Source organism: Physella acuta, unplaced genomic scaffold (assembly GCF_028476545.2).
Source record: "Physella acuta isolate Inbredline_101_S28 unplaced genomic scaffold, ASM2847654v3 ptg000417l, whole genome shotgun sequence".
Lineage (NCBI taxonomy): Eukaryota > Metazoa > Mollusca > Gastropoda > Physidae > Physella > Physella acuta.
The window spans coordinates 32,237-176,415 of NW_026731936.1; the positions used below are offsets into that span (position 1 = coordinate 32,237).

Here is a 144,179-nt window from a genome sequence, read left to right on the forward strand (position 1 = left end):
TAAGGAGTGTCGAATGGGGAGGGGTGGGCTACGGTGGGTAGGCCTTTGTTGTCTAATATGCTTGTAGTGCAACCGGAAAGCGTCTAGAAATAAAAAAAAAACAACAACAAAGGAATTGATTATTATTCGCATTGAGGTTCTATAATGTGTATGTTTTTACTACTTCAAAACATTTGAAATTCATTTCACTAATGGCGGATTAAACAGGGAAGTTAAAAACTATTTAATTTTTGAAAAGATAAGTAAACTGAAAATGATAAAGATGGCAGAGGACACAAGGATATCAGTTAAAGGGTGTGACAGGGGGGTGAGTGTGGGTTTGAATATGGGTACGTCTCAATTACTACAGGATGCACATCTGGCAGGAAAGCGTGGGCTTGACCCACAATTGTTGACGCAAAACTTAGTGTTGGTAGATATAAAAACTGGTTAAATATAGATGTAGAGCCAGGAACCTACAGTAGTCATTTTTAGACAGTCAGAAAAGAAAGACCAATAATTATTTATTTTCATTTTCGAATAGTCGTGTTTTAATGTGTATCTTTTTGATACTTAAAGCAATTTAAATTCATTTTAATGATGTCGGATGGAAAAAGGGAATTAAAAACTACTTTATTAACTGATTTCTTTACAAAGAAAAGTAAAACTGAAAATGATAAAAATGAAGATGATACTATTGCTTCTCAAACTACATTACATCAAGAAATTTCCATAAATTCAGCACCTTTGAATGTTTCTTTTGCAAATGATATCGGTAATTTTATCAAAGGAGTTATTACAGATGATACACGGTTGTATTTATTAGAAAACATCTGGCGTCCTGATGAACGTTTTAAATTTCCAGCAAGCGGACAAAGAAATTTAAAGTTTCAATATTCGTGGCTACTTAGGTGGAACTGGTTGACATATTCCAAATTACTTGATGGCGCATTTTGCAAATATTGTGTTTTGTTTAGTTTGAATTATGGTGGTGTGGGTAGTCAGCCTTTAGGTAAGTTATCAAAAATTCCATTTTCAAACTGGAAAAAGGCAACAGACAAGTTTAATGAGAACCAGCAATGTGAATATCATAAAAGAGCAATTTTACTTTACCAAAATCGTAAATCGGTTATGAAGAAAAAAATAGAACCTATTAACATCGCCTTGAACTCATCATTAAGTCAACAAATTCTAGAAAATCGTTTAAGGTTAGCTCCCATAATAGAAACTATAATTTTTTGCGGCCGACAAGGTCTTGCACTTAGGGGGCACAGGGATTTCGGAAATTTTCAGTTGGAGGATCCTGACGAAAATGATGGAAATTTTCGAGCTCTTTTGAGATACAAAGCAATGGGTGGAGACGAAACACTTAAACGTCATCTAGAAAATTCATCAAAAAATGCATGATACTTAAGTCCCACCATTCAGAATGAAGTGATAAATGTGTGCAATAAATTAATTGTTCAAAAGATTGTTGCGAAAATTACTTCTGTTAAATTGTTGTCTGTCTTAGCCGATAAAACTAGTGATATAGCTGGTATGGAGCAATTTTCGTTATGTGTTCGCTACTATGATCACGACATAAAGAAAATAAGGGAGGATTTCCTTGAGTTTGTAGGTGTAACTGATCTAACAGGCAAAGGACTTGCAAATGTTTTAATGGACACTCTAGCAAATTTACACATAGACGGTAATTTTATGATTGGTCAAGGATATGACGGAGCCGCTGCAATGAGTGGTCGACTTCATGGGGCGCAACAATATGTTGCTGAGAAATTTCATTTGGCTATTTACGTACATTGCGCATCTCACAGTCTAAACCTAGCACTTTCTGATGGCTGCGAACTACCAGCTGTGAGAAACTGTATGGGAATTCTTAATAGCACATACAACTTTTTTAACACACCAAAACGACAATCTTTGCTTGCAAATTCAGTAGAGAAATTAACACCTAAAGCATCAGCATCTCGACTTAAGCGATTGTGCGCAACCAGATGGATTGAGCGTCATGAGTCTGTCAACGTTTTTATACAGCTTCAAAAAGCAACTGTTGATTCACTGGAAATTATGTCATCCTGGCACGATACAACAACTTCTTCAACAGCGGTTCAACTTTTAGGAGCAATTAGGAGTCTTGAGTTTCAAGTTTCTCTTAGAGTTATCTCAAAAATCTTTGCAATAACACTTCCTGTCAGCAGAATACTCCAAACAGAAAACTTTGATCTATCTGCGGCTCTAAAATTTACAGAAGATTCAAGTAGCCTACTGGTAAATATGCGGAAGGATCCTGAATCAGAATTTACTACCGTATTTAATGAAGTCAAAGACATTTGTGAGGACTTCGATATAGATATACTTATTCCACGTCGAGATGGAAAACAAATTCAACGCTGCAATGTGATGGCAAATACGCCTGAAGAGTATTACAGAATAGCTGTATTTATTCCTTTCCTTGATTCGGTTATATGTCAAATAGGAGACAGATTGCTAAAACATAAATCTGTTTTGAGAGGTTCTATGTGTCTTTTACCCAATGACTCGGGTTTTACCAAAGAACAGGAAAATAATGCCATAATACTTATGCAAAAATATGAACGTTTGATTAACTGCAGTGTCATCGCTGAAAGCATTGGAGAACTGAAACTGTGGTGGCGCCACATTATTACAAGTGGAAATGTACCGCAAAACGCTCATCAAGCTTTTTTAATGTGTGACGTAAAAATATTTCCTACTGTATAACAACTACTGCAAATATTTGTAACATTGCCTGTAACAACTGCCGTTAGCGAACGCTCTTTTTCCACTCTCAGACGGCTAAAAACGTACTTGCGAAATACTACTTGCGAGGATAGACTAAATGGATTGGCATTATTAAAGATTCACCGAAAAATTGAAAGTTTAGCGGATGATATTCTTGATGAATTAGCCAAGAGTCCAAGAAGACTTGAACTACGATTGCAGGTAAGTAATGTTATAAGTACTTTTATCTGTTTGCTGTGTTCTAGTATTGTTACTGCGTCTTCTGAATTTGTTATATATATATATATATATATATATATATATATATATATATATATATATATATATATACATATATATATATATGCAGCCAGGATCGTCTCATGGGGGGTTCTAATTTTATATATGCAGCCAGGATCGTCTCATGGGGGGTTCTTCTTCTTCTTCTTCTTATATATATATATATAATGCTGGAAAAAATTAGAACCCCCCCCCCATGAGACGATCCTGGCTACGTTACTGGCTCCCGTCATTTAGTTTTTTTCCACAAAACGGCCCCCGTCATTACGACTCCCGACAAATAGGCTTCCGCCATTTAGTTTCTCCACAAAACGGCCCAGTCATTACGACTCCCGACAAATAGGCTAGCGTCATTTTGGCTCACGACAAAAAGGCTTCTGCCAATTTGGCTCCAGACAAAAGGACCACTGACAATACCGTTTCTGTAGAGACTAAGTCTCCCGGCAAAGCGGTCTCATTGAATATGACAACTGCCAGTGGGACCCCTTCATCAACATTCTTTAGAGTTAGCTTATTCAACACTCTTATGTAATACAATCAGGGGCGGAATTACAGTGCCGCCAGACCCCGCAATGCGGGGGGGGGGGGTGGAGGGGCAAGCCCTTTAGGGGCCCACAGCCGACCATAATTAAAACAATATATAGTTAAAAAATATAATTTTCTTGCATTTTTAACTTGATGGTTGTTATGTAAAAAGATTACTATAGCTGCGATTGGATTATCTTTATTATATAGACACCACACCACGCTCTTGTATTCTTTTTCCCTTTGTTTTTATACCACTGTGAAAGCCGAGTCCTCCATCTCCTACAATCAAACTTATCAAAGATAAGCAAACGTTCAAACCACTTCCATGACTTATTTCCCTTTTTTAAATAGTCAAATAGGGGTGCTCGTCAGCTCCTTTAAATAGATTTGCACTAAACAAATTAAAAAGTAATTACTTCTCTTAATAATTATTTTTAATAAAGTAGTTACTAAAGAATGACATTGTACTAAAAGGAAATACATTTAAAATTAATAATATAAATACAAAAAAAACATGAAAATAAACATAAAACGAGACACCATAACTTATACAAAGCTTTAATGTTTTATATACTTTTGACCGACTAGATATTATGAGATCTGATAGCAGAGATAAAATAAACTAGATATTTTAAACAGCCTATTACGCCTACCTAGGAGCAATCTTAGGTAGGATGTTCCGTCCCAACACAATTGAACCTATACTCAAAGCTCTATAGGAATCAATAAAAGAAATGATAAAGAGAAAATAAAGAAGCAAAATTAAAAAAGAAAATAAGGAAGCAAAATTAAAAGAGAAATTAAAGAAGCAAAATCATTGAAGATACTGAAAGGCAAGAAAAGATAAAATGAAGGAAAGTAAAGACATTTTGAAACAAGAAGTAACAAGGATCAAGACGGAAAAGCAGATTCAAGAAAAGGAACTAAGGTCTAAAGGCAAGAAAGTAAAGACAAGAAGAAACAAGAATCAAGACGTGAAACTGATTGTACATTGTATGCTATTTCATGTAATTTTCATGTAATAAAAATGCGACCTATCCGCACAGTGAGCTCCTTGCTCGAGTGGAGTAAACTGTGTGGAGGGAAAATTATAAAAAAAAAACAAAAAAAAAAAACAGCCTATTGCACTTACACACATGACATGTTGTAATTTGCTTAAATTGAAAAGAAAAACAATTATTTTCTCAAAACCCGAACAGGCCAGCAATGAGAATCCTATGTTCTTATTGTGTGGCCAATGTTCTATCTAGACTAAGTTGTGATCGCGTTTTCATTATTCTGGGTGCGGCTTCATTGTGAGTAACGTATTGTTTAGCTCTTGTTTGTATAGCGTTCTATATGCAAGGCGACATGGACCAAAAGGGGCCGTCAGACCATGTTAGTTTCCATATATGGGCTACAACTGTATGTGACAGCCTCCTCCATGATAACGAGGTGAGACAATCATCAAGAAAGGGCTTGTTTCTAAACACTTGTTATTTAAAGAATTTAACTCAATATGCCAAGTAGATCTTATTGATATGCAATGTAACCCAGACGGCAAATACAAGTTTATACTCAGTTACCAGGATCATTTAACCAAGTTCATATTGTTGCGAGCTTTGGAAACCAAAAGAGCAGAAGAAGTTGCTTACCAGCTGCTGGATATCTTCACGACTATTGGGGCCCCAAGTGTGCTTCAATCAGATAATGGAAGAGAATTTGTGAATCAAGTTATTTCTGAACTAAAGAACATGTGGCCTGAACTTAAACTAGTTCACGGAAAACCAAGGCATAGCCAAAGCCAAGGTTCAGTCGAACGTGCTAACCAAGATGTTCAAAACATGATGATGACATGGGTGCAAACAAATGAATCAGCTCATTGGGCTGAGAGTCTCACATTCATTCAATTTAAGAAAAATCGTTCTTTTCATAAAGGAATCTAACAATCGCCATACGAAGCAAAAGTGGGACTTAGCTCTTCAAATCTACCACGAGAGGCTCTCGATAATTTAGTTACTGAGGAAGAGCTTGAGAACATTGAACAAGAAATGGAGGTTGCCATAAATGCAACGACATCCTCAGCTAACACATCTGCTGCCGTGGCGGAGCTTCCAGACCAGTTGCGTGACAATAATGTGGCCAACAGATTCTGTATAGTTTGTGAAAAACATTGTAGTGCAACCCATTCTTGTGGATCCTGTGGCAACGATGTCCATGCAATTTGTGGAATACCCAATGAGGGAACATTACCTGCAGATTGTGTCACAACAAACAAGACATCATGGAACACAGGTCAGCAGCTCATACTGGCTTGCAAACTCAAGGTGCTAAGATGCTTAAAACATCAAATACAAACTTTAAAGATGGTGAAGTGGGTGACAATCTACGCATCCGTGTTTCAGATGTTCACAGAGGTCGAGGTGATCCTCGAAGCGTGATTGCAGTTGTCATGAGTGTCGAGGGCGGTTTCTACAAATTAGGAACGGAACATGGTGTTCTAAAACAACTGTATGCTAGAAGTGAGTTTTCAATTCTTCTCGAAAAACTGCTCTTATTGTCGTCAGTTGGCACTGAGGAAAAATCACTACGAACCATCGCAACTTCACAATCATTGACTGAATGCCAAGGCTACACTCGCTGCAATTGCACAACTAAGTGCACAACAAATCGCTGCAAGTGTAAAAATAGCAAGCTGCTATGTAATTCTAAATGCCATAAAAGTTCATTGGCCGACTTCGGGCCATATATATAACATATGTAACATATATATACTAGCTGCATCCCGTGCTCCGCAACGGTAAATCTTTTTTAAATGTACCAACTTGGGAACAGAACAAAACTAAACACAACACAAACGAACGCAAAAAAAAACACAGACGAAAAAACAAACACAACACTCATACCAACATAAACACATCTTAAATGTAATCATAAAGGCATATTGCTCACAGTCTAGCCCGTAGCGCCAAATCGCGCCCTTTTTGAGCGCCGGCGGACGCGTCTGACACAGTAAATTAGGCGTAGCGACTCTTCCCGGCGCCTGGAGACAAACTTTCGATTGCACCCCCCCCCCCCTCAAACTTTTGATTTTCACCCCTTCCCCTCAAAACTTTCAATTTCCACCCCACCCCCTTAAACTTTAGCTTTGCACCCCCCACCCCCCTCCCCCAAACTTTCGATTTGCACCCCTCCCCCGCAAATTTTCAATTTGTTTTTCCAACCCATTTTGGCGCCCCCTAAGGTCAGCGCCCGCAGACATTTTCCCCTTCCCCTTGCTACGCCTCTGCTATAAAACCCCTAGCTTGTCCGCAAACCGAAAGATGAAATAATAATTAGTAAACAATACGTTCAGTGTATAAAATAAAAGCAGTATTTAGAATATCCGTGTTTTACCGACCATACTGCACTTTATAAATTTATGCATTTTTTCAGTACTTTTAAAAATGTACAATAAAGTTTCATGACTAAAACCATTGCGCACCTAATGAACGTGATGACTTAATATAGTAATGGAGAATAGTTGATTAAAAATTATAATTAGTAAACAGTACATTCAGTGAATAAAATAAATAAAAGATAGCCTTTTATCAATCAATGCTAATAATAAAAAGGGCATAATTTGCATTCACATTTTGCTAATTATATTATTCCAACAATTATTCCGTCTTGCAGATTTTGCATTCACATTTTTAGCGTGAGTTCAATTTATCTTTGAATTACCTCCATTGGCAAAATTACTAAGAAGTTTAATTAGATTTTTCTATCGTACTGTTATTATGTTATTAATATGTATCCACTTTTTCTGGGAATATTAACGAAAACGATATTTGACATTGATCCTTTTAATATGTTTTAGCAATGTGCGTGTATTTAATATTCTCTTTACGTTATGCAAAATTGTACAAACAGTGGAAATTATAAAATAGCTCTATGCCGTTATATAAACAAACCCTACTCTATTTTATAATAAGACACTGCGGTGCACTGAAAAGCACTGCATGGTGCGATGTTTACTTTTATGGTTCCAAAATCTATAGCGATGACAGAAGGAAGGACTGACACACGCTCAGCCCGCTTATATTATATATATATATATATATATATGTATGTATGTATATATATATATATATATATATATATATATATATATATATATATATATATATATATATAAGTCGATTGGTATATTGTTTTTTCAATGAAGCGTTGTTTTTTACATTAATTTTGTAATTCTGTGTAAAAGTTTCATCAATTTTAGGACATCTTCAAGGTCATTTCAATGTCACAACAATTGTGAACTCTATTTTCTTACTCTTATCCATATACAAAATACTGTTATAAAATATAAGCTTTCTAAGTTTTAATTGTATCCCCACTTTTATGATGAAACTAACTAACTTTTGTACATTACGGATGGCTTTAATTTGAATTTTAATTATTTCCCAAACCGCAGACAGCGCCGGATATATGATTTAAAATCACATAAATCACGGCGTTTCTTAAATAAATTCTACCTTAATTTTTAGTGAAATTTCTGGCCGGTACAACTAGTATATATATATATATATATATATATATATATATATATATATATATATATATATATATATATATGAAAAACCAGTGAAGTGCCCTTTCAGACGATAATGAGGCAGGTGATGTAGAGCTTACCTATTTCAGTCACTTCGGTAAATGACTTTAAGTATAATATTCATTTTTATGACTGGTACTTCCTATATTCGAATGCCTATTTTAAGAATACTTAATTAAATATTAAGTTGTGTGACCTACTGAATACAAAATCCAATGTACTTTAGCGCTTGCACGAATACGAATGTACTTTATCTTTGTCATCCTTACCCATCCATTTAATTCAAAAGTTTTGCTTTTGAGAAATACCTAGTAAAAAGAACATTTAAAAACGTCAGCATGTGTTTAAAAGACAAATACATATTGGCGGAGGTGTGACGTTTTATTAGACCAGGTGTTTGATTTTTTTGTAACAATTAGTGACAGTGGTGACGAGAGGGGGAAGATCAAATAAGAAGGACATCATTTATGAATGACCCTTAAACCCACACTCATCAAAAGAATAATTTGTGAGGAAGAAAAAAAAATTAAAATAATATACTGAAAAATTTCATTGGCTTTACCTTAATGTGTTGGTTGTAAATTACAATTTTCATGTTAAATGTTTGCTTTTCTTGTAACAGTTCACCGTCTGTAACTTTGTCTGGTCCCCACTTGAAGTTTCTTCTGCTATTCAAGTTGAATCTCTGAGTGTGAAAACGATAAGTGGCCTGCATTTCGATGTCTGGGTAGCATGATCTTTTCTCACACAATTCGACAATAAAACTAGATAGAGAGTATTTAAAGTTTTTGGACATGCCACTAATAAAATATGCTGCGTTGTAAAGTCAAAATCATGTTAAAAGTCAATTACAACTAATTCATAGAAAGTATATTTTTGATCATATGTAGTTTATATTCTTTAAAAAAATAGTTTTTATAACCTTTGGGGTTTTTTATCGATGACTCCTTCCACAATGATTTCTTTGCCGTCATACAAAGGATGCTTAATTTCACCAGTGTAAGGCATTGGATACTGTGGATATTGTTTGGAGTACTTAAAACTTTAAACATTTAAATATTCATAATATACATATAAATAGCTATATCACCAAGATAGAGAGAAATAAAACAATTCGCCAAAAATAGAATACTAAACATACCCAACTCAAATGTTTACAGGGTAATTAAAATTCAATAGATATAATACAGCATAAAAATGGTGGAGTTTATTTTAAGCAGAAAAAATTCTGAAAAATGTATAGTGTTAGATATGTGGTTGTTGTTTGAGAAATCCGCTTTCAATCATAAGATTATATCAACCTAAATTTTAAAAATCTGCCATAGAAATAACATTTTATTTTAAGAAAGCTGGAATCAAAAACGAATATTTGTGGTGTAAATCTGTATGATTCCTCTCAAGCTGAAGATAAAAACTGTAATAGTAAAGCGGACAAAAGTTGTACGGGAAGCTCAGTGAAACATGAACATGCGACAGCAGTCAAATAAGCAATCTCAGGTAAAATAGTTGCATCTGCAAATGTTTTAATTAATCTAGTTTTTATCCCAGTTTTCGTTTTACTTTCTCGTGTATAGAGAAAGTATTGTAATCGTTAAAAAACTCGAGATTTTTGCGAATCTCGATGCTGTACACCTACGTGAGTCGGAAAAACATAATTTTGCAATCTTGTCCGTTTGTCTCTATGTATGTATGTGTGTATGTGTGTGTTTTTTATGTCTGTGTGTATGTGTCTGTAAACACGATAACTTGAGTATATTTACGGCTAGTTTGGTGAAATTTCATATATAAGTATTATATCAAAATCGTAGATCCGTATCAACTTTTGAGCGATTTCTGATAAAAGAAAGTTGAACCTTTTCTACTTTGAATTTTTCAAAAGCCTATAACTTGAGTACTATTTCATATGGATAAATACAATTTCACGTATAAGTAAAAGATATAATCCTTTGCCTTCTAACAAATTTCGAGTAATTTCCGTTGACCGGAAGTAGTAATTTACGCTATTTCCGATTTCTCAAAAAACGCAAGTGAATTTATAAAGTACTGATAATATCCCGTACTATTATGCACATTTTGTTTGGCGTTCACTTGGTGTGCAATTCATTTTTCTACGAGATTCTATTCTATTATAAAAAGCTTAAGTAATTGAAAATGTCACATTGTAGACACCCATGGCCAGAAATAGATATGGCAGTGGGAGAAGGGTCTCTATAATACTCATACTGATCTATCATTCCAAAATTTTCCATGACACAAAATTGACCCCTTACGATGAGGATGCGCTGCCCTAGATTTATCCGCTAGTTTGGTTGGGGGAAGTGTGTGTGTGTGTGTGTGCGTGTGTGTGGGGGGGGGGGTGTATCTCTTTCTACCATTCAGATTTTGCCCTTTTAAACCTTAGAAACATAAGACTGTTATAACGTTAATTTGCTCGATGGCTGATTTAGTGATGTTTGGCTTGAGACTGTCTTAATTAAAAGTAATACTTTATTTATTTATTATGCATATTTTTGTGAAGTGAGAGTTCCCAGTCTATGTCTTAGCATTGCTTGAAATATTTCATTTAACTCGATGTCGGTGTAGTTTTTAAAATAAAAATCGGAATTTATTCCTATTTTCCCACATAGTAGATCTATAAATTGCCGTTGCTGCTAGTCTCTTTTCGTTTTCTGTTCTTTGTCTAGTCGAGTTAATTAAGTGTGATTGCTTTATTTTTTGTGGCTGTTTGATTGGTGGATTTTAATACTATCGCAAGTGGTTGCTTTGCTCTCGGTATTAATAAACAATCTCAATAACTGTGTTTCTCAGTTTCTTGTATATTGTGTTTACACGTTTGACATGTTATTTTAACATTTTGATTTTGACTTTGTATTTCGTGAAACTGGTGTTGTATTAAAAATCAGTCTGTATGCTACTTCCCTTTCTTTTGGTGTAATGTGTTTATTATGTAGGTTTCTAAAGGTATCTTTAATGTCTATTATATTGTGTTCCCTGGCCCAACTTAATCTGGTGTATAAGGGTGTCGCTTATTGTTTGATTAAGATGTCGTATATATAATTTTTTTTTATTAATAATGCTTTTGTTTCTTTGGAATGTTGCTATCGTTTCTTAACAAAAGCTGTCTTTAGAATGCTCCTCATCTTTAACCCTATGAAGTATTGTGCTAATGGATGGTAATGTTTTGTTTTAATCTGAAGGTATTTATTTTAGTTTGAATGTGATGTAGCCCTATAACTCCATTTAATTTGTTTTGGTTTAAGGTTTTGTGGCTAATGTTTCTAATCGAGTTTTTTTTGTTAAAATGGACTCTTTAATGTGCTAGTTTCTTTGTTTAATAATCGAGTTGGGTATTGTAGAGTTCGTCGCTACGAAAGTTATTTTGGAATGATATTTCTGTTTACTAATGCAGCTCTGGCAAAGATGGTTGCTTTGCAGTATTGGTATTTTTCCAGATTTTGATTTATTTTATTATTCAGTGTGGCCCAAGTTTCTTGGTCGTGTTTTGTGGGATTGCTGGTATAAGCTATTCCATAAAGTCTGTTATTGTGATGTCTATGTTATAATTTTATTTAACTTTCCATTTACATATACCATTACTTTTGATTTTTCTGCGTTTATTTTTCCACCAGATTCCTTTCCCAAAGTTGTTGAATTTGTTCCATTACAGTCTGTATATCTTTTTCTGTTTGTACTAAGAAAGTAGTGTCGTCTGCGTATGCAAGAATTTTCTTGCCTACGGTGTATGGAATGTACAGTCCTTTAATCGAGTTGTCATGTCCAATGTTATCTAGTAAGGGTTCTAGGCTAAGGGAGATAAAGGAAAACCTCGTCTAGCTGATTTCTGTATGTGAAATGCGCTTGTAACACTGTTGTTTATTAATACTATGTGCATTGTTGTATAATATTTTTATTCATGTTTTAAAATTGTGTCCTAGTTCGTAAGCATCTATTGTTTTCATTTACCATGATGTATGATCTACTCTATCGAAAGCTTTCTGTTGGTCGATGCCAAGAATTGCTAGTTGTATGTCTTTCTGCGTGCTAAAGTGTATGATGTCTCTGATTAAGTGCGCGTGGTTTTGGATGTTTCTACCTGGTATGTTATACTGCTGATCGGGGTGTATTAATTTAGGTATGAAAGGTGAAATTCTTATTTATAAAAATGCTATACTTTGTTATATTTTTTTTTATGAAAATAGTTTAAAAATAATTCAAAATGTATTACTTTAATAAATTTACCTCCGTTGTACATAGACAAAACGACTTAGTCCATTTGTACACACACTTGTTTATATAAAAACAATATGGCATCTGGACAAATCTAACGGCCCTAAGGGATTGTTCCGATGTGAATAAGGTGTTTGTTACCCTCCAGGAGAATGTTCAGCATTCTTTTATATATACAACTCATATAGGGAGAATTTCACTCGCAGTCAAATTTTAGTCTTAGTCTATGGCTTTAAGTCTAGCAGTCAGTTTTCCCATACGGCCTAGCAATTTACACAGCTGCGTGCAAAACATGAGCCAGATGTACAAACGTAAAGTGCCATAAATTCTGTGTTGAGATTACCCTCTGTTTTTCCGATAAGTTTCAAAGATTATATAGGCAAAAACGAACGGTCAGTTATGACAACTTTGCAGATTTTTCCAGGATATCGCGGGTTTTTTCTGACACCCTTAGGGGTTCTTCTACCACCTCACAAAATATCAAGGGGGGGGGGGTCGTTCAGCTAAAGTATTTTGCGATATATATATCATATAAGGTCAGTGTTTCTTCCAGACTTTTTTTCTCCGGGGGGGGGGGGGGGGCACTTGAAATTTTTTTTTGGGGGGGGGGGGAGGGTGCGGTAGACTTTTTTCGGGGGGGGGGGGGCGGACACTGTTAAAAGTATATATTTTCTATATAAATTATATAAATTTCATTTCGTTCGGGGGGGGGGGGGGCGGTAGAATTTCTTCCAGGTATCTCTTCGCCCCCCCCCCCCGCCGAAGAGATACCTGGAAGAAACTCTGTATAAGGCGTCGGGCAGTCGTGTTCAGTTTTGACACCTCAGCGTAGACTTTGCGGCAGACCAGCACCGGCCAAAGTGTTCTATTGCTCCAAGGCAAGAGCTTGCCTAATTTGAAGCGCCGGGAAGTGCCCGATCGGGGACCCGACTACTTTGCTATATATATATATATATATATATATATATATATATATATATATATATATATATGTATATATATATATATATATATATATATATATATATATATATATATATATATATATATATACATACAGATTATAATCATGTGTTTGAAACTGTACAAAACTATAAATAAATTGTTATTATTTGCTATTTTGTAATGTTTTAATACATAAACGTATGAAAAGTAGGATGACTTTTATTGATATAGCTGTTTTAAAATGGAGGAATGAATGATTTGTTTGTATCATCCAGGCTGCTTCTAATATTAATAATAATTTTCTTCTTTTATCACATATTTATTTCAGCCAACCCATTGAAAAAAATATTTTGATTTTCCATTTTTTTCCCTTTTTTTCTTGTTTTCTTCTCTCTGAAGAACATATAATTACCATTTAATTACACATTTACATTTTCAGGTGTTAAAAAAAATTGAAATTACACGTTAAGTACTATGTATAATTATTTCATCTTCAATTAATAAAGTTCAGGTCAGAAAAGTATTGAAAATATGTAACAGAGGGGTATGGTTATGTCGTAATATCCTCATGACTATTAAACATTCAAACGTTTTTATAATTTTTAAAGAAGAAATATCGAACGCAAACATTTTGTCACATGTAAACATAGATGCATCATTACTCTCTTACGTTTATCTTTTGTAATGCTGTGGCATTTTTCCCAATGTAAAAAGTAAATTAGTAACTAATATAAAACCATCCACATATTCCTAAACCTCTTGCTCATTACATAAGCTGTCTTGTTAAGAGATATCAGTAGTCTTTTATGAAAATATTTCAATTGTAATTATTAGCAGCTTATGTAGACATAGTAATAATAAAATAAGTACTTTATTCAGTAAATTAATTTACATATTGACCTTTGTTGTGCCAACGTTTCGTTTTGATTGGTGTTGAAGTGTGCTGTTGTCTTGATGTGTAGCTTGCAGTACGTCTCCACAATACACATTCGTGATGCTTGTCAGTAGAAAAACAAACACACGAAGGTGCTTGCACATGTTAAGGACGTGCACTTGTCTCGTCATTAAATATTTCAGACGCCTTAACCTGAAAATATAATTAATGGCATCTGAAAATATATCTATATACTACTAAAACTCAAGTTTGTTTACATGTTTGAATATATTTTTTTGTTTGTTTTTGTCCGTTTGGTTAAAGGAGAGAATCTGCACTATGTGTAGAGCTGTGAAATAATATTTAAGTAGAGAACAATTTTCTATTTTTTAAAAAGGCTGTTAATCACAAATTATTTTAAAGACGTTAATTAATCTATTGATTTATTCATTGGTAGATTAACCACATAAAAGTTCAGAACAATTAGCTTACTTATAGTGAAGTCAAATGATTTATTTACGTTTTACAACAATAATGGCGGCTTCCGTACAATATTTTGTTGCTATTTGAAAATTATAACGCATTATATAGCTAATTTTCTGTCGGCTATAGTTTTAACGATAATTCCGTTTGCTATTTTATTACGTTCCAGCAGTTATATCAATTTTCAACAGTGCTTTTCATTTAAATATACAATAAATTTCTCTAGATCTAGAATATAAAGATCAGCTGTCGAAGCGAGTTATTTATAGATCTAGAATCTAGGTCAAACCAAAATTAATTAGTTCAAATTAAAAAGCATTTTAAAATCAGAATAAATTATTGATTATTGAGTTTCTTTATTAAACTATTTTAGTCTTTTAATATTTGATATAAATCTTTTGTTTTTTAGCTTCACGAATCATCTAATTCAAGAATACAAGTTATTTATCTATCTACAAGATAACTGGACTTAACAAAACCAGTCGTAGAATCTAGATAACTTACTATCTAGACTCTAGACCTGTATAATAATGAATTTTTATACTAAACTATTTCACAGCTTCATTATTTTATATAAATCTGTGTTTGCTTAGCTATGAATGGGCTAATTTAAGATACAATTTATATTGAGATAATACTAGATCTAGTGCCTATTTGCGTAAATCAAGTTTCTTAAGCAGACTCAAAACTTTTTATACAGAGTGCAAAAAAACGTTATAGTGACGATCCTAGATAGCTTAGGTGATAGTGTAATATATGCTACCATGCGGGGGGCACGGGTGCTAGACACATCATGTCAATGTTATTTTTTTTAAATTTTTTTTTTTAGATGTGATTGGTAGTTGCCTATCGGAACTCTGCGGGATACAGGCCAGGTGAAGTCGAGTTCACCTGTTTCTTCGTCCTCAGCATATGACGTGGATAGTGTGGTCAGAGCAATGCTCGGCAAAATATTATTTTTTAAACGATAAAACATGTTGTCTGAGACTTGGCAGAACACTGGGTAGGTGAAGTAGAGTTGGGTAGGTGTATAGTTCACCTGTGACGTCAGCATATGAAGAGATAGTGTGTTCAGACCCATGATCAGCCGAAATATGTGTTTTCAAAGACAAAAACATGTCTGAGTTGGGAAGACACTGGGCGGGTGAAGTAGAGTTGACCTGTTTTTGTGACCTCGGCATATGTAGAGATTGTGTTCAGCCGAAGTCGGTGTTTTTAAAAGACAAAAAAGTTTGAGGTTGACATCTTTTTGAGTGTGGGGTCTGGTTTTTTGTGACGATCAGTGACAGACGTGATGTTTTTTATGGATGATCCCGAAACCCACAGTTATCCAAGGGATGACGGGTAGTCTAGTTACATTTAGTAAATACATTTTACTGGCTTGTATTAATACGAATGTACGCATTAACAGATTGAATTTACTTATTCAAATCCTGTTTTAGAAGATCATCATCATCTTTTCCCGTTTGTACCCAGCACACAGGGGAAAATGAAGTAGAGTTCTTCAGTGCACAATAAAGTAAAATTGTGTTAGAAAACAAAAAGATTGCATAGCTAAAAAATATGACTAAAATTTGGTTAAACATTTTCTATTCTGTACGTATAAACAAACATCTTTTTTGAATTAAAAATGTCTTCCTGCACCTACCTCTTGCCACGCAGGATAGAAACTGCGGTGGAAAAAGAAAATTAAAATGTCATTTGCAGATGTTACCTATGTTTGTTTGCAGTGGCGGATATTATAATCACAATAGGATAGTACAGCTGTATACCAGTTTAACGTACTTAATGGTACCCATTAAGTGCCTTCGTTTAAAATATTCGTTTTGTAACCAAACACTCAAATAATTGGGTTTATTTTCATGAATGACATGACATACACGCAAATCCGGTTACACAATTCTTACTAAGATTAACTTAGCAATTCCAAACTTGTTTGTGTCCTTCCGTCTCACAGTCCGTCCGTCTATACAATTTGAAGTGTGATCTATATTATGTAGAGCACGGGTTCCCAATCTGGGGGTCGCGACCCCCCCCCCCCTGGGGGTCGTGAAGTTCTTTCTTGGGGGTCGCCAACTGGTATACTTAACCTTAGTAATTTGAAACAAAACATAAATATTTAGAAGAATTTTTTTAAATTCGGCTTCATTAACATCACCGGAAATGTAATAGACAAGAAACAAAGCGCACTGTACAAAGTTGTTCTCAGTCACGCATCTATGAAATCTTCAAAACTAAAACGTCATTTGAGACCAGTCATTCGGAACACACAAAAAATATATGGAGTTCTTTCGTTGGTAAGAAGCTAGTTGCAAACGCCATAGACTTGATCGAACAGGAAGTTTTCACCAGCATTAGTGCAAGCATCAAATGAAATCGCGATAGAAAATGCCAAGCGAAAAAAAAAAACAATAGGAGAAAATCTCATAAAACGCTGCATGTACGTAAATGTTAAATAACACATTTTTATTGAAATTAAGCTTTCACCATTGTTTGCTTTTCAAGTTGATAAATCAACAGACATGAGTTCGTGTTGGCAGTTGCTGGTCTGTGTCTATATTCATGCGGATGATAGCAAAGAAGAGTTGCTATTTTGTGGAGATAGCATCAAGAAAATAAATACGTTTTTTTTAAACGGGATGATTAAAATGGGTTAGAACGGCTTTGGGGGTTTGTACGGATGGTGCGCCATCTATGTTTAGCTCAAAATCGGGCTAACAGAAAAGATTTAGCTCCCTAACCACTGCCCTAACCAATCGACATCAAGAGTCCATTGCTAGTATAAGTCGTAAATTATATAAAATCTGGAGCCTTCAAAGAACTGAGCAAAAACATTAATATAGATCTCGAGGTGCTGCTCTTCGACACTACAGTACGCTGGCTGTCAAACGAAATGTTGTAAATTGTGTTTTTGAATTGAAATCTGAAATCAAATTGTTCTTGGAAGTGCAAAGGAAACAAGAATTTTTGGTATACTTAAAACGACATAGAGTGGTTGGAGAGAGTATCATACCTAGCAGATGTGTTCGAACATCAAGATAAGCTTAACCTGAAGATTCATGGAAAATAAACGAATATTATTACTTTCCATGAGCTGCAAAATCGGTAAAGAAAATAAATCTTGGAAATATTGTAAATTTGTGAAACTCTGCGGCGTGGTAGATGAATCTGATAGTGAGATAATTAAAAATTAAAAATTTGAAAGAAGCAATTTCTGGGCATTTTGAATCTCTTGAAAACGAACTGCATCGCTATTTCTTATACCCAAACTTAAAATTTATTGACTTTTCGAGAATATATTTTCAACACTATTCTTCGATTAAAAAGAAAATTAAGATAATTATAATGACATAGGTTGGCGTTAACAAACATTTTTTTAAAATTAAAAACTTAACCATGAAAGTTTAGTGAATAGTATGCAATTTTACTCATGCTATTAAAACAGTTATCAAGAGTAGTTAATATTGAAAGTCTAATAGGAAATCTTATTTTAGTGCTTATTACTTTCCATACTTATTTCGGCTTTTTAATTCTATGGGGGTCGCGGGTCACTTACTTTTTTATAAAAGGGGGTCGCCACTCGAAAAAGTTTGGGAACCACTGATGTAGAGTGATTAATGTACACCCAAGGCTTCATACGGAGAGCCCTGGGGCATGCTGGGTGTAGCGTTGGTAAACCCGTGCTCCGAGAAATATGATTCAAGAAATATAGCAATGTTTACATTTAGATAACTCAGATTTAGAAAACAAGGTCAGGCTTCTAATAACATAGTATTGGTAACACATTGATGAAACTCTCTTAAAATATTAGATCATTTTTTTTCTTCTGAGATCGCGGCAACGCTAGGGAACGAACTCGCTAGTAAATAATTATATAAATGAAAGTATGTTTGGGGTAGGATTTTGGTTTATTAGTACTTTATGTATGACTTCAACTTTCATCAGATCACCTTGAAACTTTGAGGAGTTTATGACAATTATCTAGGGGAGTTTGCTGTGAAAAGAAAAATTTCAAACCTTATAGGAGCGGCGCCAAAGCAGGTTAAGATTTAGCGACCCGAACTTTACAGTGATATATATGGTGACTACGTTCAATAGACAATGGATATGTTATTGATCGATTACTATATGTAATCAGGCTCGTCCTCTAGTGCAATGACAGTGTGAGATTTCGCGCCCCGGGTTCCTCTGTGAATACTATAGCTCTCGCGTTAAAGAGTGCAATACACTATGTTTAATAAGGGCTACCCTAGTCGTTTAATAAATCGAATAAGGCACGTATTTCGGCAACTCGGCACTGTGTCATTTTGGCCTTAGTTCCAGTGTATTCGGTATTTTTCTGTGTCAAATTTTAATAACGTGTAGGTTGTGCTGATTACTTAGGTACATTATCCAGTGTTAGTAGTTTCAGTGTGTTATTCCTAAAATCATAAGTTGGGCCTTTCATTATTGTATATTTTCACACAGCTATTTATTATTTAGACTTGATTACTTATTAGAATGTTTTGGATTGATTAAAACGTTTATTAGTTGCACCAAGTCTTCGTATTTGTTTTTACCCTAGACATTAGATTCGAGTCCACGAAGAGTTGTTGTTTTCTTGTAGTCCTTTTAGTTTCGTATGTCATCAGTCTAAGACCATCCAAAACGAATCCGAGTATTGCGTTTTCTTTATCAGTGGTAGAGGTACGTAATAGGAGAGCTTTCTGTGACTTCCCCTGGGGTCGCCAAGGTTTATGCTACCTCACTACTACCGACGCTGATGAACGTACACTCAAGGCTATCCTACACATCACGCCCTGTGACGTCTTAGTGGTAGTGTTGAAAAAAAGAACGATTCGAGAAGCACTGATGAACATCGTCTTAAAATATTGCGTCAGTCTTTCTTTGAACGATCCTTCCACTGACAGCACCAAAGGGAGAAATGTCTTTGTATGCCCGCACGTCGAACTTTGATGTATTTTTCCACAATTTATTTTAAACATGTTTAAAATTGTGAATAATATTCATGTACATGATGCAATTATTAATTAATGTTATTCGTTGATTCTGTGGTGGTCTGTTTCTAGGTCATAGATATGTGGTTATGACTTGGTAATTTTACTAAAAACAAATTTGATGTATGTAAAGTATTTTTGACGCTATATGCAATCAAATTATGGTAGATGTAATAGCGATAGTCTCAAGCATTTGAGTTATTTGATAGCTTGCCTATCCATTGAGATTTATATATTTGATAGTGTTTTTGTTTTAAATGTTTGATATAGTGTTGAAATTATGTTCTGTTTTATATGTACGTGCTCAGTTAAATACTTTAATGATTTTTAACTTCTCTGCTTCTATATTTTTAGATTGCAAAAGGAAATTGGATGTTAAGTTAACATATTAATCATATGTATTCTTATGTTTTAACTTATTTATTGTAGTTTTAGTGTAGTTGTACGTTTTTTCTGTATTGATTCAATAGCCGTTTAAAATGATTTTTATCTTCTTATTCGTTCCTAATTGTATATAGTGGGATTCTCCTCAAACGCAATTAAGTATCACGTGTCAATGTGTTATTCTAAATATGTCCCGTTGACCCAGATTTCAGCCTACCTCTTTATTGTTAGAAGTGTACCTATAGCCTTTGTCCATCCAAGGAATATATGCATTGCAGCAATTGTTTGATTTTAGAGTGTTCTCTCCTAGGTGGGTAGCTATTATGTCGTATTTTCTATACCATTACTGCCAGTCTGCGGGATATGAAATGTGAATGGTCTTCAATAGAAGAAGCCTCCGTATAAAAATATTTTCTCTAGCGTTAAAGCATTGATTGCTGGTATGTATAAGCTATCATAGAATTTTCTGTTATTTTACAATTCTCAGCGATGATTTTGTACTACGTGTGGAAATAGTTTAGAAATGCAAAAATTTTTTTCTGCAGGTAAATTAAAAAGACTAAACTTCTTAGTAAAATTTAAAAACAGTTAGCATAACACCTTAGATTAACGCACTCCAAAAAATGAAATTCAGCGAAACAAAAATAATTAGCAAATTTTAATTTCAAACTACCAAGAGTGATAATACATACTTGCAGAACCAAACAAAAGTTTTATTAAAATTTAAAGACATTTTAAATTATTAAAGATCAAAATATTAAAAGTCCAACATAAATTGCTTTTTTAGATGTAGTTTGAAAGGTAAACGCATTGATAACTAGCGGAGCTAACAATACATAAAAAACTTTCCTTGGATGGTGAAGTCATGATCTTTATGTTGTAAGGATTTCGCTGATATGAACATTTCTGCCATAACCAAAGTAAGGAATCTGTTTAACGTGATGCTCGAAACTGTCATCTTTGTGATCGTAGATCCGTATTAATTTTTAAGTGATTTCCGATAACCGGCAGTGGAACTTTTTCTACCTTTGAATTTTTCAAAAGCCTATAACTTGAGTACTATTTCGGAAAGATAAATGAAATTTTACAGGTTAGGAAAAGATCTAATTCTCTGCCTTCTTTCAAATTTTAAGCAATTTGGGTTGAATGAAAGTAGTAATTTACGCTATTTCCGATTTCTCAAAAAAAAACAAAAAACAACAACACATGTTCATTTATAAAGTACTAATAATACTCTGCACTATTATGCACATTTTGTGTGCCGTTCACTTGGTGTGCAATTCTTTTTTCTACGAGCTTTTATTTTATTTTAAAAAGTTTAAGTATTTAATCTGGATTAAAAATAAGGTCTATATCCCGAGTTGCCATCCCCTGTAATTTTATATTTTTATTTTTGCACGGTTACAAGACTTTTCTATACTTCGTATATACGAGAAAATAAAAAAAAAACAACTTAAAAATGAAAAGATTGACAATAAGTCTTGTCTTATGTTATAGAACTCAAACCTATCAATGAACTACATTGACATGAGCTTATGTTGGCTGATTACTTCAGCAGCTGCGGTGTCTATAATCCCATACAGGTGGGATAATTTACACCAGTTTTACGCAAGTAAACGTGCCCATTATGTGCCTAGTTTTAAAATATTGATTTGTTTCGTAACCGCACATTTTAATAATTCGTTATTTCATAAATGTGATGACACACACACAGTTGCAAACTCGCTTGTCTGTCCGTCTGTCTGTCAGTTTGTCTGTCTGTCGAAATTGTGTATGGTGAAATACCATTACAATAATTAAATTTAATGATATTTCACCATACAAAATTTGGAAAAAAAATAATTAAAAACTTGAAGTGGGTTTCCTTTAATAAAAACTAGCCAGCTTACTTCTATGTGTTTTCAAAATAGAGTGACCTTCCCTAAACTTTCTCTAAAATAATTATACTATGCTTATAGCAACTCCAGTGCAGTCGTTATTTACACATTATCAAAAAAATCAATTTTCAAATACTTAACTTAAGTTTTTTTAAATAGAATGTAATCTCGTAGAAAAAAAAGAACTGCGTACCAAATGAAAAGAAAATAATCTGTGTATAATAGTGCGGAACATTAGTATTTTATAAAGAAAGGCAATGTAATCGTTAAAAATAAAAATTTACTTGGCATACTGCCACCTTTCAAGGTTTTTCAATAGAACGTTTGAGAATTGGAATGATTATTTAATTGGTGATTGGCTGTTATATAGTGAACAATAATTTTAATTTAGAGAAACGCTCGTTGAAAAATCGCAAACTTATTACTGACAAGGTAATTAGACGTACAGAGGCTTTCTTGATAGTTTAACTCAACGAAACTTTGTCATTGTCTGTATTTGTTTAAAATAGTATACAAATGAATGATATATTATTACTTTAAAAGTTACCTCCCTTGTACTTAGATCGAACGATGTTATCTTTGTTCACAATTGTTTTACAAAAAGATTATATGTTTAAAAAAGAAAAATGGCATTTGGTCCTATCTAATTGTTCTAAGAGAATTTTCTACAGGCAGAACGTTTTTTTTTTTTTGTTGCCCCGCCTTTTCGGTCTACGACCAAGCGGAGCGGCATAGGGGCCCTAGAGCAAAATTAATTTTTGATTATAGCACGTGTAAGAAGAATTCCACTCGTGGTCACGTTCTAGCCCTAATTGATGGCTTAGAACAGGGGTCTCCAAACTACGGCCCGCGGGCCGGATGCGGCCCGCGAGGTCCTCTCATCCGGCCCGCGGAGATCTTTTTGTAAAAACGTGTGTTGGTGATGGCTGAGGAACTTTGCTCAGAAAAATCAGAAATGCCTGGAAGAAACTGGCCTCCGAACTGAAATGTGATAGTTAATGCGGCCCTCGGACTGAAAAGTTTGGAGACCATGGCTTAGATTTTGACCGACAGTTTCATCATTCGTCCTAGCCATTTATCGAGTTGTATGTAAAACATTAGCCAGATGTACAGAGGGTAAGTAACATACAATCTTTATGAAACTCCCCCTTTGTTTTTCACGTAAACTACAATGTTTTTTCGTGAAATAAGACTTGTCAGTTTTGACAGCTTTACCTATTTTTCCTGAATATGACACGTTTTTTCTTGGATCAAAAGACATTTGTCTAATATTAAAATAACTTTACTCGCAGGTTCAGTCAGTGTTTAGCCCAAGCCGTGACATTTATCCATAAGGTCGATTTATTTACCAACGTCTATGGAAAAAATTAGCCAGATGTGCAGAGCCCAATGTCCCTTAAAATTATTTTGCAAATAGTCATCTTTTTTTGACCAAATTAACAACGTTGCTATAGAGAATTCGGACTTTTCACTTCTCAAGGCCTTCAGAACTTTTCCCAAAGATAACGCCTATTTTTTTTTATAACCCCGCGGGTAGTTCTACAACCTCGAGAATTTATGATAGGGCCCCTACATGGTAATTTGTTTTCAATATGTAGCTCCTGTTATGCGCTGGTCAGTCGATGTCAAATTTGATCCTCTCTTTGTGGGCTTCATGACCGATGGGCATTTGTCCCCGTTTTCTATTGGCCAGAGGCTAGCATGCTCGTACGCACGCAAGCACGCACGCACACACGCACACACACACACACACACACACACACACACACACACAAAGACATACTGACAAAATTGAAAAACTAATTGTTCAGACTCAGGGTATTTGTAAAGATTTGTGCACATCTGGATTTCTATTTTTTTGCACGATTACAATCCGTAATCTATACTTCGTATATTAGTAAGTAAAAATAGAGAAAATAATTATGGCTCAATTTTTACAAACACAAACAGAGAGAAGCATAATCCTAATGTATTAGATTAATGAGAATGGTAGTAATTCGAAGGTGTAGTTTAGAATACATGTTAGATCCAGGCAAAGTTGTCCAGTTTCTTTTGACAGGTTATGTGATCAACACATTGCGAAATTCTTTTGTTTGCTTTCTCTTGTATGTAGACCATAAAGGTACATTATCCATGCTTTAGGTTCTTTTATAGCATACGTTTGTATTATTTTACATGTATATGTAAAAATCCAATTACTTTAAGACTCCGACGTCGCTAATTCAATCAATCATCAATCAAATGCAGAAAACTTGGTTAAACCTTTCAGGACTTAGATATTTTGATCAAGGCAAATCTTTTTATAGTCCAGATTTACGCAGCCCGTTGTAATTCAACAGTAAATAGAGGCAGGCGTGGTCGAATCGGTAAAGCTCAGGATTGGTAGATCGCGAAGTCTCGAGTTCGAACCCCCAAGTAGATGTTCTTGGTTGGACATTTGCTATGGAAGTAAATCCAAAATAAAAAGCAGGCTGAGATCGGAGTTAAATGGCACATAAAAATTCGACACGCAATACTTAATTGTGTTGGAGGAAATCCCTCTCAACTTTAAAAATTAAGAACGATAAAAAAAAAAGAACAAACACATATCTGAATTCATTTAGTTGATTTAATCTTGTCTTTGCTTTAAACTGTAGAGTTTGTTTCGTTTCTAATCTAGCGTACTAAAATTATTTTTATTCGAGAGTTAATGACTAACTAGAGACAGTACTAGATATCCAGCAGTAAAAGAGGTTCGGTAACAAAAAAAGTCGGACAGTCAGTGACGTCACTAGATGGGGTGACATCCGGTTCGGCTGGCCACCTTCTTGGGACCTGATGTAAACAGCAACAAAAATAGCCATATTCGACGCAAATCTAATGTTTTAGTAGAACTGTTGAGGTATAAACATTATTTGATTATTGCCATTTTTGAAAAAACAGGATTGCTTTATATCTCATTAATTAATCTCAGTGTTATAATTAGACCTAATCATCCTCATCTTTTCTGTCTGGTGCTCGATACACATAGATCGGCCACAATAAGATTTGTCCAGTTTTGCCGGTCTTTAGCAACTTTCTTTGCAGTTCCCGAAAATAGTCCCGCTCTTGTCAATTGTTTTTCGGTTGTTCACCTCCACATCTCACTCGGACTTTCCTGTTTTATTTTTTAAGGCGTCAATGAGGTACAATTCCTGTTATATCATCTGAACTTAATTTGAAAACGTGGGCATGTTTTAGTTTATGTAGCGGTTTTTCTTTGAATGTTATAAGGTTGTTGCTGACTTACTTCCCGAGGACAAGAGTGTTAGCTTTGGTCTGATCACTACCCATGCACAACTTCCAGCTTGGTTGAACCTACACCCCCGCTGGTATAGTTTTGTGGGGTTATGTCACGAAATTTTGTTCCCGCTGGTATGGGGCTGGTAAGTAGGTCACCAACCAGTTCTATGGCTCATGCAGGTTTTATTGAGCCGTAGAACTGGTTGATGACCTACTTACCAGCCCTATAGCTCTGGTGATCATTGGGATTCACAAGGTGCCAAGTCACGACACGACTCTAGTATAAGATGGACGCCTGTACAAATGGAGCACTTTACACCAACTTGTACTAATACCCCCAATCAATTGCCAGCCGTACAAGGCCAAGGTAGGAGTCTGTAAAGTTCACCTCGATATTTTTCACTTCAGACAAGATCACAGAAACGTTGCTTCCTTCTTTCAGGTAAAACAGGCCACCTGTAGAAAACAAACACCAAGATGGTTATCCAGATTGTTATAAGTGGGTCATTTGTAACTGATAAAATACAATCTTATGTCGCAGATAATGAGTTTTGCAAATGTTGTTAATTAAGTAAACTAAATGTAAAATGTAAAATAAGTCTTATTTTCTTAGCGAAAAAATCTCAACTAAACCTACATCTACCACACAATACTTATCTTCAAAATACCGTGCGAACCTCCGCCCCCCCCCCTCCTTCTTTTACACATCACCATTAAAATAACCTGTATACACCTACATCTACCACACAACTTACCCTCAAAATACTATGCGTATTACATCTATTACACTTCACCTGTGTACACCTACCACACGTCTTACCTGTATAACTGGACTGCATGTTAGGGTTACAATCATCACAGCACGTTCTCGTAGCATTGACGAGCGTCTCACCCGGTGCCAGAACAATTCTGTGGTGCCACGTCTTTCATAGTGAAAAAAATAAACAAAGTATAACTCAACATAGTGACAACAAATCTACGTGTCTGTTATCGACATTAAACAATTCCAGTCTGAGTCCCTGTTAAAAAATGAAATTAATATAGACTTGTAACACCTAAATTAAACATACACATACTTGGCCGTCCCTTCTAAAGACATAAACCAACACATCTTTCAAAAGATAGTAGAGCTCAAGTCAAGCTCTAAACCCCATCTTACGGGTTAATCTAATCAGAAGTATAACAATCCCGTGTAATCTTATATTGTTTCCGGTAGCTCTCCGGGATGGGTGGGTGGGAGGGGGGCAGTTTCCAACCAGAGCACACCCACTTTCTCCGGAGCAAATTAAAAAAAAACATTTAATTTTAAATAAAACATACTGTAACCGTTCTTTCTTTACGCAATTTTGAATTAAAGTGCCGCACTCCCCCTTCCAAATGAAAATGACTGAAATAAACTCCGTCCCATTAAATCCCCAATAATATCTCCATCCCCCCCCCCTAAGTTCTAAAACCTTTATAAGACCGTATATTAAATGTTACCTTATTTACAACATGGCTGCAGGTGGCGTTGTTCTGTGTGACGCCAGAGTAGACGTAATACCACCCTGATGACGTCACACTGACGTGGTCGCGGTACACGGCGACTGGGTTTTCGTCACTTCGACTAACCGTTTGCATCCCCATGACAAGCTCGTGCAGGGAATCTACGGAATTAGGATACAACGGGGTAGGTGGAGTAGAGCTGATCTGTTGCTTTATCTTATCGTCTCTACTTCTAACTATTTCAATGATTTAACCATTCAGTGATGTACCCAATCAATGATGTACCCAACCAATGATGTACCCAATCAATGATGTACCCAATCAATGATGTACCCAATCAATGATGTACTCAATCAATGATGTACCCATGCAATCTGAATGAATTTAGTCACGTGAAGTATTATGGACGCAAGCGCGTGAATCGTATCCGATGCATTTGGTCTGATTATTCTGAAGCGTATAGTTGTGCTCAACAACATGTAGACCGTAAGGTTTAATTTATGAGACTGTTGTCAGATATGTTTTGTTAAAGTGAACAGGTCATTACAACTGTGGTTGTTGATATGACAAGAACCATCAAAAGATAGATAAATGGGAGCATGTCACCGCTCCTGGGACATAGGCGGCTGACATGTGCATTCCAGGCGTCTCTGTCTTGGGCTGGTCTCTCCAACTGTCCCCAAGTGTATCAAATCTTCTTGGTGTCTTCTTCCAGGTCACGTCTCCAGGTATTTCTTGGTCTGCCTCTCCTCCTCCTGTCCTGTTGATTCCAGGTGAGGGCCTGTCTTGTTATGCTGGATACAGGCTTCCTGAGTGTGTGGCCAATCCATTCCCATTTTTTCTGAAGAATCTCTTCATCAGTTGGCAGTTAGTGTGTCCGTTGTCTTAGTACCTTATTCTTTATGGCGTAAGGAAAGCGTATTCGAGGGATCTTTATGAGACAACAATTTAGCAACCCTGTTGGTCTTATCTTACAATAGCTGTTGTGTGTCAGAAAAAAGGGCCATGTGGTCAGTAAATTCCAGGTCATCCAGCTGGTTCCATAGTGTCCACTGTATACAATTTTGCTTTTTTTTGCATGTCAAGAAATGCATTAAAAACACACATGTATATTCTTCCAAGGCTTTAGGTTTCGCAACCCGATTAAAGGGAGTATTTAACAAGAAAATATTAGTTTGACTGTTTTCACTAAAGCCAAAATTTACGTAAGATCATGACACAATGTGTGTATTGAAACTGGGAGTAATTTAACTGTAATCAACTAAAAATAGCTCAGTTTAAATTAGGAACAGACAATTACTAGACTGCTAAGATATATGTATACTTGCTGAAGTGTTTCGAAACGAGTGTATTTTAACGTCTGTAGTTCTTTATCTAGATATTGTTTAACTAGTTCACCTGAGAGTTTACACAATCCGCAGCCTACATTACAACACGTTTTCAGAATTAAAAAAATTGATTAAACAAAAATTGAACTGTTTACTATAATTCCCAGATGCGGAGGCCTAATATAATCATACAGCCTAAATAATCACGCATATAATTCGTTACGCACTAATCTTAGATTGTCGAATTAAAAAAAAACGTAGAGTACCGTTTACTGGTGTTTTTGCTTTAAGTGTTCTTTAATAGAAAAGTTTGCTAGGTATATCAATATCTAACTAAATGGTAATAGAAAGAAATAAAAAATAAATTGGCTTATATTGAGGTAAACACAAAACAAAAACAGCAAAGTTACTTACCTTTGTGTACCGATGTAAAATATTGATGTGTATTTGGCGTCACAGGCCTACTATTTGGTACGTTCTCTGTAGATTTGAAATAAGAGAAATAAAAATAACAAAAGTGTATCTGTATCATATACGTATGTTTTATACACTCGTTGCGGGTTTAGATATAATTTGCTTGAGGTGATGTTTTAATAGCATAAGTGGGGAGGGATTATTTCAAGATTTGAAAGGGGGAAGGGCGCATAATCAGTTGATACGGATACTTAACTGTGTTAGAGGAAATCCCTTCCAACACTAAAATTAAGAACGAAGAAGAAGAAGAAGAAAGGGAGTAGTTAGGAGAGGAGGAGGTTACGGGAGTTTCTTCAAGATGTGTTGTAAGAAGCTGATGTATCATATTCGTATGTTTTATACATTTGTTGCGGATTTAGATATAATTTGCTAAGATGTTGAGGTGATTTTTTAATAGCATACATGGGGTGGGATTATTTCAAGAAGAGCTGATTTGAAAGGGGGTAGGCGTTTCTTCAAGATGTGTTGTAAGAATCTTATGTAGCGGCGGTGTAGATGAAGTTGGAGGAGAGTGACAGGAGCGATGTTGTACAGGTGAAGTAGAGGTGAGCTTCGTTACAAAGTCCACTATTGTAGTTTAGCACTAAATTGAAAAAAAAATACTTTTTTTAATCCCGTTTATTTAATGCAATGGTAGGGAGTACCACAAAATGAAAAAAAAAAAAAAAAAAAAAAAAAAAAAAAAACCAACGAAAAATGTTCTCGAGGGGTAGGGGGAGGGGGGAGAGGGAGGTGTCACACACTAATTTCCGGTACCTGTGACACCCCGCCTTGTGACGCCACTGTGTGTAGTAGATGGCGTTTCACATCCTTAATCATTGTTTTAGTTTTTTTAAAAATTGGGTTTAGTAACTTAATAATATCTACTACCACAGCAACATCAAAACACGACCTCCTTTACATGAACACATTTAAATTTGATATTTCCTGTTTAAGTCAAGTTTCTATGAGTTAACTACTCAAGTTACTGTGTGTTAACTACTCAAGTTTCTGTGTTAACTACTCAAGTTACTGTGTGTTAACTACTCAAATTACTGTGTGTTAACTACTCAAGTTTCTGTGTGTTAACTACTCAAGTTTCTGTGTTAACTACTCAAGTTTCTGTGTGTTAACTACTCAAGTTTCTGTGTTAACTACTCATGTTTCTGTGTGTTAACTACTCATGTTTCTGTTTGTTAACTTCTCAAGTTTCTGTGTGTTAACTACTCAAGTTTCTGTGTATTAACTACTCATGTTTCTGTGTGTTAACTACTCATGTTTCTGTTTGTTAACTTCTCAAGTTTCTGTGTGTTAACTTCTCAAGTTTCTGTGTGTTAACTGCTCAAGTTTCTGTGTGTTAACTAGTGAAGTTTCCGTGTGTGTTGACTATTCTTGACAAAACTAGACCAAAGCACACCGGGAATGTTAAAATAAAACGGAACGCCAACCTTCTCTGTTTTGTTGTGACACAGGAATACTGGTTGTCACTTGCACTGTGTCGCAGTTTAAAAACTTTAAACTTTCATCCGCTGGTCGGTCTACAATAACACAATATTCTTAATTTTTTGTTATACGACTGGGCACACAAATGACCGCGCTAACTCTTCATATGCCGAGATCAAGGAAAAGAGTGAATTCTACTTTTTCTACCTTATTGACCGTTAAATCTATAGCGTATCTTAATAGATGCAGCGCTTGTATTAGGAGAAACGATCATTTCTCCTAAGCAGAGTTTCTTCCAGGCATCTCTACCGCCCAACCCCCCCCCGAACGAAATGGAATTTATATAGAAGATATATACTTTTGACAGTGTCCGCCCCCCCCCCCCCACCGGAAATTGTTGTCCGTCCCCCCCCCCACCCCCCGAAAATTTCAAGTGCACCCCCGGAGAAAAAAAAGTTTGGAAGAAACACTGCTCGTACGTCTTAAGAATCATCTAAACCTCTTACTTCATTAAATTTAAAATTAACCCTAGAAAAAAATCAATAGCTCTCTTAATAATCTGGTCCATACAAGTTTGGATAAGATGAACAGGTGTTTAAGTAAGCCCATACAACAAAAACAAAACTAGTGTGCAATCATGTACACACGTGTACACAATAACACATTATTTACCAGTTAAATAAATATGTGCTAAAAATATAACTTGGAGCATAAAATACTGACCTGTTTCCAAAGGTGTGGTCTGTATCATCTAAAATAAAAATAAAATCACTATTAAAATGTTTGCTATATGTAATACAGGGTTTTAAGAAAAGTCGAGTGCTTAAAAAGTCCAATGAATGAACGGTTTCTGATGTGTATGATTGAATGATTGTCATTATGTATGAGGGTCATCAAGAGTGTGAATAAATCATGACATACGATGTCAGGGGATGTGATATATCAATGGGTGTGATTTGTCAGTTTATTTCGTGTCAGTGGACGTGGTGTGTCAGTGAATATGACATGTATATGCATGTAGTTAGGGCATGTCATTTGATGGTAGTGTCAGTAGTTAGGGCATGTCATTTGAAGTAGGGTGTCAGTGAATATGACATGTCACTGGATATAATGTGTCAGTGAATATGACATGTATATGCATGTAGTTGGGCATGTCATTTGATGGTAGTGTCAGTAGTTAGGGCATGTCATTTGAAGTAGGGTGTCAGTGAATATGACATGTATATGCATGTAGTTAGGGCATGTCATTTGATGTGGTGTCAGTAGTTAGGACATGTCATTTGAAGTAGGGTGTCAGTGAATATGACATGTCACTGGATATAATGTGTCAGTAATTATGACATCTTAGTGCACGTGACATGCCAATTGATGTGATGTCAGCGGTTAGGGCGTGTCAAAAGATGTAAGGACTTCGCCTTATACTGCAGGATGTGTCATCAATGACATCACTACGATGTGTCATCAATGATATTACCACGATGTGTCATCAATAACTTCACTACGATGTGCCATTAATGACATCACTACGATGTGCCTGTTCAATGATCCTGGCTATTTACATGGTACCATCCTTGAACTGATGCCTTAATGCAAGTGACATATCACTCAAATGATGAGTCAGTAATTTGAAGTGTTGTATCGCTTCACTTCAAGTGATGTTTGTCGTGTCAGGGAAATGAACTATGCGTCTCATAAGGATGTGTGTGTTGGTGTGTAAAATACCAAACTAAAACTACAAAATGAATTGAACGTTTTTGTATTGCTGTATGTATAAGGGCAAAGTTCATACACGTATAGTATAAAGTAAAGTGACATAGTTAATTTACGTGTAGTGGAAAGTTAAGTTCTCTTTTCGAACCTGACGGTCCATGGGTCAAGTGAAGTAGAGTTCACCTGTGTCTCTAAACTCATGCCAAACCGCTTTTACTTTCCCTAACTTGAGTTACGTACTCAACAGAGCTAGGTGTACTTGAGTAGGTTTTACTGACTTGAACCCGGATTCAAACTCGACATTTTCGGGTTAGCGGTCTAGCGCTCTACCGCTAGGCCACGCCGTCCCATACACGTATAGTCTCGGCGTTATAGCTCAACTCACCTGCTTAAATAACCTTGACATCTGCAGGCTGTCACTGACACAGCACTTTGTCACGCCGTTGTCAACTCGGTACACTGTCGTCTCCTTATAGCCGAGCTTGTCGCAGCTGACACAAATCTCGTAGGATCCTTCAGGGAAAGTCGCCTCCTCCGCGGTGCCGTTGCTCATCTTCATCACCATGGCAACCAGGCAGTAACCGGAAGCGATGTTGAGCAGGATCGAGACGACGGTGCAGGCGATTAAGAAATGCTTGCTGAAGATGCGGATTTTGTAGTTTTTGTCGACGGGGTCGTGGTAAATGTAAGCGTAGTGGGGTGGGGTCTCGCCGGATGGTGTTGAACGTAATGGTTGTTCGGTTGTCGGGGGCAACGGTGTAGTGGTTGGATACGAATGTGGGTTGGAATCGTGGTTGTAGAGCAGTGAAGGAGCTTCGTAATGAGATCCATCCCTGTATGGGCCACACCTTGCAGGGCGGGGCGGGTTGTACGCGTGAGCATCTCTCAGCGGCGTCGTGCAAGGAGGCAGGGAGTGGCATATCCGGTGCAAGTTGTCGCTCGACCCCGGAAGCACCGAAAGGGGCGTGTCCACCAGGCTTAGATAGGACGCCACGCTGCGTCGGTTTCGAACGACGGACGCCGACTCCGTCCACTGATCGTCGGCGTCACAGGAGTCGAGCTCGTCTTCCGAGTAAGTGACGTTGTCGAAATACACCTGCACGGACGTCGTGTCTTCTTCGGAAATGGCATCCGACATGTCATCCTGAATGTCATCCTCTTCGATAAAACTGGAATTGCTGTAAATGTCGTCATACATTTCATGGATTTTGGATGCCGCAGGTTTTAACGGCATTTTAGTTGACATTGTAGATGTCGCTGGTTTAAGTGGCAGTGTCAATGACTGATTAGTTGTTTTAGGTTTTAATGCCATCATCGCTGACAATTCAGATAACACTGGTTTTAATGAAGCGTTCCCTGACATTCTAATGGCAATTTACTGACATTCAATAGACAATCAAAACAGTAAAAAAAAAATGTAACGATTACATACCGCGTCCGTATAATATTTCTTGTCGTGGATATCAGAAACGTATAGTTAAATTTAATTCCTTCTCAACTAGTCACTATATAAAGTCGTGACAATATACATTTGTAATCATTTTTATGTTTCTTTTTACTGCAAACTGATTTTAAAGTATAAACGACTAGAAATATCATTATTAAAGCATGCAATCACAGTAAAACTTTAAACAAATTTAAGAAAACACCAGCAAGCATCTACGAAAACACAAAACGAAATGGTAAAAACTGTGAGTATAAATTACTTCCTCTTGAATGCGTTAGTTATCTGTCCTTAACTAACATCTTCAAAACAATTTCAACAATTTTACCTCCCTTGTTTTTTCTATGAAAAATTTTACTTGATTGATTCACTTCCGAATACGTAAACAACATGTCTCATATCCTGACTTTAACTCAAACTTCCTACCACTTTGTTATATACTCACGAAATCAAGTTCACGTGATTCGATAAGACAATCTCCACAAAGATTTAAGAGTAACACATGACATGCTGATGTGAGAAAACAAAGCGAACCGAAACTGAAGCTACTGGTAAATTTCCTAGTAAAGTTAACAGAGAACACACTTCTTTTGTGGTTAGCAGACGACAACTTAGGGAAAACCAGGTTTCGTGTGTTAGGCATGACACGGGTCAGAGGTCAACGCTGTTATCTTTGTAGAATGGTGTGTGCTTAAAGCATTTCACGGAAAATTGGTTTTCATTTTTTAGCGCTGGTACGACAGGCTATGTTTTTGCTAAAGAAATGGAATATATAAATATTTTTTTTCTATTTAAGTTGGATGGCGTACCACATCTAGTGCTATTCAACAAACACAAGCACATACACAAGCACACACACAATCACACACTACACACTAAACCACACACATATGCACACACATACACACATATATACATATATATATATATATATATATATATATATATATATATATATATATATATATATATATATATATATATATATATATATATATATATATATATATATATATATATTATACATACATTAATTTAGCATTATGTTATTGAATATCTTTGAAATCAGTTAGTGAAAAATCCCCTTCCATTGTAAAAAAATAACTTAACAAGGGAAACAACCAAGATCTAAAATTCCTAAAGGTATTAAAAAATACGTAACATTTAGACAAATAATTATAGTAAAGTTGTAGAATACATAATGCAAATGTATGTAAATTAAATTTTCTTATTTTATAGTTTATTGTTATAATTGTTAAATTCGTCAATTACAAAATAATAATTTTGCTTTAAATTGACATATTACAAACGTTAGCTGTATTAATTTTTGTATCTATATTTAAATGCAAACAGCTTTAGAATAATACTTTGGACAACATTGCGGTGTAGTTCAAAAATATTTTATCAACCTTGTGTTTTTGTTTTTGTTTTTTTTAACCTCCATAGGTGTGGTAGGAGACTGAACTCGGCACTTGAGAACTGATGCAAGCATTATATCAACTGTTTAAAATGGGTGATGCAAAATCATTTGTGGATTCCAAAATTGCCATCAAGAAAGTAATGATTTTCTCTAAACAGGGCTGTATTGTAGCAAAGCGAAGAATACGTTTTCTAAATATATAGGAGAATGATGACTATGAAGATATTAAAATTAACGAATTAACCAACTGTTCTGATATTCAGGATTACCTACACAAACTTACTGGTGCAAGATCGGTACCAAGAGTGTTTATCCATCAGAAATGTGTTGGGGGTGGAGATGATGTTGTTGCTAAAGATAAAAGGGGAGAACTGAAGATATTGCTGAATGCATGAATAAAGAAAAGTCTTTTATAGTCATTTCTGTTTTATAAATATTATGGCAAGGGATGTTATAATAAGTTGAATGAAACTTTAAAAAAAATGTATCTTTATTAAAACATTATTCTGACACATTGAATGTTTGTTTACTTAAAGCTGGACTTATGTGGTTAAATAATGCCTTCTGCTATAAAACCACATTATTTCAATTTTTTTAAAGTTCCTCCTGGCAGAATCTTTCAGGGTAAAAGAATCTTTATCTTATGATATTTATGAATAAACATACAATAAGTGTCTGTGTGCAATTGTTCCATATTTAAAATATCATAATCTACCCAAACAAAGATGATTTCTCTAAATATTTTTTAGTTAAAATTTTACTGTTGTAGATTTATGTTTATTTTCTCTCTAAACATTTGCATTCAAACATTTTCAATGTGTTGGTCATTATGATTATGTTGTCACTGACTACTGCCTCTAAATTTTCACACGTCTAGATGTCACACTTATTCATTGCATATTTTATCACATGATGCATTAAAGCAATAGGAACTAAAAAAAAATCAACATTGTATATATTGATAAACTATGTATAGAGATCAATAAAGCAAAATTGGTGCCCGATAGGGCACTTCCCGGCGTTGTAGGCGATTCAAATTTGGCACGATCCTGCCCTGGGGCGAGAAACCACCAAGGCCGGTGCCGGTTGGCCGCAGAAGCCAGAGAGAAGGGGTCAAAACTGACCGCGAACGACCCTCTTGATATTTTGTGAGGTGGTAACAGAACGCCTAGGGGTGTCATAAAAAACTCGACATATCTGCGAAAACTTCGTAAAGTGGTCAAAACTGACCAGTCGTATTTCCCTATATAATCTTTGTATTTTATATGAAAAAGAGAATAAGTTCAATACAAATTTTAGGGTATTTAATCTCTGTACATCTGGCTAATTTTTTTTCCCTCTATAGATGATTAAGCCGTATGGAATAACTGTCGGTTTGACTAAAACCCCTCGACGAGGGCTATAAAATGACCGCGAGTAAAATTCCCCTAATATGAGATATCTATAAATAAATTGACGAACGATCCCCCTAATATTTAGTGAGGGTCGTAGACCGACCCCGAAAGGAACAAAAACACTTTATTTGCGTCGGAAAAAAAACCCTTAGGGTCATTAGATTTGTCGAGATTCGATATTTTCTTATATAAAACATTGTTTGTGAAAAAGTAAACAAAGAATACGTCATTCTGTCTATGTACAGGGGAGGTAACGTATTAAAGTAATCATTTTTGTATACTATCTATATATATAATTCTCTTCTGGGAACCGTTAGAAAACAAGCTGCAAGCGCCTCCTTGCAGCCCCTCTCTTTCTCTCTATCACTATCACTATCACTACCACCCCCACCCCACCCCCACATTGTCTGGTGAGTTGTGGTCACGCTAAATGTTTACAAAGCTAAATGTTTACAAATCGTAGAGCCGTAGAGCCGGGTTTCTATTAGGGGCAGATAATTTAGTTCGATTTTAAACTTACAGGAGGTAACTAAAAAATAACTAAGAGGTGGCTGCTTTCACGGGGTTAGGGGAAAGGGGGGGGGGTTAATGTTTAAAAGCAAATATTTTCAGTGGCAGCATTGGTACTGTCGAATTCACAAATTATGAATTACTGAAAAGTAGAAAATAAAACAACTAAATAGCGGCGTATGATACGCTGCGGGTCGGCTCGTTTCATAGAAAAAACAAAAACCACAATGTATAGCATTCGTTTAAATAAATATTTCGTTATACATTTAGTTATTTATTTTACTGAAATTGTAAAAATTAATTGTAACGATAAATTTAGTATAATATATGATTTTTACTATTAATGTAGCCTTTGCAGTTCTAATTACCTTGCGAGTTATACGTTTACGAATACACCAATGCTTTCATGACATGAATATACTCAGACTGTTTAAGCTTAAGCCCTAAGAACTCCATATAACAGGCAAACACCAATTAATTCATGTTTAAAACTCTCATTAGTTTTTTTGTAAACCTAAGCGAAGCTAGGCAGAATGCCTCATCATCATCATCATCACTCCTTTATTGCCCCTGGTGAGCAAAGGGCTGCAACCACACATCTCCAGCGGACTCGGTTTTGGGCTGCTCCTCTGATCTGTGCCCATGAGAGCCCAGCTGTTTTTGCCTCTTCCTCAACCGTTCTCTTCCATGTTTTCTTTGGCCGGCCCACCCTCCTTTTCCTCTGGGGATTCCAGTCCAATGCATGCTTTGCGATGTTTTCTTTTTCTTTTCTTAATGTGTGTCCGATCCATCCCCATTTTCGGGCCTTAATATCTTTCTCTATTGGCCGTTGCTATTGGCAGAATGCCTAGTGTACAATAAAAACAAGCGAGAAATAGTATGGTGCAGATTGGTAGTCACATGGATGAATTCACCATTTCGAATACGGCTACAATCAGTATAAATTTCAACTTCTATTCAATAATGATTAAATATATCAATTTCTGTAACTTCAACCGAAGCTTTTCATTACGTTTTTTTATGCTTCTCCCCATACATAGCATTTCATTATGTTTTGTTGTATGCCTCCATATATATTGACATTCAACTTTTGACAGTTATATGTTTAAATCTGACCTTCCGTAATCAGGTAGGTTTAAAAAATATTCTCAAGCGGGTAATTTAGTCTCAAGAGTAAATAGTTTTCTAGTTAATTAGATTTATTACTTAATTATCATACAGCTCAGTTGATGTTGTATACTACTTCAATTAACACGTGAGATTTGCGTTTAATTTTGGCTTACACTTGATAATAGGGTTGGCATGTGGATACAATGGGACAGCTGTATTTTCAAATGATTTGTCACGGTTGTTTTTATTTAGAATCTCAACACTAGTGACTCGTCTTAGAACCAACCCTAAGCCCACAATGACACATACACATCGACTAACACACACACACACACACACACACACACACACACGCACGCACGCACGCACGCACACACGCACGCACGCACGCACGCACGCACACACACACACACACACACACACATATATATATAATAAAAATAAATAGTTGTGTTGGAATGTATTTGTGTCTGTCTTTGAACGATTTTAAAAATGTTTTTTTTTTTGTGTCTTACTCTTTACTTACGGTGAAAGTTCTGTATATATGGGGCCCACAGGTGGGGTTATAGTCTTTTGACAAATCGTTTCTGCTCCATTTAAAACATTTGATTATAACGTCAAGGGCACTTACCGGGAAGAAGCTAGTTTATTTAATGAAAAAATCGGTTATTTCCCTTTGATTGAAAAAAATGCCTTTTTTCGAAAATATAAAATTAAAATTAAATTCTGGACACACGAGAGACATATAAGCAGTCAAAGTTCGATAACTTTTCGGTTGGTCACTGTATTATGGCTTCGCTTTAGTTAAAGTCGGTCATGGTTTGTAAATCCTGAAAATTTTCGAACTTTAACGGATTTTAAAGATGCATGTATTATTACACAGGGGGCACTCTATAGTTATTCTAACCGACGAAATCTCTTCTCATCGTTTGCTTGATACCAGTGGCGTCATGAAATGGGGTGTCCCCTACTGAGTCAGCATCCTGACTCAGTAGCCTTGTGGCTCGATTGCAGGGAAACAATGCATTACATCGAACTTTTTTTTAACCACGCACACACACGCACGTACACACACAGACACACACACACAATAATTTAGAAAAAAATATATCAATATTTTTTACGCAGCACTACAGGTGAATTTTGAAGCCCTCACCACCTAGGTCAAAATACAACTCATATTATCTGTAGTTAGAATGTATATGATATAACCATAGTCCGAAATACTCGAATTTTGTAATGTCTTCTTACTCTCATGAAGTTTTAAGTGCACGAAGAAATTTTTTTTTAAGGTAATCCTGATACATTATACATATACTAGTTAGAAACGATAAATGAATATTTTATTATAACACTTTTTTAATTGGAATAACAATATTAAAAAAATATTAAAATTATTTTTTTTTTAGAATATGCATTGGCCTCTCGGGAAATCTAACATTCTTAGCAACCAATAATTGAGCCAGGGGCGTAGCGAGGGGGGGGGGGGGAGGCGGGGGTTGCGGACTGCACCGGGTGACACCATTTAGCGGGGTGACACCAAGGCAAAAAAAATAACTAAATATATAGAGAAAAACTTGAGGCGGGGGGGGGGGGTGCAAATCGAAAGTTTGAGGGGCGGGGGTGCAAATCGAAAATTCGAAAGTTTGTCCCCGGGAAGGGTCGCTACGCCTCTGGGGGGTGACACCATTAAGTGCCGCACCGGGTGACACTCGACCTCGCTACGCCACTGGATTGAGCTAAAGATAGTTGGGTTTTTTTTTCACTTTTTTACTTTCTCGTATATACGAAGCATAGAGAAAGTACTGTAATCGTGCAAAAAAATCTCTTGAAATTTTAACAATTTTCACCGTATTACACCTCAGTCCTTCATCACATTCGAAGTATAGAGGACTTATTTTAATCGGGCAAAAACTATCAATCCAGATTTATCAAAATTATGAGGTTTTATGCGTAATCCATTCTGAAAAACTGGGCTTTGCAATCCTGTCCGTATGTCTGTGTGTCTGTGTGTCTGTTTGTGTGTAAACACGATTACTTGAGTACCGTTACAGCTAGGTTGATGAAATTTCATATATATGTATTTTATCAAAATCGTAGATCTGTATCAACTTTTGAGCGATTTCCGATAGCCGGAAAAGGTACTTTTTCTACTTTAAATTTTTCAAAAGCCTATAACTTGAGTACTATTTCAGATAGATACATGAAATTTTACATGTGAGTAAAAGATCTAATTTTCTACCTTTTGTTAAATTTTGAGTAATTTCCGTTGACCGGAAGTAGTAATTTACGCTACTTCCGATTTCTCAAAAAACGCATGTAAATTTTTAAAGTACTAATAATATTGCGCACTATTATGCACTTTTTATTTGGCGTTCACTTGGTGTGCAATTCTTTTGTCTACGAGATTTTATTCTATTTTTTAAACTTTATTTAAAATGGATTAAAAATCATGTCTATAGCACGAGTTCCCATCCCCTGTTGTTTTATATAAGAATATTCGAGAAAGTTTAGGGGAGATCACTCCCGGTTTATTTATATTTAAAACTTTCTGAAAAGGAAGATGTTTATGTTTTAAGTAAAATCGATTCCCTATTTTTTTTCCATTCAGTAGGCTCTTAAATAAGTCCTGCCTCAACACGACTACAAAAACGAGTTAAAAATTTCTATCACGATTTTCTTTTTACTTGTCGCTTGACCTTAAACCCTAACTCTTAAAGTAACTAAAGTCTAATCACATGAGCTTCATCCACCCACACAGCTAATACCCTGGTAAGAATAACAATTTTTCTAACAAAGAAATGTGTTTTAAAAAAAACATACTTTATAGAAATGTAAAATATTTTCTTTACATTTCTCATGTTCACTCTGTATATCGCACACACTATCAAGAGTGTGAATCCTGTTTTCTTTGGGTGTGACGTCTCTATTTATGGATAGCGAAAAAAATCCTAATATATAATTCCCCATGTGCGCACTTCTCTCTCTCTCTGTCCACAAAATATTTTCGCTGGACATCACGTCAGAATCGGCAGCGATATATGAAGAACTTTTTACGGACTTTTGTTGAAAATAATATGTTAGATGTTTTAAATGTATAACCACAATTTTATTTAAAGAAGAAAAAAAAATAAAGGCGTATTCGAATGTAGAGAAACAGTATTATTTATGCAACCGGAAAAGTGTATAAACTTGGGACAAGAACGGATTTAACAATGACGTCGCTTATTGTTTACACTAAAACACTAAAACAAGAGCACGAAACTGATGACGTCATCTTCCGAATTTAGAATTTTTAAAAATGAACTATATCATTCAAATATGATTTAGAGCTATGTACGCTATGAAATGTAGACTACACAATACGATATTCTCGGCCTAAACTTAAAAAAATTATTTTATCTATTTGGGTTCTAGATCTAGAGATTCTAGATCTAGACTATATCTAAATCTACGCTACGTCGCTAAGATCTATTCTAGATCTAGATTTAGGCTCTATCTACTGTAGAATCTATTCCAAAAATAAATTTCTATAATAAACTTTTTCAGGACTTAAATATTTTATAGAAATCTTTGTTTGTTTAGCAATGAAACTGGCTAATTTTGGGTAAAAAAAAATAATTTGAAAAAAATAGGCATATTCGTTTAAGTTATTTTTTTAAACTCTTCTTTTATTCTCCACATTTTAAATTAGCTGAGATGATAGTGTACTTGATACCAGACAGGTGGTGCTGGATCAAGACACACCAAGTCAAACCTTATTTTTTTTTTATGTGAATCTTCCTATTTTAGACTATAAAGAAAGGAACTACTTTGGAAATCTTTGTTTATCTATGCAATTTGCTAATCTCTATAATATATGCAGCAAAGTTGTCGGATGCCCGACATCGGGCACTTCCCGGCGCCGCAGGCGCTTCAAATTTGGCAGGATCTTGCCTTGGGGCGACAGAACACGGAGGCCGGTGCCGGTTGTCCTAAGGGTCTACGATGAGGGGGTCAAAACAGACCTCGACTGACCGGCGCCTTATATGAGCTATAAATCGAAAAAAAATTGTCCACGTAGGAACCTCTTCATAACTCCTGAGGTCGTAGACCGACCCTCGGGCGAATTAATTAAGCATTCAAATTCTCAATGTTTTTGAAAGCCTAAGCGAAGCTGGGCAGCATGCCTAGTCTATATATAAGACAGTAATTTCTTGAATTTATAGTCGATGAATGGACCATTCTGTACAATAGATTATTAAACTATTTATTTTCATAGCGGCCAATACTTGTCTTATCTATGCAAACATCAAAACTTAATGGTATAATCAATCAAATAACATATTCTAGATTCTAATTCATTTTTACCAATGAAACAAGCAACAATTTTTGTAGAAACATATTTTTATTAAAATATAAGAAGGACGTTATCACAAGTATAGTACCAACAAAGAAAGATGGAACTGGGTCGTGTCCTACCTCGTTTGATGCGGTTTAATATTCATAAAATTTCTGGACGAGTTGGTTGTTAAACCAACCATTTTTAAACATGTGATGAAGGAGAATGTGAACAGCTAAAATGTAATATTTACCATGACTCTTAATTCATTAATAAATAAAAACTTAACTACATTCACACAAAATGCAAACATACACACAAACATACACATACATGTATATATATATATATATATATATATATATATATATATATATATATATATATATATATATATATATATATATATATATATATATACATATATACATAAATTGAAAACATATATATATCAGGGATGTGACTTTTCCGAATTTTAGCGGAAATCCGATTTTTCCGTTTCAGTTGCGATTTTCCTCCGCTGATTTAATTTTCGCCGAATTTTTCTGCCGAGTTTCAATTTTGTCGATTTTTTTACGAAGTTTTAAAAATTAGGTAAAAAAACGGAAATGTCTTCTACGGAAAGGGCCGACATGCTCATTCCGCTTATTCGTATTTAAATTTAAATCGACAACTACTGTACTCAGGTCAAACGGACACGCGAATATGCGCATTTCTTTTCGATTGTGCTAGGTGCTAGATCAAGACGGTGCTAGATCAAGATTAAATATAGATTAAGATTCGGAATTTCGGCGGACTTTCGAATTTTTCAAAGCACACTTTTTTGTCCAAATTTTCCGCTGATATTTTCAGTTAACTATTTATCAAAAACACGGAAAAGGTAATCTAAAATAATGCAGTTATTCAATTAAAAATTACATCTCTTAAGCCTGGTAATCTAGCTATCGATATAGCCTAATTTACCTATCGGTATTTTAACCAGCCTAAATCTAGAGTTTCTCTCTGATTCTATTTTATTTCGCAATCTCAAATTAATATTGAAATCCTTGCAAAAGGTGACTATGAGGACTAGACTAACCCGCCCCACCTCGTAGCAACGGTGGCTCTTGTGACCTCACCTTGACCCCAAGTACGTTTTCGGTACTGCTTGTGGAAAAAAAAAATGACGTCACAGTCAATTTCAAATAGCTATTCCTGCAATACGTATGCTGCGTAGGCCTACCGATTAAAAAAAATTACTAAACTCAACGTGACTACGACCGTGTCTTGTTTGTGGAAGAAAAAATACGTTCATACTGTGGGGGAGTTTGGCTTTTGTAGGAGAGAGGGGAGTTAACTATCGTCAAAAAAACGTGGATGACCCCTAACAATTTACAGCTATTCCAAAAAAAACAACACATAAATATCGATGTGGCTTGGTTATCATTATGATTAACTTTGGTTCACACGTCAGACCCTCTCTAATTTTAGCTAACCTGGTCCATTTCATTTTTCCATCACATGAACCTAAAACTTTCAAATTGTAACTAATCTTAATCTAGGGTCTATACAGTTGAAGACAAATATTGTTTACCAATCCAATCTTTAAAAGAATATATATTAGGCATTAGGCCCCCTATTTAAAAATTGAAAACAGGAGTTCATCTAGAATCTACACTAGATTAGTACAGTTTAAATCAGCTTAATGGTAAAATAAAACTTAATTGCTACTTTTGTTAAATTGTAATTTTTAAAAAAGTTGTTTATAAGGTAAACATTAAATTGCAATTAGACAAGACTTTCAATGTTATTTTAGAGTAACATAAACTTCTTGTATTTAAAATATTAACTTCATTAAACAATTAATTAGTACAGTAACAGTATGAAGCTGCTTAACCGCGATAAAAAGTAGATAAAACATAGTGAGTTATTATCCTAAGAAAATTTCCTAATTTTTTTTCCTGGTCTGGTCACATCCCTGATATATATATATATATATATATATATATATATATATATATATATATATATATATATATATATATATATGTTTGTGTGTGTGTGTGTGTGTGTATTTAATAGTATTGATGAGTTCAGCTCTGACTGTTCCCATCCTTACACAAACGTGGGAACGACCATATCTTGATTCGACCGCAGACAAACTTTTATCTGAAACCAGACATGTAGACTTCAAAGGCTGGAACTGACACACGCGCTCTTGGTTTATCAGCTGGACTTGAAGATAAGGTAACCTTTCATCCTACCCGGGTCACGTGGTCTCGTGTGTTCACACACGTACCTGGCGATACATTCTACTCAGACCAGTGTAAGCGTTGCGTTTATATCACTCGTTGGTGTGCGATACTTCTCGTTCACTCGCACTGACTGTCTTTGTTTATATATATATATATATATATATATATATATATATATATATATATATATATATATATATATATATATATATATATATATATATATGCCTGTATATATATATATATATATATATATATATATATATATATATGCCTGTATATATATATATATATATGCCTGTATATATATATATATATATATATATATATATATATATATATATATATATATATATATATATATATATATATATATATATATATAATGGGCGCCCTAAGGAATATTTACCGAACATGAATACAGTTTTGGTATATGGTGTCTGGTCGACTGACCTTTTAATTACTGGCACCTATTCATGTTCGTTATAATATATAGACAGCTTGTGGCACATTGTATAAAAGAAGCAATCACTCAATAAACATCCCTGAAACATCTTTCCCTCAGAAATAGTTTTTTTAATTTTCTTTTACAGTAAAGCAGAAACAGCAGTTGTGAGAAATGAATATCAATTAGTGTTAAAAATATATATAATCATTTGAGACAAAAAGTATGGTGCGCCAGCGCGGCATGTTTCATAAAATCAATCCCAAGCTCAATGACGAACATTGCAATCTCGACATATCTTTGGCAGACAACAAATCATTTTAATTGACAATATGGTGGAGGATTTAGACAACAAGTCCAACTTCGTGAACAAACCGGACTGTGTAAAATTCCAAAACGTAGCATATTTAAAAATAACAAAAATCTAATTGTAAAATTTCAAAACGAAGCATATTTAAAAATAACAAAAATCTATGACAAGAGCGTTGGGTTAAAAAAATGGAAATCGATAATGGAAACTCACATTTCCTATTTCCCCTCGTAGATTAATCAAAGAGAAGAAAAAAATCGAATTAGTTAAAAAGAAGCACTGCTTCTTGGCGGTAATTGGCGTTTTCTTTGTTCTCTATGCTGGTGGTCTAGTTAAAAAATACCCCTGAAATAATTTGACCCTATTGCGACCGACAAAATAATCTTGACGCATTTTCAAATGATGACGTAGCTAAAGTAGGCCTGAGCTAGGTTTTTAGTGAACCTAACGAACACTGAGCCAGGAAAGTACTTGTAATCATATTTGCTTTGTCCTTAGAACTTTACTATTACTTCCACACAATAATTCCAGACCAACCCCATCCGAACACATGAAGTCCAGGCCTTTTTAGTTGGAGCCAGGAAGTCATGACCCAGTTTACTTCGACCCAGTAACTCATGACCCGGGTCAGTTTGTCCCAGGAATTAATGGCCGCGTGTAATTTGACCCAGTAACTCGTGACCCGGCATAGTATGACTCAGAAAATCGTGACCCGGTAAAGTTTCACAAAGGAACTGATGACCCATTTTAGTTCGACCCAGGAACATGTGACCTGTTTAGTTTGACCCAGGAACTGATAAACTCGCTACGTTTATTCTACTTGTCGTAACCAAGTCTTTACTTGAGCTAGGTTCTCTCCCCTGTACCGAGTTCTATCCCCTGTCCAAACTAACCATGATGCAAATGTTTAATGTTAGAGCTAGGCTATGTCCCTTGTTCTGATTTCTCTCCCCTATCAAAACTTACCATGATGTAAATGTATTAATGTGAGAGCTAGGTTATGTCCCTTGTTCTGAGTGCTGTCCCCTGTTCTGAGTTCTACCCCCTGTCTACACAAACCATGATGCAAATGTTTAATTTGAGACGTATTCCATTTCCAGGTTAACTTTAAAATCAGGCCCTCGGTAAATTTTATCCCAGGCAATCGCTTTTAAAAATGTAAAATATATTATATTGTTTTTAATTTTCTTGATAATAATATATTCGCATATTAGCTTCTAGAGATCTTTGTTTCTTACTAAAGAATATAAATAAACAAACGTATGAGTGATCTAGTACTCTAAAGGACCAGTTTCTCTTAAGAAGCAAAACAGCTTTACAATACATTGTTTTTGATCATGTACTAAATACATTTAAACAAGTAAAAATAATTAAACTACTAAAAAAGTAATTAAACTATTAAAAAATAATTACACGACTAAAAAAGTAATTACATGATAGAGTCTGATCACAGTTGAGACATTGTTTTACAAATAATCTTAATAGTATCTTTTTAAAACCATACTAATAAAGCAATCTTTTATACCTAACTCTACGAAAAAAGAACCACTATATACTTTAATTACCTTGTCTTTAATAGAATAATAGTTGTTCTTTAATGTACGGGATAAAACAATATTGATTACACTGAAAGGACAATGCTCCACATAGGGGATCAGTAATGCTTCTCTGTCTCCGTCATAAAAAAAAAACGAATATAAAAAAACTAGTTTCAGACTTTTCCTTTTTTTACCCTCTGACGTCATGATTTTGGTGGTGACGTCAGAGCTGCTAATTGCCTCCTAATTTTTAAAGGTGTAAAAATTAGATTCTGTTGTAACGTAAAAAAATCGAAGTGCATGTTTTTTTTTTTTAATTTTCATGTCTTATATCTATTATAAAAAAATATTTCCTCTCCTTAATTCTTCCATTATTTCATCGTGTTTTTATATCCTCCCCAAACTCTTCCTTTATTTAATCTTGTTCTTTAGCCATCCCAAAATTTTTCCATTCTTTCCTCCTGTTCTTTTGTCCTTGCCAAATTCTCCATTATTTCAACCTGGTTTTTACCCTCCCCATTCCACTTAAGCCCACACCAACTTGAAACGTCACGTAGAAATGTTGCTTCCCTTTTTGTTCACCATTGATGCTTTCCCTTTCAATACATTTGTTGAAAATGACGTCACACTATTTCACCACTTTCCTTTGCATTGTGACACAACCTCCTAAATTCGGATAGACCTACCCCCTAAAACTGATTTTTGGCTCCACCCTGTCCAACCCCATTTACGCACGTGTCCGTTCTTTACAAAAAAAAGCTCTTTATTCCTAAGATATTCAGGAGTTATTTCGTTTATGCGTCAAATATAACCAGTAAATGACGGAATAGTATAAATAGAGCCATTGTAAACTGTCTTTTACCTGCGATTGAGGTATCTAAAACAAAGCATTTTTTTTAAAAACGTTTCCATACCTGAACAAACATTTTAGAACGAAGTATCCGATTCTAGAGATTTTAAAAACTCATACAAATAATACAGCACATTTTTAAAAAGAAAAATAACAACCAAATTCTCAATAACAGTGAAGTAAACATAAGATATAGTAACAATTTCTAAATTATAAAGTCAGATCATGTAAACTAACAAAATTGTAAGAAATCAAGTCTTAACACCGTTATGAACACATCCGAGCGTCAACATTTTCTGATTTGAACACATTCTGAATTAGCGTATTCTAGGTAAAGTAAAAAAAAAAAATTTAAAAAAAAAACTACCTATCCAACAATCCTCGTAGAACAGACACACAATGTTTGACTGTAAGAAAGAGATCCAGTATAATACATTCCTTCACAAGATCTTTACGAAAAAGCACAGACAATTTTTTTTTGCACTTGTCCCTGTCAAATATATTTATGCGCACAAGCAATGTTATTTGACTGATATAAATCACGTTTAACAAAATGTGTACTTCGGTATTTTTCCGCCACACATGAGTAACATTTTTAAATTAAAAATAAATTCACCGTTCGTTTGATTATAAATTAAACCTCTACGCCACCGCAAAACACAGGACTTTTTTATCACACGGATGCAATAAAAATAGTCCCAGTTATTATCATCTGGACTCATCTCTCAACACCACCGTCATTGTATTCCTCCGCTCGCTGGCCAGCATCGTCGTGTAGCTCATATACGGGTTGTCGCTATTTTTAGCCGTACCACACGTGCGTTGGATTTTACAGGTGAGTATTCTAATGAAGGTTCTTCTGAATGCGGTGTTGAACATAGTGTAGATGATGGGGTTGGCGAGGGAAGCGATGTACCCCATCCATAAAAACAATGACATCATTTCCTGAGTGACGTTTGTGATACACGAAGCGCAGGTGGCGGATAAAATATTCACGGTGAAAAACGGTGTCCATAAAATCACAAACACCAAGAAAATTATTCCTAATACTTTAGACGCCTTTTTTTCATTACTTGCCGTCTTTTTTGAAAGGATGTGTTTTGACGGTGCCTTCCCTCGGTGGATGCGGAATGTGTTCCTAAAACTTGGTCGTTTGAGGGATTTTGAAAAAGTATCACCGGAAAATTCACGTTTGGGCGAGGTTAGTTTCTTACGAAAGCGTTGCTTGTTTTGATGTAAAGTCTGGTGCGGGCGGCGAAGTTTGATGCGGTTGGATTTCGGGCTGTCGTCGAGGGTGTCGTCCGTTTCCTCGAGGGTCATCTCGCCCTCGCTGGAGATGACAAGCTCGGGTAGAGTTGAGCTGACGGGGGACAAGCTCTGGGAGCTGTGCGCGGGCTTAAGCGTACTCACGTACGAGTTGTTCGGGTTATTTTTAGCGCAGCTTGGAATCGACCCGTTATGGTTATCACAGTTGTGTGTGGGTGTTGCCTCGTTTTCAATATGGTGAACGCTCGGATAAGCCTCGTTCTGAGAATGGTTATTATTATCCACGCCGTTGACACCGCAGCCGTTCTCGATGGGACGGAGACTGCTAACGGAGTTATTCAAAACGGATTTCACTTTCGGACTAGGCGGGTGTAGACGGATCGTGATGACGTCATCGTTGTTCGACGAACCGGAAGTGTCGTCATCGTCGTTCGTTTTATCCGAATTGTCTTTGTTGTAAGCTCGATCGGCCGAATCGCCGGAATCCGAATCGGAGGAGGATTGCGTGAGGGAGGAATTCATCGTTCGCCGGTTGAGTGGCGAGTTCGGCGCCGAGTGGCTGTAGCAGGTGGGGTCAATGCCCTGCACGTTGAGGGGGTCGATCAGGTAGATGGGCAGCGAGGATTCCGGTTCCAGAAGCGGTTTGTGTTCCTTAACGGATTTATCCGAACCGCTTTTGTTATCGTCTGATTCGACGGTCGATTGGCGACGTTCCCATCGACCGAATTCTTCCATCAGACATTGGTCCATTTCGGCCTGGATCTAATAGAAGTAAAAACAAAAAGACCAAATTATACATTCATGTGTATGTAATCACAATGAAAACAAGAAAGGTAGTAAAATAAATGTATGAATAATTATACTTAACCCAAGGATAGCAAAGAAAGTTGAAAATATCTACGTTTTTTTTTTACAACATAATGGTTAACCAATTATTCTCATGTGTTGCGTTCATGGTTGTAAAGAAGTTTAGAAAAAATAAAAATTCATAGAAAATTTTAGCTGTATATACATTAACATATCATGTCGGTGTGAATTATACTCAGGGCTCAAATTATTCGCTTAAAATATTTAAATGTATTCAATATGTGTATATATGTTAGCAAATATGTATCAATTAGCTTAGGCACACATTATTTGCTTAAAAGATTTAAATGTATGCAATTTATATATGTATGTTACAACTAAAAAATTGTTTTTAAGGTAAGGTATTGGTCATGGACGACAGTGAGTTATAATTTGAATGCGTTTTTATGGTTATTTTTTTTATCTAAAAGTCTATGTTACGTTATGTCTTGTTAGTGATTTATTACGTCCCTTGTAATGGTTATGCCCCTTGAGTGTTTACTGTGTAGCTGATATGTACCTGTCAGTTAGTTAACTACAGACAGACCGAGAGTAGTAAATGTAACAGTGGACACGTTCAATTAATGATAATAATTTGTTTTCAGATCGAGATGATTAGGACGTTAATTTTTCCCGTTGTATTGATTTTTTTCCCAATTGTAATTGCAGTGTGACCTCCCCTTAACGTTGACGGAGAAAGAGTGAGAATGGTTCAAGATCCTGGCATGAATATGGTACAAAGGCCGATAAATGGAAGACAATGTCGAGGATCTATAATTAATATAACGATAGGTTCAGCGCTGATATTCTCCGAGTGTCAACTACAGTGCATGTATTCCATGCAACGACTCTTCTTCTTCTTCGTTCTTAATTATTAGTGTTGAAGGGGATCGAGATTTATCGACCAGTGGGTTTGAACTCGAGACTTTGTTTGAATTTATCAACCATGAGCTTTTTTGCCGACTCGACCACGCCTCCAACACAATTAAGCGTTACGTGTCAACTGGTTATGCGCCATTGAGGCCATTGACTCCGATTTCAGCCTGCTTTTCTTTTTGGATTTGCTTCCATAGCCTTTGTCCAACCAAGAACAAACTACAAGGCAGCAGTTGTTTAAATTTTGGAGTTGTGTCTCCTAGAAGAGTGGCTGTCCCCAGCTAACAAGCCTCATCTGCCCGAGGGTTCGAACTCGAGACTTTTCGGTTTAGCAACCATGAGCTTTACCGACTCGACCATGCAACGACTCAAAGCGTAGGATTCTTTAATTTTTTTTGTTGAGATGTATGTATTGGCCATTAAAAGAGAGATAAGAAAGGCAAATTTTAAAATGAGGAACTTTTAATAAAATGTATAACCCCACCTCCAAAGTTTATAAAAATAAATAACCCTCTCCTCATCAATTCATAAAAAAAAATCTATTACGCCCCCCCTCACGTTTTATAACAAAAATCAATAGCTCCCCCTATATATATATATATATATATATATATATATATATATATATATATATATATATATATATATATATATATATATATATATATATATATATATATATATATATATGTGTGTATATATATATGTATATATATATATATATATATATATATATATATATATATATATATATATATATATATATATATATATATATATATATATATATATATATATATATAATCTATGGATGAGGACCAAGCTCCGGTACGTAATGCGATCTGAAAAGAAAAATGATAAATGTGTTTTCCATAAATACATCAACACCCATGCCATTATTTCTGCATGGTTTAAAGCGGTTCAGTTAGAAAAACAACCCGCAACCTTGAACTTTGTGCCTTGACCCTATTAGATTTTGCTGGGGGGAAGGGGGGTGTCATCAGTTGAGATGGGAAAACTTCAGATGAAGAATTTAACCCACCACCCCCTTCTTTCTCCTTTCTCCGTTTTCTTCGGTTACCTGTTTCAACCCTCTCCAATTACTGCTGTCAATTTTCGCCGAGATATTAATGTAAAAGAAAAACTAGGGCTATAGGAGAATGCACTTTAGGTATTTTGTGTTGAGCGGATGCGAGGAATTTTAATAAGATGTCGAACTAGAAGAAAATAGAAATAAAAATAACGAAGAACAGCAGAGCCGTGAATAGCGTCTACAGTTTTTTTGGGATAATTTTTTAATTTGAATTACAATTAATAAAAGCACGGAAGCGTGATAAAAAAAATAATCAATTTCCTGTAATCAGAGTTTTATTAAAAACTGATTTCTTCTAATACGCAGCGTAGTGTTATGATTAGAAGATTTTTAATAATTAGACATGTTTGTCAGGAATGGCAGTTAATTGATTTAATTGCCTGAATTCAGTTAAAAAAATAACCTAGGTTTCCGGCTATTGATGCGTTCAATGGTATTACGTCATAACAAATGCGCATCACATTTTTTTAGACTGCTCACCAGGTAGACAGGAAGATCTAAGAATTTTTTTTTGTACAAACGTTTTAAGTGTCTGGTTGTGTCAGCCCGCTAATGAGCCGGCGTCTGCCTAATAGGCTTCCTGCATTTGATCAATGGTACTTTGGCTGAACCTAATCCTGCTAAGTCAGCGTTTTGCTCTAAGTTTTTTTGAAATATTTAAATTTACTTTCATAGTGAGGAAGGTAGCCTATTGATTTGAATTTTGAAATACATATTTTATCTTTATTTTGCTTTCTCGGGGAAAAAATATTTTGAACTTAATAAAAAAAAAACAACACGTTTTCACGTTCTAAAGCTCCGTAAATTCTTATGGCTAGGCATACGCCTATCAAATCGAACAAACATTTTCCCTTGACAAAAGCTCTGATGAAGCTTTCTTTTTTTCCATTTTTCGTTCATTTTTACTTTCTCGTATATACTAAGTATAGAGAAAGTATTGTAATCGTGCACAAAAATCACTTGAAATTTTAACAATTTTCACCGTATTACACCTCAGTCCTTCCTCACATCCGAAGTATAGAGGACTTATTTTAATCGGGCAAAAAATATCAATCCAGATTTATCAAAATTAAGAGGTTTTATGCGTAATCCAGTCTGAAAAACTGGGCTTTGCAATTCTGTCCGTATGTCTGTGTGTCTGTCTGTCTGTCTGTCCGTGTGTAAACACGATAACTTGAGTACCGTTACAGCTAGGTTGATGAAATTTCATATATAAGTTTTTAATCAAAATCGTAGATCCTTATCAACTTTTGAGCGATTTCCGATAACCGGAAGTGGTATTTTTTTTACTTTGAATTTTTCAAAAGCCTATAACTTGAGTACTATTTCAGATAGATAAATGAAATTTCACATGTAAGTTAAAGATCAAATTTTGAGTAATTTCCGTTGAACGGAAGTAGTAATTTACGCTACTTCCGATTTCTCAAAAAACTAATGTAAATTTTTAAAGTACTAATAATATTGAGCACTATTATGCACTTTTTTATTTGGCGTTCACTTGGTGTGCAATTCTTTTGTCTACAAGATTTTATTCTATTTTTTAAACTTTAAGTATTTAAAATGGATTAAAAATCATGTCTATAGCCCGAGTTCCCACCCTTGTTGTTTTATATAAGAATATTCGAGAAAGTTTAGGGGAGATCACTCCCGGTTTATTTGTGGTTATTTTAGCGATGTATTGATAAATAGAGTACTTAGCATAGACTGTAAAGATTTTGTAATGATTACAGTATTTATTTATGTATTTTAAAATGTGTTATTACAATTGGCTAAACTAGGTGTAAGGGGTTAGGAGATCAAAATGAGATGATAAAAAAAAATAATCAACTTGATAAAATACTTCTGTTGCCAGTCGATTCAAATATTTGACATTAGTAGTAACTAAATGCACTTCTTAATCTTACTGATAATTTTTTGAACAAGTAATTTATTATACTACTAGTATTACACGCTATGTAGGTAAGTTAGGTTTTAAAAACATCTCAGTATTAAAGACAGTGTTTTATATAAATTAACTTTAACTTTTGTAAATAGCAGTCTTTATTAAACCTATATATTTAATCCTTAAGATAATAGCTCTTTTAAATATTCGAATACTTTAGATTGCACTTAGAAAGTAATGCTCATGTATTGAAACAAATATCCCTAAGCGAGTCTTTAGAGTAAACAATTACTATATGCCCACTGGCTGGCTATTTATTAAATTCTAATCTTGAAGTTACCATTGATCTTATGCTAACATTACAGACGATCGCTAACCGTAAAGTCTCATGTACGGAAGGCAGACTCAAGTCTACACTGAGTCCACTCAGCGCGTTTCGGTACCTGGCGCAAATTGTGGAGTGTAACGGCTTATTGAAATAAAGCTGAATAACGGTAATCAGAGTCCACAGTCAGAAAAAACAACAACAACAGGCGAACCCAAGTTCAATCGCTCCAGTGACTGGATTGTCTAAATATATATATTTACTTATAAACTTAGTAAATCTAGCAGTTGTTTATCATGGTGAAACACGAATTAATTTGCAACTTGTTCAACTTACCTGGAAATATCGTCTGTCCCACTCAGCAGACTTGTAGTCCTTGCTCAGGTTACTGTAACTCAGATGAAACGAAGCGTCACCTTCTGTCGTCGTCTCTCTCCCAGCCTTGGATACCTGGGTATCCGACTTGGCAGTGCTCAGCAATGTCAGTCCGTTTGTTTGTTTGTTCGTCCTTCCCCTTCTGTTAAACACCGGTCCTGGGACTTCTAGAAGATGGTTTGGTCGATCTGTGGCAGAGTTTTTTAAAAAGTTGTTCGGTCGCTCAATGGTCGAGTTTTTGAAGAGGTTGTTTGCTCGATCTTTTTCATTCAGACTGCTTTGGCGCTTTCTGCCTCGTTTCGAAAGACGTTTTCTCTTTGGAGTTTTTTTCGTGGTAGTTTCTTTTTTATCTTTAAGCCGGAGAAGACTGCAAGAAGAAGACGAAGGGAAAACGGAATCCGGAGAATCCGGAAGAGAATATTGGTTCTGGGGTTTTTGATCTGTCAAAGGAAGATGCTGTGGAGATGGTGATGGTAGGTTTAGGGTTATATTTTTAGATATCTCCGGTGGTGATGGTGAAAGAGAAGACTCATCTCGCGATTGAGTTTCCGGATTTTGCGTCCCGTAGCTTTTACAAAGATGACGAATTTCTTGTTGCTGTTGTTGGAGAAGTTGCTTCTTGTGAAGACGTTTCTGAAGAGATTTCTCGGACGTGGTCAAGCTGATTGGCGTGGTCAAGGACCTACAGGATTGGGAAGACTGCAGCATGCTGAAGTAATTTGGCTCGCTCTCACTGTCTTCTGTGTCGGACGTTTCCTGGAATCTAGTCGAGGACTTGGAAGTCGACCTGACTGCGCATGTCTGATTCGGCGGAGCGAGGTACGACATCTGAGGCTTGTTCCCGTTCCGGCCGGAGGTTCTCAAATCGCAATCACTGACGGTGTTGTTGACGTTCTCAAACTGGTAGACGCTGTACGTCGTGGCCGAGTCAGGTGCCGTAACTCTTTTATCACATTTCTGGTTGGAGATTGAAGTCTGCGATGTCGATGGAGACTTGCTGGGTCTTTTAAGATTAGACAGAAGTTTTGGAATGGCAAACCCAGTGCATTGGGCAGTCAGTTGAGCGAGCCTGGGTTTCAAGTCCGACCTATCTATGTGTTTCATTCTTTGTTGATTGTTCCAAAGAATCCTTATCGTCAGAACGTACGTGACAATCATTATCAACAAAGGGATATAAAAGGCGAAAATGGAGCCGTAAATAATGAAGTTTTTCAACACAGGAACACACATGCCGTCGTTGTACACGATAGAGGTATCTATAAATCCGTGGATACAGACGGGGCTTGAGATTGCCATGGAAACCAGCCAAACAAATAGAATTTTCCCAGCGACCATGCGTCTGGTTTTGTTTCTACCGTATCTCATGGGGTAGTTTAAGGTGAAGTACCGGTCCATGGACATGGTACACATGTGCCAGATGGAGGCTGAGCACATCAATACGTCACTGGCCACCCACAACACACAGATCTCGGGGTTCATTGGGAAACGTCCTGGAAAGAGAAGATAACAAATAATCAATATTGCAGTAAAAAGGGGGATAATAAATAATTGGAACGGCATAGCATTAATTAAGCAATTAAAACAATACCTGCGTTTGTAATAGCAAGACAAAGTAATAATTATGTTTGTTTTTATTGAAAAACTCTTTGTACGGCTAACTACACGGTATAATCAATACAATTATTTATTTTAAAAAGCGATACATTTTTGCGTAAATAAACCGTTTCTTTAAATTTATTTGATATACAAAAACTGTTGTTAAATGGACGATTAATAAACGTATTTTTTTTATTGCTACACTAAAAAGGTATTATGCAGGAAAGGCAAAATTTATGAGACGATCCTGGCTACGCTACTGATGCGACCTGTATATAAATAAACGCTCTTTCAACTGGTCAACATATTTTGTTTCCCTACATAGAAAATGCTTCACTGTCCCATTGACCCCCCCCCAACCCCCCCCCCCCTCTTTGAACAATTTCCTTTCTCCCCCCCCTCCTCCCCCCCCCCCCACCCGGACGGAGTCCTGACACTTTCATTCGACCTTCACCCCTTCTACTGTTATCCCTTTCAATTTTTTATAATCACATACATGACATCATGTAAATATTTATTATGTACATTTGCAAAACCTTTCGCTTTCATTTGATGTTCGAAATTATGTAAAGAATTTGATGTTGATGTACTTGTTTTAATTGCAAATAAAAGTATTTAAAAAAAAAGCAGGAAAGGCAAAAGTTAACTGCGTTCAATTAATATGTTTACGTTACATTATCAACCTAGGCTAAAAAAAAATCAGTGACGGCCAATAGCTTAGTTCAAAGATTTTCGAATTAAAAAAACAACAAAAACAAACGCAAACTACATTAGAAAGCATAAATGTTTGCGTTTTGTATGTGTGAGTACTTTTCATATTTTTTGTTAGTACTTTTCATATTTTTTGTTAGTACTTTTCGTATTTTTTGTAGAAAAATTATTACTACATGTCGCTCAGCAAGTTAGGCTGCAAACATGGTAATAAAAACAAAATTACAGTGCGGTTCAAGAAACTCTGATCATTCATACCAATTATATTAATAACGTTTTCGTGTTAAATAATTATATCAAGCAAAGCTAAACATTATATTTAATCGATGGGCTAACGATCAAAGCAATAATTTTTAATCAGTTAAAATATTTTATGTCTAAAATAATAATTGCTATTGATTGGCCGGAGTTCGTATTTCGAAACAGCGTGATTCTGTGGAGGAAATTGTTTGATAACATGTCACAGCATTAGTGTAGGATTAACGTGAGCATATAATTAAAGCATGTCGTGTCAGGTGTGTTTATACACTGAATATGTAAAATCGATGGAGATGGAGATCGATGAATCAATCAATGTGGGTTGGGATTTGATTAAGTTGAACTTTAATGGATTAAATCATGTCCGACCTAATGTAGAGGTGTTAGGGTTTATAAACAGTGTTGCTTCTATTGGAGTTTACAACTCTTGAGTTTAGGAATGTATATGACTGTTGGACTACTTATGAAATGTATCCAGCACATGATTTTTGCCATGGTTCTATAGCGCATGTTTAGAGGACAATTGTGTATATTTCCATCTCACTACTCACACCTTATCATCAACAGCTGTCACTGTAACCACCAACATTGTTTGTCAGCAACACAAATACACACATACAAACACACACACACAAACATACAAACACACACACACACAATCAAACATACTCAATCAAACACACACACTGCTGACCAGCAAACATCCCCTCCAGCCGCACCCCCACAACCCTCACCAAAACCACATACCCACAAACGACCTAATACTTTTCGTTCCCCAACACATTAACTTGCATTCCTCAAGTCGACCCGTGATACCCACCTCACCCCTTACCATAACTTACCTAACTCACCTTCTTTTTCTTCTTCTTCTTCTTCTTCGTTCTTAATTATTAGTGTTGAAGGGGATCGAGATTTATCTGCCAGTGGGGTTGAACTCGAGACTGTTCGAATTTTATCAACCATGAGCTTTTTGCCGACTCGACCACGCCTCCAACACAATTAAGCGTTACGTGTCAACTGGTTATGCGCCATTGTGGCCATTGACTCCGAATTCAGCCTGCTTTTCTTTTTGGATTTGCTTCCATAGCCTTTGTCCAACCAAGAACAAACCACAAGGCAGCAGTTGTTTTAATTTTGGAGTTGTCTCTCCTAGAAGAGTGGCTGTCCCCAGCTAACGAGCCTCATCTGCCCGGGGGTTCGAACTCGAGACTTTTCGGTTTAGCAACCATGAGCTTTACCGACTCGACCACGCCGACCCCACCTAACTCACCAACCCCACACTTTTCCTCTTCCCTCCCCACCTTCCCTATCAGCTACCTATAAAAACTCTTCACTCTACATAATTTATTAACCTTCATGAACGTACTTACTCTTCTATATTATAATATAAAAATATGTTTTGATTGTTCAAGGATTGAAAAGTCTCACACATTTGACGCATATTTATATCGCTAATTAAAACGATGAATTTCTCTCCAAAAGAAATACAAACAATTTTTGTCTATCCTCTACAATTATATACATGTTGTAGAAAAAATATGTCAAAAAATTAAGCATTGCAAATATTTATGCTAGTAATTCTTCTTCTTCTTCTTTCTTAATTTTAGTGGTCAACTAGTTGTGCGCCACTTAGCAGCTGACGCCGATTTCGGAGTGCTTTTCTTTCTTGTTTTTTTTAACTACCAAAGCCTTTGTTTGATTCTGGAGTTATTACTCCTAGGGAGCTCCTTTTCGAGGTTTCAAACTCGAGACTTTTGTTTTAGCAACTATGAGCTCTACCGACTCGACCACGCCGACGCCGACGCCTACGCTAATTTTGTTATTGACAATTTTATATAATAAGCACATAGTAATCTGCATCAGAACTCACGTATTGCATTCTGATGTTAAGTTCGAATTTAAAATGTGTTTGTCTGTGTTGATACATTTCTTAATTAACATTATGCACGGCAACAGCCGCTGTTCTTATCAGGCAGACATATAACAGTACCGGGAAAATGTCGTAAATCTAATTTAATTAATTCATTTAATTAATTTCTCATTGATGAAAGCGTGTCTGGCCATTACTTGTTTTTCTTGAATGTGGTTTCAGTGAATGAAAAGTGTAACTTGTTATTCATACATGAACAATGAACAAGTGGGATAGACATTTGTTTGTCTTGCTAATAGCAGGAAGTGACGATGTGGGTATGTACACTAAAACAATATCCTAACATTAACTTTACAAGTTACGTGTATGCCAATAAATATGGTACGTATTTAAAAAAAAATATAACAGGTGTATTAAGACTACCGTTCTTACATCAAGTACGAGTACCAATGTTTGTGATGACATCTCTTTAACTCTGGCTATACACAGACGTAAAGCACAGCTCATCAACCTTCTCACTTACCAATTCTTCATAGACAAAGTGCATTCCACTATAAAGAGACTTAATGTTTTTCTTTGCTCAAAGAACTTAAACTTAACCCTATGAGAAATCTGTATAAAATCTGTCGAAGTTACAACAAGCCTTATAGTTGCCGTGTGAAAAAGGTTTTTGAATTATATATTACGTTTGCGTTTTCAAACTATATCTGCTTTATATATATATATATATATATATATATATATATATATATATATATATATATATATATATTCCTTTGCAGATAGCTATATCTGAATTACAAATATCGCATTTAAAAAACTATAAAGCTATACACAAGATTAGCGTATCAGTACAGTAAACTACAGTGTCTCTTTGAAGATGAAATTTCAATATTTCAAATGTTCTTCCCACCAGACAATTTTATTCGTGCTCACGGTAACGAGGGCCGTATATTTAGAACCGAGGACAGAAACTGCTAAACAGCACCCATCTAATCTTCACACATCCTGGAACTGTATTGATGTATAACTTGGGCAGTAAAATACAAGATAACAGGTTACATGTTATAAAAAATTGAAATGAAATTTTATATTTATTTTTCGTGACGGCTGAAATGTTTCAGCTATTTACCTTGAAGATATTGAACGCTTTATGGCAGGATGCATGTTTCGTTCTTACCGATTAGCTATAGCGTCGTACTTCTTTCCATAACTTGTGATCGCCCGAATTTTAAACAACGGTGCAAAGCGTCAAGACTATGCTTGGCATTAGAGTTAATGTTTCGTATAGTATGTTAGTGCTTAGGTTAAAAGACAGACCTAAGATTGAAGTTTTTGAGACAGATGCAAGGCAGATTGGAGTTTAGATATGAAACATGAAGACTGAGGACAGTGGAAGATGGTGATTAAACAGATCAAATTCACTCATAGTGTACACGAACCGGGATGGGAATATAAAGGCATATATGATAGTGCGCGGTATTGCTGTCAAGTATTTCAATCAGATGTACACCAAGAATGAATGTTGCAACAGACTGTAATTCAGGTGTAATGTATTGGCATTGTATTTGGGCTGAACATTTAAGGAAGAATAATACCTGGCAAACGGAATGGCTTTAAGAGTCATTAATCATGTTTTTACCATGATTTCGGTATAGTCTTTAATAAATGTTATGTGTATATAGATATAACGTTTGTTTTAAGAATTCAACAATTTAACAACACCGCATTTTTAAAAAATATACATAAAAAAAATAAACACTGCACTTTTAAAAATTCCTGCCACAAATTAAATTAAAAAACATAAAATAATACAATCAAACGAAAAATGTAAAACAAAACTATTTAAAACACCCGAGAAAGCTTCAACCATTTATCCACATGCAAGTTTTAGAGCGTCTGAAGTTTGTACGCAGTATGGAACCCCGGAGTTTAGAAAATACATTTCCCGGGAACATAATACGTCACCTGCCGATATTATGACCGTTAGTTAAAGTTGAGAAGGTTAGGTCGTCATCTGCTGGTGTCTTGAATGCGGTGCAAGCTATATCTACGTCATGTTAACGGTTTTGTGTCCGCGTTTTTGGACAAGAAAACAGGTTTAAGGTTGAAAGAAAGTGCTCTTATAAAGTTTTTATTGTCAGCGAGGTTGATAAACAGATTTTTAAAAAAGATAATGAGACTATGAAAAACATTTTGTCAATACGGGAAACAGGTAAAGGTGCACGATTTTTTTACATTGTTATAAGTGGTGTGTTGCTGATAAACGGTGTTTCTTTCAGACATCTCAACAGTAGGGAAATACAAGTAGGCACCACGCTTACTTGCTGAAACTAATTACCATTTTTATTGAAAATAAATAGTTTTACAATCCCCCCCCCCCTTACCCTTAAGTTTCAATGAACCCCCTCTATCAAAAGTTTCAGGAACCAACCCCCCCCCCCTACTAGTGAAGAAAAATGTTTAAAAGAAACTCTACTTATAACATTATAGTGCGACATGTAGACAGATTCCTAACAACCATTGTCACATACCTGTGGAACTGTTTAATTAAATCACTCAATTAAATGATTGATGTTCCTTGAATGCACTCTCGACAGTTCACTAAGGTCAAATTTTAGACTGAATTGTACTCATGTATATACATTGATTTTCTTATATATATATATATATATATATATATATATATATATATATATATATATATATATATATATATATATATATATATATCGTTTTATGAAACTAAGGAACGTACTAAAGCCAACACAGACGAAAGGAGGAAATGGAGGAGGTGGGGGGGGGGGGGCGTTACGTATAGTATAATGTATTACACAGCAACAACAGTTATAGAGCCAATATAACCTGACCATGACCTTGATTACCTGTTTTGGGACATCACGTCCAGCTTACAACACCATGGCAGCGATGTTATTGTCTCCACCTGTTATTTGGCTTGTTGTTTTAGAGCTTTAGATACATGTTGCATACATTTTTGGGCTGGGGTTTTTGTGTTTTGAGTGATGTGCCGAAAATAACAATAGCTGCTAAACTGGTACACCTCTTGGCTTACTGTTGTTCATTGTTATTTTTTCGTTATTATTAGTGTTTTTTTTAACGAAACATATACTCATAAAAAGTGTTAACAATTATTTAACATGTGCCTTTAACCGATTTGCAGTGGGGGATTCAAGTAAACAAAGCCATAAACATTATAGAAAAAATAAACGAAAATAAATAAAACAAAGCCAAATGTAAACGTTAAGTGCACGAACCATTAAACGTGATATTTTTCAAATGTAAACTGTTTTTTTAGAATACATCTTATTTACAGTCACAGAAAACGATATACCGATACAAGCTATTCAGTGATTTATCATAACTCAACACAACACATTAAAATGGAAATCAACCCAGAATACTTGAACACCAGCCACAGTTAAAATAAAGTGTTCATTGTACAGATCTTCTACTTTACCTAACTAAACGACTGTTTTCCTGCTCCTTCACAACCCAAATAACCACTGTTCCGCCCCTCCCCCCACCCATAAATTTAACAATCTTCATACTGACCCCTTGATAAACTTAACAGCCGCTGTACCGCCCCCCCCCCCCCAATAAATTAAACAACCGCCATACTGACCCCTTGATAAACAAAACAACCACTCTACCGGCCCCCGTAAAAAATTAAACAATCTTCATACTGACCCCTTGATAAACATAACAGCTGCTGTATCGACCCCTTCATAAATTAAACGACCTCGCTTTAAACCCCTTAAACACTAAAAGATCACAGAAGAATACCGTGTGGCCAGTCCACAGAACCGCCACACAACAAACACAACACCACCCCTATCTCCCATAGAACGCTAACAGTAGCGCTTTTACCCCGCGTTATTGAAGTGAAAAATAAACCGACTACATTTCTCCGGCCACAGCCAAATGTAAATGTAAATAATAGGTCTATTAAAACTATTAAAGTCTAGGACAGCTGGTCTAGACACATAATTGCATGCATATCAGGCAAGTTGATTGTTCATAGTAGTCGTGGTTTCATTTATTAACGTAGATGATCCCAATAGGAACCCAAGATGTAAGCTGTTTTATACAAAAATAATTTTAACCACACATAGGCCTACATATTATATGGGCTTGATATGCATTGTTTAAAAAAGTAAAGTTTCCTTTTCCGATCACACTATCATATGCAGAGTTTCTTCCAGGCATCTCTTCGGGGGGAGGGGGAGTGTCCCTCCCCCCCGAAGAAAGTCTACCACCTCCCGCCCCCCACCCCCCGAAAATTTCAAGTGCTCCCCGGATAAACAAGTTTGGAAGAAACACTGATCATATAGAGGAGAGTTCGTGTTTCTTGACCTCGGTATATGAAGGATAGTGTGGTCAGCACTATGTCCAGTCGCTCTAACCTTCCCTAGCGTGAGTCAGGTACCCATCAGAGTTGGGTGGACTCACGAAGGTCCTGCAGTAACAAATCAGGACGGAGAAACGAACTCGAGACCATCGGGCTAGCAGTACAGCGCTATACACCGACCACGCCTTTATCATTTTATTGGGCTGCTGATAATAAGTATTGATTTAAATAAGATTGAATTGTGTGCTTTTTTATTGTAATTTTTTTTTAAAATGCTAATTTGTTGCAGAAGTGGGATTATGATATAATATGGGTTACTTTTAATAGAAGTGCAATTTTAATAATCCGAGTGAAGTTTTTGAGTAGACGGGTTATCGTAGATACAGATGTACACCGACTAACGGAAGCTTGGAGTCATATATGGAGGACAATGACAGTAGGCACGTCTAAGTGTAAGAAGGCGAACTTGTGAAAGTTTGATAAAGGCTGATATAGCGGATTTATGACCATATTGTCAGAATAGTCCCTGGATGACAATATTTCCCCTTAACTTATACATCAGCTAATAAATAAAAAAGACTCATTATTTAAGAAGTTTTTTTCCCGTTTTTTTTTCTGGAGCCTACCCCCATTAAAATAGGATGTGAATGTTTAGACTTTTGTTTACATGAAAGAGTGAATGAATGTCCTTCTTATGTGAGATTTATTTTGGTTCGAACAATGAAAATGTCGACAAAATGAAAACCGAATATACAAGAAAGATAGAAGCTAAATAACAAGCAAAAAGAAATCCGAACAAATATTTTTACGCAGAAATAAATATTTTAGAGGTTGCTTTTGTAAACTTTGTCTATTGACGATCTAAAATGTTGAGCATTAGTGTATTAAAACCACCCACACTACTTAAAAACACCCACACTAATTGCGTCCTATGAATAATTGAATCGCTGATATTTTATCGCGCAGCAGATATTCCATACAACACATGTATGTGTAAAGTTTGTGTTGGATAATTGGTTTTTCTGGGTGTAACGGGGTGAAAACATGCAGAGATCGAATTCCATGATTTGGTTTAATAGCTTTCCAGACTTGATTAGCGAATGGAGAAATTGAATATTGCACGCTTTGCAATTTGTCGATTGTTGCATTTGTTTGTAGATGTTGTGGACATGTTTTTATTTAAGCACAGGTTTTAGAATTCTAAACAAGTGCTTTATTAGTGGGTAGATCATTATTTTATGTTCTAGTAAGAGAGCAGGACTGTCCAAATTTTGTTTGGACACTATTGCAATGATATTAGGTGAAGTTCAGAGTTTCTTCCAGGCATCACTTTGGGGGCTCGAGGGCTCGCCCCCCCCCCCCTGCCCCAGCCCGAAGGAAGTCTACACCTCCCCCCCCCCCCCGAACGAAATGGAATTTATATAGAAAATATATACATTTAACAGTGTCCTTCCCTCCCCCCCCCCGTAAATTTTAGTCCTCCCGCCCCCCGAAAATTGCAAGTGCCCCCCCCCCCCCCGGAGAAAAATGTCTGGAAGAAACACTGGTGAAGTTTAAGGTAAGGATAAAGAACACAGTTATGGAAAGGTACTTGGTTAAGATAAAGAGTTAACTAAGGGTATAGGATTGGTCATGAGTCATGACCATACATTGAAGCACATAATGTCAATTGATCAATATGATAGGTTTAGCGTAGTATGTGCAATAGTTATGGAGGTTTAAACACACCTCACACAACTCAAGTAATTAATTTCGATAAAAAAATTATGGTGGTTTTTTTTTCAAATATAGGATAGGTAGACCTATTCAATGATAAAGTCAATCGACTTACTTCTTTAAAAAATGTGTTTTATTGATACATTTTCTTCAGCGATAAAGCTAGTGTGAGTAGCTCTTCTTACTTTAAATGATGCTTCATCAAACCGTCCATAGGCCTACATCACTCATGATTGTGCATTGCATTTCAAATACTTTTCTATTGCTTTCGCCATTCAAAATTCTTGTACAAAACTTGCAAGTTGTGTTTTATGGAATTTTATTTTGCGGAAAGTGAAAAGAAAAACCTATGCTAAAGACCCTATTCTTTCTTTTTTCATCCTAGCCAAGTGTGTACACTGTGAAGAGGGTTAGTGGATTAGTTTGGTATTGATTTCAAATTAGTCAGCTGGAATTCACGCTGAAATTAGATTTGACTGTTGAATTTAAAACCAGCACTGGCCTCCCGTCTGCGATGTAACACGTTTTATTTGAATAAAGGTGAAGAAGGGGGCTCTGCTGGTGACCTTAAGATGAGAGCTTGCCGATATCGAGTTGGTATATCAAGGTCAGGAGGATGTGTCAAGGTCACGATTGTACGTCCGCCATTTTTCAAGCAATTTTTTTTTTTGGGCGATAATAACATGTGAGGGCATATTTGCTTTATGGCCTTAAATCATCATATTTGTCGTATGTTATGATACATTTCTTTTTCATATCACATACAAAGTTTAAGTCATTATTTTATGTGTGTAAACGCTAAACATTGAAGTCAATAGCAAACATATCGTACTACACGAGCTTTTTTTACGTGTATATTTGTACGTCGTTTCTTATAATTTTAAAACCAGAAACTAGATGCAAATGTAATGCAAACTTCACTTATGCCAAAGGCAACCTTAAGAAAACCAGTAAAACACGGTTGGTAATTTAAGATAGAACTTCGGATAAAACAACAAACGACAGAAATTGTTTGATACTCTAACAGTAAACTTAAAGGAGACAGATAGATCAATGGAAAACCGAAGTGAATTAGTAATAGTAAATATTTGTTAATCTAATAACTCATAAATAAAGAAGTAAAAAATCCTCTTTAGACCTAGCGCTCCATTGGGCAGATGATGTAGAGTTCATATGTTTCTTGACCTCGGCATATGAAGGGAAGGTGTGGTTCGCACTTTACCCAGCCTCCTTTATTTTCCTTAACATGAATAACATCTGAGCTGGGCGGACTCTACTGACTTGAACCCAGAATCTAACTCGAGACTTTCGGGTTAACAGTCTAGCGCTCTACCGCTTAGGACACGCCGCCCCATTGCCTTACTCGTAGCTTTCATTAAACCAACGTTGAACGAAGTAAACTTTAATGTTAACTTAGTGTACCCGTGTACTAAAACTCTGTAAAATCCATATAAAACGAACGGTACATTCACATACAGTTACAAAAACATACACTCGTTAAAAGAAATACACTTTAATGTTAACTTAGCGTAAGCGTGTACTAAACCTCTGTAAAATCCATATAAAACGAACGGTACATTCACAGCAGTTACAAAAACATACACACCGCCAACATATTTTATAATCCAATTTAGTTTTATGAATTCAACAATGAAAACACATATCCAGTCTTTATGTAACGCTTGAGTAACCAAATCCAACTTAAAAAAAATAACAATTGATTTCACACGTACACTTAAACAAGAAAAAAATATTGATTTTACATTTGATGCTTGATCAGAATTTTACCTTCCCAACATGAGAACTGTTGTTGAATGATTGTATGTTTGACCGAATTATAACATATGTCACATATGTATGGTCGATCTGTCTAGCCGCGCTTGTTTTTACAGAAAGTTGTTTTTGTCGCGAAGATAAAAGTCTGTATTCGATGATTATATGAGACGGCGTGCCCTAATCGGTAGCGCTAGTTTGCTAACCGTAAAGTCTCGAGTTTGAATCCGGGTTCAAGTCAGTAGCACGCCCCTGAGTTTACACAGCTTTGATGTGTACCTAACTAATGTTAAGGAAAGTAAAAGCGGCTGGGCATAGTGCTGACCACACCTTCCGAGATCAAGAAACATGTGAACAGAGTTTCTTCCAGGCATCTTCTCGCCCGAACGAAATGGAATTTATATAGAAAATATATACTTTTAACAGTGTCCGCACCCCGGAAATTTGAGTCCGCCCCCCCCCCCCCACCCCCCGAAAATTTCTAGTGCGTCCCCGGAGGAAAAAGTCTGGAAGAAACATTGCATATGAACTTAATTTCATCTGCCCAATAATGGCTAGGTCTAATGAGGTATATTTTTTTCACTCGAGGATTAAATGCGTTGTTAGTTGTAAGTCTAGTAAGTGCTGCTAAACTTAAAACCAAATAAAGCTCAACTGATAAAAATATGAAGTGGGAGGGGAGGGGGGGGGGGGGAGATAATGTGTGAAAAGCAGTTTCCCCTTAAAATCTTTTTATGGCTTCTGAAATCGAGCAAAAACTGAAACTTTGGTTTTTACAGACGTTGAAATCGATGTCACAGATTTAAACATCTGAAAAGCTTCTGAGTTTCATTTTTGTTGGAATATTTGCGAAGTTACAGACAGTCCACTTCATGCAACATGGAGACATTTGAGTGACAAAAAAAAGAATTGAAAATGTTTGTAAAGGTTTTCATGAACCTTTCTTGCCTAAAGTTAATTAAAATGAAGAGTTTGAAAAAATCTAGGTTAGTTTCAAATATAACTTTTTATTTTATTTTATTGAAACCTTTATCGTAAAACGAATTTAAGTCACAAAATAAACATTATGGGATAATAGAGTTATCACCTTGAAAAGTTGCGATGAAATATAAGGTGTTGAAATTGTATATGTTAGTTTTAAAAACTTCATCATTAGTATTTGCACATCAGCTAAGGACAAACAAGAACAGTAGCAACTAATGATTATTATTTATTTATCACAAACGTAAGCCTTAAGTATTTTCAGCACGAAGCTCTTCAATCAATTTTTGAAATATCATATGTTAACACCCTTAACGTTATGATAATCGATTGAGCCTATTTTCTTTACTTAACGATTTCTTTCAGAAAGGTAGCTGTGACTGGATTAAATAAACAAATAAGCACAAGGTGGGTTAGAGAGGGCAATGCAGTATTGGTCAAACCCAAAAGACGGGAACAGGGTATTACCCCCCACCCCCATCAATTACCCCCCGGAGTAATTACCCCCTGTCAATTACCCCCCGCCCAGTAAGACATGACTCCCTGGACAGGGTTAGGTTTAGGGGGGTAATTGACGTGGGGGGGGGGGTAATGTCATGTAGCCCCAGAAGACACCTTTTTTATAAGATTTTATTTCTATCATTTATTTTTGAATAATAATTTCAACAATGCAAACAGTCAGCACATCGATACAAGGAGAAGAGAAAAATATACAACACGTATATTTTTGAGACGCATTATTGTAACACGAACTAAACAAACAGCAAATCTCTTTTCACACGACAGAGAAAATTGTGAAAATTCTACACAGATTGCCATAATCTCCAATCTAGCAAGGGCCTAGCCGCAGATGTCCCCCCTCTCTTAGCTCTATGTTTTTAACGTGCAAGAAAATTTACAATTTTCTTTCATTTGGCGCCGTGAATCCGAAAACCCGATCCTGAAAATTCTTACGGTAGATGGGCAGTGTATTTAAAATAAGACAGCAATTTTCGCCGACATTTTGACAAAACTTGTCAAAATTCTACACCATTTACTTTTCTATGCTTCGAATACAACGTCTTATTCATGTAAGACTTTGTAGATTGGCAAGCGAATATAGAAGTAAAGTCAAGTTCTCTTAATGTAATATTGTTCATGTGTCTATGACCTCGGCATATGAATGGATAATTGTGGTCAGCACTTTTGCCAGCCGCGTTTACTGTCCCTAACGTGTGTTAGGTACCCATTATAGCTGGTTGGACTCAAGGGACGTTTTATTGACTTGAACTCGATATTTTCGGGTTATCAGTCTAGCTCTTTACTGCTAGACCACGCCGTCCCATACATAAAAATGTTAAACAAAAACACATTAAAGCATGATTTCTACCACCACAAATAAGATATCCTTAAAACCCCCTTTCCCTCGCAAACACCCGTAACTATTCTACCCACACTCTTCACACAGGTCAACACAAACAAACACACAGACACTCATACTCAACACTTCTAAAATCTAGCCAACCATTCTCCATCACCCCAACAGTTATTCCCCCTGAGCTCAACATTGCGCATTGTCAACAAATTATATTTTTATTTAGCATTTTAAAATCGGAGCATCCATTTCCTCACGGCCACCAGCTTGGGAGCGCTTTAATTTATTCTACCAGGAAACTTGCCTTTTGAAAACAAATTACGTTTTAGGCTAGACACGCTGCTACTTTATCCCAAGAGTGCAAGTTTAGGAAAACATTTTGAATTGCTTTTCAGTTGTGTTCGATATTGCGATGAAGAACGGAGTACCAAGCATTCCATTCAAGAGATGGTTAGCGTCATTTTTATACAAGCTGGAAACAAATCTAGCCTTTGTTTGCTAATTACAATGAATCACCTCAACGCTTATTTAATGTAAACAAATCCTTGACATATGTATCTAAAACAATGACAATTTGAAACATTTATTGATGTTGCATACAAATAATCTACCCCACCATACCCTACACTATCCTACCCTACCCTACCCTACCCTACCCTACCGTACCCTACCCTACCCTACCCTACCCTACCCTACCCTACCCTACCCTACCCTACCCTACCCTACCCTACACTACACTACACTACACTACACTACACTACACTACACTACACTACCCTACCCTATCCTATTCTATCCCTAACCCTACGACTATTCAATCCCAACCTCAATCCCTATTCCTATCCTTAACCCTATCCCCATTCCTATGCCCATTCTCCTCTTTCCTAAAACCAACTTTTATTGAACACAATACAAAAATCCTATCTAATATTTGTTTACAAAGTCGTGAAAATAATAATGTAACCATTATTTTTCTCGAAATGCTTAGGAACAAAATTCTACATTTTATTCACCCATTCTTACACATTGTTTCTCTCAACTCCCAACCATTTGATTTTACTAATGTTTATATCTTCAACTAACCCTGTCCGTCTCTCCAACAACGGAGAGATTACCATCTTCCATCGCGTGCGGCAAACAAGGATAACCCCTTGACGTTAATCTCTCGTTGAAGGATCTCTTTGCTCTACATTAAGCTTTAACTAGTCCTTGTCTCATGTGTGAGCATTATCAGTAGCAGTGGCGTAGCTACGGTAAAGCTAGCGTAAGCAAGGCATAGGGGCCAAAGGCAAATAGGGGGCCCTTTTTCGAAAGTCTGGGGGGGGGGTGCAAATCGAAAGTCTGAGGAGGGGGGTTGCAAATCGAAAGTTTGTCCCCGGTCGCCGGGAAGGGTCGCTACGCCTCTGAGAGGCCCACTAACAATTTTTGCATAGGGGCCAAAAACTCCTAGCTACGCCACTGATCAGTAGTAGGCGCAAAATATTCGCTGTTAGTTCTAACTTTAGCTGTAGTATTCGATGGGATTTGGTATTTTTTGTGTTTTTATTTGATCCTTACCTAAAACACGAATAACAGATAGTGATTCATTTATGAGATTATGATTTGTTCACATTTTAAAATCTCCCCAATCTTCCATACCTGCTTACGCCGATATGTCTAAATACATAGTAAAGTTCTTCATCTGAGTAAACAAAAGCACCATTTTAAATTAAATGATGCTTTATGAAGTTAAGATATATAATGAGCACACAATGCAATTATATAATCGAAGGTGACGAGAGCTGGTTTACAAGCTAAACTAGCTATAACTTAGAGACCTCGCTTTTTTTGAGTCCCCTCAATAGTTTACTTTTTAAACCCTGGTTTGCATTTTGTTGCAAAATTCATTTTTAACACAATAATATTATTGTTAGTTCAATTTATCATTTTTTTAAACTGTGGTAAAGGCCAATTTGTTATTTTACTATAGTTATAAACGCACGTTTTTGCCGTCAAACTTTCTAACGAAAAAAAATAGTATGCAATAACATATAATCTCTGGACTTATAAGAGGCCCACATAATGAAAATAGCTTAGAGCTTTATCAAGTCTAAATCCTGCCCTGTAGGAGACAATATAACAAACCCAACCCATTAATATCTGCCTTGTAAAATTTAAAGAAAACATCATCATTCTAAATGGCACATCAAAAAGCACAGCAAACAGCATATGAAAAAAAACATGTAAAAAGATCCGGGTTCAAAAGTGTTGCACTTTAAGTTTTGCCCCGATTAAACAAATCAATTATCGCTTTTTTTTATTTAAAAACGCATGCAATGAACACGTTAGTTATTAGTTTAAACATAAACTATTGATTTAAAACAAAGGAACGACGTTTATATTGACAAAGCAAACGATTGTCTTCTAATATAAATACCAGTAGAACATTGTCGTTTGATGCAAAACTGTTGTAGTAAAAGGAAGATAATTTCTTATAATACATCGTGGTGAAATATATATATATATATATATATATATATATATATATATATATATATATATATATATATATATATATATATATAAAGAGAGAGAGAAAGACACGAAGAGCAAGATATTCTCGCACACCACAAGAATCGACTGCCTCACTTTGTTACAAATGAATTAAAACAGCATTCCATTATCACTGTTTTATATTAGTATTGATCACTTAATGATACCCCCCCCCCTACAACCCACACTCTCCACATTATTTGTAGACGTTTTCCTCAGGTTATGTTGACCCTGGTAATTGTATTACCTTGTGTAGACCATGCCTAATCCTTGCCGGAACCTCTCTCTGTTTCATTAGCTAATAGTTGTTTTTTTATCTCTCGAGCCACCAAGTGCTCGCTATCTCTTTTTTTATTGTCTACTAGTATTGAATGGGTTGTCGCAAACCTAGGTTTGTGTCTTGGACGTCTAGCGACACGTTTAGTTATGTCGTGAACATAAGTGGCTGCTTGTTGAACTTCTAAAGAACCAATTGTCATGACAACTTTCTAGACTTATTGAATAGCTAAAGACACAATAGTTGCTTAATTATTTAGCTCTTTGAACAGCAAAAAAAAAAAAAAAAAAAAAATAAAAATAAAATAAAATAAAAAATAATAAAAGTATAGTGTCTTAAAAATAGATCATGTATTGTTAAACCTATCAAGGGATCTTAAATACCTCATCACTTAAAAAAATAAGAGTGTTTTAATTTGTTTGTAATTAATGAAGTAGGACGTAGTGAAAAGTAAATTACAGGGATAGTGATAGAGATTGAAATAGGCTAGGGATAGGGATAAGGATAGGATTAGGAATAGGATATGATATTTTTCTGTGGTTATTGATTGCATTACGTAAGACACCATTAATCAAATACAAGAAATATAAACCCTTAACACCATTTAATTGAGAAAACAAAACAAAACTACAATTAACGACAATTTGCACAAAACAAGAAATTACGCACAATAAGACATGACACCAAATAATGAATGACACCAACCATTACATGACACCAAACAACAATTGACACCACGCAAGTAACACCACCAACCAGCTGTCACCTCTACAAATAACCACCACATTATTAACCACAACCAGGAACTAGACACAAAAAAAAAATTCCAAGAAAATTCATAACAAGCAAAACGCTTCTAACCAAGTGCAATAACTCAAGCAAACAAATTTCAAATTATTTTCTTGATGAAAGACCTAAGTGTCTGTTTGGCAATACACTACAGACAAACCTCAGGCAAAAGCAATTTTAGTAATGACTTGCGTCAAATTAACTTCACAAATTTAACAAGGTGTTTTCGTGTAGCGGAAAAATACACTAATCTTGTGTGATGATCAATTATGGAATTGGATATTTTTCTTTGAAGAACTTATGTTAAAAGGACAAGCGATAAAGTTCTTGTATATTAAACTAAAAAAGTTTCAGAAATATAGTATACTAGCCGTCCCGGCCAGGCCCTGCTCTGGCTTCTGTGAAAAACCTTTCTGTTAAAGACCATCACCTGTGTGTTTAGTAATCATCATAAACCCGGCATTGCCCACCCAAACCACAACCAACCAAAACCAAAACAACAAAACGCAAACATAACGCTAACACAATTACAAATACAAACGAAAACAAAAACTTACCACAAACACCAATACGAACACAAAGAAAAAAGCAAACGAAAACAAACCAAATCCAAACACAAAACCAACCACAAACACAAACCCAAAGAAAAAAACAAACGAAAAAGCAAACGAAAACAAACCAAATACAAACGCAAAACCAACCACAAACCCAAAGAAAAAAAACACAAAAGAAAAAACAAACGAAAACAAACCAAATCCAAACGCAAAACCAACCTCAAACACAAATACAAACACAAACCCGATGAAAATAAAACACAAACGAAAACGAAAAAAGAAAGAACAAAAACGAACCAAATCAAAACGCAACCACTAACGCAAACCCAACCTAAACACAAAGAAAACACTAACGCGAATATAAACGCAAAGTGCTCACGGGGCTGAATCGCCTACTTCAACTTAATAAACGACTATAGTACCCCAACTTATTCATAGTCTTTTGCACTCACTTTAATGAACGTAGGCGCGAAACCGAACACGGGAGGCCCGGGACCCCAAAAAGCACCCTGTCTGGGCGCCAGAGGACGCACCATGACGTCACCGCCTGATTGAACTTAGTAAACGCCTATAGTGCATAACTTATTTATAGTCTTTTGAACTCACGCGAACGTAGATACCATAGCGTACACCGGAAGGCCCGGGGCGCCAAATAGCACCCTGTCGGGGTGCCGGAGGACGCCCGGATTTGATTCACTTAAAGACTATAGTAACCTTTCTTATCCATAGTCTATCGCACTGTTTAAAACAAAATTATGCAGCATAGCGCTCACATGATAGCCCAAGGTGCCAAATCAAACCGTGCAGGGGCGCCGGCGGACGCGCCTGTTTCAATTTAGTGAACAAAAATGATAATACTCCAAGCTTATCCGTAAATGGAAAGAAATAAACGTATATGATTTGTAGGACCTTGCTTATTAAATGTTATTGATTTTAAAAAAAAATAATAATTATTGAACAGTATGTTCAGTGTATAGAATAAATAAAAGGCAGTGTTAAAAATACCTAACGACATTGCACTTAATCAATCCCCGCTAATTGTGTAATTATTTTTTTTTTTTCTTAACACCAAAAACAAAGTAATAAAATGTTAATTCTCTCTTCTTAAGGATTTATTTTTCATTAAAGGGAAGTAACTGTGCAGTCAATACATTTCCGACACAATTTTAGAAATTTTATAAACGTCGATACACTTTTTAAAAATTTTATGTCGTGTTCATAATTGAAAATTATTCTTCTAAGTAAATAGAATGAAAATTGTTTTTAAAGACTTTCAATGGTAATTTTTCGACTCGTAAATTTAGACTTTGAGCACGATAAAAAATCTAACACTTAAATCCGTAGAACTGTCAACGACAAACTTTTTTTTTTTTGCCACACGTTACAGAACTGAGCTTTATATATTAGATTTATTTAAAGAGACTACTCGGATTAAAGATTTTTCGGCATAAGATACGAAACTCAATAGTTCTGTGCATGCGCTAGGGTGAGGGTTAGGGTATACGGTTAGGGTTCTGTGGTTTGTTTGTAAACACACGCATGCGCAGTACCATCGAAAACATCATCCGCGAAAGAAAGCCGGAAATTTCTCTCCATGGCACACGCGTATCTTTTTCCGGCTAGAATCGGCCATATTTATTTTACTAGTATATAAAAGAACGAGCCGGCCCGCGGCATAACATACGCCGCTATTTAGTTTTTGTTTTTTCTACTTTTCAGTAATTCATAATTTGTGAATTCGACAGTACCAACGCTGACACTGAAAATATTTCTTTAAAACACTATAAGTAGCTCGTTAAGGACCATAACCCCCCCCCCTCCCTTCTTCCCCCCCCCCCTCTTCCTCCCCCCCCCAAACGTTTAAAATCGTTTCAAACTAAATTATCTGCCCCTAATAGCCGTCACTAAACCCGACTCCACGAAGGTAAACATAGCGTGAACCACAGCTCACTAAGACCATGTAGGGGTGGGGATGGTAGGGAGCGCGTTTACAGCTTGTTTTCTAGCGTCTCCCAGAAGAGAATTATATATATAGATTGTGTGTGGAAAAACGAGGGGAAGACACAGAATAGAGAAATAGAGGAGAGAGGCTAGAGATTAAAAGTTGGAGAGAAAGAGAAGACAAGAGTGAGAAGAAGAGGTAATCGTGACAGAGAAATAGAGGTAGGAGTATAAAAAGAAGAATAATAGAGGGAAAGAGACAGAGAGGCAGGTGGAGGAAGGGGGAGGGGATGACGGAATGTAAATTACCAATCGATTCCTTTCTACCCCAGATCTGTTTGACCCGAATAAAATCTAGCACGCGCCACGTGGCCAAATTCATTTGGGTGTCATGTCAACACGTCACTTCCGGTCCGACCCGCCCACCCCGGTGGTTATCTCCCTTCAATCTAGGCCAGCATCCACGTGTCTCCAGCCAGTGGATACAATCCATGGTATTAAATCCATGGCTTACAGCCAGCGGATATAATCCATGGTATTAAATCCATGGTATAAAATCCATAGTATTAAATCCATGGCTAACAACATCTACTTGTCTCCAGTCAGTGGATACAATCCATGGTATTAAATCCATGGCTGAAAGTATCCACGTGTCTCCAGTCAATGGATATAATCCATGGTATTAAATCCATAGCTGACAGTATCCACGTGTCTCCAGCTAGTGGATACAATCCATTGTATTAATCCATTGTATTAAATCCATGGTATTAACTCCATAGTATCAATTCCATAGTATTAAATCCTTGGTATTAAATCCATAGTATTAAATCCATGGTATTAAATCCATGGTATTAAATCTATGGTATTAAATCCATGGTATTAACTCCATAGTATCAATTCCATAGTATTAAATCCTTGGTATTAAATCCATAGTATTAAATCCATGGTATTAAATCCATGGTATTAAATCTATGGTATTAAATCCATGGTATTAACTCCATAGTATTAATTCCATAGTATTAAATCCTTGGTATTAAATCCATGGTATTAAATCCATGGTATTAACTCCATAGTATTAATTCCATAGTATTAAATCCTTGGTATTAAATCCATAGTATTAAATCCATGGCTAACAACATCTACTTGTCTCCAGTCAGTGGATACAATCCATGGTATTAAATCCATGGCTGAAAGTATCCATGCTGTATTCATACAGTTGACCATATCCATGATGTCTTCTCTTCCAATTAAAAAAAAAAAACATCCACTCTCTCTTAAGACACAATGGCAGTAATTTGTTATCTACGCTTATTATAATTTTTTACGTTAGTGCCCAAGACATATGGGGCAGATAAAGCAGAGTACATCTGCTTCAATGATGGCATATATGGAATAATATCATCAGCACTTTGCCCAACCGTCATTGTTTCCCCAAATAAATTCAGGTACCAATCAGAGCTGGGTGGACTCAAAGACATCGTACAGACTCGAACACAAGATCCAAATTCGAGACTTTCGGTTTAGTGGTCGCGAGGTTTACTATCAGACTAGAATGTACTATATATTTACTTATATTGAAGCGGTATTTGTTGAAAGCATTATTTACAAGTTCGCTCCCATGGTGTGTTACTAATCAGAATGTGTCATCATGGACGACATGAATGATGTCTTTAAATAAATAATTCTATACTGGTAATATTCATCATTTCTGTCTTCATGTCCATTGACAAAAGTCATGAAACTTTTGCATCTACATTGTATCCAAAGTTTATGCATTTGTTTTATCATCTATAATCTTTTCATCATTTATTAGCTTTATCCATACTACCTTCCCATTTATTGCTATTATCCATTCATTGTTTCTAAATATCGGCATATTCTGAATGCTTTATGTTTCAAATCCTATATTTTCCTAAGTATACGTTTTATTATCAACCAAAATCATTAAAACTTGTTTCTTATATTTACACAACTTTTTTTTTTCCATTAAAATAAAACTACCATCAAAGCACTCACCTAAAAAAAAAACAACCTTACTTCCTCCCTTTGATTAAATGTTTTTAATTGCAGCTCTTAATTCAGCATTTTTTTTATAAACACTTCAAAGTTCGCTAAGGGCGGATTTAGTTAAAAGAAAAAAAATACGGTTCTAAAACAAACAACTCAATTAAATCGACAATTTAAATTATCATAAATAATGTTTTTGTTTCCAGCTAAAGTTTAGTTAAAAAGGGAATTGCAACGTTGTTTTTTTGTTTTTATTTTTATTTTTATTTTATCCAACTAGATTTAATTGCTTAGCATATTCGTGGGCAATAATTTGATTCTAAACAAGAATGATTTATTATTTTTTTTTTTGACAAAGGGTAACAAAAATAAAAGAAGCTCATGAAGAGAAGCTCGGAGAAAATTTTGATCAAAAGGACAAATATGTGTGTGTGTGTGGGGGGAGGGGGGGGTGGGGGTGGGGGCGTGTCTGTCTGAGCGAGTGTGTGGGCGTAAGGGGGGCGGTGTTAATAGGGATTTCAATCTGACATATTGAGGTCAGACTTGAAAGTGTGTAGAAAGATAAACTGGATGTATAACAGTTGGTATCTGAAAATATATCGAATAGTTTTGTTTTAAATCTCTATATATAGGGATAAGAAATTATCAATAATGTATCTACTAAATATCCTATTTCCTTTGCACATATATCTATACTATTCATAGTTTATATTATCATGTATGGACGATTTCATTTATATACAAAAAAATAAGTTGAAAGAAAAAATACACACTGTTTTGAACATGACCATCTCTTAAACGTATAAGGTTCACCTTAAGTTTTATATTATTCTGTCTTTTATTTTTCTTATTGCAAAAGTATCGTCATAAGATGGAAATTTCCGAAAGCTAAAAATAGATTTCATTAGGTTGTCTCCCTTGGTAGTGGGGAATACCATTTAGTTACCTTGCCGATAAAAGGTATCAGCCGACAAGGTAATTTTTTTTGTATTCCTCAGAAGTAGCCACGGATAGAGTATTGATGCTGGAACCGAACGCCGTGATAACCGGAAGTAATGAGCCGGCTTTCAGATCTCGGAACAAGTCGAAATGGAAACGTGATCCAGTAGAGACGGGATTACGTCCCTTGCTTGAAGGGGGACTGTTATTGAGTCAGTGCTGGTAAATAGCGGCGCGATGTTTACTAGTGCAAGGTGGCTTTACACACAGAGATCCGGACTACTAGGCTCTCTTTCTCTCTATTTGTCTCTCTCCCTATCCCTCTCTCTCTCTCTCACCATCTCTATCCCTTTCTCTCCCTCACTCTCTCCGCCACTCTCTCTACATCTATCTGTCTTCCTCTCCATCAATCTCTCTCCCTCCTCCTCTCTCTCTCCATCCCTCTCTCCCCCTCCAACAATCTCTCTCTCCCCCTCTCTCCCTACATCCCTCTCCCCCTTCCTCAATACACCCCTCCTCCCTCCCCTCTCTCGATCCCCTCTTATCCTCCCTACCCCCCTCCATTAATCTCTCCCTCCCTCCCTCTCCCTCCCTCCAACCTCTCTCGGTCCTCGGTCCCTCTTTTCATCCCTCCATCTCTCACCCCCTCTCTCAATCTCTCCCTCAATCCCTCCCACCTGTCTCGATCCCCTCTCTTCCTCCCTCTACCTTTCTCACTCTCCCTCTTCCTTTTCTCTCTCTCTCTCGCGACCCCTCCATCTTCCTCCTCTCTGTCTACCTTTCTCTGTCCCTCCCTCTCCCTTTTCTCTCTCTCAAGGTTATTGTGGTGTTGATGTAACCACACCAGCTAGAGACCCAAGCGCGTGAGTACTCATTGACAAGTTTTACGGTGAGACATAAAGATGTTTATCTCGAAGAAAGCTGCACTTTATGCCCTTTCCTATAGTACAAGGGTTCAGACTGACGTATCACTCTGAACGGCGTGAGTACGTTTTTCGACCTTCGTAAACTTCACTGTAACGGTTGTTTTGATCAGCTTATACACAGACACACACACACAAACACATATATATATATGTATGTATATATATATATATATATATATATATATATATATATATATATATATATATATATATATATATATATATATATATATATGCATGTATGCATATGTGCTTATGATATCTGTTCGAGCCTGGAAGCCCATAGAGAAGATGAAGTAGAATTCAACTCTTTCTGTGACCTTAATCGAATGCCAAAGAACTGGGTGAACTTACTAATAATACATATTTCCATGGACTTGAGCCTGGGGTATAAACTCGAGACTTTCGTGCGAGCCTTCGACTTCAGCCTTGCAATCCAGTCATCTATATATATATATATATATATATATATATATATATATATATATATATATATATATATATATATATATATATATATATATATATATATATATATATATACATATACATATACATATATATATATATATATATATATATATATATATATATATATATATATATATATATATATATGTATATATATGAATGTGACATTTAGAATATAGATTCATATCTATATCAATTCGGACAGTCAGTCAGAAGAGGCCAAGATAAAATGATTTTAATATCATCGACAGGGTATCGATTTTTTTTTCCGTTACAGATGCCAGTAGCCAATGTAGGTCACATCAAGGTGATAAATAGCAGCTGGTTATTTTCTGCCTGATTGCTCAAAGACAGCCTGACACGATGGAGAGATTGTGCTGTCAGCTGCTGTATCGCATCCTTCATCTAACGAGGCGTCGGTCGAGTGGAGACCCATTCTGTTAGCCCAATGTGACCGAGGTGGGACTTTTTTTTGTGACAGTCCCAGATTTTTATATAGTGCATAGTCTATGTATAGTCTAAAATAAATAAAAGAATTGGTTTGGTTATACTGTGTGGTTACTGATGCTATTATGTGAGTGGACATTATTATAGTCACATAATTTGTAACATAATTTTTTATGGATTATAAATAATCAAAAACCTTTAAAAGAAAAACATTATTTAAATCTTAATATTTTTTTGGATTTATACCGTTTTTAAAAAAAAATCATCATACAGGATATTTTGACTAAACGACTTTCGAACCAAAATATAAATATATATATATATATATATATATATATATATATATATATATATATATATATATATATATATATATATATATATATATATATATATATATAGTGATACAATTTTTAAAAAAAATTCATTTTTATCATATTACTTATTTTCTTTTTATAGATCACTGTTTGTGAAGGATATAACTATTTTAAAACACTTTGTGTTTTACATGGTAAAAACGGCGATATTACACACATTTCTGTAATCCTTTAAGGCAGAACAGGAACTATTAAATATTAAATGTGTTTAAGTTGTCCTCATTAGATGGGAGGGAGATTGAAATTTTGGCGGGCACCGAAAGTGGAACTGCTTATTTTTAAGCCCTCTGGCAATCGGATATGCCAGAAAATCTGATCTCTAGATTAAAGAAAGGATGAAGTGGAATAATACATTATTTTTTAATCGAAATTTTACTTTGACCATTTCTGTTCTCACCTTTGTATACATAAGCAATGCTTTCAACTTGACTGAAAAGATTACATGAATAAAAGTTAATCCTCTTTTTTAGATTGGCAAAATGCTTAAGCTGTATTCAACATAGATGTTGTATTCGATTTGCTGTGTTGCAATTCTGCTTTTACATCCGCATTAAACTATCTACAATGTGAAACAAAAATATTGCATCATATGTTACTAAGCCTGTTTATTATTATTAAAAAACATTAAAAAAAAACAGGCGCCCACTGGGGTATAGATTAAAGAAAATATTTTACAGCCAATACCTCATCTTTTCACAATGCGCTTGGCTTACACCACATGATTCAGTGCTCAACAATTACAATATTTGTTTCCTAAAATTTTGGCCTGAAAGATTATCCAGAACGAGGTACAGAGAAACAAAGTTAATTTGTCGCCCAACACGTTGAAATGAAGGCAATTGTTCACAGTCCAAGATTTCAAACAATCCCAATTCATGCTTAGTGCTAAGGTTATTTTTTAATACAGGTAATTTTTTGAATACCTGGTTTGTTTTGTACATATATTGGTTTATACCTGGTTATAAAAGCGAAAAAAAAATAAAATCCTAAGCTCACAAAGCATGGGGAAACTCAGATCGAGGATAAAACTCTCACAATGACGTCATCAGCTTGCCAAAAAACAAAAAGATGGAAAATGTCCTCAAAGTCGTAAGCGTTGTCTTAACGCGTTGTGACGCCAACAGCCTGTTTAAAAACAGCCTTTTGGAAAATTTCCCCCCTTGTCGTAAGCGTCTAATAAACACGTTTTTTAATACTCGCATGTCTGATTAACTGGGGTTATCGGGCCGTTGGTGCTAAAAATAGCCGAGGGTAATGGAACCATCTATCACCTGCACTAATGCATTGTGGGTCTGACGCGGGTGGTATCCCAGAATCCCGATAAGCCGGTAGTGGCAACTGATATCTCCATGATATTCTCAGCGACAATAAATGTTCACTTTGGAATGTGAACCATTTTTTTTGTTGTTGTCATAATATTTGTTTCTTAAATTCCGAATTAAAAAGCAGTGTTTTCTATGTAGCTTAAAATGGAATAATTTAAAATCAATATTTGAGATGTCAAAGAATAACCGAATTTATAGTTTTAAATTAATAATTAGAGGTAGGGACTTAGGGACACAGTGTCGGGCAGTGGCGTAGCCAGGATCGTCTCAAGGGGGGGGGGGGGGGGGGGGGGAGGTTCCAATTTTTTACCCGGGGACAAACTTTCGATTTGCACCCCCCTCCCCAAACTTTCGATTTGCACCCCCCTAACCCCCCCCCCCTGCCTACGCCACTGGTGTCGGGAGCTAGAGCTCATGAATGCTAGCCTGAAAATATCGAGTTCGAAACCCAGGTTCGAGTGTAGGAATTCCCTGAGTCTAACGAGCTCTGACTAACATTAAGCAAACAAAGCTGTATGAGTATAGAGCTGAGCATACTATTCTCGAAATCTCGGAAACAGTTGAACTCTACTTCTTCTACACGCTGTGCTTAAGTTATGGAATCGTTCAAAATACTAGACTCAACCAGCATGCTCAAATATGCAAACTTAAGTTCATTAAATAAATACTTTTCATATATAATTGTTTGTAAATAAACCAGTGTTTTATAGCATTATCCAGCTATGGAATTGTGTAGTAGGTTCCATTTCTAAAAGACATATTTTCCATTCCAGCGTTGGTCACGTTACGCATCAAAAATGTTCGAGGCGTTAAAATAACATAGACCCGGGCATTGAAAGAAGGTATTGATACAAAATTCCAACAGTGTAAGCTTCTAGTATCTTGGTTCTTGTACACGATTAACACGATTACATTTGGATAGAAATATCATGTCCAACGTGTAAACGTTCTATTATCTTAGTTAGTGTATACCTATACAGTTAGGTTGAAACATTTGCTATTAATCCAATACAAATAACACAAATAATATTATCTTAAGCAAGGTCGGAATATTGAAACCTAACCAAACCCCATACCGTAAATAAGTGCTTTCAAATATAGCTAATATATTTTTATCATTTTCAGAACTCCTGATATTATTTACTGACGCTGTCAAAATATAATCTATGCAATCCTTCAACATACACAAGGAGAAAAATAAATGTTGTATAAAAATGAATCAGTGAACATATTTTACTATATTACGTTCTAGAATACCTCACCTGTCAATGAGCAGTTCATCAATACAAAAAACTTGGTTAACGTCCTCAAAAACAAAAACAAGAAACATTACGCTTGACCTAAGGCAGCTCGCCGTAAACATTGTCAGTCGTCTGCCCTTCTTGCTTGACCCCACTCCCCCACCTCCCTTATCCACACACATCACACTAGACAAAAGACAGCTCGCCGTAAACATTTTCAATCGTCTGCCCAACATGCTTAAACCCCCACCCCCAACACACACACACATCACACTAGACAAAAGACAGCTCACCACAACATAGTCAGTCGTCAGCCTTCTTGCTTGACCCCACCCCCCCCCCCTATCGACACACATCACAATAGACAAAAGACAGCTCGTCGTAAACATTGTCAGTCGTCTGCCCCACACGCTTAACCCCCCACCCCACCCTCAACACACACACACACATCGTGCTAAACCAAACAGTTCGTCACAACATCGTCCGGCCTCTGCCTTTCATGCTCATCCCCACCCCCACCTACCCACACACACCACCACTCACGATACCCCCCCCCCCCCCCACATTCTCACAGCATCATCCTGTTTACAAACATTGGTAACGATTGATTCCACAGCACTAGATGTGAAAACCGTGATGTTTTTTTTTCTGTGACTGATGCTTCCAGTCTATTCGCTTGTCTAATACCCGAGGCAAATGGAGTTGTTGGTACCGGAGATACGAGCTTTTGGGTGTCATGGTCGGTCGCCTCATCGTAATGGCATGCACTCTCGTAAACAGGTTAACCAGTTGACCTTTTAAACTTATAGTGGCCTTGAGATTGATATGTATTTCCAATAAACAAAAAAAACAACCCAAGATTGAAATATACGTGTGGTCATATACCTTATCGTGTTTATGTACCGTGTTTAATCAATAAATCGTTAGCTCTAACATTAATAACAAATAATATAATTTTGATTTAACTAATGCATCAAGTAGTTGCTTGTGCAAGTATGCGATTCAAACAATTAGTTTCTAGATTGTATCGCACCCACTACACCGTATAGAGATCTGCGTGGTCGAGGGCTAGAGCACATTACTAAATCCTGTTAGGATCCTGCACTGAGTTTTGCAAAACGTCCTGAGTCTGTTCAGAGTGTATGGGTACTCAATATGTCGATATCATAGATAAAGATACACTTTACTTCATGTGCCCTATGGAACGTGAGGTTCGCGATGGTACCTTTATAGATTTCTACAATGATCAATAAGGCAGACTTAATTTCACAGCAATTTCTTTTTCCATAAAATCACAATAAAATTCCTTCATTCGTGTAATCAAAGTGAACCTTAACCTTTCACATTGGTTTTACCCTCAATTCTCACACTTCCACACCACTCTCACACACATCACACATCCCCACTCACACACTCATCTCCCACTCCACACAGAAAGCAGTAGCTAAAATTTTCCCACTAGAGACTTCCTAAAAATATTTGATCCGACCTTCTCATTAATTTTTTTCTCACTCTCTCTCATCACAAAATGTCTTCTCAGCATTGCTCATCAGAAGAGGAAAGCGAAACAAAATGTCGCGGTGCACCTTGGGCCATGTTTCCATGTTCATTTTTTTTTTGCTTGGCATGTAATAAAATTGTAAAAAAACAAAAAAAAACAAATGTGAAGATAAGGTTTTTTATCGTTGACGTAGCTACGGTTTCTACTTGATTAGAACGCATGTTGTTTGCGATACAATCTCAAAGTAACATTCAGTGTGAAATGACACGCACAAAATGGGGGGACCATTCCTTATTCATTCAGAATATCTAAAGACGGAGTGCAAATATGTGAGGATCCTGGTGAAAAGCCGATATGGACAAAAGGCCGATATGGAAAAAAGGCCGAATTAGATTATTAGTGTAGGTCTTATGTGCAGTCGTCCTTTTTTATGTCGTCTTTTTGTCCTTCAGGCTTTTGAATATCGGTCTTTTATCCCACAGCCTCTATTTTAATAATACCAAGTACACAGGCGCCAACAAAGCAGAACCAAATTTTAACTAAACCAAAAAATCAGGTTTAAGCAAACTTGTTCCAAACTTAACCTGCAAAACAACCATACTGTCTAGTGAAACTACATGAAACTCAAGTCAAGGATCAGCTTAGTTTTCCGGTTAATTTTAGTAACCCCCCCTCCCCCCCAACACTCCCCTGAGAAAAATAACTGAAAGAAACCCTGTTTCCCATCTTTTTGCGTGTTTGTATTACCTCTTCTCAATTTCTTTTTCTGCAATGTTTAACCTATTGTATTAGCTTTGTTATCGAACGTGGGAATCAATGACAAACATTTTCAACTTGTTTAACTTTTTCTGAAGGTATTCAATCGAGTAATGTTTATTTTTCATTAACCAGGGTAGTAAATTATGTATGTTTAAACTTGGATAAGAATTAATTAAGACAAGACAAGCTGGAATAGATATTGTTATTTCTTGAACCAACACAAATGAAATTAAAAGGTTTTTTTATATTTAATTTAACAGTGCTAAAGTGCGTCTAACCATGATTTATGCCTAGACAAGGCGGAATTTATTGAGTACATTTGACTCTTTTTATATTAAATATTATTTCAATAGCATATCACGACAGAAGACAGGCATGTTATATGCTGTCTTTCATCATCATCTTTTCCCGTTCGTTCCCAAGACACATGTAGCAGATGTAGTAGAGTTCATCTGTTTCAGAAACCTCAGCATATGAAAGGAAATGCAGTTAGCACAGCCGCCGTTACTTTCCCTAACGTGAATTAGGTGCCCAATCAGGGATGGTATAATGAATTAAACCCGGATTCGAACTCGAGACTTTCGGGTTAGCAGTCTAGCGCTACACCACGACGTCTCAACGCTGTTTTTAATTGGACCTTATTATGTTCCTTTGTCTACCCTTGGCGTTGAAATAACACTCTATGATAATATTGATTTAAAAACAAACAACATCTTTTCAATAACGTAATAACTTAATGCATTTGATCACATTTTCTAACGCGTCCCTTTAAATCATTCGTATAAGAAATAATCCAAATATTGGCTTAGAATAAACACAGTTTAGGCCCCCTGGAGAATAGCGATAAAAAGATTGGGAAAATATGTTTCAAATGACGTCCAATCGTTTCACGAGACACAACACAGAATCAGCTGTAGTTTCCATTTTAGGGACATTATGCGCAAATTTTAAGTGCATATCTTCAAATTTAATTTATTAAGAATTTCCAAAATTCGTGACCGTTCAAAACACTTAATTTTGGGGAATTTTGGGGCAATAAAACTAGTGTTTTTAATGGACACAATTTGAAAATTCTTAAACAAGTTAATAGAAAGTCTAGTGACAATTTTAGCGCAATTTCCTTATGTTATCTAAAAATAGCTCTGTCGTAGCGTAAATCAAGAGCAGGGTTAGTAAAACCATTGGTTAGTTAATTAGTTATTAAAATGTTTTTTATTAATTTTTTTTCAGTATTTTACATGTTTTATTTACAATAGAGTTACATGACTAAAAACCATTTCGCGCCTAGCTACTGAACGTGATGACGCAGCCATTGAACGTGATGGCGCAGCTATTGAACGTGATGACGCGTGTGGTGTGGTTGGATAGACATGCCTACTAATTCGGTCCAAATTTTAATTAATTCAAAAAAAAATTTGTGACCGAACGAAAGGATATTTTTGAAAACTTTCTTCGGCAATATTGTTCTAAATTATGGCAGGAATCGATTGGTAAATGTTTCAAGTCGCTAAGTGGTCTGGTTGCCGAGATATGGGACAAAAACTGCATTTTTTGGGAGGTTTTTTGGCTTTTCCGGGAAATCCATGAAAGAAACCCGGAATTTTTTTAGCCTATGTTCATCCTCCTAACTTGCTTAACATAATTGCTTTTGGAACTAGTCCTCGATGTTGCTTCGTTGAGGAGGAGATACGACTTAAAGCTGCGGACACACATCCATTCATACATCCAGAAATGACAGCTTAATAAACGCAATTCTCCAGAATGGAAATTGCGCTAAAAATTAGTTTGAAGATATGCACTTAAATTTTTAAGATGCGTATCCCAAAATATGTTTGAAGATTATGAATTCATTTTTTATTGGGCTTAAAATATAATATTTTATGAATGGTGGAAAACCTAAGGAAGGGGTTAATTTTCAAGATGGCCGCCCTTGTCATAGTTAGCACGACTTTTCCACCATTTTTTAAAATCGAAATTCATATACGGATGTATGCTACCTTAAAAAAGCTGTAAAGAACTATCTTTTTTCTATCGAGTATTAAAAAAGTTATTTTTTACCGGCGCCTACCTAAAGCTCATGCATTAAGTAAGTCATCATTCCATTTCTAGACACAGTGCAGATGCTGCAGAGTTACTGTTGGTTGGTGCCCTGATTTAACCTGCGACATTTCTTACACGTTAACACATTTTGCAAATCTTTTTATGTATTCCGTCTTCTTCGTTCTTATTTGTCAGGTCGGACGGGATTCCTTCCAACACTATTAAATATCACGTGTCAACTTGATAGAGGCCTTTTAGGATATCGAATTCAAATTCAGCCTTCTTTTCTTTCTGAATTTGCGTTTGTAGTCTTTCCTCATCGAAGAATAAACTACAAGTTTTGATTTTGGAATTGTCTCTTCTAGATGGGTTGCTGTTCAAAACTATCGAGCCTCAATCAGCCCGGGGGTTTGAACTTGGGACCTTGTTTAGCAACCATGAGCTTTACCGACCCGACCACGCCGACATGTATCTATATATATAATTCTCTTCTGGGAGACGTTAGAAAACAAGCTGCAAGCGCGCCTTGCAGTCCCCTCTCTTTCTCTCTATCACTATCACTACCACCCCCACCCAACCCCCACATGATCTGGTGAGCTGTGGTCACGCTAAATGTTTACAAATCGTAGAGCCGGGTTTAGTGACGGCTATTAGGGGCAGATAATTTAGTTTGAAACGATTTTAAACTTAGAGGAGGTAACTAAGAGGAGTCTGCTTTCACGGGGGGGGGGTGTAGGGTCGGGGTTAGGGGAAAGGGGGGGGGGGTGTTAGTGTTTTAAAGCAAACATTTTCAGTGGCAGCATTGGTACTGTCGAATTCACAAATTATGAATTACTGAAAACTAGAAAATAAAACAACTAAATAGCGGCGTATGATACGCCGCGGGTCGGCTCGTTGTTTATATTCAAAGCCTAACGACCATCGTGACATTGATCTCTCACACCATATTTTACAACCATATCCTACTCTGTATATCATAACCAATGAGCAATCCTTCCATGCATGGTGAAACTAGCCTGTTATAAAATATATATCACTTTAAACAAACCCATTAAAATAATCAATACACGAAAAAATAGATTAAAGTGCGAAAGCTTTTACCCACATCTGTAAACGTTTGTTTACAAAACGCTGCAGACATCTAAATCAATGTACACGTTCTTTACATCCTAGTTACCCCCCTTTGGTCGTACTGACTGAACTGTACATCCCGTTCTGCGGAACAAAAACTGACAAGCTTGTCTAGATTAGTATATCCATTCTGTTGCCTTGAATCTCTCATAATCTCCACATAAAGTAATTCGCTTGGTGGCTTTTTATGATGAAGAAATACATTTCACGATGAGAAATTCACTTACTTAATACAGTCTGTGCAGTTTTTTAACACGCCCACACATTTTCGCGACATGTGGTATTTATATTTATCTACAGTTTCTCTCTATCTCTCTCTCTTTCACTCTAGGAACACACACAAACACACACACACACACACACACACATATATATATATATATATATATATATATATATATATATATATATATATATATATATATATATATATATATATATATATATATATATATATATATATATATATATATATATATATATATATATAAATAAATAAATATATATATATATATATATATATAAATATATATATATATATATATATATATAAATAAATAAATATATTTATATATATAAATATATATATATATATATATATATATATATATATATATATATATATATATATATATATGTATATATATGTGTGTGTGTACATATATATATATATATATATATACATATATATATATATATATATATATATATATATATATATATATATATATATATATATATATATATATATATATATATATTGATTTCTCCATTAGCCTAAAGCTATGCACGTTTATTAAAAGAAGAAACGTTATCTTCAATACAAAATGACTTAATTGTCTAAAAAAATATCCTTAGCTTTTTAATTTAAAAAAAAAATTGTTAAACAACAAGGCTGAACGAGTACTTCTATTGAACGAATCTGAATCACTAAGTACACCTAAAGGTATCAGTAAACAGCTGGACAGAATGTTTGAGAAAAAATCACTGCTTTTATTTTTAGTTAAGTCTTATATTTTTGACGCATCACACGGAAAACATTTCTAGTCCCCGTCAACACGCTACCCCCTGTCCCCCCCACTCCATATCTGTTCGGTATCCCCCACCACTTAGTTCCCCACCCCCTCATAACGGTTAATTGGAGAAGCCTGACCTATCAGGCAGTTACTTGCCCGTGCGGTGAGGACCTGCCCGTGAGCAGGCACGACTTTAACATGGCGTTGAGTACCGTGGAGAATATCCGGGGGTAGTTAGTCTTCGGTTATTTACATCTTCTCGTGCCACCCCCACCCCCACCCCAACCACATCCCCCACACCGAGACTAGTTAGTCTTTGGTTATTTACATCTTCTCTTGCCACCCCCCACCCCCACCCCAACCACATCCCCCACACACCGAGACTAGTTAGTCTTTGGTTATTTACATCTTCTCTTGCCACCCCACCCCAACCCCAACCACATCCCCCACACACCGAGACTAGTTAGTCTTCGGTTATTTACATCTTCTCTTGCCACCCCCACCCCCGTCCCAACCCCCTCCCCCACACACCGAGACTAGTTAGTCTTTGGTTATTTACATCTTCTAGTGCCACCCCCACCCCAATCCACTCCCCCATACACCGAGACTAGTTAGTCTTTGGTTATTTACATATTCTCTTGCTAGCCCCACCCCAACCCCCTCCCCCCACACACCGAGACTAGTTAGTCTTTGGTTATTTACATCTTCTTGTGCTAGCCCCCCCCCCCCCCACCCCCCTCCCCCCCCCACACACACACAGAGACTAGTTAGTTTTTGGTTATTTTTATTTTTTTCTTCTTGTGGCACACACCCCCCACCCTCCCCCCACACAAACACCGAGACTAGTTAGTCTTTAGGTATTTATATCTTCTTGTGCTAGCCCCACCCCACCACCCACACACACCGAGACTAGTTAGTCTTTGGATATTTACATCATATCTTACTAGCCCCACCCCACCCCACCCCCCTCCCCCCACACACCGAGACTAGTTAGTCTTTGGGTATTTATATCTTCTCGTGCTAGCCCCACCCCACCCCCTTCCCCACGGCTCCCTTTCCCCACACTGTTGTTATTATTTGGTTATTTACTTTTTCTTGTGCTACACACCTCCCACCCCCAACCCCCACCCCCACACACCAAGACTAGTTATTATTTGTTTATTTACTTCTTCTTGTGCTACACATCGCCCCCCCCCTACCTCCCCCCCTACAAATCGAGGCTCGTTAGTCTTTGGTTAGATATATCATCTCCTGCTAACCCCACCCCATCACGCCCACCCTCACCCCCACCCACACAAACCTTTGCTAGTTTGTCTTTTGTTATTTGCATCGGTCGCCAGAAAAATACGCTATCTCAAAACTGTGCAACGGAAAACTGCGCAAAAATCCCGTAAATACAAACTAATTATGCTAATCCAGATTAATTTTGTCATAGTTCGTGGAAATATGTTTTATTATGCCATATAATAGTCACTCTGTTAATTTCTATAAATGCTCGATCTAAGAAAAAAATGCACTCATGCACTTTTTTGTGCGATGTTTCCCGCTGCGCATCTTTCCGGTCACCATTTACATCTTCTCGTAAATAACACTCCCCCTTAATCACCCACACCCTTTTTTAAATTATAAAACCATTTACATAAATTTATCACACAAGTCGATATATTACGTTGCATTGTTTACGCTTAATTTTGTAATTATATAGCAGCAAATCTAACTTAACAGTTGCGGAGCCGTTATACGAAGATCTATACATTCTTTTTTTCCCCCACGATCCGTTTATCAGCCGATTCTTGCACTAGAGATAACGCTGTTTGAATATTATATTTTTTTCAAACACCATTAGTACACACTAGCAACAATCACTATTTGTCCATACCACAAATAATCACACTTAGACCTCACCACACACAAAATACACCAAAAACAGAAATAGCCCATACACTACCAGTCACGACAATTAGTCCACATCAGACATAGACACCACTAGTCATACCACCAGTAACACAATTAGTCGACACCACCCGTATAATCTACTAGTCCATACCACCAGTCCATACAGCTTGTCTAGATCAACAAAAAACACCACTAGTCAATACCACAAGAAAACACCATAAACCCACACCTCCCACGGACACCATTAGTCCACACCAGCAACAGACACCACTAGTCCACACCACCAGTAAACACCATAAATCCACACCTTCCACGGACACCATTAGTCCACACCAGCGACAGACACCACTAGTCCACACCACCAGTAAACACCATAAATCCACACCTCCCACGGACACCATAAACCCACACCTCCAACAGACACCACTAGTCAACACCACCAGTAAACACCATCTGCAGCAATAACGACCCACCGACACCTACCTGTTTACACATCCTGAGGTGACGACGCCATCAAACAACACAGACAAACGACAACAGCAGTCCAGTCAGAGTGAGATGAAGACATTCGAGAAAAAAAACCCACATAGCCTGTCATTGACTGCACTTTAGATTATCTTCATACAAAACACTAAACGCGAAAAAAAAGTGACGATAAAATCGAAACGTGTGATTTAAATAACCGGAAGTGTTGGGTAAATAAAACAGAAATAACAAGTTGCCGCTAGGAAACAAAACAAAAACAAGCTGTATAACCCCTGATGACGATCTGTGTTAAACAGGGACTGGAAAGGTTTCTTTGTTTACGATATTTTTTGACCGATTTTACCGGATGTGATGAATCTCGATCACTTGCTCACTTGATAATTGATTACTCCCTCTTTCTCATCACCCCTCCCCTTCCCCTCTCCACACACACACACACACACAGGCACGTACACACAGAGACACACATGCTCACACACACACATACACACAAGCAAAGACACACACACACACAAACACACACACGGGCACACACACAGGCACACACACACACACCTACACATACAGACACACACACACACAGGCAAAGACACATACACACAAACACCTACACACACGCGCGCAAATACCCTAGCTATGATTCCATATCAGTCCCAAACTTTTAAAATTTTGCGTTATTGCCTAGACTGTTTTGTTCTTCGTGTGTATACAACTCTAACGCTAACGAATTATATCTGAGTCTAGGTAAACAATAATCACACATTTGTATGACCCAAACATAAAAACAAAGCTCAGTAAGAAAAAATATCCCAATCAGGTCAGAGTACCCCTGGGTTAGACCACACCCTCCATGCCCTCAAGCTTGACACTGCGTTGAATAAAACATCAAACACGTTCAGATCTGCTGATAGCTCAAACACCTGCGCCAATCAGTTGATCTCTCAATTGTGTTGTCCTCCACTATTGTTTACGCGTGACAACTATATTGTTATTGACGCTGTTTACTGGCATGTTTACAAAGTCGTTATGAAACACGGTTTTCTGAGAAGAAACAAGGTAGTATTAAACTTATTGAAATGGGGGATGAGGGGAGGTGGCGGGGAAGGTGTGATTTTAAATTTAATATTGTTAGCTGATGCATTCATTATATAATGTAACTAACGTTAAACGTGTGAGGAAACATATTAAATTTGACGATGGTGTTGCGAGTTATAAATACAAATTTAAAAGTCGTTACAATATATTGTTACATATACAACTAACAAATGTTAATTTATGGATGTACATTATTTTACTTCTGTAGTATAAAACGTTATACAGCTTTAAGATTAAGGCAAGTTTTGACTTCGTAATAATTTACACAAATAGTGTTGAGTCTGATGGCTTATATCCCCTTATAAGATTATCGTTACTCTTTAGTGCTTGTTATATTATCTGATTATACAAGCTTGGCGCAAAAATTGTAATAACATATAATATCTTCTAAGACAGTGAAAGCTAAATGTCCTACAATATCAACAGGACAATCAAAGTATTAGCTATACTATATACATTTCTCTAGCGCAACAACTTAAAGCATGATACTGTCCTTCAGAACAATACAGCTTATAAAACACAATGTCCTACAGTGTCAGGATATAGAGGTGAAACCATGTCCTACATAACTCCAAGAACATCAGACGTGCTAATCAGGTAATTAGCATTAATGTGTTCTACGTCATCATCATTGTGGTCTCGTGCATCAAATAACAATGTTTACTGCAGCAGTAGCCGTAAAACCACGAGTTTCCGCCATTTCTTGTGTTGCTTTATGACGATATTTGTGTTTTTGAAGATCGCTCAAAACAAGGTATTATTTTTCTGACACCTAGGGTTATCTGACAAATGTGCTTAGCACTTCCGGTTATTTGTGTCTGACACTACGTCATAAAACCCTACTTCCTGTTAGAACGATTTTGTTTTGTATAATCATATGCCAATCACCTTTTAACTTTAGGTTTAGGGAAAAAAAGTGTAAAAAAGTACGATATTTTCTTTCGCTTAACTATGTATCTGTTATTACGTTTAGAAATTTTTTTTGAGAACAAATATACATAAATATACATTCCTGATGGAAAGAAAAGCAAATGCAATTTCTTCATCTTTTCCCGTTCGTGCCCAAGACACATGGGACGGATGAGACCATCCTTTTCAATAACATCTTCACACAAGAGGATAGTGTGGTCAGCACTAAGCCCAGCCGTCTTTGTTTCACTAACGTTAGTCAGGTAACTCATCAAACAGAGTGTCTTCCAGGCATCTCTTCGGGGGGGGGGGGGGGGGGGGGCTCTATATACCCCCCCCCTCCCCGAAAATTTCAAATGCCCTCCCGGAGAAAAAAGTCTGAAAGAAACACTGCTGTCAAAGCTGGGTGAACTTAGGGACGTCCTACAAAATCGAGTTAGCATCCGAACTGAAGACTTTTGGGTTAGGAGTCATACGCTCTACCATTCAACCACACCGTCACTAATTGCAATTAAAGTGATAAAAAAAACACTTCTCAAACTCATATTGATAGGCAATATAAAATGTTTATCTGTCGAAAAGTACTTGTCTGAAGATCTACCATCCACAATAGGCCTACATATTACATTTAAAAAAAAAAAATACCCTTTTCGAACGAAACGTACCATGTGACATGTGAAGTTTAAGGATTGATGTGACATATTTAGTGTGAATTAGGTAACCATCAGAGCTGGGTGAGCTCAAGGACGTTCTACTGACTTATAAACCCGGATTCGAACTCGAGCCCATCATATAACAGCCTAGAGCTCAACCGCTTGGCCACACCGTCCCACATCACAGTATTGCTATATCGGTCTTTCTTTAAAACTTTAGTTTAAAGCTTTACACTTCAAATGTCAGCACTTTGCTGTATAAGGAAGAAGACCTAACGAGTTAAATTTACGTGATATCATTATCACCTGTTTACATTATGACTTATCTTACTTATCACTATAACTTATCATTGCTGGGGGCTATCTTTAATGACATTTTTTATCTGTGCTGACACGTGATACCAATGACCTTGAAAGGAATGGAGAGACAAGGTCGACTGAATGTAATCACTTTCCTACGCGGCCATTGCACCCAGCGGGTAAAAATAAAAAATAAAATAAAAAATATATTTTTCTGTCTGCTCAAACATGAGTTGAAATCAGATGAGAAGCGGATTGGATGGGGGGGGGGGGTAAATTTGAACAGCAGAGTTTTTTAATTTAAGAGACGCTCAACTCATATTATTAGAATGAGGTATACTTTTAGGAGCTCAATACACGGCCCTCAGTGGCGTAGGCAGAGGGGGGGGGGGGGTTAGGGGGAAGGGTCATAACCCCCCATAGACCCATCGGTATATATATAAAGTATGAGGGGGGTGTAAATCGAAAGTTTGAGGGGGTGCAAATCAAAAGTTTGAGTGGGGGTGCAAATCGAAAGTTTGTCCCCGGGCAAAAATTTGAACCCCCCCCCATGAGACGATACTGGCTACGCTACTGACGGCCCTAGACGACAAGATAAAAACAAAAAAAAAAGAGTAATTTAAAATTTAAAATAGCGTCGAATGGACAAGAGTTGAGATGGATGGATTGTGGCGTTTTGATTAGAGATTTTCATTATTTTGTTTTATTAATATGGCAATTTTATAAATCTTGCACACTAAAGTTGCTTGCCTCAACATCACCAAATGTAATCTTATTATAATATGAAATATCATATTATGGTGATTGACATTAAACCGTTTAACAATTTTAATCTTGAGGATAAGGCCTGTACATTAAAATCTGTTAAAAATATTGTAAAGTCATCTCTAGTAATTTTAATTGTATTTTAATCAACATAATTAGCATGACGGATATAATTGTTACCATCGTCTGATGCTAGTCCAAACTAATTTAGCTCGTATGGTCAGGATTTTATATGGTAAAAAACACATATTTTTTATAATAAAATTACGAAAGAACATGACAATAAAATAATTCATATATTTTTAAAATAATTTTTTTTCGAAAATTATAGCAAATTATTTTTTTAAAAAGATTTAAAGGTTTTTTTTTCCAAGGAAAATGTTTTCTTTGTTTACTTTCACCAGATAAAATCACATTGATTTGTTTTTAAACCACATCATTCAAGTATGATTTATAAACTTTCTACACTAAATCCTCATCTGAAAAAATCTACCCCCTACCATTACTCAGAATATGATCAACAAAATTATGATTGAAATATCTGAGCCAGATACAGTCGTGTCAACTTTAAAAATTGGCAAAAGCGACAAGTGGGCAGTCGATTTTTGCCCAAACGCTCCCCTAAAGGACCTACCCCACTATATTGATTTAGAAATTGGAGGAGAAACTTACACCCTGCTATTACAACTAAACGGCAGGAGATCGATATGCCCCCTTTGTGGCACGACCAAACATGGACCGGCCGCCTGCCGAAGCCCCTATGTAAGGGAGAGAGACAATATATATATAGACAACGATGGAAATTATTACGACAATGATCTACTTATTGACGACAGCGAAGATGTGTCTGACGACGCCACTGAAATTGAACCAGCCCAAGAACCAGCCCAAGAATCAGCTACAGCTACAACTACTGCCCCTACCACAGAAGGTGAATGGACAAAAGTTCAGGGAAAAAGAAATAAGCTTTCACGGAAAAAAAAGAAAGATAGTTTACGAAGCAAAGAAAACGAACACATCATTGAAACCGACACCATACAGAGCCCTACACGACCAACCCCAACACGCCCAACCGCAAAAGACAGGACCACAACAAAAAGGAAAACTTTCACACCCCCTCCACTAATCCCCAAACAGACTAAGGCGGACCAGGTTTTAAAGGCAGTGTAAGTAACCTCACAATTATAACCCTCAACATACAAAGTACAAGATACAAAGACAAGTATTTAAGACAATTAATCGACAAACATAAACCTGACTTCATTTTATTACAAGAAACAAATTTCAAAAATAAATACACAGCAGACAAATTCACTCACAACTTAGGGTTAACTCAAGCACACCACAGCTACAGCTCACTAATCACGGGAAGCGGGTCAACAATTTTTAACACATCAAACAAGTTCAACATAACAGACACGCACGCCGACTCTGAGGGAAAATTAGCAATAGTTACAATCGAGGGACAAGAGGGAAAACTAAGCATAGTCAATGTACACGGACCACATAGACCAAAAGACAGTAAATTTTATGAAAACCTGGAACATTTATTAACTAACAGATACAACCAACATGACATCATTTTGGCCGGGGACTTTAATTTCGTGGAAGACAGATTAGACATTTTAGGACCAAAAGACATAATTCGAAACCGTTTAACCACAGACAAACCACACGCCAACTCAATCAACAACATTAAAACATATTTCAATTTAGTCGACACATACAGAGCGCAATATCCACACACCATACAAACCACCCACGGAAGTAACACATCTGGGAATAGATTCCGTCTAGACAGAATTTACGCACCATCGAACATGAAAATCAACAAAGTAGAACACCTATTCTCAACACTACAGTTTAGCGACCATACAGCAGTTCTGACAATTTTAAAAAACGAACAAACACAAAACAAACCAAAACACAACACATATTGGAAATTCAATAATACACTCTTACTAGACGAGCGCTACATTAACACTATAAAAGACTTAATAAAATTTTACACGCAGTCATCACCAAAATTTAACAAAATCCAACATTGGGAAGATTTAAAACAAGACATTAAGCGGGTATCTATCCAATATGCATGTAGCATTAATAGCGTAAGGGCCCACATAGAAACTAAATTAGAAAAACAACTAAGTATACTGAAAGGAATCAATAATAACAAAGAACAAATAGACGCAACAGAAACAGAACTTTCTAAAATACAAGAGCACAAATATAGAGGGGCGCAAATTAGAAGTAGAATCGAACAAATAGGCTCGGAAAATCCCACACACCACACCTTAATTTTAGAACAAAGCTTTCAGAGGGCAAAACAAATCACACATCTCATAGATAACAACAACCAAGAGACGACTGACCCTGAAAAAATTCAATCAATATTTAGAGACTATTATACGCAACTGTATAAGTTCGAAGAGACAAACACAGACATACAAGACAAATACCTTAAGTTTATTAAACCATTACATGACAGCGACAAAATTAATATTGACACCCCCTTTCAGCCAGTCGACATAACCAAAGCCATACTGAAATTAAATTCAAATAAATCGCCAGGGCCGGACGGCCTGACAAGCGAATTTTTTAAAGCCTTTTCAACCGACCTAATTTCTCTCCTTTTAGCTACCTTTAGAGAAATGTTTCTGCTAGAACAATGCCACGAAAATTTCAACAGATCATACATAACATTAATACGCAAACCCAAAACCGATCCTAAACAAACCCAAAACTATAGACCTATTTCTCTCCTAAACACTGATTACAAAATCCTATCCAAAGCTCTAGTCTCCAAAATTGAACCGCACTTGCATAAAATTATAAATGTAGACCAACAATGCAACATCACAGGTAGGAACATACAAAATCACAATCACTTAATTAGAGACATCATCCACTACACACACGAGAAAAATACACAAGCATGCATACTCAGTTTAGATCAAGAAAAAGCCTTCGACCGGGTAGCTCACAAATACCTTCACAAAATCTTAGAAGCAAACAATTTAGGACAATACTTTACGACATGGATAAAAATAATCTATTTTAATGCACATAGTCACTTACTGATAAACCATAATATTTCCCAACCCTTTAGAATAAATAAATCAGTCAGACAAGGCTGTCCCCTATCTCCAATCCTTTATATACTAACACTCGAACCCCTTTTAGAATGCATTAGAAACACTAGAGACATTAGAGGAATCGACATCCCAAATCAATTAAACAAAAAAATTCTAGCGTACGCTGATGATACAGCTTTTACGCTCCAAACCGAAAAATCTATCATACTAATAACAGATATGTTCCTTGACTTTGGGCTGGGTAGCGGGTCAAAAATTAACCTAATGAAAACCAAAATTATGGGACTTGGACGGTGGATCAACAAACCCAATTACCCACTAAACATGCTAGGTACCAACAAACTAAAACTTTACGGCATAACCCACTATAGTAACCCACACACCAACAACGATGATGAATGGAAACAAGTCTTAAGCAAAATCCAAAACACCATAGCACTTTATAAATTTAGCTCAACAACAATTTTTGCTAGGTCATCTATAATTAATAGGTATGTCATCCCAAAAATCACCTATACAGCCACGGCTAAAACAATCCCAAAGCCAACAATTAAACATCTGAATAAAATCATTAGAGAGTACATATTTCAGACCACAATTTCAAACATTAGCCACAACACTTTAGTACAAAACAAACTTCATGGAGGAATAAACCTGCACGACATACAGACCAAAATCAATACATTCAGACTAACACACATTAGCAGAATAATTAGCCAACCAAACTTTCACCCTCTAGCTCACTACTATATAGGCATTCAGCTAAACAAACTTACAAAAATCAATAATACAACTCCACATTACATAGGAGGAAAACTCAGTCCCTTTTACACAGAATGTTTACAAATATTTAAAAAAAACGAAAAACTTGTTCACAAAAAGTCACAAAACATTTACAAAAAGTTAGTGCAAAAGCTCTCAACTCCACTATACAACAGAATTCAATGGTGTAGGAAATACGCTCTAACAGACACAATGGACACCTTCAGAAACTTACACCTCAAAACCATCACACCCAAAGCCAGGGAAATAACTTACAGACTCATCTACAATTCAACACCCCTAGCAAAACAACAGAAACCATTTTGCCCACTATGCAGACAAAACACACCCGAAACCGAAACGCACATCTATTTAGAATGCCCCACCATACAAAACATGAAAAAGACGCTAGAAAACAAAATAATAAAAAACGAGACCTACAATATCGATATAGTCATAACTCTAAACAAAATCCCAATACAAAGAGATAGGACGGACCTAGAGCAAAAAGCAAGGACGGTAGCTATATATAGACAGACTATTTGGAACAGCAGAATAAAAGCAAAACACGACAAGGTACAGTTCACGGGACACGTACTAGACTTGATTTATCGTAGACGACTCGACAATGACAGCACTCAAACACATATACCATAATTAACAACACCAAAACGTAAAGAACATATTACACTGCTTTTGCCACCTGGAACGCCTAATCGAACTGACACATCCCCCTTTCATCACACCCTCTCCGCCCCCCCCCCCCGCCCCTAAACCTCATGATCCCAATATCAAATTTCCCCTCAAAACTGCATCCCCTCGTCCCCATCACCACCACCCCTGTGATGAAGTACTATGTTAAACAGTGACAATGATGTATTATCCAAATACATTTCTAACAACATCAGTGTAACTCCCACCCCTCAACCACCATGTCCCCACTCTGTGTCGCATCATTTATCATTTGGCATTTCATTTTCCTATTGTTGCTTTTTGTGTATTGTTTAATTTATAAAGCTTACAAACATTGTAAAGCTATCATTTGTTACTATATTACTATTATCATATATGTAAGGTACTTTGGTCCACAGCGTACAAATGACCCCAATGACCCGTACTCCTTTTGTATTCATTGTATTATCACCAAATTAACACTTACAGTTGTTTCGTTAACTTTACTAACTCTTTTATGTGAACACCAATTTTTTTTGATCTATAAAACTCCACTGTATCCCTACACGTGATAGCTACACGCCTACTCACCCCTAACCTGTCGGTACTTAACATTCATCTAAACATAAACACCGACTTGAACATACCAACCTTTCACCCTCCCACTAATTCGCTCACACAGCAATCTGTTCGTCAAACCCTCCCCCCCCCCCCACCCACACACACTACAAATGGTAACACATCAGCAGTCAGATAACACAGCACAAAATTTGACGCTTGGCCTGCCTTAAAACACGCAGTCACCCTCTCCACGCCTCGTCAGACACAGCTACCCACTCCCCCCTCTCCCCCTCTATCCACTTACCCTCAGACATGAAAACACCACTTTCCCTTTAACTGTTCCAACGACCCCACCACCCACCCCAACATCAATTTCGAATATCTATTCATTTACTTTTTAAAGTTCTAAATCTTGTTTCTTTCCCCTCTTTTTTTCACAGCAACCTTTTGAAAACTCAATGCGACCAGTACATAAATAAACACTCCTTTAACTAGTCAACTTAATTTGTTTCCATACATTGAAAATGCTCCACTGGCCCTTTGTCATTCTCGGAAAAATATCCTTTCCACTCCCCACCCAGACTTCTGACACGTTTATTTGACCTTCACCCCTTTTACTGCCATCTTTTGTAATTTTTGTTATAATCATATACATGACATCACGCAAATATCCATTATGTACATGTTCAAAACCTTTCGTTTTCATTTGAAACTATGTAAAAAATGTGATGTTGATGTACTTGTTTTAATTGCAAATAAAAGTATTAAAAAAAAAAAAAAAAAAAAAAAAAAAAAAAAAACAGGGACAAAAGAAAAAAAAAAAAAAAAAAAAAAAAAAAAAAATACATTTTTTAGAAAATTTCAAAGTTCCATTTTTTTGGTCTGACTTTGAAAAATTCTAAAAATTTTAAAATTGGTCACAATGGATATCTCCTAGTTCCGGCCATAGGCTACCCTGTTATGCATCTCCTAGAGTATTTTCAGCAGGATGGGCCTAAATGTTAGAAAACCGCAGCCTAAAATTACTTAGTAAGCATTTTTTGGTAAAATTATTTATAAAAAGTGTTTGCATCATACGTTAACTTTCCTTTATGTACTGTTTTATAGCTCCTTGATATTTACTATTATGGTAAAAAATGTATGTGTGTATGTATAATAGTTTTTTTTGGCAAATTTTTTTGTTAATTTTCAAATGTCTGGGTGATACTGCCCCCTTAACCTTTTTACACTCACATTACATTTTTTAAAAATAAATTTTACCTCATCCCTTTAATAATATAAAATGTAGCTATATTATTTTCCGTAAAACGTCCGTTTATTTTCTTATTTGTAGATTTAATTTTTTTAAAATACATTTTTTTACTAAGAGAATTAGCAAAGAAATCATAAAAATAAAGTTACTCTTTTGAACCTGATCGAATAGAGTTCATCTATTCAGCTTTGCCTTGACTGTCCTTTATGAAATGATAGTGTTCAGTCGCGAAGTCAAGGAAGGGGGAGGGTTAGGGGGCGGGGGGGGGGGTTATAAACCCTCCTATGGACCCTTATATATATATATATATATATATATATATATATATATATATATATATATATATATATATATATATATATATATATATATATATATATATATATATATATATATATATATATATACATATGATTGTATACATTTGGAAAAATATTTGAACCCCTCCCATAACCAACTCCTGGTTACGCCACTGAGCCAGCTTAATATCTAGCCTCTTTAGCTTTTAGTACGAGGGTCGGATTCCCGCTGGGTTGACTCAATGACGTCCTAAGGAGTCGAGTCGGGGATCCGAACTTACACCATACCGTCCCATAAAACATCTTATAACTGACTTATTAAAACATGGACGCGTAGTCTGAAGTTGAAGTACAGTCCATTTGTTTCATGTAAAGTTAAGATGACGCAGCATTGTAACTACCACCTAAAATTTCACCAGAAAAACATTGAGCCAAAAAATCGATTTATAAGAGTACCAATTTTTTAATGTAGTGCTTTACCACGATGCCCCGACGTATGTAATAAAATAAACCTCGAATGATTTTTTTTTTACAATGTGGTCGAAAGGTAGATCGTTCCACTGCTTGCTCGAGAATCTCAGGTTCGAAACCAAGTTTAAGTCCGTAGAACGTTCCTGATACCCCCCCCCCCCTCACCTTTGATGGGTAGCTGTCGACTGACGTTAGAGAAAACTAAAGGAGGCTAGACTTAGTGCTGACCACACTATCTGTTTATATGCGGATGTCACAGAAGAAGCTAAACTCTGCCTGACTATGGACCGTCAGTCTCCGATAGGGAACTTTACGTTTTTAAGACATTATAATACTTTCATACCATTTTTTATTGTTGTTGTTGTCAATTATTAGTAATTTAATATATACATACATACACGTAAACAATAATGAAATAATAAATGATGAAATGTTCTACTACACAAATAAAGATACTCAACACCACATCCACATCCACACTACAATCAACTGCTTCACACACTGGGTCACGCTCTGACTTCCGTCAACTGATACACCTCACGTGAGCACTTCTCGCTCCATGCAAACACACCAGAGGCGTAGCGATGGGGGGGGGGGGGGGGAAGGGGGGGGGGACATACGTCCCCGGGCGCTGACCTTAGGGGGCGCCAAAATGGGTTGGAAAAAGTTTGAGGGAGGGGGGTGCTAATGAAAAGTTTAATGGAGGGGGGGTGCAAATCGAAAGTTTGTGTCCGAGCGCCGGGAAGGGTCTCTACGCCTCTGAAACACAATCAACCAAGGGCTAAAACTATGCACAAAAAAGAGGGTACCTGTCGTTCTAGCACACAACACACAACCAGGGACGTAACATGGGGTGCCGGAGATCTGGAGACCCACCGTCCAGTTGGTCCACAATGGTGTTCGACTTCTCCGATAAAAATAGAAATATTCAAAGCAACGACGCAGTAAACACGATCCTAGAACAGGGGTCGGCAACCTTTTGAACCGGAAGAGCCAAAGGTTACAACTTACATAAGTTCCCAGTTTTTAAAGAGCCACTAACGTTTTATTTCAATATTTTGGTATTTGATTAGGATTAGATATATACGTTTGAATTTTGATTTTATGTAAATACAGTGTTTCTTCCAGACTTTTTTCTCCGGGGGTGCACTTGAAATTTTCGGGGGTGGGGGGGGGCGGACAACAATTTTCGGGGGGGGGGGGCAGACACTGTCAAAAGTATATACATTCTATATAAATTCCATTTCGTTCGGGGGGCGGTAGACTTTCTTCGGGGGGGGGGGGGGGGGGCTTTAAATATGAAAGAATATGTATACTTTAAAAGCATACTAATATTTCGCACAAAACATATTAATGTATTATACCTAGCTCTGCTATGATAAAATTAGTAATCAAATAATATAAGTATACGACTATCCCAATCCACTTTAGAAGCCAATATTTTTTTTTCTTTTTATACGGACACCACCGGCTCAGGAGGTGTCTCACATAGCCCGGCAGCCCTAAACAGGTCAATTCCGACTACTGGCTTGGGTATCGGTCGCTTCTGTCTTCGGTTCTCACCGGGCTTATCTTCCACCCCACTGAACGCAGGGTAAACTTGTACCCCACCGGCTCCACCGTAGGAAGCTAATAACTTAAAAAAACACGTCACTCAGGTCAAATTAATGCATACTAACCGATAGAGAAATGCATTCTGAAAAAGAATAATATTCCTCATTTATCGATATTCGAAAAAGTTGGCAGTGGCAAGAATGGAACCTTCGCCACGGGGCTGGCTACAGCACGGCTGTGGGGCTGGGTCTGGTGCCCAGGCGGCTGTCTGCTCTCCGTATCCTTTCTACCTCACCTACTCTCATTATTCTCTGACGAGTGTTTTTATCATGTTTAAGGTTGTTTTTGTTTATAATAATTTTAGAGAGTTTTGAAAACAATGTAAAATAATTATTTATATTTGTGCCGGGCTATTTGTGCGAGCCGCAAGTTGCAGACTCATGTCCAAGAAGTTGTTGCTGTGAGTGCTTTACAGTTACACTCATAATAAAATGTGTGTAAATAGGGCTATTCTTTTAAAGTAAAGACAGAACAGCTAAACAAATAAATTTGTGTACATAAACATAAACTGTTTCAAATTACTTTAAGGTTCGAAGTTCATCTAAAACTATACAGCCGAAAAAAAAAATATGTTTATTAATATTGTCAGTAAGGTTATTAGGTCACACTAACTGACAGTAAAAGTGTTCTTTACCTTAACACTAATCAGAGCAACCCCTGTCCCGGATGACCGGTCCTTAATGATTTACTTCCTATCTGTAATAGATTCTCTCCCCTTGGGAAGAAGGGAGGACTAGGTTATCTCCCTTGAGCGTAGGCCCAGTAATCCAACCTTGATATTGGCATATTCTCGATCAGTTTTCACCATCAGGATCGTGACGCTGCTGATATAGGCCACGAGCTCTTGAGAATGAGAATAGATCTCGGGGAAGCGGTTTCACAAATAGTTTTAAGACGTTCTTTTGTTTAAATTTTAGCACGTACAGAAATTGGGCTGTTAAGTAGGTCACCAACTTCTCGTTCTCGTACTTGCCAGCTAGTATTTTTCAAACCAAATATTCATATTTCTTGTTAAATCGGTAAAAAATAAATAAATAGAAAAGTTACTTCCACTATGGTTATTTAAAATCGTAAACAATAATAGACTACAAAATGAAGTCTTGTTTAAAGAAAAAATATATCCTGAGTTAATTTGGGATTTTTGTTTTTAAAGAAGCAAACAATTTAGTATTATTTATTCGAATATGTAACACGTTTTCGTAAACGAATTAAAAAAAATATATTATTTATTAATAACCTAGGCCTACCAGTTCTTAATTTCATTCTATTTCTAGTAAAAAGGATTGTAATTGCTGCATTTTGAGTACTATTGGTATTTTAAAATCTTGAAGCACAGCCTAGAAAAAAAGCCGCCATATTTTTGTTCTTTTATTGAGAACGCAGAGTTTAATTGTACTTTTTTTTCTAGCGGGGGGGGGGGGGAGAGAGAAGGGGTTAGAGCTTATACCAATAAAAACAAAGTATTCAGAAAATTAGTTATACAAATTGATATTGCATACAGTATTGTTTACTTTTCTTTAACGACCGTACTAAAATTGTTTGAAAATTGTACATATATATATATATATATATATATATATATATATATATATATATATATATATATATATATATATGTGTGTGTGTGTATATGTGTGTGTGTTGATAAGTTTTGTTTCTTTCTTAGTCTTAGTAGCCTACATATAGATAGCAGACAAGCTTGAGAAAAACATATAGCAGGTGATCTCAGCACACACAACACAATAACATATTTATTAAGGCCCTTTTGTCGGTGATGTTTTCCTCGGAGACGGAACACACTTCCCCTGTCACTGACAGTCACGCTACAGTCTAGGGAGGGGCCGCGCTAATGTGGTCAGCCATCTTGTAACTTTTGAACTGCGCATGTCTGGACGTTAAAGATGCGGCGGTAAAGGGCGATAATTCGAGATTTTTTTTTTTGAACCAGGAACTCGTGGGGGCGGGGAAGTTGTTTTGTCAACGTTTTTTTTTTTTTTTTTTTTTGAAGAAAGTTGTTTTGACACGTTGGTTTGGCCTTCACCTTCGTGTCTTTTTGACCATCGATGCATCTTTCACACTTGTTTTTAAGATGGTTGAATTTTTGTCTTCTTCTATTTTTAAATATTAAATACAGTTGCACAACAGCAATAAAATTATTAAAAAAACCGTTCTAATTCAGCAGCTTTCTCTGGAGTGGTTCTGTCCAGTGTTTCTTTCAGACATTTTTTTCCTGTAAAAGGAGGGAATTCATTTTCCGGTGGTAGGGGGTGGGGGCGGACACTGGTTGAAGTTTTTGTTTTGTATATACATTTATTTTGTTCGGTTTTGGGCGGGAGGTGGACACAGTGTTTCTTCCAGACTTTTCTTCTGCGGGAGGGGGGTGGGGGTGGACAAGATTTTTCCAGGGGGGAGGGGCGGGGTGGCGGACACTGGTAAAAGTATATGTTTTGTACTAAACTAAGGTTAGGCTCAGACAGATTGTTGGGTTTGGTTTCTTTTGTGGAGTGGATCAAGCTTTGGTTTGGTTTTCATCATAGCTTTTAAATCAAACTGTCTATTATCACGGTATTGGTTATACAATCTTAAACATTGCTTGTTGATATATATATATATAGAGAGTTTAGAATAATATATTCATTTTTTAAAATTATTAGGCTAGTTTTCTTTTTGAAGAACTACAGCATAGTGCGACAATAACATAAAGTTAAATAGAAAAATCACATCATGATTCAGCATCTGTGTGTTTTCCCCCTGAATAACGGGACGTACACAAAATTGTTGGAAATAGGTTAGCGAGGCTACTAATTAAAACTTGCGTTTTTATGTTTTATCTGGCTAGTGAATCAATGATGAGAATTCATCAATCAATTAGCTTGATCTTTATATAATTACTAACCTCAATTATTCATTGCATAGTTTAGCACACATAAGTTAATAGTATATATCTAAATGTATATACATACATATATATATATATATATATATATATATATATATATATATATATATATATATATATATATATATTAAAGAGCATGTATCATGGTTCATTGACAAGTAGGCATTGTAAATGTTATGTTGACCAGAGTTCACTACTACTGCACTATTCACTGACTATTCCCTGACATTTAGCACTATTCATTGTCACGTTGTCCTACTCAGTGACATCTAGCCGTATTTCCCCAACCCACTAAGTACTACCACCGACATATCCCCCCCCCACCCCCAGGGCTACAGTATCTAATTAAATGTCTAGCCCAAAGCCTCTGACTTGAGCGCCTGTCTCTTGCCTGTTTCTGGGATCTTTTATAAGCCGCCCACGTCCCAGGTCGCCCAAGGTGAAGGCCGGGCTATTTTAAGTATCGGAAAGCTATCCTTTTCATTAGCGATATTAACGTTGTTAATAGGGAAGGACACGAAGGTGACCCACTGGCAGGAGTTTCTCAAGGATATTGTGTGTGTAAGTGTATGTGTATGGTATATAGTTCATCACAAACAAGGAATCCAGATGAAAGTTTGTATTATAGAAGAATGGCGTATACATGAATATTTATACTTTCATATGCAAAGGAAACGAATTCGTAATTGTGTTTATTTTGGATTCGTATGCGCCGTCATATTCGTATTCGATTTTGATTTCGTATTCCTGTTAGTCGTGTTCTTGTTCGTGTTGTATTCGTGTTCGTATTCGTATTCGAAATAAAAGTCATATCCAGACTTTTTTCTCCGGGGGGGGGGGGGGGGGGGCACTTGAAATTTTCGGGGGGGGGGGGGGGGGCGGTAGACTTTCTTCGGGGGGGGGGGGGGGGGCGGACACTGTTAAAAGTATATATTTCAAATATAAATTATATAAATTTCATTTCGTTCGGGGGGGGGGGGGGGGGGGTGGTAAAAAATTTTCGGGGGGGGGGGGGGGGACAAACCCCTCCCCCGAAGAGATGCCTGGAAGAAACTCTGGTCATATTCGTGTTCGTCTTCGTATTTGTTATCGTATTCGTGTTCGTGTTCATGTTCATGTTCATTTTCGTGTTCGTGTTTCGTATTTGTATTCGTTTTTTTTTGTAAGCGCTTCCGTATTTCTAATTGAAGTCGGATTCGTAATCGTATTCGTACTAATAAATATAATTGCACTAGCATTCACATGAGCATTCCGATTTATAATCACACACATGCACTCGCCAACACACACACACACACACACCCACATGCACAAACACATGTACACACACACACACACACACTTGCTTGAGTCCTTAGTATACGCCCCTGCCAATGACCTAACCTATAAGACGACATCTATATGTTGTTGTCGTGTCAAAGCGAGATCCTCATAACGACCTCTGTGTTTTTTACGTGCAGGCGATAAAGAAACCACGCTGAAATTATACAGCACACACCGTTTACACGCGCATTCAAACATTCTTCTGCTCGCCCCCACTTTGTAAAGCGATACATCACGTACCAACAGCCGGGCGGTTATCGCCCCTGGTTCGTTGCACTTGGTAAAGATATGGTCTAGCTCACAGCAACAGACGAATCGTCTCCCCTGCTAATGACGTCACAAAGGAAGAAACGAGTAGACATTATCTCGCTACTAAAACGTAACAAATACACATTTTTTTTTAAATTACTCTACGTAAAGTTAAAATAAATTTCTTCCAGGGAGAAGGGGACGGTGTGGTAGTCTTTTTTTCCGATGACAGAAAATTTAAGCTTGTCTCGGAATTCCGCGTCTGCTTTTTATCAAGCGTTGACATAGCAAGCGTCAAAATTATCCCGCGGAACGTACGGAAAAAGGGAATGTAACTCTTATGAGGGGAGATAACTTCTCCTTTACTGCAGGGAAAAGATAACTGTGTGTGTGCTCCCACCGTGTGTGCCAAATATCATGGGCCAAATACCCCACCCCCACTAACCCTACCCCCTCTCTGTCTTTCTATCTCTATTTTTATTTACCTATAGAAATTACAATATTTATAATTTTCTCAAAACATTTCTCAAAACATTTACACAAAAACCAGTATATTTATTACCAGCTATGCGGTCTCCCGGAATAGGTATATCAATTTTGACGTGCCGTAGATACAATTAGTAGGTGCACTAAGATAATATTTTTTCAGGTAGCCTATAAGTCGAGGTGATTAACCAGTCTACAAGCTGTGGATATGCCCAATCGAATTAATTATAAAACTATGTTTGACGTGTAAAATGTAGTGAAGCATTTTTAGCACCCTCACACGATTTAAATTGATGTGCCCGTTAGCTTCTATAACCATAGAAGATTGTCAAATACTCATTAACAATTAGATCTGTCGAGACTCACGAACGATCAAGGTAGTGAAATGTGCGAACGAAAATAATAACCTTCATGTGCCTTAACTCTCGATCATACGCTTACACATACAAATGCTAAACAGTAAAATAAATATCTAAACATCGAATAAAAATTTCCAGTCGTCTCCCTTGCAAAATGCTACAGTAGTCCCCCCTTCTCCTGGCGAAAAAAGCTTTACTGATCTCCCAAGAAGTCATATAGAACACTATCAGTACATAAGCTATCACTGTAGTGAAAAAAAAAAACAACCCACGCCTGGCTAATGTCACAAGAGCTAGTCTATTTTACCCAGCTTTAACCTTTGAACTGTATTGATATAAAACATTCACCACCACGAAGTAGATACGACACAATTTTCGTCTCGTTTCAACTCAACACAAACCACACCTCGACCTGCGCAGTGAAACCATTAATATTATCTCATTTGTATGACGCAAAAATCTGTTTCGCGGTGCCATTTATCATGGGGAGGAATTCTTTCTCTCTCCGCGCACATTTTATTCCATTAGATGCAACACTCTCAACAGACAAGGCAATGTCGTCATTTATCATCTTGTCAAACCGGATTGGTATTTTTATTTAAAACCGCGGCCATCTCCGTATTCTCAGTTTCTCTGCACGTGCTTGAATGAGCAGTGAAAGACTTGAGAGAGGTGTTCTTTTATCTGTTAAATTGACGGGCGTTAGTTATTTTTTTTTTAAACTGGACAATGTGGTTTCAAAAATGATGGAGATGTTTTTAAATTTGAAAGGAGTGTTACAAAAAATGTTTTTTTTTTTAAACTTAGCAGTGATGTTGAAAATTTTGGGTTTTGAACTTGACAGTATTTTTTTTTTAATTTGACAGTGGCGATTCACGATAGAATGAAATCCCAGTGTTTAAAATAGTATTTTGAAATGATGGTCTGTGTGTGGTAGTGGGTGTTACGCGCGTTGATAACGTGACATGGGTATTTCAAACTTGTCATGGGTGTGTAATTTAGGATAAAAACATTAGTTATATTCACTTAATAAGTAGGCCTAATAGTGTCGCTACTCAGATGTATATGTAACTGAACATTTAGCAAGTAGGCCTTCTTCGCTCACAACACAGTCATGCAGTGTCGTAAACTTGAGTTTTCAACCGGTAGGGTTTTGTACTTAAAAGCCTCCCATATGCAGTACATAGACTAGATAACATAGAAAAAAATGACAACATACATTAAGCTAATCTTGTTACACTTTTACCTAACTTATATTCCACTGCTTCTTTTACAAAAAAAAACCCAAGTATTTAACCTCTTGACCTTTTGACGAGCCACTAGATGCGCTACCGCCCGACATTCCACCCAGAATGCTCTCTGCTAACAATACAAAGTCCGGACGACCGAGCCATAATCGGACATGAAAAAAACCTGAAGCCATCAAGCGGACTTCCGGGGAGACGCCGAAACTCACGACCCGGCTTCCCAATCCTCTACCAGACAGACATTTCAGACTGAAATTTCTCCCATCCTTGGCTAGACAGACATTTCAGACTGAAATTTATGGAATTAAAAAAAAAAAAAAAACCCAGCATGGATCCGGGATTAGAGGGGAAACGTTATTAATCTTGACCTATAGTGGGCACTTGAATGCTTTAATCCCCAATAAGGCCCTATGGAAACGTTATGTGAACTAGTCAACCAATTATGTGCCAATACTCGCCTACAGGGAGGAGAATAAAAGAACAGAACAATTTGCTATTAATAACCAAGGTCCACTGAGTATTGTTTATTTAATTGTATTTGATGGTTATTATTCGAATAATTTCCCACGTTTTGGAATAGTCACATAAGAATTTAATCATCGCAGATAGTGATATATTTTTCCCCATTAAAACTTAATGTAAGTATTGGAACTTAGTTTCGTCTATTCTAGTAATTTTATATTCCAATAACTACCTATTACGAAATTCTATTAATTTTTTTACTTTTATTTTATAGATGTCAAGATACATGAGCTACAAAAAGCTATAAGGCCTATATGATTACTTTAATTATTTTGTGTTTTGTCGTAGTTCTAAGTACCGTTCGAAACACATGTTAGTAGCTGTGTTTGTAATACAAATTAAGCACAGCAAGAAGAGATGTAGTTGAAGTATAATCTGGATGATGTTATTACATTAAAGACCAACATAATTGCGCGCTCACCTATTAGACGATAGGACGTCATTTTCACATGTTTAAATTTCCAACGCTGGCGTACATATTATAAAAGTAAAGTGTACAAATAGTGCTAGTAATGTTTCAAAATATATTCCACATACTGAAAATATTATTCAGCTTAAATCAGTTTCTTTTTTATAAAGTTTCTCTTTATGATCATACTTCCTATCCATCTCTACTACAAGGTGTAATGTAGTAAATATATGTAAAATAACTTAAGAATTCATGATAAGTGGAAACCCAAGATACACAACAAATCCGCCAAATGTACCACAACCTCCATAAAAAATCAGATAGATAATAAGTTTTATGTTCCTGAATTTCTAAAGGTATCATGATATGTATGTATGCCCATAACTTAATAAATTGTATCCTGAACCTATATGTTGTTAGTATATCTTTAACTATACAATGGGTTACTTTTTGTGTTCCTGGAATGTAAAGAACGGGTGATGATACGGAGTAAATTTCCCTACTGACGAAGTAAACCAGTGTGCATCAAAAACAATATAAGTTATTTCCCTTGTATTTCAGTCTTCACAACTATCACCTACCTACAACAGGGGTCGGCAACCTTTTGGGACGGAAGAGCCAAAAGTTACAATTTACCAAATATCCCAGTGTTTAAAGAGCCACTAACATTTTTATTTCAGTCTTATGATATTTATTGATTAGGATTATATATATATATATATATATATATATATATATATATATATATATATATATATATATATATATATATATATATATATATATATATATATATATGAAATAATATTTATTCAAATAAGAACATAACATGTTTCGCAGAAAAAGTATTAAAGTATTTTATCTAGCTCTGCTAGAATAATAAAATCAGTAATCAAAGTATATAACTTTAATTATTGAATATTGAATACTATTTACAACAGTTTCGCCTTGCATGCCTTTTGAAAATTTGTTTAAACCTGGCTCATAACTTTTTTTCAATTTCAAGCATGCCTCTAGATTTTTATTTGTTAGTTGGCTCTTATGCTTTGTATTATATGCATGCAAGAAAACGCTTGCTCACATGAATATGTTGACCCGAAGATCGTCAGCACTCCAAATACCAACTTCTTCACCTCACTGTGGCATCCTAAAAGACTATTCCATGCGTCACATAATAGGGCCTTAACTCGCGACATTTCTTTTAGAGTTGTCCAGTTGTGCAGTGAAACGTGCATGTTTTACTGGACCTCCAAATCATCTAACTTGCTCTTGAGAGCTGTGTTTTATTATGATAATTTTTTTTCAGATTTTTCGAAATAAATTAATTTACCGCTCTCCGTGTCTTCAACAAAATGAAATAATTTGTTTTCGAAACAATCATCTTCTTCAAGCAAGTCATAGGCTGGGTTTTCCTTTCCATGCAGTTTAGCATTTAGCTCGTTTATTTTATTTGTGATATCCACAATGAAGTTGAATGATTCAATTTGGGATAAAAGCGTTAATAGGAAATACATTGAAATATGACCTTACTAAATATTCTAATGGAATAGCGAGTGTTTATTGTTTATATTTATTATTATATCGTTCATTACCGACTGTTGCAGAACAATATTTTTATGAGTTTTAAAAATAAAATAAAATAATTATTAATATTTGTGCATGGAGCTGAAGAGCCGCATATTGACATCAAAAGAGCCGCATGCGGCTCGCGAGCCGCAGGTTGCCGACCCCTGACCTACAACAATGTTGAGAAATTAAAATGTGTTTACCTCCGTGTTTAAGTATAAGTTAACTACACCAGTATATACGACAGAAAGGAAAATATATGTACTTTTCATAGACTATACGAAAACTACTTATCAATTAGGGAAAAACGATATAGTGTAGTTTCTGTTGTGATAACTTAATTAAACGTGTATTTAATTTACCAGTGTTGTTTATTTTTACTCACTTAACTAGCCAAGCAATTCTTAACTCTCGTGTAGAACTGTGTTTAAAATTGATCAGGTTGTAATACTTCAAATCAAACACTCATTAAACTAACGAGTTAAGACACCCATGTTATAAGAACACATTCAAATGTTTAACAAATTAAAATGGTCATTTACTCTTCTGAAGCCTATGAGGCTGTGGTATTTCTACAGTATAAGAGCACAGATCTAAAAGCCATTTGTATAATAAAATAGAAGATCCCCATATTAAATTAACATACACTACATTTTTTTTCTAGTGCAGTTCTTCTCAGTCTTTCTGTTTCTCTTAATCTAATAATGTTGAGCTAGCGAATAGCTGAATAAACATAATGCATCATAAATGATAAATAAGCAGTAGGCGCGCAGCGAAACAAAAAGCGATGAAGTTTGTATTCACAAGCAGACTGTAGTAACTTACCTAATGCGAAACAAAATAACGAATATTTAAAACCCAACCCATATCTTTTTGACCTAGTCTCTGTATTAGAATATTAACAATAAAGTTCATTTTTATGCATTCGTTCAAACAAAGAAAATATTTCTATTAAAAAAAAAAAAAAAAAAAAATCTGTTGCTCTGTGTTATAAAAAAAATTGTCGGTTGAGGCAAAATCTAATCTAGCACGCAGCTCTATAAATAAATTGGCCTAGTTATGAAACAGATTTAGTCCTATCCGGTTTTGTTTGGTGCAGGAAGCCGGCTCCATCTCATTAGGTCACGAAGGAAAATCGATCAGTTATCGAACTCAAGCATTACTCAAAGCAGATGATTAATTGGTTGGTTTATTTTTTTTTTTTTTTTTGGAGTTTATTTTTTAAGTATAATTTCTGCGGGACTGCTAATTCATGTTTAGCTTGCTAATTTCACCTACCTGTTGATTATAACTAAACTGTGTCATGTCGTAATGAGCAGTGCCATTAAAGCTACTTGATATACAGTTGTTATAATTTAAACATTAATTTTATCGGAATAATAACTAATATAAAATCAGCGACAGGCAGTTAATTTTATGACGGCAACAATCGATGTTTTATTTTCGGCGTTATTGAGTTTTTTTTTTTTAAATTCTACCTGGTGCCATTTGACTTTCTTTGATTTCAGTTCCAGTGCTATTTTTAGACGCTTTTTACAGACTACCTCAATGAACCATGATTGTTTAGGTTAGGGTCTGTGCTTTTGGTTAGGGTTAATTTGTCCTGATGAAGTTTTGAAATTCAATTTCAAATAATTTTTATAAATCGTGTTTGCAGGCCATTAGAACAGCATTACATTGGCATATGCGTTAAAATTGTATGCAGTCAAAGACGAAGCTGTAAATTAATTGTTTGGTGATGTCATTAAATAGAGCCAGAGAGGTATAACAAAATATGGTTCGGTAACCGATCCTGCGCCTTTTGTGTGCAAACATGAAAGTCAATAGTTCAGAACACTTGCAGGACGCTGAGTGATACAGCACAATGCTTTATGAGAACCAAAAAATATACCATTTGAGTGATGGGTTAGTTACTTTATGTAGGAGGTTTTTATCATTGAGATTGATTGTTTTTAACGTGATTCCAATTATTGATAACGTTAGCTGTTATCTTAATGCATAGAGCTGTTACAATTAACCTTCCCATTTCCATTACTTTAACATTAATCTTAAATCTGACCAAATCTAGAAAACAACCCAACGATTAACCTAACATAACAAAAACAAAAAACATACCGTAACCTTAATGTACTAACCTACTAAATGTATACGTTGTAATACATTGTGTGGATATGTTCACACGAGAAAAATGGCCCGTTGAGGAAGGATACACCGGGCGCTAGGCTGATAGTGCTGTCTCTTTTCTCTAAACTAAAACCACCCCCCCCCCACCCCCCACCCCCACACACCCCCACCCACCCCCCACCCCCACACACACCACTCCCCACCCCCCCACCCCCACACACACCACTCCCCACCCCCCACCCCCACACACACCACCCCCCACCCACCCACACACCCCCCCACACCCCCCACCCCCCCCCCCCCTAAAAAACATGTCTACCGTCCCATTCAACGAAATATAATCATTTACTTTTTCCAGTTTCCGCCCCCTCCCCGAAAATTCTACCCCCGCCCCCGAAAATTTCAAGTACCCTCACCCCTCTCCGTGGAGGAAAAAGTCTGAAAGAAACACTGGTGTCGCGCATAGCCACTACGCGAAGAATTGCATTAAAGAAATTGCAAGAAAACCACTTTTTAGATTAGACACATTAATTAGGCGGTAATTTTATTATAGAGTATCGATGAGGAGAGTTGGGGAGAGGGGGGGGGGCTCAGACGTTCTTACGCGGGGGTGGGGCTTCGCCCCTACCCGAAGAATTGTATGAAAGAAACTTCACGCAAACCACTTAGATTAGACCAAATTAGACCAAATCAATGACGTCATATCAATGTGTGCACTATCCGGCTTGAGATTATTTTCTACTCTGTGCGCTAAATGTGTCGACGTCATACTTCGTTTTTCGAATTACTATGCATGTTTTTATTTTCCTTGTGTTTTCTCTAGAGCGTTCTTGTCAGACAGATAGATAGATAGATAGATAGATAGACAGACAGCGAAACTATTAGTATTAATAAAATACACTTTACTTAGGTTAATTTACCATTACATAACGCAACAGTTCATTGGATAAAAACGTGTCGCAAACACCAGAAAACCATGGCAACCCCACACAAATCACTACCACCCTTCACGCTGTCTACCTTTCAGACGAGCCGCGTCCATTGAAGTAGTGACATCAGCATTAGACACGCTCATCATTAACTCACCACTTTCATCGAACCATACCTCCATGTTTTCACCTGCATATTCGTGCTTCCTTTGACCAACAATAACTAGAGATCCCGGTCGATACTTTTACTCTTCAAATTAAAATATTGTTACACTGTTTATTGATTTTTCGGGTATTTTTTTTATCTCATGTTTTTCCCCTCGGGGTTTTTCGTTAAGAGATGGTAATGAACAATATCCGAAGATTACCGCAGGTTTTGGTAAACGTAAAAGTTTGTAGTGGGTAAACTACGAATATACTTTGTCTTTTTTGTGTTATTAGTATTATTAAGGTATTAGTGTTAAGGTAATATTTGGGTATAAACTAAATTTCTAGAAAACTAGCACTTAGTATGAAGTTATTGTTGATACTTTAAAGCCGAAATTACACGCAATTTCACAATTTTAACAGTTTGTGTGTTAAGTATAAAACTATTTTTTATTCTGCATGTTTTGTACACTGTAAAAAATTAACGTTTTTTTCTTGTAAATTACTGTATTTTTTTACAGTAATTTACAGTATTTTTAAAAAACGGTAGCATCTCGTGAATATGACTAGTCGAATCCCGTTTACCGTTAAAATACGCTAGTCCTATCGCGTAGCCTGTCATAACCTTCATTGCGGGAGAGTGACTAAAATTAGATAAGCCAGAAACGCCTCGCGTGATTTCAATTATTAACAACAAATAAATATTTTATCTTTAATTTTAAAATATCTGCAAATTATTTTAACTGAACATCAAATTAAACAGTATTATTGAAGAGTTAAGAATATTTTATTTACATGAAAACAAAATTAAAAACCCCAAAAGTAATTAAAAATTAGCAAGTTTATTTCCGTTTCCGACGAAGTCAGCCTACTTGTGTTTGTCAAAGCGCCATTTTGACATCTCTACTCTCGGCTAACTTCGATTGTTCATCTAAGGAAATCTATTCTACGACATTATCATCTGCATTTTATTTCAACTTCATCGCATTACTACATTCAAGGGAAACTAGACCTGGTATGTTATAATTGTTTCTTATCTTTAAATTTAATAAAAAGAAGTGTGACTTCAGTAACGAATTTTTCACTAGATCTAGATCTAGATCTAGCTCTAGAATCTAGATTTATCTAGATCTAGAATCTAGTCGTTTTTAACTTGTTAAACAATAAACCGTACTTTAACACTAGATCTAGATCTATATCTAATCTATAAAGTACAAGAAAATCTGTGATACTTTTTTTTTTTAATTTTGTGAAGGAATTTGTTCTCATTTATCTTGTCTACAGTTTCTTGTTCATTTTTTTTGTCGGTTTTGAATTTGACTGTTTATATTATAGACCATCTCAACATGGAGTTGATGGAGGCCATTGGAGAATCAATCAAAGCTGCTTTGTCTTTAACTGATGAGGATACCCTTACAAAGATTAAAGATCTCTTGACACAAATTGGAGTTACATGTTTGGCTGACCTGATTCTTGTGAAAGAGGGTGACTTGACACCTGTGCTGAAAATCATCCGGGCCCGGAAACTAATCAGCTTCTGGCAAACGACTGAAGGTAATGCATTTTCTTATTTATTTATAATTAAAAGATTATCACAGTGATTTTAATATAAATTTAATAAAGTTAACTGGACAAACATTCAAATGCATTTCCTTTATTTGGGCCTTCCCAATCTTTATTTAATGTTTAAATGTTCAAATTATTTTGGGAAATAAATGAATAATTTAGATTACCAACGTTTGTCCTGCCTAGGTGTTATAACAACGATAAAATATTTTTAGGGTTTTTTGCCATTATTGATTCCTCTGCATTTTTCTTTTTTTTTTAGCTATTGTTCTTACATACACTTTAATGTTATTTTCCTTTCTTGTTATTACTTAAGATAATTTTTTCTATGGATTATCTTTTTTATACTTTCATTTTTAAACTATTGGATAGTCCTGGTCTTTTCATATGCCCTTATTATTTTTCTATGAAAAATAGATTTACATTTCTTACTCAGTAATTAATTCAATTTTAGATCACTTACTTTATAAATAAGTTTATTGTATATTTATCAAATGAAAAAAAAGTACAAGATCTAGATGTAAGCCACAGCAATAAGCCTCATGGACACAGTGTAAACCAAACTAATAGTATTTTGTTAAATTAAAAAAAAAAAAAAAAAAAAAAAAATTATAAAGCCACGCAACTATAGCTGAGTGTTATAAAAACAACAATTTGGTGGTCTTAATTTCAAGTGTCTGTCATCTGGTGCTAGGGCCTTGTCGTGGCTTGGCAGCTTGCGTACCCTGACGACCCCCAGAGCTATACCAGCGGGAGTGTTAACTCCTGGCAGGTTCAACCAAGCTGGGAAGGTCTGCGCGGGTAGGGGTCAGACGAAAGCTAGCACCCTGGTCCTCCAGGTTGGGGGTTGAGCATAAGGTCAGCAACCTTATCTCGTAAAACAAATTACCCGCTACAGAAACGCAGACAGAGAGAAACAAAGACAGCTCGGACCAGGGGAAAAATGGATCTCCCGATGGAGAATTTATGAAGCCGGGTGGTGAAAGCCAATATGTATTGGAAACCACCAGGTCGACCACCATTACGTGACCTGGAAGAAGACACCAAGAAGATTGGATACACCTGGGGACAGTTGGAGAGACTAGCCCTGGACAGAGACGTCTGGAAAGCTCTTGTCAGCGGCCTATGTCCCAGTAGGGACGACAGGCAAACATGACATGATGATGATGAATTTCAAGTGTCAGATTATAGTAAACTCTATAACATTTTAGGCCATCTTTGGCGTAGCTCATCTTTTTATTTCTTCAAAGAAAGTCTAAACTTCTATACTAGGAATAGAGATATGTGGGTTTCATAAGACTGTGTGTCATATATTATCTCTATTCTATTCATCCATGTGTGAATTTATTTACTACTAACTGATAAATATTATTTACATTCACAGCTCCTGTTCCCTTTGCAGCCATACAATCTGCAGTGCCACATGCAGTGCACCCAACTACACCTCCTGCTTCGACCTCGAGTGATAGGCAGCCACGTGAAGTTGTGACACATTTTCGAGAATGGGATTACGTGTTCGAAATGCCCTCAGGTGATAAAGGAAAGGAAAAGGCCATCTCCACAACAGCGGCGAGAATTCGTTAGGATTGTGGTTGAGAGGATAGTGTTCAGTGGATTTCTTAACCCCACTCGCACCAGTGGATTTCTTAACCCCACTCGCACCAGTGGATTTCTTAACCCCACTCGCACACAAATAAGTGAGGTGTCAAGTAACATTGTGATGATGCACCCAGAGTCCTTCTGCGATATGGGTGATGCAGATGTTCCACGAGGCAGTGGTTACTATTCACTTGTCCACCAGCTTAAATCAAGAGTCTTCAGAAAAACAGTCTTCAGAAAAAGTGCCGTTTCTCCCAGTGTACACACTTTAATAAAGATGGTAACAGATTTTGAGTGGGGACTTTAGATTCATTGTTTGGAATTAATGGTCTATTATCATTATGATTGAAGAGTACCGTTTTTTGTGTAAATATGTTTACTTTTTTGTACTAATTGACAAACACTGATATAACTTATTTGACATTTCTGATTTAAAAGAAACTTTCTTTGCTAACTTTTGAAATAAGTATTTTAAATATGATCTATCAAATTTTGTGTGTCTTGTTTATGATATATGCCTATATTATGAGTAAATTAATTATTCCTCTAATAAGTTCTCAGTTGTATAAATTTTTGCCCTATTATTCTTATTTTGTAACAAAAATTAAAAAATCTCATCATAGGCATTAGGTAATTATTGTCTGTAACATGATGTTTGTGCATTTTATTGAAGGGTACTACTTTCTTTCTGGTTAATTTTTAAATACTGACAAATGTAATGTGTATTGTTTTACTCTTAGCAGGAGTTCAAACTAATGATATATATATATACAAAAATACATGTTTAAAAAGAAAGTTTATAATCAAGTCAGTTTCTTTAAAGATGCATTGATTTAGTGCTGTTGATTTCTTTCATTTATTAGTAAATATGTAAGAACTTGGTGGGTTTTTTATCTGTCTTTATTGATTTTTTAAAATTGAATAAGTAACTGCAAGTTTTTTTAATACAGATATAACTTTATTTGACATTTATTTATTTCTGAATGAAAAGTAACTTTACTTGCTTTTTTTATTTAATAAAGTAGGGCCTTTTTTAGATTTGATCTGTCACTTTTAAAAAATGTTCATGTCTTATTTGTTATATAATGAGTAAATTGATCACTTTCTCTTTTTTTGAAAGTTTTATAGACTTTTCTTATTTCCCAAATGTTGTAACAAAATTTATATAACTTTTTCGTCAATGGCATTGGTTAATTATATATTACCAAGTATTGCATAACTTCTGTAGAATATTGATCATGAGGTTATTTTTTAGGACTTGTTCCACATATACCTTACTCCCCTTTTTTATGTTTTTCATTTGAAGTTAACTGATTTTGTTGCTAGTTCCTAGGCTAAGTCAACTATTTGCACCATTTTATGACATATTTTTATTATTATTGCTTTAGATCTATTGATATTAAAAAATGGTTTTGTTCATACATCTCTTACTTGGTTCTTTTTTATATTTTATATTGTCTTGCTGTGTTTATTAGTTGTTTCTACAATAGGTGAATGAACCATTGGCTTGTTGTCTTTACTAAATGTTGATATATTAATAGCATAATTTAAAAATAAATTCATTTAATGAGACTTATTTTTATAAATCTGTACATTTTCATGCTAGAAAGTGTCTTTACAAATAATAGTAATTTAACAGAGTCTTGCTGAAAATAGGCTTCAATTGTAAAAACTTGTACCGTTTTGGGTTAACGGTATTTAAAAAACTCGTTTGAATGTCATATGTTGTATATTATAAGACGGTAACAAATTTTCGTTACAGTCTATTATTGTAAAATTTAGGTAAGATACCATAAATAAACTGAACTTATTCGGTTTCACGGTAACCTTTCTTAATGTCTGCTAAATACCCGTAAATTTAAGGTAAGCTACTGTAAATAAAACGGTAAAATTTGTTACCATATTGTGATCTCAAGGTAAATAACAGTATAAAAACGGTAAATTGTTGTAAATTAAACGGTAAAATTTTTAACCATATCCTGATTTCACGGTAAAATACAGATTAAAAACGGTAAAAAACGCGTTACCGTTTTTTAAATCACGGTAAGGTACCGTATTTTTATGGTAAATTACTGGCAACTGAGCTGCCAGTAATTTACCGTGATTTCACGGTGAAATTTTTTACAGTGTAGTGTACTGATTTTGATATAAAAAATGACTTCAGTTATTAGAGTAGAATAATGTAGACATGTTAGAACCAATTAGAAACAATCCCTAGTTTTCATCCGTCTAAACTTAAGATTTAGTCAAAATAAAATTGTTGTTAAAAAAACGAGAATATTTTAAAATTGTCTGTGATATCCATTTAATCACACGTTTCATACATTGAAACTATATAAGCGATATACAACTTGAAGAATGTCTGTATACTCTTTTAACGAGCACAGAAATACTTTAATCACACACGTCTTCTTCATCTTCTTCGTTCTTAATTTTAGAATTGTAATGAAATTCCCTTGTAGGCCGTTGACTCCGATTTCAGCCTGCTTTTCTTTTTAATTTGCTTCCACAGCCTTTGTCCAACCAAGAACTAACAGCAAAGGCAGCAGTTTTTTTATTTATTTTGGAGTTGTCTCTCCTAGAAGAGTTGCTGTCCCCAGCCTCTTCTGCCCAAGGGTTAGAACTCGAGATTTATCGGTTTAGTAACCATGAGCTTTACCCACTCGACAACGTCACCCCCCCCCCCCCTATTGCACGTAGAATGTTTGAGAAGTTTCTTTGGAATTACAGATTACTGGAATAGCGCTGGGACTAATAAAACTATGTCTGCGTATCGATCCGCTCACGAAGTCCGTGTAAAAGCCGATTAATCAAATTCGTATCGACATTTAACGAAGCAGAACGGCTTCATTAGTATTCGTGTTTGATAGACTCGCTGGTTGAATTTAGAATTAACAGGTAATTCACCGTCGCTTCGGATGACATCTGATTCTGTCGGTTGATAAACTGGCTCTTGTTTACGTTTCATTTTCGTTGAGAGCGCTTTCATTGTACTTAAGATAGAAAACATGCGTCATAGTTAGGAGATTAAATGGAATGATAAATTTAGCATCACCGTCACACTAAATTAGTAAGGTTCCAAACAAATTATTTTATAACGTATTTTAGTAACTGTTAATAATATGATATAGAAATGTTACATTGGAGAAGTTACACGTTTTAAAATGTTACTTTGTATCTTCTTCTTCTTTCTTAATTTTAGTGTTGGGAGGGATCCCTCCAACACATTTTGTATGTCTAAGCTAATTCTAATTGTGCAACATAGGTGATAGAGATATTTGATAATGGAATGACGTTAAAGTAGTAGAATAAGTGGGAAGACAACATTGGGTATATGACATGTTTGGGACTGGGAGAGGCACGGAGGATAGTAGAAGATATTGGGAGACATCATCGGGTAAATGACAGGTTTGGGAGAGTCACGGAGGATAGAAGAAGATATTGGAATAAAACATCGGGTAATCGAAAAGGTTTAGAGAAAGGAGGAAGACAGACAAATGGACGAAGACACCCGTTACACATCAGCAGCCAACCTAGACGGAGTTTGGATGAGACATATACATCAGCAGCTGACAGTTGCAGCTAGACGTGTTCTTGTAGAGCGCACAGTTCTTGATCCAGAAGTCATGAGCTCGATTCACACTTTTCCACAACCATCTACAATCAGGTAGGTAGGTGAAGTAGAGTAATTTCGCTTTGATCAGCTTATGCTTAAAACCAGTTTAGTGACATCTAATTATACCTTACTAGTGCGTCCTCAAATCGGAAAAAAATAGTAAAAATATTGAATACAGAACTAAATCCCAAGTTCACCCAGTGTAATACTAAATCCCAAGGACAAGCTTAATTATCATAATTATATTGGCAACACTTAGCAGTTTTTCGTGCGTCCATCTCTATGGCTCTGCAGCCCAGGGGAGGAAGGAGAGGGGGGGGGGGGCTTTGTTCTGCTTCACCATCATTTACCACTCATTTTTTTACATACATCGATCCCCTGTTAATCTACAGCTCATGGTGGGCTTTGTTCTGTTTCACCATAATTTTACACTTAGAGTATTTCATACAATGGTCCCTATGGCTCTAGGGCTTTTTCTCTAGGACCCTTCCTAGGACCCATTTTTTCCTCGGTGTCTCACATACATTCACCCCTGTTTCTCTACAGCTCATGGTGGGCTATGGTCCGCTTCAAAATAATTTCCCACTCAATGTCTATGATGCATTCATCCCTATGGCTCTAGGGCCCATGCTGGGTTTTGTTCTGTTTCACAGTCATTTTCCCTCAGTGACTTTCATAAATATATCCCTATTTATCTATAGCTCATGATGGGCTTTTTCTGTTTCACCATCATTTTCCCTCTGTGACTTTCATAAATATATCCCTGTTTATCTACAACTCATGATGGGCTTTTTCTGTTTCAACATCATTTTCCACTTAGAGCAGGGGTTCCCAACCTTTTTTTACTCTAGAGCACATTCTAAAATATCAGTAGGGTGGCGGGCAGCACCTATTTTAAATCGACAAACTCCTTCCAGGGGCGTAGCGACCCTTCCCGTCATCCAGGGACAGAACTTTCGATTTGCACCCCCCCCCCGTCAAATTTTCGAATTGCACCCCCCCCCTCCCCCTCAAACTTTCTATTTCCATCCCCTTTAACCTTTCAATAATGTTTATGAAAAAAATTCTGTCTCTGTCGAATAGTGAGAGGCGGGCACATACGAATCGTTCGGCGGGCGCCATGGCGCCCGCGGGCACGGGGTTGGGAACCCCTGACTTAGAGTATTTCATACATTGGTCCCTATGGCTCTAGGAACCATGCTTGGTTTTGTTCTTTTCATTTTTCCCTAAGTGTCTTTCATGAATATATCTCTGTTTTTCTACAGCCCATGGTGGCTATGGTCTACATCACAATTCTTTCCCACTCACTTTCATACATTCATCTCATTTTCTCTACAGCCCATGGTGGGCTATGGTCCGCTTCACAATAATCTCTCACTCAGACTTTACCGCGGTTTTCTCTTTCAACGTCTAGACTTCACCCTGCCGTTGGTCTGGTAGGTCTGTCTCTACATCATCCATACCTCTCAACCTAACCACGTTTTGTCTTTTTTCCAATATGGGCTTTTATTGTATACAACGTTAACCCTTCTTTGTTTTCCTAGCTATCTTCATAGCTTGTTTTTATTTCACCGTAGCACGAACATAAGAAAAAAAAATGCCATTTTGTCTTGTGTTACCTCCCTTTCAACCAGTTCACGAGCTCAAGGCCAAGAACTCGTGAGCTTTAAATCTCTCCAAATGAACGAGAACTGCTATTACGGGTCCAATTAAAGCTTACAAAAATTACTCATACTGTGCGGCCGTAATTAGCATTTCTCAATGAAGGATTTAATTGAGATACCAGACTGAAAATCAATAGAGCTTGTATAATATTAGCAAAACTTTCTGGATATATCTGAAGGTAACGATGGCTAATGATTCTTTGTAATTTAATTGACTTCTAATCAATAGTAGCATATTCAAACAGAATCAATGACAAATATTACGCGTTATCTAAAAGTGTATGTGTAGTTACACTTTAAATGTATATTTTTAGAACGAGGCTTGATAAAGAATATGAAATCGCCCCGTTGTTATGTATGAAGTCGCAGAGTCCACTCAGCTCATATGCGTACCTGATTCATGTAAGGAAAAGTAGAATGATGATGGGAATCAAACTGACTACATTAAACATTGTATATGTCGAGATCGCAGACACAGTTTATTTCTACTTCCTCTACCTTATCGACTGTCACTTCTAAAATATGCATTATACATCTGTATTAGCTAAATGAATAATTGTATTCAAGGCACGTTCAACCTTACAATTGTTTAAACGTTTTTGTTCTCTTACCTCCCTTGAGTTCTAAGAGGCAAAACAGCATCGTTCATCACGTTAATATAATTTAGAGCACCTTTTTTTTCATTCTATAATGAATTTTTACGCTTTTCTCTAATTTTACATTCTAATTAATTACCTTTTTTGTTAATTATATTTCGGCGCGGCACTTGTAAAGGAAATTCATGTTTTAAAAAAAAAGTTTTTTTTTGTAATCATGCATGTGTGTCTGTGTGAGTACTGTATGTAGATTATAGAGTAAACCCCAATTACTCCACATAAGTTACACACATTATTAAAACAAATAACTCCAACAGAAATTACTTGATAGCAATATAATTTAATTAATCATTTCATTTGCAAATTATGTATTCTTTAAACCCTATATCTGATTCTTTAATGTAAGTAAGTAAAGTTCCCTTTCAAACCTAACTATCTATGGAGCAAGTGAAGTAGAGTTCACCTGTTTCTGTGACCACGTCATATGAAGGGACCGTGTCGTAAGCCATATGTTCGGGCGCCATTAATTTCCATAATTTGAATTAGGAACCCATCGGAGCTGGGTGGACTCAGGTACATTCTACTGACATGAACCCGGACTCGAACTCGAGACTTTCGGGTTAGCAGTCTATCATTAATGTAGTGAGTGTTTCAAGCATTAATGTATCTATCTCCTATACTACAGCTAAACAGCACACCTAGAAACTGTGTTACCTTGACCTTACACGACTTAAATAACGGCTGAAAACGACCGGTCGACGTGACCGGATATTGCTGTTGAGATCCCAGCAAGCGTTGATCTTGGCCATCAAAGTGGATTGGAATAAGTTAGGCAAAGGGAAAGTACTCGGTTACCTCCCTTGATAGGAGAGCTAACTTGCTCTATCAGCACCAAAAGTTCGTTTCGCAACACATTTTCTATAAAACAGCTTTTGATGCTTTGTGTGAGTCTTTTTGAAGGATACGTAGATGATTTTGTAGATGTCTCTATAAATGTCAATACTTTATTTGATGTTGCATTATTTTTTTTTCTGCTAATCTATTTGGGGATTAATATACATTTAATAAGTTTTTCAGATTTACTTTGTAAGTATCCTTACTGGGTATATTTTCAGTTTCCTTTTCGTCCTTAAAAATATAAAGGAAGTTATTTACCCCATCATAAAGTACTACATTTCAATACTTTAAGCACGTTATTACCCAACTCTTACTTTAGATTGTATTCCTTTCTGAATTTGTTTCCATTGCCTTAGTTAATACGAGATTAAAAACAAAATACACCATAGCAAACCAACTTACACAACACCATTTGTCAATACAAACACAAAAACACATCAGCACACATTAGTTTAAGCATCACACACAGACACACATTAATGTTCACACACACCAAACTCACCCAAAACACACACCCACCCACCAGCACACACCATATTTAACAACACACACAAGAGAATAAACCGCACAATACGCGAAACACACAAACAATAAACAACACAGAACAACACATGCCAGCCAATAAAACACGCAAAACACAAAACACACACACAGTAAACAACACAGACCCAACACACACAAACACACACCCACACCTAAACATTCACCAGATACATGTGTTCTTTAAAAAAGGAAATCCGAATCTAAAATAACCGTCGTTTTTTTATGATTTCCCAACAACTGCAGCTCGATTCACACCGCCATGCAACCAGCAGAGAATAAAAGCTAATGAATAATTAAAATCCAAAGTGACATCAGCGCGGATGTAACTATAAACCAAACCATATGCAAACAAACCATGACACAGATCATCCATATTCTTGTCACCACATATTCAGACAGCATTGTGTTCTGTCAACATATAGAATTATAGTACTGCCCATAGATAAATAGATGATATCTAAATTATAGACTATGCAACAAAGGTTAACTATCTGTTGTGTATTTGTATGTACTTCTATGGCGTCCCGTAGGGCCATTTTATAGTTATTTATCGTTGTTTTTCTTGCACTATTGTCTCTCTATAAATGTATATAACAATTCTTATCGTCAATCTAGCAAAATGTATATAACAAGTCCTAACGTATACTACAGCATCAATCCCAATTCTGACGCTAATACAAATATGATACTTAGTCCAAGATTCAATTTAGATTTAACCAAAATGTAATTCAATAAAAGTAGTATTAGTAATAGTTCTGGGTACGGTGTGGCCTATCGGTAGAGCGCTAGACGGCATATTAAAACTATCAAGTTTGGATCATGAACTCCTGTCGCTAGTACGTCCCTGAGGTCACTAAGGCTAAATAGGTACCTTACTCACGTTAAGGAAAGTAAAGGCGACTGGGCATAGTGCTGACCACACGATCCTTTTTATTCCGAGGTCACAGAAACTGGTGAACTCTACTGCACTTGCCCAATAGACCGTCAGAATTGGAAGGGAAACATTACTTTTATTATATTGCTTGATAAACTATTCCCTTGTAGGTTGAGTTCATTGAAAAAGATGAACTCTACTTCATCTGGCCCATGTATCTTGTGCATTAATAAATAAGCATTGCTCGAATAGACCAGTGGTTTTTAATTATCATTTTTTTGGAGGTACCGAACCCTATCTTTTCATAAGCGCATTCACCGCACTTTCTTAATGGTTATATCATCTGAACTGACAAAATCCGATCGTGAGTCGGGTATCTATCTTGACCTGCGCCGAACCCCTAAGACTGAAGCACCGAACCCCCTGGGGTTCGATCGAACCCGGGTTAATAACCACTTATATATAAATGTGGCAATAATGTAGAAATATAAGACAAAAGGTGAAGTATATAAAGTTGAGAACGACAACGTAAATGTAAGGAAATCATTAACCAGCAAGAAAATCATATTTTAAAAAATAAAATTTCTCTAATATCAGTAAAAAATATCAAATTACGGAATTTATATTTCTCTTAAAAGTTCCAACTTCTACAATTTCGGTAATTACATTTTTTTTTACAAAATATATTGTATTTGTTATTAAATTTTAAATAGGGCGGACTGGTCAAATAGTAGAGCACACGTTTAAAATTTCGAAAGTCTCAAATTCGGTTCGTAGACAAATGTTAATAGGAAGTCGCTGAGTCAACCCAGCTTTAATGAGTACACAACAAGAGTTGGGAAATAATAAGATAGCTACTTGTTTTATGTGGGACGGGGTGGTCTAGCGGTAGAGAGCTGGACTGCTAACCCGTAAGTCTCGAGTTCGAATCGGGTTCAAGTCAGTAGAACGTCCCTGAGTCCACACGACTCTGATGGGAAACTAACTCACCGTAGGGAAAGTAAAGGCGGGTGGGCATAGTGCTGACCACACTATCTCTTCATATGCTGAGCTGAGGTTACAGAAACAAGTGAACTCTACTTCACTTGCCCTTTAGACCGTCAGGTTTTGAAAAGGGAACTTTACTTTTACTAGTATCACGTTAATGTCACCATGCCACGGTTGGAGAAACACATGAACTCTACTTCATATGCCCTAGTTTGAACTTGTGGTATGAAATGCCACACCCTTATCAAACAACTTTGTACATGTTTGTATTTTTTTGTTATAATGTGTTGACCCCTGTTAAACGGAAACCAACCAATCGCTGCGATTGTAAACAATTATATCCTCCCCTCCGGGATAATAGGATGGGCCATTGTTTGTTAAAGTGACGTCTCCATACCTCTCCACTGTCATTCACGAGGTCAGGTGGTTAATGAGTGGGATAACGAGCTGGTTTAATTAGCTTCAAAGGTAAACTACTAACCAATGGGAGACAACCGCTTCAATAATTGATTCGTTAAATAGCGGCGTCCCGAAATATACCCACCAAGCCGGAAGTAGGGGATCCTGTTCTAACTGTTCTATATTTAGACGGTGACGTTTCACAAGGGGCAACCAGCCGGGGTAATTGCCTGCGGAGTTGAGCGACGAATCTTGTTTCGTTTTGGTAATTCGCCGGCTTAGTTTTAATTGACAAAACACGCAGACACTCCGTTTAGCCTTGTGAAAACACGATAGAGATGTACGTTTCTGTTAGCCGTTTAGACTGTTTCAGGAACTCTTCGGGGTTGGGGGTGAGGATGGGGGGGGGGGAGGAGGGGAGATATCCCCACGTCTACCGCCCTCCCCCAAACGAATTAGAATGCAAATCCAAAATATATACTTAAACAGGTTTCCATCCCTCCCCCCTCCCCGCCCGCCCCATTGAGGAAGTCTGGACTTTTGCAAAATGATTCTGGTTTAAACATGCGTTATAAAACAGCACTACAAATGCGCGTCAGCCAGTGTTTCTTCCTGACTCTTTTCTCCGGGGGCACTTGATATATATTTTTTTTTTGGGGGGGGGGGGGGGGGCGGATAACATTTTCCGTGGGTGGGGCGGACACTGGTCAAAGTATATGTTTTCTATATAAATTTCTTTTAGTTCGGGGGGGGGGGGGGGCGGTAGACTTTCTTCTGAGAGGGAGGGGCTGAGCCCCCTCGAAGAGATGCCTGGAAGAAACTCTGGCGGCTGTGGAGATTGTGATTCTGCGGGTATTGCTGTTAAAGACATTCTTAGTATAAGTAAATGTATGGACACGTATGAAGGCGTTGCGCCAGGTTTAGAGGTAGATATAAGGCATTTTTCAAATATAGAGAGTAAATCTTTTTAGAAAAATAAAAAATTTAAATAACCAGTCAATTGTATTTCTTGTTATTTTAGTGATAAAGTCAGCTTTCATGGGTAGCCAGCTGGAGTTGGGTAATAATAACTATGCATTGTCTCATAAAACTTTGTATCATATGTTCTACAGATAGCGTGACACTACACATTGTTTTTCTTACAGACCCGTTGTATTATGACTTTTCACAGTAAATTTCAAGTCCTCCATATAGACCTTTTGTCTTATGTCCTCATACATTCTAGATGTCCATATTAACCCGTTGTATTATGTCCATATTAACCCGTTGTATTATGTCCCTATACATTCTAGATGTCCATATTAACCCTCTGTATTATGTCCCTATACATTTTAGATGTCCATATTAACCCGTTGTATTATGTCCCCATACATTCTATATGTCCATATTAATCCGTTGTATTATGTCCCTATACATTCTATATGTCCATATTAACCCATTGTATTATGTCCCCATATATTCTGGATATCCATATTAACCCGCTGTATTATGTCCCCATATATTCTAGATGTCCATATTAACCCATTGTATTATGTCCCCATACATTCTAGATGTCCATATTAATCCGTTGTAGTATGTCCCCATACATTCTATATATCCATATTAACCCGTTGTATTATGGCAACACATTGTAGCTCTAGTTGCCCATACGACACCACCCTCCTCTCTGCTGAAGAGAGAACTCTCAATAAAACATCCATATCTTCACTACAGAGAACAAGGCGAGTAAAATCGCTCACGGCGGTACATGATGGATCCACGGAAATCTAAATTTAACTTCCTTAATGTGGGCTGGGGTCATAACAAATTGGGGACCCGGAGAGTGGTGTGACCCACGGAACTGTCACGTCGTTACCGTGGACGTTACTCAGTGGGGTGGGGGGAAATAGTGACAAGGGGAGAGGCGTGGCATTCAGAGACGTGAAGTCTTTTTCGAGAAAATTCCTTAGTGTGACACACATAGAGGTGGTGAACTTTTTGTGAACATTCCTCAAAATTTGAAGGTGTCACCAATTTAATGAACACAGAAATGTGAATAAAGTGACTATTATAATGTTTTCCCATTGTGTGGGTGGGTATGATGATTTTTTCTTGCAAATGATTTTGTAGAGGTAAAGATTGTGGTTTGCACTCTTGTCATTAATGACATAGTTAATTGGATAATCAATTAAGTTATCACAAATTTAAACACACTCATCTATCATAATTTCAACAGAGCTATCGGTATTTTTAGAATGCCTTTAATTACGTAGATTCAATATTATTTTTATACTAATTATTAATTAACTAATTAAGGATACATTTTTAGAGTAGAGGTTTCATTACTGAAATACATACTTTCGCGGCAATCTAAACATCAGTTTGATCAAGTAAGCCATTAATAAAATCAGAAATCATTGAATGGATTTACGTTTTTAATCTATATATATAATTCTCTTCTTCGAGCCCTTAGAAAACAAGCTGCAAACGCTCACCCTACCTCCCCACCCCTACATGGTTTTAGTGAGCTGTGTTCACTCTAAATGTTTACAAGCAGAGCCAACGATTTTAAACGTAGGGGGGGGGGGGGGGAGGGGGGGGGGGAGGAAGGGGGGGGGGTTATGGTCCTTAACGAGCTACTTATAGTGTTTTAAAGAAATATTTTCAGTGTCAGCGTTGGTACTGTCGAATTCACAAATTATGAATAATTGAAAATTAGAAACAACTAAATAGCGGCGTATGTTATGCCGCGGGCCGGCTCGTTACGTATAAATAAAAACTTAGTTTTATGCTTTTCAAATTATTAAATCATTTAAAGATTCCTTTTCGAACCTGACGGTCTATGGGGCATATGAAGTAGAGTTCATTTGTTTGTGTGGTCAGCACTCTGTACAGCCGCCTATACTTTCCCTTACGAGAATTAGGTATCAATAAGAGCTGGGTAGGTTTGAACCTGGATTCGAACTCGCGACTTTCGAGTTAGTAGTCTAACGCTCTACCTCTACACCAGGCGACTCTTCAACCAATGAAAGCACAAAGATGGTGTGATTAGCGACTTTGGTAAGCATTTTAATGAAGTAAAATATTTGAAACCACACTACTAGATTCAGTTAATTTATTCCAGATTTTAAAAATTCAATTTCAATAACAAATTTTCTAGGACAAAACATCGATTATGTTTAGCACTCTACCATAGTATTTAATTAAGAATTGAGGTCCCGTTTCTGTAACTTTATATTTTGGTGAAGTATAGGATTGTGTTTTAAAGCAAATTTATTAATTATTTTAAATTACTGTGAACGTGTAATTATATGACATCACATATCCTACTAAAAATAAATGCTTGTTTTGAAGAGTCAAAGGTCACCACATTAATAAATGTCAGTGCACCATGTAATTAAATCTATGAGTGAGTAGCAACTCACAAATGATGACACATGTCAGTATAAATACAGTTAATTGGTAAAATACCTTGTCACGAATGTCAATTAGTGAGGGTCATGAAATCAAAATTAGCATTAGATAGCAGACGTTATGTGATCAATAACAGACGTCAAGTAATCGATAACAGACGTCAATCGATCTATCGCAGTCGTCTAATATTTGCTACATCGCCTAGAGATTTCATATCAGCGGTTATTTTTTGTTACAAAACTTTCTTATCGTATTCATTTCGCGAGCGCACAAACTTTCCAACTGCGAAATTTTTTTTTTTTTTTGCGAATCATATTTTCAGCACTCATTTTTTAAAACACGGATTTCTCATATTACAAATGTTTTGTATCAGTGTGTATCCCAAACGGCTGATAGCAGAAACAATTTTTGTAACATGTAGCAAAATATAGTTTGAGAAGGTTTTTAATAAAAAAATCTAGAGATAGATTCAGAGGCGTAGCTTGGGTGCGAGAATGGACAAGGAAGGGGTGGATTGATGAAAGGTTATTTCATTTAAGGCAAGTTTTGCTATGAATTTAATGACGCTTGGCTGGGAGTGATACGGAAAACCAAATATATATATATATATATATATATATATATATATATATATATATATATATATATATATATATATATATATATATATATATATATATATATATATATATATATATATATATATATATATATACCCATGTATGTATATGTGTGTGTGTGTTTGTGTGTGTGTGTGTGTGTGTGTGTGTGTGCGTGTGTGTGTGTGTGTGTGTGTGTACAGGGCCCAGTGCAAAACGTGCTTCAATTAATTTTTTTTTCCAAAAATGAGCTGCAAAATATGTGATTGCATCCTTTAAAACATTCCTGTAAATTTGGGACATGAAACAAGTACTTAAGTGGTTCAATTTTATAAAACTTTCGACTCGCTTTTAAGTAGTTTTCAAATGCATTTCATTATATGTTTAACTGTTTAGAAAAATAAATACAAAAATGAATAATATACATTCATACATAGATACAAATAGACTTATAGTCGCCCATATATATATATATATATATATATATATATATATATATATATATATATATATATATATATATATATATATATATATATATATATATATATATATATATATTTACATATGCACATAACATATTCTTTGATTAATCGGCAAGTTTGACCAAACAATGGCCCTAACGTTAGTATAGAATTATCTACCTGCGCGTTCCCCCCATCACACCAGACGTATCTGAAAGACGTCAGATCTTGTCACAACTAGATGCATAATTGCACGCGACGCTTGGTGCAATAAGGTTGGGGTCGATGACCAGCTGAAGTGTTTAAACATTCGGACCTAGCTATTGATTAGGTAACGTACATATAAATCTGTCTTAAATAAATACTTATAGCGACATACAGACATATATTTAAAGCTGGTTATTAATATATTTTCATATACACATTATAAATACATATATACATTATAAATATATATATATAAATATATATATATATATATATATATATATATATATATATATATATATATATATATATATATATATATATATATATATATATATATGTATATATAATTTTATATACCAGGGATTGGTCACTATTGCAGCTCTATCCCATCTGGGAAATCTACATTATGATTTCTAATCACATCAAGTAAATATGGCGTCGCCTTTTACTACATTTTAAGAAGCAACCCACGCTTTTCTTTACATTGATATGAATAGTGATGCATTGCTTTATATTTAAAGAAAATAATTTCAAGTTTTTTTATTGAATTGTTAACTGAATGTTCTATGTGCCTTGGTGGATATAGGCTGTGGTGTGGGGTGTGGTTTGGGTGTGGTTTGGGTGTGGTTTGGGTGTGGTGTGGTATTGGGTGTGGTGTGTTTTGGGGTGTGGTGTGGAGTGTGATGTGATGTGATGTGTGGTGTGGTGTGAGGTGCAATGTTGGGAGTGGGGTGTGGTGTTGGGTGTGTGGTGTGAGTGTGGGGTGTGGTGTGTGGTGTTGGGTGAGGTGTGGTGTTAGGTGAGGTGAGGTGTGGTGTGGTGTGGGGGTGGCGTCGTAGGGTTCGACGTAAATGGATCGTCCATCGTTCTTTGTTGTATTCTGCAGCGTGTTAACTAAAAGACAGTGAAGCTAAATAATTACGTGTTAGCCTGTCCGTAATTTCGTAATTGGACTTTTCGCGAATCAACTGCCTAATTGAGTGTCCCCTAGGGCGCGGTAGAGGTATGCTATGGATTTCGACTCGCATCGTGATGTGGGGGGGGGGGGGGATTTGGACAGTCACCATTAGAGAGATCTAGGGTAATTATAATTGCTGAAGGGGTTGGGCTATACCAGGGGTCGGCAACCTTTTGAAGCGGAAGAGCCAAAAGTTACAATTTTCAAAATTTCCCTGGTTTTAAAGAGCCACTAACATTTTTTTATTACAAATATTTTATTTATTTATTAAGATTATTAGTATTTGTGCAAGGAGCTGGAGAGCCGCATCTTGATATCAAAGGAGCCGCATGCGGCTCGCGAGCCGCAGGTTGCCGACCCCTGGGCTATACGTTTACTTTAGGCTAAGGGTGGTCATTGGAGGCGCTTCTCAACACTTTCGACGGTGAAACCTGGATCTAATAGTAAAAAGTTTACTAGGTCAGGGGTCGGCAACCTGCGGCTCGCGAGCCGCATGCGGCTCTTTTGATATCAAGATGCGGCTCTCCAGCTCCTTGAACAAATACTAATAATCTTAAAAAAAATATTTGAAATGAAAAAATGTTAGTGGCTCTTTTAAAAGCAGGGAAATTTTGAAAAGTGTTACTTTTGGCTCTTCCGCTTCAAAAGGTTGCGGACCCCTGTACTAGGTCAGGGGTCGGCAACCTGCGGCTCGCGAGCCGCATGCGGCTCTTTTGATGTTAAGTGGCGGCTCTCGAGTTCCATGCACACATATTAGAAATTATTGTATTTTTTTTCAAAAACCATAACAAATTAAATACTGTAAAGAAACACAACTTTAAACATAATAAAAACACTAATCAGCGAAAAATGAGAATAGGTGGGAATAGATAGAGAGTATTCGGACAGCTGACAGCCGCTTGGGCACCAAGCCCAGCCCCACAACAGTGCAATGCTTGCCACTTCCCAAGTGCCGACTTTTTCGAATATCGTTAAATGGAGAATGTTATTTTATTCAGAATGCATTTCCCTATCTGTTATTAATCATCAATTTGACTTGAGTGACGTAGTTTTTTTTAGTTATTAGCTTCCTTCTTTTGAGCCGGGTACGTGACGGTGGGGTACGAGTTTACCCAGCGTACAGTGTGGTGGAAGATCAGCTAGGTGAGAACCAAAGGACAAAAGTGACTGATACAGTAATCAAACCGATATCCAAGCCAGGGCGTCGGAGTTTGTCGTGTTGACGCCTACCTGGCTAATGGGTGATGTGAGTAAAGAACAAAAAAAAGTTAAGAAGCTCTAAAGTGGATTGGGATAGTCCTATAGTTTTATTATTTGATAATTAAGTGTATCATAGCAGAGCTAGCTACAATAATTTAATTTTTAATGTTATGTGCGAAACATATGTATGTTTTTATATAATTACATATTATTTCATATTTAAAGCTATTTATTTTAAATTTAAAAAAAAAATACTAATTTACTTAATCCTAATGTTAGTGGCTCTTTAAAAACTGGAAAATGTTGTAAATTGTAAATTTTGGCTCTTCCGTCTCAAAAGGTTGCCGACCCCTGTACTAGGTTATTAATCGAATAAAAAGCAATTTTAAAGTTTAGAGAGAACGTTAAAAACCAAACCAATCTGTGACCAATTTTAATAAACAAGGTTTTCGATTATACAAAAAAAAATAGAATATTTGTTAATCGTGTGAGTGAAATGCGTTGCAACAAAAAAGAAAACGATTTTTAAAATATCATGCTAGATATAAATTATCTATATTATATACATATATTTCACAATTAATACAATGTTTTCATCAATACTAAATTTAAATGTTCAATGTTGCGAGTACTTTTTGTTTTAAAATAATTTTATTTTTATTTATTTCCCTTGAAAATATTTTTGATATTGTAAGATCAACATGGGAGTTAATTAAGTGTAATATAAATTTAGTAATTTATAAAAACAAGACAGTCGATTCCATATTATACTTTCAATACACTTACTAACTAAGACCCAGAAGAGGAACTAAATTGACTCTAGAACCCATAACTAGTTTACAACTCTGGAAAGCACATTTAAATTATAATTAAGGAGCTTATAAAGCTACTTGAATGATTAAAACAAGTTGTATCTTTACTATAACGTACTAGATCTTATCATTTGTAGGTAAAAATTTATGTTGGTCCGTCTCAATGCTATGTTAATTTAATGTGCAATACTTGAACTGGTTAAATAGCTCAATGTTTGTAAGCTGCAAATGGTTTTATAATCTCCTACTGGCTATACCTAAGAAATATGCAATCGCGGCCTTAATATACATGTGTTAAATCATTTTTTAGTAAACACCATATAGCGTATCATGAGCGAAACGTTGATAAAGTAACGAATACGATAATTAATGTGTTATCTGATCTCTGTTCAGGCAACGATTTCTTTTTGGCCTCATACATGTAATTTATAGCGTCATTTTACCTTGCAATGTTCGCTTTAGTAGTATAGTTTTCTTCATCGGTATGTGAGGTTTGGTACCCATTTACAATAGCAATACTTCTATCTGACATGTAGGCCTACTTTAGTTCATTTAAGAAGGTTTTGTTATACATAATACAAAACGACTAATTAATTTTAAAATGTATTTAAAAAGGTGTAATTAAATGAGGACTCAACGATCTAAAAATAGAAGGGTACTTTTTTCCGGTGAGGTGGGGTTGATGGTGTATGGGCTTATAAGTGGAGCTGAAATAAATTTGAGATTAAAGAAAAAATATATAAATATTAAAACAAAAGATTAAATATAATAAAACCGGGGAATTTTTTTTTCTCATGTGGTGTGGGTTGAGGGGTTGCGGAGATTATAATTACAAAATTGATTCTTTAATTATAGAAGCAAAATAATAATAAACTGGGAGTGATCTCCCCTAAACTTTCTCGAATATTCTTATATAACTTGGAATATAGACATGATTTTTAATTACTTAAAATTTTAAAAATAGAATAGAATCTCATAGAAAAAAAGAATTGTGCACCAAGCGAACGCCAAAACAAAATGTGCATAATAGTGCGCAATATTATTAGCACTTTATAAATTTACATGCGTTTTTGAGAAATCGGAAATAGCGTAAATTAGTACTTTTAATCAACGGAAATTACTCAAAATTTGACAGAAGGTAGAGAATTAGATCTTTTACATGTGAAATTTCATTTATCTATCTGAAATAGTACTCAAGTTATAGGCTTTTGAAAAATTCAAAGTAGATAAAGTACCACTTCCGGTTATTGGAAAGTGCTCAAAAGTTGATACGGATCTACGATTTTGATTAAATACTTATATATGAAATTTCATCAACCTAGCAGTAAGGGTACTCAAGCTATCGGTTTACACACAGACAGACAGACACATACACACACACACAGAGAGATACGGACAAGATTGCAAAATTATGTTTTTCCGTATCAGTGAGGTGTTGTTTTTTTTTTTTTGCACAATTACAAGACTTTCTCTATACTTCGTATTTTTTTTTTTTTAAATTTTTTTTTATACTTCGTATTTTTTTTTTTTTTTTTTTTTTTTTTTTTTACTTCGTATATTCGAGAAAGTAAAAACAGCAGAAAATGAAAACCAACAGTGATATTAGCAGACAGATCTAAAATTTAAAAATATTGAACTTTTATTTTGTTTTCGTGTAATCTTACTATAATACTGAAGACATAATAAAATATTTAGATTGTATGCAATATATTTATAAATATTCTCTTTTCAACTCTATAACCAGTATTTCATAAAATCTTTTTTTTTAATAATATTCAGATTCCCATTTACAAATTCAAAAAGAAATATTTTAGATAATTTTGTTCTTAGTTAGCTCCCTTGGAAAATTTTCCTTTTTACTAATATTAACATGGGAGTTAACCTATATGCAATTTAAAACATGATATTTATAAACTTACAATTCAATATAACACACATTCATCTAGGACCAGTCCATTCATTTCAGTCTCTGCCTTTTTACAAATCCATACAAAGGCCTGAGGCTTTCTAATAAATAGGTTATTTCTACCTCTAGATCTTCTCGAGATCTTCACTTCTTGCTAATGTTATTATCTCTGCAAAATAAATCTGTAATATTTTTGCGTAGCAATTGAGCGTATTGACTGTCGTATCTACGGTAGAGTTTTTAGAATTCGACATTAGAGTATACTTTATAATCGGCATGTGAGCAGTGAAAGCATGTCTACGTTAACTCTATATTTTAATATCAATAGTAATTGTTTCCAGTTCCTAAACCTTTAAAGAAGGGCATATATCATGTACGTTGGAATCTACAGTTGGTGTGGGCCAGCTGTGGGAGGGGAGGCGGCCTCAACAGATGCTGGGATGCCAGCAATGTAAATTTAACAACCTGGCCTTACTGATTACTTGGCAACTCATTGCATGCAGTTTGCCTTCTGCAATACAATCAGAACCAGCAGTCTAAAACCAGATGTAAGTGTGAAGATTAGAACAAGGGTTTCCAAAGTTTTTAGCCCGAGGACCGCATTTAATGTAAAGTAGAAGTCCCGGGGCCACAAGAACCTCGAGGTCCAAATAAAAATTGAATCAAAATATCGATGCTGTTTTTAATTATTTACTTAAAAAACATTATTCTGGTCAACTGGCCACGCCTGCTTCAAAAGGTTTTTGAAACATCTTCACTTCTTCTATTTTTGAATCCAAGTCAGAAAACGCTACCGAAACTGCAGCTGGAGGTCTTTGATGATCTTGATTGCCAATGACATGGGGCACTCAGCTGTTGCTTCAGCCATGAAGAACTTGCACTGCTGAAAGTACATCAAGTTGTTGGCCTGTACATGTTCCAACAACAAGGCAAGTTGGGAGCTAAAGGCCTTCAGGTGGTTGTATAGATCAGAAACTAGATATTTATCTCCTTGTAGTTTAAGGTTCAGAAAAAAATAATTAAATGACTAGATATGTCTGCAGCGAAGGCCGATTTCTATACACACTCTTCCTCAGGCATTAATGGCTGTGGCTTGTCTTTACTATCTTAACTAAAATACTCTTTCTCACAATTTAGCCATCGCAGCAGTCAACCACAACTGGCAATCTGTGTTCGAAATAATCAAATCTTGAATAAGCAGCAAACCATTTCAAAAACATTCCGCCACTAGATGGCGTTATATCAACGGAAGTAGAAAAGTAAGCAAGGAATAAGATTTTACAATGTAGTGATAGGTTGGAAAACACAACGCACTACTGCACGACTCTATTTTAATTCAGTAAAAACATAACGTCCACGTAAGGGCCGGCTGATCTTGGCAGGATACGTTAATTTTACGTATCCCCCCTCCCCCCAACCCTCCCCCCCCCCCCAACCCCGCCCGTAAATGGATGGATGGAACCGGCCCGCGGGCCATAGTTTGGAGACCCCTGAGCTAAACCGATGTTTAATGTGAATCCAATAAAGTATTGATTAGGTCAGTGTTAGTAAACTACGAACTAAAGGAGCAGCTGTAGTACAGGACAGCAAATTGCAATTACAGAGTTAAAGGAGTAATCGGTTATTCTAATTGATTACCCTGCTAATTACGTCAGCCGGGGAATACACAGATGAACCGCTTGATATTTAGATTATCGGGTTAAAGGAACACGCGTCTTTAACACCAACCTAATCAATTGTCTTCTGGAATTCTGTACGTTTTAAAACAGAAGAACAACGAGGAAAATATCTTCTCAAATACAACAAATATGATAGAGTCAATTGGCCAGATCAATTGCTAGCTCCGAGACAATTCTAGGTTGGACAAACGCTATGGAAGCAAACCCATAAAGAAAAGCAGGCTAACATTGGGAGTCAACGACAAATATGGCTCATAATAAGTACACACGTAATATCTAATTGTGTTTTAGGAGATCTCGCCCAACATTTCACATAAGAACGAAGAAGAAGAAGATACCTGTCTATCTACCGCATAGGGGTCGTCCATAAATGACGTAACTCTCGTAGGGGGGAGGAGGGGTCCGTAATTTTGTGACGGTGTGTGATGAGAGGGAGGGAGGGGGGGTTCCGATGGTGTGACGTCACTTTTTTTTTTTTTGCATTATAAAAAAGCAATGTTAGAAAACGAGTTGTAGTCGTTATTTCGCGTTTTAGAAAACGGTTTTAATAAATTGTAATAGGAATTGATCAAAACACTCACAATATGTTGACTGAGTTCTGACAAGATTTTGGGAAATGTCGGATATTTTAAGAAAAATTCAACAGCAACTGTGAGGGGGTTGTAGGCTAAGGTATGACGTCATTTTAGATTAGGGGTCTGGCTTTTTGTGACGACGTGTGACGGAGGGGAAGGGGGGGGGGGGTAAAAATGGTCAAAAAAAAGTGACGTTATTTATGGATTACCCCACATTTGAGTGATCCCTGGACAGATAGACCATCGAAGCAGATGAATTGTCTGCCATGGGAAATATTCCATGTTCTAATCTTCTTATGTTTTCATGTCTACATGTTCCAGTGTTTTCCTGGCATGCCACTGTCTTGTCTATTTGGTTTCTATTTTTGAAACATTTGACAGGATTAAATTGTCTGATTATGAGTTAAAGAGATTTCTTACTGTCAAACAAAGCATTTGCCATTTGCAGTTATTTCAAAATGTTTATTCATGTATGGTCGGTCTAGTCATTTTTTGTGCCTTTTTTATTCTTTTAATATTTTTTAAAATAATATTTTTAATATTATTTATTGTGCATGGTCAGAATACTGTGGCCGATTTTAGATGTAGTGAAAGTTGTGATACTGACGACTTAGTTTTGTTAAGTATTGTTATATTCCAAAATGTTGGACTACATTTTTTTTTGTTTAGTAGTCTATAAGACGATGTTGAATAATACGTTATTAATATTAAGTTCCCTTATATATGGAAATATGTTTACTTTGACATGCATGTATATTAATTATACAGTGAAAACTTAATAAATGTAAAAATGTATTCACTCCTTAGACCTTTATGCATGTATAATGCACTACTTTGGCCTGTACAAGAATCACATTATGAAATTATCTTCTCCTGTAGCTTTTATTTTTGTGTTCTTGTTTTTATTATCTCCGATTTCTTTATCTAAACATTCCATTCAAAATCCAATAAACACAAAACGGTGTTAGCCGGAATGTACAGCTAAATGAAACAGTAATCGATTTCTAATCTATATGAGCTTTTCGATTACAAAAAGGTGTTTACATAAAGAGTAAAGATATCTAAATTATTACATGTATCGAGTAGATTAAAGAAGCTGTGGTGTTTCTGTAAAAGCTTGCTTAGATTGTTCGCTCACAGTATTTCAAATAAGGGAAGATCACTCTCTTTCTCGAAAGGAATTTTTTATCATTGACTAATAGAATGCATCAACATCTTGTGTGGGACTGATAGTAAGATTCTGAGACGGTGATAGTCATGTATTTTTACTTTTTCGTATATACGAAGTATAGAGAAAGTATTGTAATCGTGCAAAAAAAAATCGAGATTTTTACAAATCTCGACGTTTTACACCTCACTGTTACGGAAAAACATAATTTTGCAATCTTGTCCGTATGTCTGTGTGTGTGTCTGTGTGTAAACACGATTACTTGAGTACCGTTACAGCTAGGTTGATGAAATTTCATATATAAGTATATTATCAAAATCGTAGATCCGTATCACCTTTTGAGCGATTTCCGATAACCGGAAGTGGAACTTTTTCTACTTTTCTACTATATTGCGCACTATTATGCAAATTTTATTAGGCGTTCACTTAGTGTGCAATTCTTTTTTTTTTACGAGATTCCATTCTATTATAAAAAGTTTAAGTAATTAGAAATGGATTACAAATATTGTCTATGTCCTGAGTTGCCATCCCTCGTAGTTTTATATTAGAATATCCGAGAAAGTTTAGGGGAGATCACTCCCGGTTTATTTGGTATGTAGTAAGAGTTCTCATTTAACTATAATATACGTTGTAGTCTTTTAGATTCAGCGTTTGCATTGGTAGAAGTGGGCGCTATTTGAGTTTGTTATGGAGCTGGGAAAATTATACGTGTGCAGTTCTGTGTTATTGAGGGTCGGGGCTAGGCTCTTTGTTACTTATAGGTTCAAGAGATATGTGATCTAGATATGTCTTGTTTTAGCCATCTGTTCTGAGTTAAAGGATAAGACAGAAATATGCCATAGAGGGGGAGGGGTACGTCTTTAGTTTCAACGATCTGTTGCTGAGTTATCAAATTACCTAATTCGAGGTCTGCCAAATGCAATTAACGTGTTTCCTCGTGACTCCTTGTCTAGATCCCCGTGTAACACGGCACCAAAGTTAGATAACCTCAAGGCCTTTACACTTTTCGTCCCCTGCACCGTGTTATATATAGGTCTAATGGTAGTGACCTTGATAACAGGAATCTGGCTTGTTTACGAATAACTGAAGGAAAATAGATTTTTTTTTCTTTTATTAAATTGAAAACTAATTTGTATTAGTGAGATATTTAGATATTTTAACACTTAAAAAAAAATGAAACAAAAAATGAAAAAAAATTGTTTCATGTTGGAATTTACCCAAAAGTAAGATCTTCTTACGGGGTTTATCTGGCTTACGGCGAGAAGTTACAGAACTTGGGTACAGCTATGTTGGTAGTCTCCCCTTGTTAACAGCTAGCTTTATAATGACAAACACTCACTTTGATTAGCACGGGTGGTAAGATTTAGTATTGTATTGGAAATTATTTAGATACATTAAAAATATAGGCTATATATACAGTTACAGAGAGAGAGAGAGAGTTTATTTATGTGTTCTGTTAAATAATTTAGTAATATTCAGATTTACATGTATATATTTTATTAACTACAATTGATTTCTTAGAGTATAAGACGTTCACTCTAAAATTGAGTCATTGTAAAACTAACTAACCATAGTTACCCTGTACATCAGTAAGCCATTCAATGAGCTTCAATGTATTTTAATGCAGGTTTGTTTTCGCGTTTTATACGACATACAACGAATTAACACGATAACGCGTTCGCACAACACTGATAAAAATCTAATTTTAAACCTAACACCGTCCTTTGCAGTCTTTTCTTCTCAAAAAAAAATTAACACAAAACTAACTCAGACCATGGGACGGAGTGGTCTAGCGGTAGAGAGCTGGACTGCTAACCCGTTAGTCTCGAGTTCAAATCCGGGTTCAAGTCAGTAGACCGTCCCTGAGTCCACCCAACTCTGATGGGTACCTAACTCATGTTAGGGAAAGTAAAGGCGGCTGGGCATAGTGCTGATCACACTATCTCTTCATATGCCGAGGTCACAGAAACAAGTGAACTCTACTTCACTTGCCCCATAGACCGTCAGGTTTGAAAGGGAAACTTTACTTTAACTCAGATCACCTTGTAAATGCTTGCTAAGTGTTAAGTGTAAGTAAAATTGTATGTACACACGTTGATGTTATAGGCTTTTATCAGAGTTCTTCTACTGTTTGTAAAGTGCTGTTTGGCTCAGATCTTTAGTAATACCTTATCCTAGTTCGCTTTTCTTTAATTAGTTTCAAGTTTAAAATTGATAATTGAAATTATGTCTTAGTAAAGTATTTTAAAAAAACTAAATTTATCTCAACTTTTTTTTCCTTAAATTATCCCATCAGCTGTATTTTAAGAAACAATTTTTAAAAAATAAATCCAACTTTTTTAAAGCTATAGCGTTAAAAAATCCCTTGAAATATTATCTTTTTTTTAAAGAGAAATGAGAAAAAAAATTTGAATCAAGTTTCAAAGCGTAGGTAGACGGAAAGAAAATCAAGTCTTAGGACAGAAAGTTGAGGTATGATTAATAAAAAAAAATGTCTAACCAATCTGGATTGTAATTTGAACAGCCAAAGCGATGACAATAACAATTTACAAATCACCTAATCACACGACCACACGACAGCTTTTTTTTTTTAAATCTCAGGAAATATCAAGGCTTTGTATATGTAGTTTGAAGCACGTCTTCATATGAAAGCAAAAT

The 144,179-nt window shown here is 36.1% G+C and overlaps 3 protein-coding genes across 4 annotated transcripts; 1 reads left to right on the top strand and 2 right to left on the bottom strand.

Annotated features, from left to right (window-relative positions):
- Positions 1–1,518: 1,518 nt before the first annotated feature.
- LOC131942653 (52 kDa repressor of the inhibitor of the protein kinase-like) lies at positions 1,519–2,718 on the top strand. Its single transcript, XM_059302551.1, has one exon. It carries the CDS (start codon positions 1,519–1,521, stop codon positions 2,716–2,718), a length of 1,200 nt encoding a protein of 399 aa, XP_059158534.1.
- Positions 2,719–24,508: 21,790 nt separating this feature from the next.
- On the bottom strand, positions 24,509–33,598 carry LOC131942655 (uncharacterized). 2 transcript variants are annotated; one of them, XM_059302554.1, is made up of 7 exons: positions 33,236–33,598; positions 31,972–32,950; positions 30,600–30,627; positions 28,395–28,460; positions 26,650–26,813; positions 25,988–26,090; positions 24,509–25,623 (listed from the first exon to the last, which is right to left on the bottom strand). In XM_059302554.1, the coding sequence occupies exons 2-7, from the start codon at positions 32,947–32,949 to the stop codon at positions 25,496–25,498; spliced, it is 1,467 nt and encodes a 488-aa protein (XP_059158537.1). In that variant the 5' UTR covers position 32,950; positions 33,236–33,598; the 3' UTR covers positions 24,509–25,495. The 2 variants fall into 2 exon arrangements, with proteins under 2 accessions (XP_059158537.1, XP_059158536.1); XM_059302553.1 differs by lacking the exon at positions 33,236–33,598 and having other exon boundaries at positions 31,972–33,203.
- A 14,093-nt stretch (positions 33,599–47,691) lies between these two features.
- On the bottom strand, positions 47,692–115,851 carry LOC131942654 (putative uncharacterized protein DDB_G0282129). The gene is made up of 3 exons (XM_059302552.1): positions 115,761–115,851; positions 53,787–55,315; positions 47,692–49,190 (listed from the first exon to the last, which is right to left on the bottom strand). The coding sequence occupies exons 1-3, from the start codon at positions 115,849–115,851 to the stop codon at positions 47,871–47,873; spliced, it is 2,940 nt and encodes a 979-aa protein (XP_059158535.1). The 3' UTR covers positions 47,692–47,870.
- Between the last annotated feature and the right edge of the window lie 28,328 nt (positions 115,852–144,179).

Bases quoted from the DNA above. Each gene is read 5' to 3' on its own strand.
- LOC131942655 (XM_059302554.1), bottom strand. From the start codon at position 32,949: ATGTCAGGGAACGCTTCATTAAAACCAGTGTTATCTGAATTGTCAGCG. The intron at 26,814-28,394 runs GTAAGTAACTTT...CTAATTCCGTAG, and splicing joins TTTTACATCGGTACACAAAG to ATTCCCTGCACGAGCTTGTC. The intron at 25,624-25,987 runs GTAAGACGTGTG...TGTTTTCTACAG, and splicing joins CATGCAGTCCAGTTATACAG to GTGGCCTGTTTTACCTGAAA.
- LOC131942653 (XM_059302551.1), top strand. From the start codon at position 1,519: ATGGAGCAATTTTCGTTATGTGTTCGCTACTATGATCACGACATAAAG.
- LOC131942654 (XM_059302552.1), bottom strand. From the start codon at position 115,851: ATGGAGGTATGGTTCGATGAAAGTGGTGAGTTAATGATGAGCGTGTCT. The intron at 55,316-115,760 runs GTAGACAGCGTG...TTCTCTTTCCAG, and splicing joins GGACGCGGCTCGTCTGAAAG to GACGTTTCCCAATGAACCCC. The intron at 49,191-53,786 runs GTAAGTTGAACA...TACTTCTATTAG, and splicing joins GGGACAGACGATATTTCCAG to ATCCAGGCCGAAATGGACCA.